The sequence below is a fragment of the Phycodurus eques genome, chromosome 9 (assembly GCF_024500275.1).
Source record: "Phycodurus eques isolate BA_2022a chromosome 9, UOR_Pequ_1.1, whole genome shotgun sequence".
NCBI classification, from domain to species: domain Eukaryota; kingdom Metazoa; phylum Chordata; class Actinopteri; order Syngnathiformes; family Syngnathidae; genus Phycodurus; species Phycodurus eques.
This window is the reverse complement of record NC_084533.1, coordinates 16576536-16712112: the sequence shown is the minus strand read 5'-3', so window position 1 is coordinate 16712112 and position 135577 is coordinate 16576536. Positions and strand designations below refer to the sequence as shown.

Genomic DNA, 135577 nt, shown 5'->3' with positions numbered 1-135577 from the left:
TAATGTAATGATCCTATTTGTGGTGACCTCTGTAATTGTAGTTACAGTAAATATGAGCAAGAACGGTGTTAAAGCTTTCCACAGAGAGCCATCACAGTTTTTTTTTTGTTTGTTTGTTTTTTTGTAGTTGATAAAATGTATAATCAAAGCTTTATAAATTGTCTTCCAGGCATCTTAACATATTCTCAAGATTCAGCATTTTCCACCAGACACCAATCGAGGTGATTGTGAAACATATTCAACAATGCAACAGGTTAATAATGGCCTTTCTAGCTCCATATTGATTTATTGATAAACAGTTGGGCTAAGCAGGGGAGCGGACTTCCAGATGGGACAATTAAAGAGGATTAACATTGTACTCAGAATAAGCAGTCATGTTCACTTCCTCTCCCTCTCTGATTTAACTGAAATGTCAACATGTGATCCTTTTTAAAAAAAGATGCCATCAGCCAGTCACTTTTGAGGGTTGCGAGGGTCTTTGGATTGTCGGTGGGTGCTTGTTCTCGTACTTTGGGACTAATACGCTATCAGTTCAGGGTACACACCAGTCTAATTAGGGGCAATCTCATCATGGGGAAGTAAAATGAGAACCCCAACATGTCCCATGCAGGTTTCTGAAAAGCCCAGAGACAGTCAGACCCCGTCAGGTCAACAGTTCTTATACCGTGTGGTGCATTTTCAATTTCATAGGTCAGTGGCTACCGCAAACGCTGGTTACCAGTTGACATTTTCTGCGCCCTAAAGTGACATGAAGCACAAGTTTACCTGGAAGTCAATTTTCTGCCCATTTTTCAGGTCTGCAAGGGTCGTAAATTGGTGTTAGCAGATTCTATTCTCACAGCCCTGTATTCCTTTTGAAACTACACAACGTGCCCTGGCTTGACCAAAAATTGCATAAAATCCCATTTTTGTAGAGGCACAGAATTGAATTTAATTGAAGTGCTGTGTGCCTCAGGTTGTCAGTGAGTGTCATGATGGCATAAACACATAAAAATGAGCCCATAGCTACGACAATGCAACCTCAAAGATACTAAAGTCCAGATCTTCACAGTGGTGGAATGATTGTGGTCTGCATAACAGTTCTGGCAAAGAGCATTTTTTTTTTTTTTAGACTGAGAAATGGGAAACATTACCTCGGTTTAAGAACGTATCAGGTTTCAAACGGGTTTACGAACCGAATTAAGTTCATAACCCGATGTTCCACTGTACATTTTATGACCAATTAATGCAGAAATTTGATGAAAGGTTCACATACTTTTTTTCTCCCACTAACATTTTGCCATCTGTGTTTTTGTTTAATTTTGAAAACAAATGATTTTCAATGCGCACAGTTTCTGACTGGTTAGCACATCTGCGTCACAGTTCTGAGGACCGGGGTTCAAATCCTGGCCCCGCCTGTGTGGAGTTCGCATGTTCTCCCCGCCTCTCGCCCAAAGATAGCTGGGATAGCAGCCCGCGACCCATCAGGATAAACCGGTAAAGAAAATGGATGGACGGATGGATGGATGGATGGATGATTTTCAATTTGGCCGCACGGTGGATGACTGGTTAGCACATCTGCCTCACAGTTCTGAGGACCTGGGTTCAAATCCGGCCCCGCCTGTGTAGAGTTTGCATGTTCTCCTGTGCCTGCGTGGGTTTTCTCCTGGTACTCCGCTTTCCTTCCACATCCCTAAAAACATGCATGGTAGGTTAATTGAAGACCCTAAATTGTTCACGACCCTAGTGAAGATAAATGATACGGAAAATGAATGATTATCAATGCATTGTGTTCATGTATTTACAGTCTTTTAACCAACCTTTTACATAACAATAAATAATGTTTAACACATACACATGTAAAACCCTGAATTTAAAAAATCATAATCAATTGAATTTAAAAAATGAAACAAAAAAAATACAATGTTAAAAAGCCACATCTTAAGTAGTTTTTGTTCGTTTTTTGCTGCTCCCCCTGAGGAGGCACGCCTCACACAATGACTTCAACTACTTTTATATCATTCTAGCCATTTACTTTTTTTAATTTTTTTTTTTTTTTTACATTCAGGAGCCGTTCAGTACTGCAATAATTTTGGCTTTGAATGCCCCAGGCTTTGGTTTAACACTCAAACAGAAAATAATCTGTGGTAAAATGTTTTGGTTCACTGGCTACACCCAAATGAAATTGTTGCTAGCAGCCTTCCTCCTTCTGCATTTCCTTTTGCTGAATGGGCCTATCCCAACTGTCCTGAGGGTTTAGGACGCCTCCTGCTGTGCTCATGTTTGACATATATCCTTCCCAAAATAGCCCATATTGTGTTGACTGTCTGTTCTGCTCCTATGGAAGTGAAAAAGCGGCACAAATGCCCAGCTGCAGCACCATCTTCCTACAACAATGAATGTTTGAGGTGTTTCTATTCCTGACCCATCTGGGGACCCTGCTTTCTCCCTCTCCTTGAGTTATCCTTACCCTCCTCTCTTATCATGTCTTTCCCTCTGCTCATCCGTATACCTGCAGTGAATCATGGCTTCAAATATCATTTGCCCACAACTGAAGTGAACTTGCAAACAGGCTTAAATAGTAGTTTGGAAGGACACATGTTCTCACAAATAGTTTCCAAACTCTCTAAAACGATGATATCCTACTTTGTAAATGAAAAAGCACTTACAATTTAACTTTTCAGTAATATTTTGAAATTATCAGACCCTCTTTGTCAGCAAACTTGTGTGTACTGATGCTACAGTACACAATTTCATGGATGGCAGAGCTGGAAAGCAACCTGGAGATATGGTGATGGTGTTATGCTGAACACATGAATACAAAGTACACTGGTTTCTAAGAAAAAATAAAACCCATTCTGTTTTTTTAATCTACTATGAAGACCTTTACCAAGACTTTAATAAACTTCTATTTCAATATACAAAGTAAAAAAAAAAAGGAAAAACATGAAATCCAACTAAAACATTAATGGAATACAATTATTATTATACTGACCTAGACACGCATTTGTTGTATGTTGTATTCATAGGCTTAAAGACAACAATTGAGTACAATGACTTTGTTACAGACAGGTAGAATAGTAAGCTTGGGGGTTAGCACGACTGCCTCACAGTCGATAAGTTCTTGGTTCAAATCTCCTGTGTGGAGTTTGCATGTGCTTGTGTAGGGTTTCTCAGTGTACTTTGACTTCCTCCCACATTCTAACAACATGTATGTTAGGTTCGTTGAAGATTCTAAATTCTCCATAGATGGGAATGTGAGTATGAATGGTTGTTTGTTTATACTGTATGTGCCCTGCAATTGGCTGGCGACCCAGCCTCTCGCACAGCATCCTGCCTTCTCACCTGCGATCCTAATGAGTGCTGTCGAAAATGGGTGGATGGACATTTGTTAGACTTTTGCTGTATATGCTGCACTTTGTCACAACTTGCCTGTAATGTCTTTCTGACCCTTTCATGCTTTCTCACTCTGTCTCTCTGCTGGGGATGTTTGTTCAGCTTCACACAGCTGTGGGATTCTGAGTGCTCCAACTCTTGTTGTTCCACTTTTTAGATAAACACAGCAGGACCTTTAAAATTAAAATGCATCGGGCTATGTCTAAACTCCTCCTCACTTTCTTTGTATGTGTGTGTGTGTGTGTGTGTGTGTGTATGTGTGTATATGTATATACACGCACACGTGTATATATATATATGTGTGTGTGTGTGCGTGTGTGTGTATGTGTGTGTGTGTGCTACAAAAAAATCATAACATGCTGTTGTTTTGAGTCATCAAGCCTCGAAAATGATCCTACATTTCCGATAATTGAAGTTATTATTAAAGAATGTTAAATGTTATACAAACCCAATTCCAATGAAGTTGGGACGTTGTGTTAAACATAAATAAAACCAGAATACAATGATTTGCAAATCATGTTCAACCTATATTTAATTGAATATACTACAAAGACGAGATATTTAATGTTCAAACTGATAAACGTGATTGTTTTTAGCAAATAATCAGGTTAGAATTTTATGGCTGCAACACGTTCCAAAAAAGTTGGGACAGGTGGCAAAAAAGACTGAGAAAGTTGAGGAATGCTCATCAAACATCCCACAGGTGAACAGGCTAATTGGGAACAGCCGGGTGCCATGATTGGGTATAAAAGGAGCTTCTTTGAATTGCTCAGTCATTCACAAGCAAAGATGGGGCGAGGTTCAAAAGCCAGCATCTGTAATGGTATGGGGCTGTGTTAGTGCCAATGGCAGGGGTAACTTACACATCTGTGAAGGCACCATTAATGCTGTAGGGTACATTCAGGTTTTGGAGAAACATATGCTGCCATCCAAGCAACGTCTTTTTCATGGACGCCCCTGCTTATTTCAGCGAGACATTGCCAAACCACATTCTGCACGTGTTACAACAGCGTGGCTTCATAGTAAAATAGTGCGGCTACTCGACTGGCCTGCCTGCAGTCCAAACCTGTCTCCCATTGAAAATGTGTGGCGCATTATGAAGCGTAAAATACAACAACAGAGACTCCGGACTGTTGAACGGCTGAAGCTGTACATCAAGCAAGAATGGGAAAAAATTCCACCTACAAACCTTCAACTATTAGTGTCCTCCGTTTCCAAATGTTTATTAAATGTTAAAAGAAAAGGTCATGTAACACAGTGGAAAACATGACCCTGTCCCAGCTTTTTTGGAACGTGTTGCAGCTATAAAATTCCAAGTTAATGATTATTTGCTATAAACAATCAAGTTTATCAGTTTGAACATTAAATATCTTGTCTTTGTAGTGTATTCAATTAAATATAGGTCGAACATGATTTGCAAATCGTTGTATTCTGTTTTTATTTATGTTTAACACAACGTCCCAACTTCATTGGACTTGGGGTTGTGTTTTAGTCTTTCAAACACCATATTGAAAGATAAACCTGGTTGAAAACAATCTAATATACCCTGGATGACAAACACGTTTAGTTTTCAAAACGTAATAATTTTTTAAGACAACAACAAAAAACAAAATCCACATTGGCTGCCATTGCAGTAACAATGAATATTCGTGAACCGTCTGGTGATGAAAAATGACAGTCACTTGAAAGAAACAAAGACCCAAGAAACTGACATGTTTGTTAAATTGCATGTGAGTCGTTTCTCAGAAGCACATGTAGGTGTTCTTCGGAAAAATGTAAGTATGTCAAGGAGCTGAGCTGCCCCTTCTCAGCAAGTTGCTGACATAATCAAGCATAGAGTTTCCACAAATAGCTTTAAGCAACAAAACATGTCATCAACTTTGTTTGTCATCTTTTTCAACATTATCACTGACCATACATCACTAAAGATTTTATATTAGAAATCTATTTAGTGTTCCAAATGGACAGGACTCTTTTGATGACTGCAATTCGAGTCCTCCTTCACTTTCCATGTATAATGTGTTGCATATTGTAATGTGCTTTAAATACATTGTTTGGCTTTCGAATCTGAGTTGACAACTACTGCAACAGTTTTCCCAATAATTTTAGTTGTATGAAAGCTGAACCAGGGACATGCGCTTCATGGTGCCGCATGGAGACATAATGGCACAAATGCTCTGTGGACGTAACAGTTTGGCATGCATTGCTATAATTTGCCTTGATATCTAGGCGGTTGGTTAGGGTTTATAGTTTTCATTTGGCTAATGGCTGTTTGAGATGTAGGACCATAGTCTCTGATCAATTAAAAAAAACAAATTACAAAAATGTTTTATCGATGCTTGCCAGAGCACATGGATAATGACCCTAAAATGAATTAGTTTTTTGTTTGATTTTTAGCAAATAAATAGCTATTATTCAATAGCTAAGTCAGCGACCTTCTCTCATGTCAATAGAGCGTGCTTTTCACCTACTGAAGACAACGGTGAAAGTATCCAAATGAAGGTGGCTTAAGTGATTAGTAAAAGCCTGTCGAAGCATCTTCAGGTAGAAAACACAGAATTGGCTTTTTGTCCAAGATTCATTGGTAAGAATTATCATCCAAATATTAAAACTATGTTTACGTTTACAATTATGTCAAATGCGACCAGTTCATGGTCTAGTTTGCATTTCGCTTGAAGTCATTTGGGATAGCCTCCAGCTTCTTGTGACACCATACTGGCTAAGAGGAAATTGATGGATGAATTATGTAAAATGTCCAAATACTTTTGAGCCTCTGAGAATACAGATACTCATATCGCATGTTGATTGTTTTATTTCAAAGTCATTGTGGTGTTGTATAAAGGCAGTCATAAAAACTCACTGTCCAACTGTTTTTTTATACTCCTCACTGCTAAAGAGTGGCAGCATGGTGAACGACTGGTTAGAGGGTCTGCCTCACAGTTCTGAGGACTGGGGTTCAATCAGGTTTGCATGTTCTCCCCGTGCTTGTGTGGGTTTTCTCCGGGCATTCCGGTTTCCTCCCACATCCCAAAAACATGCATGGTAGGTTAATTGACAAATCTAAATTGCCAATAGGTGTGACTGTGAGTGCGAATGGTTGTTTGTTTGTATGTGCCCTGCGATTGGCTGGCAACCAGTTCACGGTGTACCCCGTCTCCTGCCCGACCCTAGTGAGGAGAAGCGGCTCAGAAAATGGGTGGATGGATGGATGGATGGACTGCTAAAGAGTTCCTTATTTCTATTTTGGCCTCACGCTAAAAAAAATTAAAAATCAACATGGCATTACCTTGTTTGAAAAAGGTGATGGAAAAATACACTACCGTTGTATGATTCTTACTACTACTTATCAAGCTGTCCTGAGCTGAGCACCAAGAAGTAGGGTTGGAATCACATGGTAAATTGGGATTACAATTTAATCCGATGAAAATCCTCAATGAGATTTAAAAATGTGTGTGACCTGGAAAGAAAAGAGCATATATGTTAGATAACAGATAGTTCCTAGTGGTTACGATGTCTGACTCACAGTTGAGAGGTTCTTGGTTTGAATCTCAGGTTGGGCCCACTTACACATACACATGTACAAACACTAGAAAAATACATGTATTTTTTCTCACAGTCTGACATTAAATCTTAATTAAATTTCAAAATTTCCTCTTTTAGGTCATTTAGGATTACCAAAATTATTTATATTTACCAGAATAATGAAATTGTTTTTTTTGTAGACAATTTTTCATTAATATCTTCAAAGAATTTTATATACCTTAAGACTACTATGCCTTGAAACAATTTGGGAAAACTCAGATGATGATGTCATGTCTTTAGAAGCTTCTGGTTTATTGAACATTTAACATTCAGGTTAGAGACATACTCTGTGGATGTATTTGAAAGCACACCTGAAACAGACTGATTTTTAGTGTAATATCATGGGAAACTCAAAAGTAATTAGCCAAGATATCAGGAAAACAATTGTGGAATTGCAAAAGTCTGGTGCATCAGGAGTGTTATTTCCAGATGCCTGAAGTTGCCATGTTCATCTGTTCAAACTATTATACGCAAGTATAAACACCATGGGAATGTCCAGCCATTATACCACTCAGGTAGGAGACAGGTTCTGTGTTCCAGAGATTAACTTGCTTTGGTCTGAAATGTGCATATCAACCCAAGAATAAAGGTAAAGGCTCCTTGTGACGATGCTTGCTGAAGCTGGTAAGAGTGTGTTATTATCCAGTGTGAAACCAGTACTGTATTGACATAGGCTGAAAGGCCACTCTCCCAGGAAGGAAGCTATTACTACAAAAGATTAAAAAAAAAAAACAGATTACAGTTTGCAAATGCACACAGGGACCTATTATTTGGAGACATTTCCTGTGGTCTGGCGAAACTAAAATTGAACTGTTTGGCCGTAATGAGCATCGTTATGTTTGGAGGAAAATGAGGGAAGCTTGCAAGCCTGAGAACACCATCCCAACTGCCAAATGCATTGGTGGCAGCATCATGTTGTGGGGTTATTTTGTTACATCTCAAGAGATCAGCCAAGAAGTGAAAGTTTGTGCGCCACTGGAAAATCATACGAAGCATACTGATAAACGTTTTACAAAGTTGCTTAAGGATAAAAAACTCAATGTTTTGGAGTGGCCATCACAATGCCCTGATTTCAATCCGATTGAAAATGTCTGGGCAGACATCAAAAGGCATGTGCAGGCAAGGCGGCCTACAAACTTGAACTGGTTACACCAGTTCTGTTAGGAGGAATGGGCCAAAATTCCTGCCAACTATTGTGAGAAGCTGGTTCATTTTGTTCTCAAATTAAATACATACCTATTTTGAATTTGAAATAAAAGATTTTATTTTTCCAATTACGACAGATTTTGTATTGAATGCATGTATGAAACTTGCGGGGTTCATTGCCTCCAACAAGGTTAAGGTTGGGAAACATACTGATCAATACATTTGAAAATTGATATTTTGTCCCACCTTTACCAAGCCAGGCAACAAAGTAGTGAGAGTATTCTATACAATGCAGCATGGCCTTTTCTTCAGGAAGTAATCTTTCTGTAACTTCCTTAATATGTTCTGTGACATACAGTACAGCACATCTGGTCTGCCCGCACACTAGCCGAATGTCTCAATCTAAGCTACTAGTATATGTGTGTATGTAAGGACATCATCCTTGCTGTTCATCAGACATCATCATTTCCACTGACTGATTGGTTATTATGCAGTGTGACTGCATCCCCCTCCATCAGCAATCTCCCATTCTCTTGTCATTTTCCTCTATGGTCCCTTCGATCTCATTCCCTCACTCCTTTCTCGGTGGTGGGGTCACAGGCGCCGTCCTCTCCACTGGAGCTAGAGTGACGAATGGCGACGCGGCACTGCCAGTGGGCTGCAGCGTAAACAGTAAACAGACTGTGGGTGAAGGAGGAAAGTGGTGTCATAAGCGAAGTGAAGACCAAGCTAGGGAGAGCAATGGAGTGGCTCTGTTCAAATCACATCCGTGTGTCCACATTTTCCTCTTGGCATGTTGAAATGAACAGGAGTATTCATCCAACATGCAAAGCAAATTCATATCTGATGTACTTTGCTTCAAGTCACTGACATGCTCCCTCTTAATTATGCTTATCTTGGGTGTGATGTGAGTTATTAAAAATGCATTAGGCTCTAGCTCAATTATGATCTGCCACTTGTGATTCATGCATATTTAATTGGGGGTAATACAGATATTGCAAATTATTTGATTGCATTTGAACCCCCTGAGGATGTGCCTGCAGAGAGTGAGTGATAATAAAATCATTAGTTACATTAGCAAGCTGCCTGCATTGCCAGCTGTGCCTGTCTATTCGTGGGGAGCAAGTGACAACAGAAGACACTTCATGATAGACCTGACATCAGGCTGACCTTGCTGATACTTGTGTGTTATGTTGTATTTAAATATTATATTAGATTATAATGTATTTTTCACTTGCTTTTTTTTTTATCCCTCTTGAACTGCCCATTGTTTGATACTTACATAAGACTTTCTTTCCTCTCTGCCTGCCCTGTCTCAGTAAATCATTTCCCCAGGGCGGGTCGTTAGCATCATGCAAAGTCGCCATGTCTGACATCACTTCTCCAATGTGCCAATCCAGGACGACAGCAGCACTTTAAGAATCTCTCGAGCTCCCCGGGGGAGAAAACCGAGAGAAATTCTCCGTGTTTAAACAGTGTTGGTGACATTGTGAGGATTCTGGGTCAGGCTCTGGAGCAGGTTAACGCACTCACACACACACATACATAGAGCAACAGTCGCCACCTCAGACATCACTCGGAGTGATATTAGTCATATTAATTGTTGATCCCTGCTGGTATCATGCTTGGAGAGGTTTCTGAAGGTAAGGACAGTCCAGGGCCCTGTGTGTGCTTTTACTATTCATCCACCCATGAGAGTGCACATTGGACCAGTCGCCAGTCAGCTGCAGGTGTAGTACTGTAACTAATAAAGGCGAACCTCCAAAGTTAAAAATCCATTCTTCCAATTTTCTCTAATTTGAAAACGTTTTTTTATTATGAGTGAAATTATCCCCTCCAATGGCAAAATGTCACCATTAGAAAACCTTTCTACAATTGTCCTGCCAATGTTTTAAGTAACATTTAAACGTTATTTAAAATCTCTTGTGCAAATTGTAATAAGCTCTCTTTGAAGGCACATCATTTAAGCAGAGGTGATGAGAAGTGATTGTGCATTTAAACGTTCGTAACTGTCATACAACCTTTGTACAGTGAAACTTAAACAACAATGTGACATACTAAACATTACCTCTGACGTGTGGCCGACCTGTGACTTGATATAATCAAAATATCCTGATTGCTGATATATACAAACCCACCCAAACAACAATAAAAACAAACATTAAAAGACACCCTCTGCAAACCTTAATAACAGTGCACCATTAATAACAGTAAACATTAATATTTAACTAACTAATATGTAATAAGTATCACTTAAAATGTAATCAGACATCCGTCCATCCATTTTCTGAACCGCTTATCCTCACTAAGGTCGGGGGTGCGCCGGCATCTATATCAGCTGATTTGGGGCGAGAGGTGGGGTCACCAACCAATCGCAGGGCTAGTCAAAAAAATAAATAAATAAAAACAGATCGAGGCAAGTTCCATTTTGTTAGCTAAAGTCATGATCACATAGTTAATCTTTGCACTTGTACCTTTACCTGTACCTTTCTACCTGGAATCACAAACAAGTAAAACAAGGTTAGAATTATCCCTTTAGATGCTCACCGAGTCTCATGTGATTGATGCCATCACGTATGATGATGGTTTGAGCTCGAAAAAGGTTTTGGTGTGATGTTGAGGCTTTTTTTTTTAATTATTATCTGAAAGTTTTGGTTGAACTTTACTTTGGAGATTCCACTCTATGAAATGAAATGACTGCTGATGGGTTTTAAAGTCAATTTTGACACATACTGCCAAGGATCAGCAAAAATGAGGTAGACGACAAATCACTGATGAACTTTGAAAGATTTTATTTCTTCAAGGCTGTCGGGTGTAGAGGGACAGATTTTGGTTGGATTCCTCCTCATCAATCTGCTTGCCCTTCACACTTCAGCTACCTACCCTGACCATCTCAGCACCTGACTATAACAAATTGTAAGGTTTTTTTGACAGGTGCATCCTAAATATACAAAGTTACTGACGCATGCTAAAGTCACAGCTCATGTTCTGTCAGTCCGTTAAGGATAAAAAAATAGCTTTTGTAATGACTTGAAAGAAACAATGGCAGTTGTAGGAATAAAGCAGCCCCTCAGTCGGTGTTCTTGCTTTATTATTCCTGGCTTTTCACTCCTCCAGCTTGAGCCTGTCACGTTGCTAATGATGGCACTACATCACATGAACACAAGAGTTATTTGAGAGAGAAATTTTAGATGTGAGACACAGCTGGGCTTGTTAGATTTTGCCCTTGAGACTGAAATGTGCTACAGCTTGACATGTGGAGGTCATAGTGGTTCAACAGTACGTAGAATTGAACAAATATACTTTAATTAAGATCATTGACGCATTTCCACTTTCGAAGTGGTTCATACAGTGCTGTGAAAAAGTATTTGCCCTCTTCTCAAATTCTTATTGTTTTAACTCGATTCAAATTGGGTTAAGAGGCCTAAACCAAATAAAAATGCTCCATTTAAACACCTCAATCAATAAAACAACTAAAGCTGAATGGAATTTCTTTGGGTTTCGCAGAGGTGCAATAGTCCTTTCCCCAAACCAATCAAAAGTCATGTTAACGGTTCAATCGGAATGTTGTCAGGCTGCGTTCTGTCTGTGCAAACTCTGTCTCGACATAAATGCACAGTGACATCATCGTTTATGCACTAGAAAATATGGCAGCTTCCAAACAGAGCTGGTCCGTTGCGCAAAGTGTGTTTTTCCCCTACTTTTAGCTTTTTTTTTTTTTTTTTTTTAATCAAGCTCTTACTTTGATAAAAGTGCAAAAACAATTGCAGCTACTGTGCTAAATAAATGACTGAGTTCCATCTTGATAAATCAAGTGATGTTTACATAGATCTGCGCATGTCACACACCTGTAAAAGAGCTGTTCTGATTACGTATCATATGCGTCATCAAAGATATGAGTGAGTACACATTGTTTCAACATCTTATCACCATTGGTCACTTCTTTTTACACTTCCATGACAGTTAATTGAAATGTTATTTTATTGAATGATTGATTTAAATTTATTTCAAACATGCAGTACAAAACAAGTAAAAAATCAAAAATAGTAACATTGCATTCTCAAAACACCATGTACTGCTAACTTATTTAGAGGTCGTCTTCCATCAAAATCAATCATTGCAGAATTTTGGGGGGTTAAAAAAAAAATCAAAAATGTAAGATTCCTAATGTACTTATAATGGGCGTCAATCATCCGCAGATTTTCTCTATTTGTGGTCGGGTCCAGTCCCTATCCCCCGCGAATAGCGGGGGTCCACTGTATACACGTTTTCAGCAGTATACATTGAGTATACGTTGACAGATGTGAAGTGGTATATATGAGGTGTCCGATCTGGTCCACTAATCTTACAGAAAATCTTACTAAAGTGGACAATCTGGCATTATTAATTGTGATTACTTCCTTATAACAAACTACTTTCGCACCCACCCATATTGTGCATTTTTTTCACATTTTAAAACTGTTCCCATGTGTCTTTACAACATATGTAGATCCATCCATCCATTTTCCGAGGCGCTTCTCCTCACTAGGGTCGCGGGCATGCTGGAGCCTATCCCAGCTGTCATCGGGCAGGAGGCGGGGTACACCCTGAACTGGTTGCCAGCCAATCGCAGGACATAATCAAACAAACAACCATTCGCACTCACATTCACACCTACGGACAATTTAGAGTTGTCAATTAACCTACCATGCATGTTTGTGGGATGTGGGAGGAAACCGGAGTGCCCGGAGAAAACCCACGCAGGCACGGGGAGAACATGCAAACTCCACACAGGCGGGACCGGGGATTGAACCCCACTCCTCAGAACTGTGAGGCAGACGCTCTAACCAGTCGTCCACCATGCCGCCACATATGTATAAGCTTTCCTTAAAATACCCCAAGAATCATATTTATATACATTTATTCAATATTTATTATTTAAACATATTTGTGCAGCCTATGTCTTTCCAAATTGGCTCATTTTAGGGGTAGATCTGTCTCATGCATTTAACCCAATCCACATACTGTTGGCCCAGCTTTTGTTAGAATGACAGGCAATGGACTGGATCTCATGTTTGCCATGGCCAGCTGAGCTCAGAGTGTGGAATAAAATCATTTTAACTCGTGTGCATTTGGTGCACGGACACATTGCCAAACACAAACAGCAACTCCCTGTGTATCACCATCACATTTACATCTCCAAGAAATTGTGCCAAACACAGCCAATGCTAATCCTTTTAATTCTTGGTCCTTTTGTATGTTGTGGGAGGGGTATATGCAAATTTAGCACGTGCATTGTAGTTTATCAAACCTGAGACGAATTGGGCTGGCTGATTTTGTGTCCTTAAATGGCACCTCTTAAAGGCAGGCAAACCAGGCGCAAAGCATGGCCAGCGTAGCGCAGGGAAAATAACAGGGGGCGGGGAGAACTTTTCATTAACATGAGCAGTGTCCTCACATAGATGAATATCATTAATTATGAATAATAACAAATAAAGGTAATTTGAGCAAATTTGTTTTGGAAGTGTGTCTCAAACTGGTTCATCTTTGCATTAATAAGTACGCAAAAAGTAGCAGTTTCAAAAAGGTTGTTGACTTCTGTGTTAGAGTGAGTGAAGCTTTAGCTAGCTAGAACTGTTAGTGGAAGAGGTAAACAAACATTACTGAGTTTTAGAAAATTAATCAGTCGCTCCGACAATTTGGGGAAGCCAGCAACCGCTAAAAGCCATGCTTTGTTTTATTTAGCTCGCCCTGGAGTGTGTGACAATTTGACGCACAGGTATGTGCCCATCCTGCCTACGATTGTGTATAAAAGTTGAGACGGCACAACCGGAAAAGCACAGAAATGCAGAGTTGAAAGGAGTTTTGTCAAAGGTGATATCGGTCAAAGGATAAGAGTTTGTTCAACTATTGTTCAAGTTACAATAAAAAGGGGTTTGGTCACCAAAAAAGGCTGGCAATATTATCTAGTACATATGACAATTTTAAATTTTGGTACAGATTTTAGCAAGAATGATAGAGGTTGACACATGATTTACTTTCGTGAGCCATATAAAATGATGTCGCGGGCCGGATCTGGTCTCGAGGCCTTTAGTTTCACACCTGTGCCTTAGCTCATTCGGAAGCTCCAAAATTGCATTGCTGGCTAGACAAAGTGCTGCGATCATTTTTGTTGAAATTTCAGAAATGTTTACACAAGTGGAAAAGTTGTCCCTAAGGTCTCTCATTTTGCTTGTGCTATACTGGCACCACTTTGTGCCTGGTTTGGACCTATGTTTCAGATGCGGTATATAAAGATGCAAATTCAGCCGGCGTTATTCATCTCAGGTTTGACACATTGCGCATGCTAAAGTCATCTACGGTATTTGCATAAAACCCTCCCACGTCACGTAAAATGAACTGTGCGGCAATTTGCAGACGCAATCGTCCTTGCGCCTGGTTAGTTGATCATCTTCCGCATCAGTTTGCAATCACCTTTGTGCCCATTTTTGCACACGCAAACCCTGAATAAATTAGGGCCTAAAAGCGAGCACCAATACAGATCCCATTGCATCATTACATGAACCATTTCATCACTAAGCCGCTGAATTATACTTCAGTCAATTCATGTGGTGGTGGGCACATGACATCACCCAAAAACTATCCTCCACTCCCATTTTGACCACTTAGCCGAATATTATTATGATATTATTTTCAGAAGGTATTGCTGGTAACACAATTTGTGCCAACACGGCACCTCCTTTCAGCTTTGTCGATTGTGCTGTGACTGCTGCTTCAAATTAGTTGTTTTGCTGTGGAACTTCGACCAGCCTATAGATGTCAAGTCATTGGCTGAGAAACTCGGTGTGGGGTTGATTATTATGTTAATTAGTCCACTGTTACTGAACTGTGGGGGGAAGTGCAGAATGATACAGTTTCAGAAATAGGCATATTAATTAAGATTTCCTTGACTGTTTAATTTCACAGGCACTCCAGACACAGAACTAGTTGTATACAAAACATTAAAAAGTAAATTTTCCAGATTATGTCTCCGTAAAAGTTGACATATTGTGTAGATTGTATATTCAAGTGATACCCAGCAATGAAAGTAAGACCAAGTTGTAATAATCCAAAAGTGGTGTTTAATTGTTAACTGTGAACCATTTGACACATAAATGGCTAAAATATAAATTTTTATTCGACCTCATAGACAAACACAAATGACAAAGAAAAGATAAGTCACTCAAAGGTTGTCTTTGCCTTTTTCCTAAAATACACCGTAATGTGAGACATAAAAACAGAGCAGCAGACATGATGAGGTTAAAAATGGGACTGTAAATCCTATTTTTTGGTGAGCACAATAAGACACAACCTGTATGTTTTGATGCACTTACAACTTTGAAAGGAAATTAAAATCACAGGTCTGAAAAAGCCTAATAAAATGTCAACATTATTGTCAAATCAGTGCTTAAATGGTAGATTGAATTTTATGGACATATTGTCCACTGTAGACGCGGGTTGCTGACATATTTTCTTAATCTAAGGTATCTCTCTGGCGTGCTGGACATGCAGCTGTACACCCAGTGTGTGATGGCACTGAAGCGAGCAGTGCCTGGCAGCTTTAGGGTGTGCACTGCCCAGTCATGGGATTATCTATTCCACAGGTCTCTCAGTTCTGCAGCGCTCCCTGGCACAACAGCAAAGAGTCTTAATCTCAATCCCCAAATCCCCTCCTCTCATCTAGAACCCTCTTGTCATCCAAAGGCATGAAGTAAGAGCGCTCACTCTGACAGTCTGCCTGGAGTCGGGCCACTTGCCCACTACAACCAGGGTACATGTAGGGTCAGCGCCTTCAGTCACTCTAACACGCACAGAGCAGCATCTCTGTTTGAAGGCAATCAGACAGGCCTGAGCAGGGGACGCTTGGACCCCTGTGCTGATGAGTCAGTGCTGTGAGCGAGTCATGAGTCATTTTTTGTTTAGACTAACCGTCTCGATGTTGTGGCCTCCTGGAAATTGTTTGTGGCAGCCCAGCAGGATGGAGAAGGCCTTGCGAAAATCTGCATTGAAGGCATAGATGATGGGGTTGAGGGAGGAATTAGCCCAGCCGAACCACACGAAAACGTCAAAGGTGGTGGGGCTGATGCAAGGGAAAGCCTCCCCTCCGCTCGACTGCTCGCAGAAGGGCACCATGCAGTTGAGCACGAAGAACGGGAGCCAGCAGCATACGAACACGCCCATGATCACAGAGAGTGTCTTCAGCACCTTGGTCTCCCTTTTGAAGGTCATCTTGAAGGAGCTTTCCGATTCAGCGATGCTGGAGCCTCCACCCATGCTGTCGTGTCGGTTCTTGGCGCTCTCGGCCGCTCGCTCCAAGGCTGAGATCCTCCTGATTTGCCTTGCTGCGATGCGGTAGATTTGGGTGTAGGTGACCACCATGATGGCGACGGGGATGTAGAAGCTAATGAGCGAGGTTGAGATGGCGTAGGTCCTATTCAGGCTTGAGTCACAGTTCTCCGACGTGACATTTGATCTCAGAAGGGTGGAGTGTGGAGAAGAGAGTGAGTTGAAGGACGTCGTTTGAGCCTTGTGCCAGTTGAGCTGCACTGGAATGAAGGAAATGAGGACAGACAGGGTCCATGCCGCACTGATCATCACAAATGCCACTTTGGGCGTCATTTTACGCTCGTAGCGAAAGGGGCTGGAGATCGCCCAGTAGCGGTCCAGGCTGATCACGCACAAGTTGAGAATGGAAGCGGTAGAACACATGATGTCGAAGGCCACCCAGGTGTCACAGAAGGAGCCGAATGGCCAGAAACCGGCGATCTCGCTCACCGCCTTCCAAGGCATCACCAAGATGGCCACCAAGAGGTCCGACACTGCCAGCGAGATGACAAAAAAGTTGGTGACTTTCGTGCGCAGGTGACGGAACTTGGTGACGGCCGCGCACACCAGCGTGTTGCCCAGCAATGTGGTGAGGATGAGCAGTGAGAGGAAACAACCAGTCAGGACTCGACTTGAGGAAGCCTCGTCCGAAAGGCCGCTGTCGATGACGGTTGTAAAGTTCATGACATCCATCCCTGAACGCGTCGGGAGTGTTCCTTCAAGTCATGTTGCGGGGAGGCGGCTACATCGTAACCGCACTTTAACGTGTCTCCAGACTTCTCTGCCACAGAATCATTTTATCTTCCGTTAAATGATGAAAGAGGGGCTTCTCGAGGCTCAGCCACTCGGGGGCCAACATGAGGCCTTTGACTTGGCAGATTAGATTTGACATAGTTTGAGGTTCAGTGCTCAACAGGTAACAGTAATTCAATTCCTCAGTGTAACCAAACCTCTGCAGTTTCGCAGATCAGCTGTCTGCTCGGTGAGGTCATCAGCACGCCTGTGGACGAACGACATCAGTGACATGACACTTTTGTTTTGAGGTTTTTGTCCCCAAACATTATGAAATTACGCTGAACGGTCCTCCCCTTTCCATTAATGGCAATGCTCAGTTTTAATTTACTTTGTCAGAGATACACGTAGCCCTATATAGGTCAGTGAATTGGCAACTTTAACTTAAGTCAAACTTGACACCATAAGCCTCTCTACAGGGGAGTACAATCTGAATTAGTCCTTCCAGTAAAGAAAGAAAAATAATGATAATCGTGGACGAGTTTAAAGAAGACGGGGATAATTATTTAAAGTATGGGCGAGAGGAGTAAACAAAAATGTATGTTTTTTTTTGGAATATTCTGGGCTTGAAATTTTCAATCATAGTAATTGAACTATTACTGTAGGCTGTAAGATTATTGTCACTAGATACTTAACATTAGCATTTATACTGAGTGCTGATTTCTAATATTTTGGTTACCTTATTTGATGAATATTAGAGAAGCACCTCAGTCGGACGCAGTACTGTTACACTTCTGCATTATTGCAAACTACAGCCACAAAAATAAACATACTGCTATATTAATCTCACCAATCAAAGTGAGCATTATTATCGGTTACATCAGCACTCATTTGACTGTGCAAGTGTATTCAATGAAGTGTCCTCAGAGCTTCTTTCCGTACATTTACTACTGAATAAAGCTGCTCACCATTAAGAGTCAAACATACCTTCCTCCACATCCGGTTGTAATCTTGTGTTAAAAAAAAAAAAAATTAAAAAGGAAAAAAAAGGCAATTCATTCCCAAAAATCTTCCGTTTAGAAAAACAACAACAGCGTCAAGTCCACGCAATCAGCATCCGCGTCCGCGACCGCGACCAACAGTCCCGATGTTGACATGTAAATCAAATTCAGCATCGCAGATTGAGGGCTGCGTGGCGCTTCGGTGGCTTCAGCGCGACTGTGCGGACAAGCGCGCTTTTCCACGCACTTCTGGAGTCTGCTGACCGTCTCCCATTTAAGACGGCGAAGTGTCAATTAAAGCCGACTCGCCCTGCCTTTCTGCTACTGATGATTCCATTCAATCCAAATCAAATGTTCAAATGAATTATTGACCACATCGCACCGCTTTAAAACATAAGAACAAACAAACAAACAAAACACACGTATCTATATTAATTAATTTTAATAATTATGTGACCCGGGTAAATGTGCACCGTTGTGCGGATAACATTAAATTAACGTCTAGGGTATGAAACTGAATCAGGACACCATGCAGGTGCAGGCAAGGAGGCCAGTGGTTCACTATGGCCATCTAGCGGACTAAGTGAGGTAGCTTCACTGAAGAGAAAGAACCACTTTCAGACAGATTGAAGATTGAGATTTTTAGGAAGGAGTAGTTTTGTTTTTTTACCCAAACGTGTTATTCTTGATCACCCCGTGACAAAATGTTCACAATATCACCTTGAGGCTTGAGTCCGCTGTGACGTTTAAATCGCGATCCTGCATCCCATTTGCAAAAAAATAATAATAATAATAAAACAAAATCAAATCATATTTTTGTCAGCATCGCCACAGCGCCCGCTTGTTTTATTCACTTCATGCTGGCATCTTGCATGCAGCGCATAATGGAATTCAGAACAATCGTGACATACCAGCTGTCGCCTTCCATCCATGCATGTTGTGACGGGAACAAGAGCGACAGCTTTTAGCCTTTTCCCTCTCATGCGTCCACATTATAACCAGTGTACAAGATTGGCCTTGAGGGCAGAAGAGTGATGCAAATAACGTACTAAAATTAGAACAGCATCTATACAGTCCATATTAGTCTTCCATTTGCCTTTAATTGCCAATACAAATCATGCATGACAGCCCAATACTGTAATTTTAAATGAGGCAAGTGCATGCCCATGTCGCTTTACAATATTTACACTCATTAATGCAAGCATTCCCATTACCATCGTCCGACACTAATGACCGATGAACGCTAACATTTAAATATGGGTAGATTGGCCTGCACGCACACGCGCACTCTCTTTCTCTCTCGCTCACGCACACACATTGTCTATGAAAGAAAACATATTTGATTCGACTTTATTTTGTCTCAGACGTCCCTGAGGGGGGAACCCACGCCCGGCATTCCCAGGCCAACTGTGAGACACACTGTCGTCCATCAACATGACGTCACACGTGCTTCCGGGTGGCAAAAGACAGACTTTCTTTGAAGGCAAGAGGTAAACAAACCCTTACATGTCATTTGACTGATGCCGAGCGATTGAAAAAAGCAGGGGGAAATGGCTTGAATGATGATACTAGCCTTCTTCTCTACACCTGTAGTTTCAATGTGTGACGTGTCCATCAAAAAGTAGATATTACGTGAGGTAAATAGAGATTGATATAGTCAGTACGATCAACGAGGGACTGGCTAATTCATTGACTTTTCTGTTGCTCGGATTAATGGCGCAGACATGCTCTTTTGACAGTGAAACGGAGAGCTGACATTAGCTAGCACACTAGCCATTATGTTCAACTAAATTACAAACATTTTATGCATACAGCACCTGTATGAGAAAATGCCCACCACAAACCCAGTGATGGAGGTTTGGTTCCCAGTCTGTGACTTTAGAATTGGCCGCTCAACCATTTAAGACATTTACTTTATTTATCCTCCTCAGCCACTTGAACTTGAAGCGTGATACTCCTCCTCAAATTATACCAGGACTGAATATGTAGCGATTGTTGTACTCCTGGAGCCTTTTCCAAGCCTATAAATGATAAATCACATGCTGCCAGATTGAGCAAGCACTTATGCATCATAAATTTTCCTGGTACGGGTAAACCATCGGTCCAGTGTTCCCCCACCGAGACAAAAACCCTGTTGGATCTTCTCGTTTTTAGTTCTTCGCGTATACAGTGAACCCATCTAGCCTGGGGAGCATAGTTCCAGATGTTGAGTCAGTACTTCAGTCGAGGGAGTTGGAAATTAGCCTATTACACTTTTGTGAGTGCAAAACAATAGCATTTCTGATCCAAGATGCTTGAGTCACCACCAATAGACACCCATAACCTCTGACCACATGACCAAGAAGTTTGGGGATTCTGCATACAGCTCAACGTCACCAGTCATTTGAGAATTGGAAGACATTTTCTGTAATTGTTCAAACATTTTGTTTTTATCACATACATATTTTAAAGAGTAGTAATTATGCTCTGAAGTTGTGTCTCTCAACATATATGCAACCCTGTTACTAAAATGTTTTGAGCCATTTAGAGGAAGAGAGTATTTTTGACTCCACAGAAATGAAGCTAATTGCTCTGACCCCGGGTGGACCTAAGGTACAATGTGTCCTCTCTTCTATTAATATCAGAACACGTAAGTCAGTATACAATATTCAAGGCTACAGAATACATACAAATACATTTTAAATTATTTAATCGGAAATAATTTATTCAGCAATATTTCTGAAAGAAATATTTTTCAGGTGCCTGGATATTTGTACCAGGGTTGCGCCAAACAGCAAAATATAGGATATGGCCAATAAAATATCTCATGAAAAGTGTACTATTGATGGTTGAGCTGTACGAATGAAATTAAACATTTAGTACTTGTTTTTTCTTGAAAAAAAATAAAATAAAAGTTTTAAAATAAATGGTCCATTTTCCCAAATTGTTGGTGCCTAAATTGTCCTCCAGTTCTGGAATAACCCACCACCATTTTAAAACTAAACCTCAAGGGACTAGTCCAAATTTCTAGACTTTGTGTGGCGGCACTGAGCCTAGCCTTGCAAATTGACCTTCTGTCACACTTGCTGTCAGTCATCGAGAGTAGACAGGATGCCCGTTATTCCATGAACATCCATCCATTTCATTTCTTATCCTGTTAAAATTCACACTCTTAGCTGGAGCCTGTCCCAGCTGACAGGCAAGATGTGGGATACATTCTGGACTGGTCACCATGAGGTCACAGGGCACAGATTGACAAACAAACATTCACACTCACTTTCACAGCTTTGGGCAATTTCGAGTCTTCAATTAACCTAACTTGCATATTTTTGAATGTGGAAAGAAAACCGGACCACATGGTGACATATCCAATAGGCAGTGCAACCACCAAAGTTGAAACCAAGAGTGAGGGGAAGGGAAAGGTGGGAGCTCAATACTGTCACCTAGTGGTGTTGCACAGCTTTTGTTGTAATTAATCAATGTATACAGTGGTGTGAAAAGTGTGTTTGCCCCCTTCCTGAGTTCTTATTTTTTGCATGTTTGTCACTCTTAAATGTTTCCCATCATGAAACCAATTTAAATATGAGTCAAAGACAACACAAGTAAACACAAAATACGGTTTTGAAATGTTTTTTTATTATTATGCTGGGCTCTTGGGGTAATTTTGGTCAGCTGGCCACTCCTGGGAAGGTTCACCACTGTTCTCTACACCATTTTAGGATAATGGCTCTCACTATGGTTCGCTGGAGTCCCAAAGCTTTAGAAATGGCTTTATAACCTTTTCCACACTGATAGATCTCAAGTACTTTAATTTTTTACTTGTTCCTGAATTTCTTTAGGGCTCGGTCTGATGTTTAGCTTTTGAGGATCTTTTGGTGGCGGCATGGTGGACGACTGGTTAGAGTGTCTGCCTCACAGTTCTGAGAACCGGGGTTCAATCCCTGGCCCCGCCTGTGTGGAGTTTGCATGTTCTCCCCGTGCCTGTGTGGGTTTTCTCTGGGCACTCCGGTCTCCTCGCACATCCCAAGAACAAGCATGGTAGGTTAATTGAAGTCTCTAAATTGCCCCTAGGTGTGAATGTGAGTGCGGATGGTTGTTTGTTTGCATGTGCCCTGCGATTGGCTGGCAACCAGTTCAGGTTGTACCCCGCCTCCTGCCCGATGATAGCTGGGAGAGGCTCCAGCACTCCTGCGACCCTTGTGAGGATAGGCGGCTCAGAAAATGGATGGATGGATGGCTCTTTTGGTCTGCTTCCCTTTGTCAGGCAGTTCCTATTTAAGTGATTTCTTGATTGAGAACAGGTGTTTTTACCGTGATGTCATTGAGGCCTCCGAAATCATTGCAGGGGCGCAGAGTGGTGTCTTTTTTTTTTCCACGAAAAAGAAGCCCGGCCCCACGGGGGACGAAGAGGGTCGGATGAGGGAGTCATAGATATAACTTTCCATCGCCTCTTTTTCAGGACAGGAAAGATTAAAGAGGCAGCTGGAGGGAAGAGGGGCTCCCGGCAAGAGATTCGGGACAGCCGAAAGAAGAATGACAGAAGTGACTCCAACCAGTGATTGACAGGTGGGTCCAATCTATGGCAGGGTTGTGTTGTTGTGTTGTTTGAGCCAAGGGATGCCGAGGACAAGTGGCGTCTCTGGGGAAGGGATGACAAATAATTGGAGTGTTGCGCGGTGATTCCCAGAAATTAGCAGGTTGAATGGTCCCGTTTGGTGGGTGACAGGGGAGATGAGTCGCCCGTTCAGGGCCGTAACCTTCTTAGCGGACGGGAGGGGCTCGAGGGGAAGTCGGAGCTGACACCTCAAGCCAGGCGGGAAAGGCACGGAAGGTATACTGGAGATGGGAGAGAACAGAATTGGGCGAGTACAGATGCGGGTCGTCAGATAATTACTTGCATACCACAGAAACCAGGAAACACGAGCGTCGGCCGGTGAGTCACAGACATGTTTTAATACTCAGACGAAGGCTTGCTGGACTTGACAAGCTTAAATGCAGGCAGTAATCAGTGCTGCTTGAAGACAGGTGCGCGGCACAGGTGATGCTGATTGCTGGGGCGAAAGAGGGGAAGAGGGCGAGACAAGGCGCAAGGCGCCACCCAAGCTCCAAAAGAGGAACTGCAGGGCATGGAGCATGACATTTTGAGGTGTCAATCTTGGAGGTTCCATTTTACTCACATGACCAAAGGAAATAGGTTACTATTCATCTTTCTAAAAAGTGTATTCAGCCCACATTATTATATTTTGGGTTGCTTCCATGAGCGATGAGTGATCACACATGAGGAGTCAGACTGTCCACGACACGAACCGAACATTAGCACATTTGTTTTCTGCTATTATGTCTGCTCAAAGACAAACCCTGCTCTCTTTTTTGACAGTATTCCTGCCATATTTGTATCACATCTCTTACAATGATGTGCTTTTGTTGTTCTTATCATTGCTGTAGCAGCCTTGTTTGCCAGTGAAGTCACTGTGTTTTACAAATAAGCTTTATCCACCTGCCTGATTGTAGGACTATGTCAGGTTGTCGTCGTTATGACAAGAGAAATACTCTGCCATGAGAAAATGTTGGCTGTTTATTTTGTATGAAAACTGTTTGTGGTTTCATTTGGGAAATTAGCCAGACTATTTCTAGGCCTGAACCAAAAGAAAAAAAAAACATGTGCAGGCATGGTCTCATGTGTTGACGTTATTATACACTTCTCCTGAGAATAAAACTTCCCGTTTTTAGTGTGACCGGGGATGAAAAGTGTGTACAAGACACACATACTTGCTTTGAATAAGATTATTATTTTATTTTTTTTAGAAACAGGAGTGTAAATTTAGCTCTCTGCCTTTCTCTGCTGGTGCAATTGTGTGCGTGAATGTGTGTGTGTGTGTGTGTGTGTGTTGCGTGATCAGTGTGCATCAGTATGCATGTCAGCACGCACAATGTCAGCATTATGACTCCTGGTGCATTCTCTATGCTTGGAATAGATAGATTTTGCTAACTGCTTTGCAGTAAAGGCATAATACGCTTTTACACGTTATCGTGTCAAAGTCTGGGGGAGTACCTGTCAAAGCAACTTAAAAAAGACTTGCACACTGCAAAAATAGAACAATAAGGATTGCCCATCATGCATATCAAGACCACAGCAATCTCTTGTTTTTAAAGTCACATACCCTGAAATTCATGGACTTGGTAAAATTCAAAACTGCTCAAATTATGTTTAAAGCTTTTAATAATGTATTTCCAGGAAAGATTAAAAACATGTTCAAGGATAGACAAGGTAGTTGTGATTTAAGAGGCAAACATAATATGAAGCATCCTACTGTCCATACTAATCTCAGAAGCAGGTACATCTGTCTGTGGGGTAATCCTCTGGAATGGTCTTGATTTGGAAACAAAAAATAGCAATAATATTAATGAATTCAAATGTAACTACAAATTAAAATTTTTGGACACATTCGTGGTGCTTGAAAGCTGTGGGGCTTGAAAGCTGATTTTGTTTAGAAGATGTGATTTATTTTGGTTCAGAAACTGTGATTTATTTGGTTATCAATGGTAATTATTATTTTGTGTGCGAGAGAATTTGATATCATATTGATCTAATGAAGATAAAATATAATATATATACATCTAAAATTATATATGTATATACACAGTATCCATCCATCCATCCATCCATTTTCTACCGCTTATCCGGGTCGGGTCGCGGGGGCAGTAGCTTTAGCAGGGACGCCCAGACTTCCCTCTCCCCAGCCACTTCATCCAGCTCTTCCAGGGGGATCCCGAGGTGTTCCCAGGCCAGCCGAAGGACGTAGTCTCTCCAGCGTGTCCTGGGTCGTCCCCGGGGTCTCCTCCCGGTGGGACGTGCCCGGAACACCTCACCAGGGAGGCGTCCGGGAGGCATCCGAATCAGATGCCCCAGCCACCTCATCTGGCTCCTCTCAATGCGGAGGAGCAGCGGCTCTACTCTGAGATTCTCCCGGATGACCGAGCTTCTCACCCTATCTCTAAGGGAGAGCCCGGACACCCTGCGGAGGAAACTCATTTCGGCCGCTTGTATCCGGGATCTTGTTCTTTCGGTCACGACCCACAGCTCATGACCATAGGTGAGGGTAGGAACGAAGATCGACCGGTAAATTGAGAGCTTCGCCTTTCGGCTTAGCTCCTTCTTTACCACAACGGACCGATACAAAGTCCGCATCACTGCAGACGCTGCACCGATCCGCCTGTCGATCTCCCGTTCCATTCTTCCCTCACTCGTGAACAAGACCCCAAGATACTTGAACTATACACAGTATATAATCTAAAATATTTGAAAATTGTTGTGTAGACACACACACACACGTTTATAGATGATGATATGAATTGGAAGGAGGGAGCAGAACAAGATAAGCTTTGCTTCCTTCTACCCCTTCTCAAACTCATTCATTTGGACTGTCATATGGAATGGGTGATATCCTTGTGTATAGAGAATTGTTTAATTTGATTCTGTTTGATATGTTTTGATTGTTCAAGATAAATAAAGATAAATTCAAACAATGACACAATTATAAACAGTCAGTAAGGCCATATTACTTTTTATTCAAAGACAGCAGCAGGTTATGGAAAAATATTTGTTTTCTTGTATATTAACTGTATTTTTTTCATCGGTATGAAATTCCCTGAACCCATAGCAGAATAGAAAGATTGTCAAATAAATAAATAAAAAAATAAATCCAATACATTATGTTTATATTTTTCCTTTTCTTAGCAATAGACTGCAGCTTGTGCCCTTTGTCAAAAAGGTAATAAATAACTGCATTGCAGCTGAATTGCATTCTAAAGAACAACTTCATATTTTCCTTCCATTAAGTTTCTTGAGGAAAGTCGAGTAGGGTTTAAAGGGTGTCAGGCTTTGTCTGTTCTGTTCCATTTTACACCGATGGTCAGTCTGGAGGAGGAAAAGAGGTTTCATGTTACTCGCCGCCCATAATGCATATGTAAAATTGTGGAAATTTTCAAAGTAGGAAGCGTTCCATGGAAATTTATGGGAACATATAGGAAGTGTACTGGGAGTAACAACACTAAACTGCCAAATTTAATTTCATTCTAATCCAACATTGTATTCATTGATGGCACGGTGAACGAGTGGTTAGCACATTCGCCTCATAGCTGTAAGTTTGAGGTTTCAAATCCGGCCTCCGGTCTGCTTTTGTGGAGTATGCATATTCTACCAGTACTTGTGTGGGTTTTCTCCAGGTACTCTGGCTTCCTCGTCATTCCAAAATTCCTTATGTTAGACTTTGACTTATCCTTAAGTGTCACTGTGAATGCGAACGGTTGTTTGTCTATACGTGCCCTGCGATTGGCAGACCAAAGTCAGCTGGGATAGGCTCCAGCTCACCCACGACCCTAATGAGCAGAAGCGGTATAGAAAATGGATAGGATTTTATTCAGCCTTCCTGATTATTGGTGTTTAATGAAACAAGTTGATCAAAGGACTATTAACAAATAAACCAAGGTTGTATAAATTACCCCATATTTCCATTAAATTCTCATAAAAGTGCCCAACATTGTATATTTACTCAACTTTATGGAAATATTCTGCCTATTTGAAATGTTATTTGGATTATGACAAATGTTTATAATTTCAATTCAATTCCACAAAACCTTAAAGATGAGTGAGGCATGGAAGCTAAGAAATCATTCAGTTTTGTATTTTTGTTTTTTCTTTTTGTTTGATCTTTCCAAAGCACAAGCGGCCGCAAATATTTTCCTTTGTCTGTTTGTGGGTTTGATTGTCCGCAACCCTTCCTTTTCACCATCACACTTGAAAAACACTCAGTTTTGACATACGTTTCCTGGGCTCCCAAGCTTTTTACAGGTCAAAATGAAAAGCAAAGTCAAACATAAAGCACAAAAAAAGAATTTTTGTTGCAGTATGTTTTAATCATATTGTATACAAACCGGGTAGACATTGGGCTCATCGCATGTCTATATTTGCAATTTGGTAGGTCCTACCAGCTAGGACCGAGCTCCTCACTCCTCTGTTTACATGCTAGCTCCTCCCACCAGAAATTCCATCAAGGGGGGAGGATATTAACAGAGGAGTGCAGCGGGAGGAAGTAGGAATGTCATCCGTCCATCCATTTACTGAGCCCCAAGAGTTGCGGGAGTGCTGGAGCCTGTCCCAGCTATCATCGGGCAGGAGGCGGGGTACACCCTGAACTGGTTGCCAGCCAATCGCAGGGCACACATAAACAAACAACCATTCGCACTCACATTCACACCTACAGGCAATTTAGAGACTCTAACGCTCTAACCAGTCGGGCACCGGTGCCGCCGGAAGTAGGAATGTTTGGAGCAAATGAGAGGATCATTCATCGATGACGTCATTTCATGGAGACGTCTACTAAAGATAATGTCACGTCATTAACGCGTGTTGCAAATGATCCAGCTGAGTGGCTGAATTATTACTATCTCCACAAATGTACACTTAATTCACGGTGTCAAACTCAAGGCCCAGGTGCCACATGTGGTCCGCCACATCATTTTATGTGGCCCGTGAAAGAAAATAATTTGTGTCAACTTCCATGATGCGTTCTAAAATCTGCAGCATTTTTATTTTGTCACCAAGCCCCCACCAAGCTAGTAACTTGAACAATAGTTAAACAAACAGTTATCCCTGACTTGTGATTTCAAAACTAGTTGTCCATTAATTTGTTATGTATATGTATTACTAGGCGGCACGGTGACCGACTGGTTAGAGCGTCTGCCTCACAGTTCTGAGGACCGGGGTTCAATCCCCGGCCCCGCCTGTGTGGAGTTTGCATGTTCTCCCCGTGCCTGCGTGAGTTTTCTCCGGGCACTCCGGTTTCCTCCCACATCCTAAAAACATGCATCGTAGGTTAATTGACGTCTCTAAATTGCCCCTAGGTGTGAATGTGATTGCGATTGGTTGTTTGTTTGTATGTGCCCTGCGATTGGCTGGTAACCAGTTCAAGGTGTACCCCGCCTCCTGCCCGATGATAGCTGGGATAGGCTCCAGCACGCCCGCGACCCTAGTGAGGAGAAGCGGCTCAGAAAACGGATGGATGGATATGTATTACTATGATGAAGTGATGAAACATTTATATATTTTCACAGTTATAACGGCCCTCTGAGGGAAACCGTACCAACAATGTGGCCCACGGCAAAAATAAATTTGACACCCCTGATTTAATGCTTTATATTTCAAGTGGGATTAAATTAAACTCAAATATAATCAACACTGTTACTCTTCACAACTTTGTAGATGCAAACCCAATCGTGATTGGCCTATCCCAAGCCTGTCCTGCCCCAGCTATAAGACTTCCGCTGAGGATACATCAGACGTCCCTCGATATAAACTAGCCCGTAGAAGCTCCTCTATGCTTGATCCTCGCTCCTCAGTTTGCATTTAAGACAATTGAGAAAATCCTTAATATGGCGACATGAGAACAACTTCCGGGTCGCCTTCAATGTTTTGAGGCGGAAGGCGCTAGGAACGTCGCAATTAAGAGACTTGAGATGAGCCCATACTGGGTAGTAGGTCAGAAGCTACTTGACTAATTCAGGGTTGGACATGACTGACCTACAGGGGTTATGGAAGAGCCCCTCGGTCATTAAATTATTAGTAATAAACCATACTGACTGCATTTGTTTTATTCATATGTATAAATTTTGTCCTATATGACAGTACTTAAACCAGATATCAAGTGACATGGCGCGGCCCCCTTTGCAACATACGCAGTCACCCTCTAGGCTACGAGTGGTGTATGTACCGTATTTTCACGATCATAAGGCGCACTTACAAGTCTTAAATTCTCTCCAAAATGGATGGGGCGCCTTATAATGCGGCGCGCCATATGTGTGCACCGAGTTCCAAAATCTGTAAATGTTGTTGTGTGACTTTAATGAGCGCTCCGCTTGACTGACTGGGAGCATTTCCTGCCGACACGCTTCTTATATAGAGGAAGGCGGACGTGACTGAGGACAACATGCGGACGTTAAAGGATGAAGGTTGCGCGTGAAAGAGGACGCTAAAGGCACGCCCCCAGTAGGTATATAGCGCCGGTATGTGCATTGTGCAAAACAACATCAGTTTGGCTAAGGACCCCCGAAAATGGCACCTATGAAGAGACACGCTTATGAAGCACAGTTTAAACTGCAAGCTATCAGTTACGAGGAGGAACATGGGAATCGAGCAGCCGCGAGAGAATTCAAGATCAACGTATCCATGGTTCGCAAGTGGAGGAAGCAGGAAAACGCCGGCATCATTGCTGAACCCCGGCAACGAGACTGACTCCGACAATGACGAGAGAGAACCCGGCATGTTTGATGGAGAACTTGCCCAGCTGTTCATTTCGGATACAGAAGATGAGGACTTTGATGGATTTGTGGATGAGGATTGATCAAAAAATAACATGAGTACATTGTTAAATACTTCAATAAAGTACAACCGAACTCAGTTTTGCTCCCGCTGCCTTTTTAAAAACATACGCTAGCATGATTGCTAGCGTATGTTTTAGCGTGCGTGCATGCTACCGTATGTTTTAAGCTAGCGTATGTTTCACCATGCCTGTACTGTGTGCCTTATGTATGTGTTAAATACAGAAATAGAACCCATAACTGAGACTGCCGCTTTTAATACGGTGCACTTTATGGTCGTGAAAATACGGTAGTTTGTGAAGTTTGTGTAGTTTTATAATTTTATCACCTACAATTATTGGATTTTTTTTCTTAACTTGTCAGTGAAAACGTGTGTAGGTGTTAGTGAAAAAAATGCAAGCCATTGCAAGAGGTGAAGGTTTAAAATTTGATACTGATCTATAATTAGACATGTGCCAGAAGGGGCTTCTACACACTGCGTTGGTACGTTTCTGCTGACGAACCTGTTGAAGACGTGGCCTCAGATGATGCAGATTAGCCTTGAGCTCTGTGAGGATGTATTCACTCTCATTTTGTACGGACACATTGTTGAGAAGAAGCCCCAGCTCTCGGGTGAAAACATTGACACAGAAGTCCTGAGATGGAGAGAGTCCAGAGGTTAGTCGTCAGGCTTTTTTTTCACCAAGTGGTGGAATGAAGAAGAGCTTACTGCGTTATTGCGCATATCTGTGGTTGGCATCCGCAGTGCATCTGGCTAAAGAGACAGAAACAGAGGAAGTACATGATGCATGGTACATCCTCTTTATGTATATCCTGAGTAACGGAACTTATCCATCCATCCATTTTTTTATGTGGTTGTTCCAATAAGGGTCGCGGGTAGGTAGGAGCCTATCCCAGCGGACTTTGGGCGGGGGCCAGGGTACACCCTGAACTGGTAGCCAACCAATTGCAGGGCATATAAATACAAACAACCATTAAAACCTAAGGACAAATTAGTCTTCAATGAACCTACCATGCATGTTTTTGGAATGCCTGAAGAAATAGGAGTAACTGGAGAAAACCAAGACAAGTAAGAAGATGCAAACTCCATACAGGAGAGCCTGAGGCAAGATTCAAACCCCAACCTCTTGACTCTAAGGCAGACGTTCTAACTATTATTTCACCATGCTGCTGTTAGAGTATTTAATGCTAGATAAAACATGCTCATGAGTATGAAAGAAAACAAATGAAATCAAACTTTTATTGTGTTTTGAGTTCAGCAGGCATCCATAAAGTGACTCAGTAGTTTAGGGCTGTCACTATCGAATCTTTTTAGAATCCATTATCCAATAGATATTTCGTCAAGTCCTCGAGTAATGATTACCTTTGATGACTGTAATTTAATTACATGTGCCATAAGTGCTACTACCTTTTTTTTCTTAATATATTTACCGGATACATGTTTGAATTGATTGCTTGATTGAGGTCTAACTTCTGGGTCATCATGCACATAGTCCATGTAATAAAATGCAATTGTGATAACAATGTTAATCCTGAAGTAAGATAAGCATGCAACAAAATGAAAAATCTATTTTTACTTACAGACGTGATAGTGAGTTGTTTGGCTCTGTAAAGCTTGTTGAGTTTGTCCAGTCTCTCTATCATCTCCTTGTTCAAGTTAAAGTTGGCATGGTTGTCGGCACTGTAGCAGAAATGTAGCAGTAAGACAAGAGCAAACACGCACCTAATCATACTTCACTCTATATCTCGTCTATCTCGCAATTTCTCCCTAAACAGGTCCGCCTTGTTGTCCTAGGTGTTATTGCTTGCTAACATGACCAGCATCGCCCCGTTTTATTTGATTCACAAAGTTGGTGCGGAAAAGGAAGCAAATGATGTCATCCTTGTGCCCCTACTCAAAATGCAAAGAAAAACCTGTTAAGATTTAAAATTGCACAACAGTCCCACACCAGTCATGTTAAACCACATTCTCACACAACTGATGAGATCATATCAACTTGTTATTACACTAAGAAGTGCTATTTGTGTGACATAATGACTTTTTAAACTGGTCTTGATTGTCTCATACAAAAAGCAGAACACAAACCAAAGCCTTGCTCAGTTTTGTTTGCGTGTACTGAAATAATCTTGTCTGAAACACTAGATTATAGATGATATCATGCAGCATCAGTCTATTACACACACTATAGAAGGGATGGACCATAAGAACTGTTTTGGTCACTTACATATACACTAGATTGTATGTAAACACAGTTTGTTCTTGAAAAGTAAGAGGATCTAAAATGGGCAACCCCCTTGCTTTTTCACTTTACTACTTCATCCCCCACATTTCATCATAAATCCTCTTTTTTTTCAACCCTAGTGAGGATAAGCAGTTCAGAAAATTAATGAATGAATGAATATTTCACAAAAGCTTTCATGTGTCTATTGCATAACCTTTATTGGTGGTGACCGTGATGATAGTTTCTGTGATTGTCTATCAGCTGATTAATAATAGACCTCTGGGACTTTCTGATTGTTTATAGCACAGTCACTTAAGGCTAGGGAGCTCCCACACATCACACCATCCTCAGCTATTTTATTGGCTCTGTGCAGGAATTTGTAATATACAATATAATTTTTTTTTCTACACATCATGTGATAATCACATTACACCTAAACTTAAAATTGTAAGCGTTTTATACAACCTAACAAATTCTGTCTCAAAGGATATTTGTTTAGTTGTATGGAGAATCTGAATCCGAATCATCTTTATTGGCCAAATATGTTCAAACGCACAAGGAATTTGTTTCTGGTAGTTGGAGCCACTCTAGCACGACAACAAACAAGCAAAGCCACTATAACAAAATATACATGTACGACATAAAAACACAATCAACGGGTACCAGTAATGTGGTAATGCTGATACAATGACAATGGTGCAAACGGTGCAGAGTCGTCAAAATGATGAGAGTAGATGAATTAGTGGATCTTTTCAAAAAGTGGCCCGGGGGTGTTTCTTTACTCAGCTGCAGAAAACACACGGATTTTGTAGGGGCTGCTTGGGTCTTATGACGGTCCCAACACACGATTTTCATGGTTACGGAAGGCAGGCAGTGTAAGAATACACTGTACGTTACTGTGTGGCATGAGAAGCCATGCTCAGCGGTAATTACTGTCTTTCATTTGACTGTTTAATATTTAAAGACTAGACATTAGAAGTTTTTCATGCAAATATTTCCTGAAATTATAACTTTTCTACTGCTTTAGCGTAGGTTAGTGATAGACTATGACACGTTCTGATTTATGAACTATTTCAGGTTACGCCGTAAACTTAGGATCCCCTATTTGAAGGAGGCATCTCTACAAAAAGAGGCCTTTATTTGTAAAAATGCTTGATACTTCATCCTTTAGTTCCTACAAATAATGCAGTGCATTTGGAATTTCCTCAGAACTCTGAGGCTGATGCTCTCACCAGTTTCGGCCACCGTGTCGCCGAAACTGGCAGTCATTTCCCATAATATCCTGAATAGCCTGTGTGGGCAAAGAAATGTTATTATACTATAAAGTGGCAGTATTTAATCATATTTTATATATCGTCGCTGTCACGTGGAATCCCCCCCACTTCCAAAATGACAACTTTTCAGGAAATGAAAAAAAAAGGACATCTTGCTTGAGTTTCCAAACTAACCCTGAACACCACTTTGTTCAAGTTCGTAGTATACTGTACATACCTTATATTGCTATCACATACTGCTGCCCACTTACATCAACAGCTGCAACCGAAATTATGATCAATATGTTTAAAATGCTAAAAAATTACAAATTTGTGACGGTGTCATTGATTAAAATGGTACAAACACGGCGCCAGGCAGCCATGGACAGCAAAGTGTGCCGCGGTTACACAACTCGACCACCGTACAAAAAGCCTTTAAAAACAAACGCCTACGTTACATCATCTTCCTAAACTTTTTTTCAAAGGAGCAATCAATACAACATTGAGCAGACAAAACCTGTCTTGGGCAGAAATCAGTGTACCTCATGCGTTGCCTTCCTTCTGCAACCATGCAGTAAAGCTATCGATTTTAACAAAACAAGCCTACTCACATGTATCTGACCTCATTATTTTCACTCGTTATTGTCTAAAACAACATCCAGACTTTCAATATAGGCGACAATTACACTGCAGAACACATACCCGTTTAATGAGAATATGTCTTTGTCTTCCATTAACCTGGTAGGTAAATTGAAGACTCTAATGTGATGTGTGTCAATGTGAGTGTGAATGGTTGTTTGTCCCTATGTGCCCTGCGATTGGCTGGAGACCAGTTCAGCGTGTACCCCGCCTCTTACCCAGAGTCAGCTGGGATAGGGGTCCAGCACGCCCGCGACCTTAGTGAGGATAAGCAGTACGAAAAATGAATGAATTTACCTTCCATGCATGGGATGTAGGAGGAAACCGGAGTACCCGGAGAAAACCCACGCAGGCACGGGGAGAACATGCAAACACCCCACAGGAAGGCCGGACTTGAACCCGGGTCCTCAGAACTGTGAGGCAGATGTGCTAACCAGTCGTTCACCGTGCCCCCGAAAATCAAACGTCCTCAGAAAACAAGCCTAAAATTACTACTGAGTCTATTTTGGGGGGACTGCAGCTGTCATTTGTTCACAGTATTAGAGAGGTTCTTTAACCTAAGAAACATCTTTTTGGAATACGGGAGGAAACGCAAGCACAGGGAGAACATGCAAACTCCACACAGGAAGGTTGCAGTCCGGGTTCAAACCCACAACCTCTGAAATGTGAGGCAGATGTGCGAGTACAGCACTTAATAAACAATTATTTTTTGACAAATTAAATAAAATTGGATTATTTCATGTGGCACCCCTGATTTATGATCTCTCACATCACACTAGTCCGTGACACAGTAGTTGAGAGTCACTGGTAGAAGGTTTATGCATTAAGTTGATTAAGATGTGAGCTGTACTGTGATGTTTTTTCGTCTTTACACTAGCCACATGGCTACAAGACAGTGCCGTTTAAAAAATTGAATTAGAAGCAATGGAGAGAATTCTAAGACGTTTGTGTGTCTTGCTTTCTCCTTCATTTACTTCACTGACAAGTTACAGTAGGCCTACATGCAGTCATGTTGTTATGACATTACTCTATTTATGTCCAATCTGCTAACCAAATGAGGGTATAGGATAACAAACCTAACTGTGTCGCTTGCTGTGAACGTGCCTATAAAAATGCTCATTTACTGTAGTTATTCTATTCTATATGAAGGTACACTGAGATTCTACTGCCAATAATGTGCTGCATTTTCTTTGACTAGTTCACGGAGTTACTGCTTTGTGACCCACGCAATGCAGCTGCTGCATTTGAGAGTCGTCCTGGAAACAACTGTGGTGCAGTGTCATAACACCATCAGTGGAAGGCCAAACCGATTAATGTTCTGATGTCACTTTGACAGCTCCATCTAAGGAGGGGGATATTTGCAGGATGTAATGACACAGAATTTAGTTGACTGTCACCCGTTTTCAACGCCCAACACACACACACCCCATTATATTATTCCATCACGTGTTTTGTATTGCGTGTGAGTAGTATTTTATATTGGCAATTTTGAACACAAATGTCATATGTATAATGAAAACCACAACACCACTGTGATTAGACATTCAGCACCACAAATATGGATGGCTATATCACTATCTTACCAAGTCGTTTCAGCGAAGGTGACAATGTCATCAAAGATTTTCTATTGAAAAATCTGAATAGTTTAATAAATAATCTATCTGACTAATTTTCACTGATTAGACTTCAAATATACCATGTTAGTCATCGGCCCAAAACTTGGTTCATTAAATCGTGGCGACTTGCAGGTTTTCGTCTTCAGCATGCTGTCTGTCAAGTGAATGGAGAAGGTGCGGCCACAAGCGTAAGTACTGTACTTGTGAGGACACTTTAGCCAGTCATTTGAGATACTTTTAATAAATATGGTTGGGCTCTCAAACGGTGAGAACGGTGGCGATACAGTTCGAGCCTAGGTTTGATTGGACCACGCAGAACACCACCGTTACGCAGTTTTATTAAGTTGTTGTTAATGTGAACGATGTTTGAGGCCCAACGCTCCGTCAGAAAGTTGCCGTCTGGTACTGTTAGTTTATGTACTTATTTTTAATGACTGTAAGAGCTTTGGAAATACCTTTTCATAAACTGAATGTTAGTAATAATGTAATTAAAAAGATAATTGAATGATGTTGCTAATGATGTATACATACTCCAGTACTTGTCACTGGGTAACTGATGGATTCAATTGAATATTGATTGAACAGGATTTGCAATTCGAAGTTGGAACATTATCCTTCCATCCATTTTCTGAGCCGCTTCTCCTCACTTGGGCCGCGGGCGTGCTGGAGCCTATCCCAGCTGACATCGGGCAGGAGCCGGGGTACACCCTGAACTGGTTGCCAGCCAATCGCAGGGCACATACAAGCAAACAACCATTCGCACTCACAGTCACACCTACGGGCAATTTAGAGTCTCCAATTAATGCATGTTTTTGGGATGTGGGAGGAAACCGGAGTGCCCGGAGAAAACCCACGCAGGCACGGGGAGAACATGCAAACTCCACACAAGCGGGGCCGGGGATTGAACCCGGGTCCTCAGAACTGTGAGGCTGACGCTCTAACCAGTCATCCACCATGCCGCCTTGGGACATTATGTAAAACGTAAGTTAAAAACACAATATTGTGTTTTTAATTTACGTTTGCGGTTTCAAAAAATAAAAATAAAAATCCTCCAAGATATTAGGAAGAGAATTGTGGACTTGCACACGTCTGGTTCATCCTTGGATGCAATTTCCCGATGCCTGAAGGTGCCACTTTCCTCTCTTCAAGCAATTATACGCAAGTATAAACACCATGGGAATATCCAGCCATCATACCGCTCAGGAAGGAGACGGGTCGTGTGTCCCAGAGATGAACGTGCTTTGGTCCGAAATGTGCATATCATCAATCCAAAAACAAAAGCAAAAGACCTTGTGAAGATGCTGGCTGAAGCTGGTAAGAGTGTGTCATTATCCACAGCGAAACGAGTACCGTATTTTCACGACCATAAGGCGCAATTAAAAGTCTTACATTTTCTCCAAAATGGACAGGGCGCCTTGTAATGCGTGTGCGCCGAGTTCTAACATCTATAAATGTTCCGCTTGACTTTTTTTTTTTTTTATGTTTTTATTTATTAATTTTTTTTTTTAGCATTTCCTGCCGACACGCTGCTTACGCAGAGGAAAACCGGATATGGCTGAGGACAGGGGAAGGGTGCGTGAAGTAGGACGCTAAAGCCACACCCCAGTAGGTATATAGCGCCGGGGTGTTTTTTTTTTTTTTTTTACCACTTGACCCACTGGGAGCATTTCCGGGGTGTGCATTGTGTAAAACAACATCGATTTGGCTAAGGACCCCCGAAAATGACACCTACAAAGAGACACGCTTACGAAGCACAGTTTAAACTGAAAGCTATCAGTTACGTGGAGGAACATGGGAATCGAGCAGTTGTGAGAGAATTCAAGATCAATTAATCCATGGTTCGCAAGTGGAGGAAGCAGGAAAACAAGCTTTGCCAAGTCAAGAAGACGAAGCTGAGTTTCCGCAGAAAAAAAAGAAAAACAAAACACGGAATCAAGGCGAGGTGGCCCAAGTTAGAAGACCAACTCGAGCAATGGATTAATGAGCAAAGAACAGCCGGGAGAAGCGTCTCTACAGTCACCATTCGACTGAGTGCAATAACTCGGGGCTTGCCATCATTCCGGGAGGCTTGACGAACCACTGGACATCCGTGTAAACAGGGCGCAATAAAGTACAACCGAACTCAGTTTTGCTCCCGCTGCCTTTTTAAAAACATTGTTTTAGCGTGCATGCATGCTACCGTATGTTTTAAGCTAGCGTGTGTTTTCCCATGCCTGCGCCCAATAATACGCCTTATGTATGTGTTAATGCAGAAATAGACCCCGCAGGTGAGACTGGGCCTTTTAATACTGTGCGCCCTATGGTCGTGAAAATACAGTACTGTACTGGCATGGGATGAAAGGCTAGTCTCCAAAGAAGAAGCCATTAGTCCTTAAGAAACAAACACAAAAAATGCACACAGGGACAAAGGCCTTACTTTTTGTAGACATGTCTTGTGGTCTGACGAAACTAAAATGGAACTGTTTGATCATAATGAACATTATGTTTGGGGGGAAAAGGGGGACGCTTGCAAGCCTGAGAACACCATTCCAACTGTGAAATACGAGGGTGGCAGCATCATGTTGTGGGGTTATCTTCCTGCAAGAGGCACTGGTGTACTTCACAAAAACAATGGCATCATAAGAAAAAAATATTATGTGGAAATCTTGACGCAACATCTCAAGACATCAGCCAGAAAATATAAGCTTGGGCTTAAAAGGGTCTTCCAAATGGACAATGACCCAAAGCATACTGCCAAACTGGTTACAAAGTTTCTGAAGGATACCAAAGCCAATGTTTTGGAGTGGCCAGACATGAAAAGGCATGTGCGAGCAATGTGGCCTACAAACTTGGCTCAGTCACACCAGTTCTGTCAGGAGGACAGCCAACTATTGTGAGAAGCTTGTGGAAGGATATACAAAATGTTTGATCCAAATCATACAGTTCAAAGGAAATAGTACAGAATACTAATAAAATGTATGTAAGCTTCTGACTTTGAAGAAAGTAATGAAAAATTGTCTAAAAAAATCCTTCTTGTCTTAAAAAAAATCCTTCTTGTCTTAAAAAAAATCCTTCTCTCATTATCCATCAATCCAATCAGGGTTTATACTGTCCAACTCTCATATGGTCAACATATTTGTAATCATCATGGACACACTGTGTGGGAGGGAGGCCCATAAGAGAAAATGTGTCTACCATGAATGATTAATGGTGTGTATGCAAAATGAAATGCATGTTTTCCAAACGTAATGCAAGCGGGTGAATGTTTCGTAATCTCTAGAGCGATTGTGTCGTGATAAACCATGAATCTGACATTTCCGTTAAGATGTTCAGTCTTGAGACTGGTACATACAAAGCCAACTAAGTCATCTTACTATATTGCAGACATGAGAGTTGGTCACATTTTTATGATTCACAATCTCCCAAAAGTCCAACGGATGCTTACATTTATTGCAGAGATGTTTCCAACTATATATATATATATATATATATATATATATATATATATATATGGTAAATGGACTGCACTTATATAGCGCTTTATCTACACTATCACAGTGCCCGAAGAACTTTACAAAGCCTCACAGTCACACACACACACATTGATACACCAATGGGCAGCTGCTGCCATTTATATATGTGTGTGATTAACTAGCTGAATACAATTGTGTTGAGTATTTTTTGTGGTAAAATGACATATTTCTGTAGCTTTAATTGGCTGGTTCCCATGCGCATCTGCATTTGTGTGGGCTTTGTTACCAGTAACTACACTCACTTCACTTCACAGTTCCCACAATGTGACCTTTTATCCATATTATTTATGGCAAGCTAAGTGGACTGTGATATCTAACACATTTATTCTATGACTTATTACTCACTTTCAGTTTTAATTTAAGATGTTTCACAAACGTAGGACATTTACTAGTCTTTTAATGTGATAGTAAACACCTATTGGCTATTATTAAAAACAAAATACAGTTAAACATTGGCATTAATTTCATTAATGCGAAAAAGAGGTGGAATTATATGCAAAAAATTAACATATTCAAAGGATTGATTGATTCGTATGTAGGGTTGCAAAATTCCAGGATTTTTTAAAATTGTAAACTTTCATGGGAATTTAAGGAAATGTATGGAAATTAACAAGAATTTATGGGATTAAATGAGAAAAAAAACATGATTTTTTTTTAAACTGAAGGTTGTCTCTTAATAGGGGAATTTAAATATGTTATAGTTTAGGTAAATATGCATTTTGGATAATCCTGACTAAAACAGCCAGATTTCCTGCAAGTACATACATTTTACATGAATCTCTGTTTATGACAAAAATAATGTTTAAATATGCTTGGATATAGATAACCCTCAGTTCCCATGGCTGCCATGAAAAGTTTCCAATTGTGAATATTTCCAAAATTCCACATCTTAAATTCCCATGGAAATTTGACATAAACATTATGGACATTTTGCAGTTTTGCAGCCCTACCCATATGCTGTAACTTGATCGCTTCTATCCTCGTCCTAAGTGCTTTCTTCATTGCGGTTTCTTCGCTGTGTTGTCCTGAAACTCGTAGGATAAATCATTTACATACATGGGATTTATTAGTCACCCAGACGGATTTAATCCTCGTAACCAATAAAACTCAAATCTTGACATAAACATTTGATAAAGCCAGTCAATGCCCAAATTATTTTTTTATGGCTCTGAGTACACCTGCAACTGCATACAGCATACAGTGAAGTGTGTTTGGCTCCACCATAGTTCGGACAACAACGTTGCAGACACGTGTTCTGAAAAAAGCTTCTGACATGAATGTCCTTTTAATGATGTAGAATATTGATATTTTTCTCCCAGACATAACATTCTATTTAAATGTACATTTTTAGCCATTTTCCTTCAAGGACTTCAGTGTGACGACCATTCCTCCAGCATCACAGAACTGAAACTCATCCAGGGAATCATCGTGTGCAAGAGAGGAAGTGTGATTTCCATATGCCACATCCACACACTCGTCCTTTTCCTCATCTTCCTCAAAGTCATCCGAATACTCGACTTGGTCCGCAACATCCTGACAACACTGTGAAAACACTGTAAGAGAGAACAATGATTAGTTTACCCTGATATGTGTTTAGCTGTTATTATTATTTTTTACAAGTTTATACAGAGTGGCTTCATGACAAACTCTATGAAGGAAATAATGGAATGCATGCAATCAATAATTTTGGAAAACTGAAAAAAACATTTCTACAATACTTTATACAAAGTAGCTTCATGACAAACCATGAAGGAAATAATTGAATGCATGCAATCTATAATTTTGGGAAACTGAAAAACCAAGGATGATTTATTTTTTTTTGCTGTTAGAAATAAGAGTGTTTAAGAAGTTTTGACTCTCGAAAATATGAAGCAGCTAATGTCTACAATTTGCTGCCTGACGGAGCAGTACATCAGGGAATTACTTCTTTTAAGTTAACTGCACAACATCTGAATAACAAGCAGAGGTGAACATTCTTGTTACAATGACAATGTGTTATAGTTTTGAGGAACTGGTGGTTTCGTACACATTTACATTTCATTCACCACATTAATGGCTGTAGCAAGTTTGTACTTCTCAGATTTAGTCAGTACCAAGCTAAATGCCCCTGATTTGAGGTTTTTATTTCTGTTGAGACAGTTTCGAGTGCCCACTCGAGACTTCTTTGAGTGACTCATACATGTTTTTCAGCAGCTAAAAGCCAAAACGACCATTGTGAAAAAGCAAAACCCTAATCACCCCTTCCAACAGGTGGAAAGACTACATTCTATGCAAATATGAAAACCACCATTCAGTGCAAAAAAAATAAGCAATCACAAAAAATAAATATCAAGCCAATAGAATTGAATGCTCTTAAGGCTTTATTGATTCAAGCCTTGAGTCACACCTCTTAATCAGTCAATTGGCTTTGACCACAAATTTCTCCCAGAATCACAACTCTTCATCTTCCTATTGTTGACAATTCTGTCTGACCCTCTGAAGCAGGGATGTCAAACTTGTAAACTTGTTTTCATCGCAGGCCACAACGCTGTCATTGTTACCCTCAGGGGCTGGGGGGTGGTGTGTGTGTGTGTTATAATGGTGAAATTGCATAAATGTATAAATGTATAATCGCTAGTTTGAAATATTTAATGCGTTTCTTTTTAGGAAAATACAACATCAATAGTTTGTCTTCATTTTAGGAAACGAAGGATTTTAGACATGTGCAACAGTAACAGTTTGAATTAGTATGGTGCAAAATAAATGTTCTTACTTTTGGCTTGATCCGAATAGCCAGGAGAGGCTTTTTAAACGCCGCTGGAAGTTACGTTTGTAAATGAGTTAACTGTGTTTGTTTACCAAACAGGCGTGTGGCTCTGTCTGTTATACTTCTTATGCCTTACCAAATACTGTATTTTCTGTGTGGGAACACATAATGGGTCCATGAATTCCTTTTTTTAAATAATAATTTTATGGCTATAGTTTTGAAAAGAAGTTAAGGAAAAATTGTGGCAAGCTTTCATAGGGGCCATGTATAATAAGGTGGAAGGCTGGATCTGGACTAGGGGCCTTCAATTTGGCAACCCTGCTACTAAGGTGGTAATTTTCCAATTGCGTATGCAGGCTCCCTCCAGTCTAGTGGTTGGCTACTCAGTGTGTGTTAGGTTGTTAATTTCTTAGCAATGAAACCATCACATCTGAAACACCATCTTGTGTTCAGTTGTCTTTAACTTTTAAGTATAATGCATTTGGTACTTGGAGAGCTAAATATGTTTTGAGGTGGTATTTGGTGTAAAAAGGTTGAGAGCCATTGCTCTAAGGTACAGATATCAAACTGGTGGCCCGGGGGGCAGATCCGGCCCACCACATCATTTTATGTGCCCCGCGAAAACAAATCAAAATTGCTCATTGTGTTATGGTGTAATACCATTGAGAAATTTGCAAGCATTGTTTTGTTACCAATCCCCCTTTGAAAAGAAATTTAATAGTTGAAAAACATGTTTTTATAGGCTTCTGATTTCAAAACTGGCTATTAATCAATGTGTTTTGCATGTAATTACAGTATATGAGGTAATCTTTCATTTATGTGGGTTCACAGTTGTAGCGGCCCTCCAAGGGAAGTCATAACTACGATGTGGCCCGTGACAGAAATTAGTTTGACACCCCTGCTCTAAGGTATAGGTGTCAAACGCAAGGCCCGGGGGGCAGATGCGGCCCGTCACATTATTTTATGTTGCCCGCGAAAGCAAATCATGCTCGGCAACTTCCGTGATTTTTGCTAAAATCTGTACCCAAATTCCAAATTGTCATAATAATAAACAATAATGTTGAGATATTGCATTTTTATGTTACCAAACCCTTCTTCTACAGTAACTTAAACAATACTCGAACAAACTATTATCCTTGTCTTCTGATTTCAAAAGTAGTTATCCCTCAATTTGTTGTGTAATGGTAATAGGATTTGGGGAGTAAACATTTATATGGTTTCACTGTTCTAACGGCCCTCTGAGGGAAATCATTAACTACAATGCGGCCCTAAACAAAAAATTAGTGTGACACCCCTAAGGTTCTAAGTGTTCCATTGTAAATTACCAGCGAGCTCAGCTGAATGTTGACTTTGTTCCTCTAAAGAAGACAAACTTCCCTCCTCGTCCTCGTCAAAGTCATCAGGGTAAAGGCAGCCACAATGACACTGTCCACCAGCACAGGAACCATCCTCCTCTACAAGGCACTCCTCATACAGTGTGTCATGACATTGAATATGGCGTAAGTGATCTTGCACAAAGGCACTGTCAACAATACTGGCAGCGCTTGGTCTGTTTTCCGGTTCAGTGCATAACATTTTTTGGATTAAAGAGGAGATGTTTTGGGAGTAAAGTTCAGGCACCGGATCGTACTTTCCTTTGGTGATCTTGTAAAAGAGACTGATGAGGTTGGAGGCTGTAAATGGAGGCGTGAGAGCACAGAGCTCATAGAGCAGGCAGCCCAGAGCCCAGATGTCACACTCGGAGCTGTAAGGCACATCCTGGCAGAGTTCCGGGCTTAGGTAGCAGGGAGTTCCGATACATGTGGAGGCCATGTCGGCTGTGCTTGACATCACTCTGGATACCCCAAAGTCGCCTACCTTCACCATTCCTTGTTTAGTTAGCAACACATTTGAAGTTTTGATATCCCTGTGAAGTATTTTAGCTTTGTGTATGTAACTCACAGCCAGGGTGACCTGCACAAACCATCCCATGACCGTGCTCTCCATGAAGAATTCACTTGGTTTCCTTTCTTTGACTCTGTCATCTAATGTCCCGCCATCGCAGTAGTCCATCACAATGTAAATAAAGCCGTCATCAGGGCTCACGAAAACCTCACTGCAGTTCACTATGTGAGGCTGCTTTAACTTCCTAATGATCTCTGCCTCTTGAAGAACTGCCCTGTTTGTCCGTGTGCTCTCCAGTTTGATCCTCTTCACTGCATGCAACCTCTCTGACTCAGCGTTTCTCATCAGGAAAACTTCTCCTGATGCTCCTCTGCCCAAACACATCACCTTCTTGTACTTCTCCATTTTCCCAGACACAAGTCAGAGCTGTTAGGCGACCTGCACTAAACAAGAATGCTGCGCCATGAAGTTTTTTTTGTGTTGCAGTTGCTATGGAGACCAGGCGCTGTGAAAACTGAGACGAGAGTCCTTTGTGTTCTGTTAATAAATGTTTATGGATTCCTTCCATTTGTATTCTTCTCCCAAGTTGAATCTGTTAGTGTGCTATGGGCTTCTTTAGGCAAGTGGGTTGTTTATTAATTCAATACATTTGTTATTTGATTTAAAAAAAATAACGACTTAAACTCTAGAATGATGCTAAACCAAAATGCCCCCCCCCCGGGACCAGACTTAATGTACATGTGTTTTTTGTGTCCCAAATATCAATGGTTATTAAATTGTAACCTATAGGTACTGCTAATTTACTTCAGAAAATAATGTGGAAAAAGACAAATAATTATCATTTATGTATTACATAAGTATCTGCTTAGGAGAATTTGAAAGTGGCAGAACAATCGAATTGAGAACTCATTTTGTGCATGTCAACAACACATTTTACACTAGATGGCGGAATAAATGTACCAATGTTCCCCGTAGAAGAAGACAAGTCTACTGCGCATATACAACAAAACAAGAAGCGTGAGTGTGTGCTAAAAGTGTGCTAAAATTTCAGTAAACATTTACTTAAAATGCCACCAAAGGGCAAGGGAGGCAAGGGTACGAAAGGTTCGTGCTCTCTTAGTTGTGCATTTTTGCTTAAGATTTGTTATATTGTCTCAAATCACGACTTGCATTGTGACGTAGCTTGCAACTGCACTCATCTATCTATTATAGTAAAGTACGTGGGTTGCTCAATAGAAGTTATTATTGCAGCGTTATTGTCGATTTCAATCATCATCATTATTATTATTATTATTTGTATTATATATTGTCCTGACCGACTCCACATTGCTGAATCTTGTGCTCAGTAGGAGCGTCAGGAAGTGCAGAAACTGAGAAGAAGGAGAAGGCACCGAAAGGAGGCACTGCTGTAAAGGTGGCTACCTCATTCACTGTTTCTTTTCTCGATCCATCTACTCACGTGTACATTGTCCCTAGGTTCGCCACATCCTCTGCGAAAAACATGGGAAATGCATGGAGGCAATGGAGAAACTGAAGGCGGGAGTTCGTTTCAGCGAAGTCGCATCACAATACAGTGAAGACAAAGCAAGACAAGGAGTAAGAAGAGCACGACATGCACCCTTGATTCTGCTCATTCCTAAGCATTCACTACTATGCCTAAGTTCACTTCTGTTCACAATTTAGTATCGTACGAATTCTTCTTTCTGTATATTAGGTAGTAGGGCTTCAACAATGAATTGATAAGACAATTTAGCTCCTAGGATCATTGGGACACACAAACCCCTCCACCACGATAAGGTGACTGCTTCCAGGAGGGGAATTTGAAAATTCGAAATATTAAAAAATAAATAATAATAATAAAACATGGAGTAGCCCCATTATATACTTATCCTCTGGTATATTTACTATGAAGGAAGAGACATGCATGTGCGTGTGTATAGCTCTTCAACGTATTGTACAACGAATGCGTGTCACACAACATAAGATCTGGGGTGGGGTGGGTGACTAGGGCAATTGGGAAGAGACACATTTAAAGTGTACCACAACATGTGCTACATGTGCTATCTAATGCACTTAGATATAAAACTACTATGCAGTTTGATCAAATTTAAAAAAATATTGGTCAGATGTTAAGAATGTGATTTTTATTGTTTATTGTCCTGACAGCTACCTGTTTTTCTGCAATTTAATTTAAAAAAACAAAAAAACTTTTGCCGTTGTTTTTGTGTGTTGGTCGATGACCTAATGGCAAGCTATTTGACATCAACACTAATTGAATTATTTTTTAAATCATAATTTATTACTTTGAGTGCTTGGGTGCTCATCTAACACAACCTGTTTTTGCACTTTTCTGGACTGCCAATTTGAAATAAAGTACTGTTTTTGAATAAAGGGATTAAAATTTTCAAAAAAAGTTTGTCATCTGATTCATCGATTAGTCGAAAAAAATCATCAACCGATTAATCGATTATTAATAATAGTTGCAGCCCGATTAGGTAGTATCGAAGCGCAGTGGATAGCGGTTAGCATGTTTGTCTCACAGTTATGATGAGGTTCACCTGTGATCGTGATGAGGACAAGTGGGATAGAAAATGAATGGATGGATATGGTAGTATCTTAACAGTCCCCAGAGCAGAAAATAGGCACTTATCTATCACATTATGTCATATGCAGTATGACTGATTATTGCAATGTTTTGAAATGATCAGAGAACAACAGAAGAGTACGGAATACTGAATTCATGAAAACATTTTGGCTTATGGTAAATGTTTTGCACAGGGTGATCTGGGTTGGATGACTCGAGGATCCATGGTTGGACCTTTCCAAGAGGCTGCTTTCAACTTGACCATCTCTTCCATGGATAAACCTGTTTACACAGACCCCCCTGTAAAGACCAAATTTGGTTACCACATCATTATGGTGGAGGGGAAAAAGTAATGAGGAGCAACATTAAATTGGGACGTTCAATTTCACATTGTGCTCTATTGTGAATGTGATTATTTCAGTGTTGCTCTGTTGATGCAATGTTTGTAAAAAGGAAATAAAATAAATAAAATGTCTTAGTTAATTGTACACTACCATATTATTTGTTTGCCCATTTACATTCACACAGGTCAAAGTAGTGAATGAATAGTCAAGTCCATTTAAGGTAAGGAAATTATTAAAGTTTGAAGGTTGTAACACTAAGAAATTGCTGAGTCCGTGTGTTAAATTTCTTCTGGCTATTATATAAAATGACAGACATGTTGGAGCCTAAGAAATGTCCTTATTGTATCACATCTACAAACTTGAAAATATGATGTTTAAACAGTACTTGGTGATGCAGCCTTTAACACTATCTTTAAATTTAACCCAATAGCATTAACATTCTGAGCAGCATGGTGAATCAGTGATTTGCACGTCTGCCTTACAGTTCTGAGATTCTGTGTTTGAATCCCAGCTCTGGCCTTCCTGTGTGGAGTTAGCATCCTTCTCCATGTACTGTATGTGAATGATTGTTTGTCTACATGTGCCTTGCGATTGACTGGCGACCAGTCCAGATTGTACCGCGCTTTTGTCCCAAAGTCATCTGGGATAGGCTCCAGCTCACCTGCGACCCAGATGAGGTCAAGTGCGTGCACATTGCAATACAAGAATCACTATTTGAAAATGTTGCCTATACAATGTTGGGACTTAGCCTAAATGAGAAATTGTATCTTCTTCCAGCCACATGTAAGACTGCATGCGGTTAAAAAAGGTGAGAAAAGCCGTAGGAAATGGGTGGATGGCAGAGGTGGCAAAAGTACTCACACTCTGTTCATAGAAGTACAAGTGTAAAAAGAGTATCAACTCCTTTAAATGAGTAGACATATAGACTGAAATGTACTTAAGTAAAAATTCGACGAACTCTTTAATATGAGGAACTGTGTGTGTATGTCGCGGTTGACTAGCGGCCAACAAGCTGATGTATTTTTTTACTAATGGTCGTTAGTCGTTGTGAATCTTCCGAATAAACGACTAATTAAATATTAAAGTAAAACTCAGTCAGTGTAGCCCATTTTCAATTCCTTATGTCACAACCTAAAATACAATGACTGCAAAAAAAAAAATCGGTGTATTTTCCTTTTTGTGTTGGATTGGCTTTTGGGAGCATCACGTCTTCCAGGCCGCTAAGTGTCAGCAGCTCGCTCGCCGAGCTCGTCGAATCCCCGCTTTGACGTTGCCGAGTCTTGCTAGGTGATTGGTGAGCTAAGATGGCGGCGCCAGAGGACCCCGAATTATCGCAGGCGCAGACCGAAAAACTCCTCCAATTTCAGGTAAACTGGCTGTAATACACGACCCGACACCAGTTCGTTTCGATGGGGTGGCTTCGGCGGCCGCGAATTGGCACCGTTTAGCCGAAGTGTCAGTGTTTGAAGCTTCTTTTACACAGTCAACTTCGATAGTGGTTAACTTCAGAGCTAACGTTAGAACCAAGGCTAGCATTAGCTTGCATCTCCTCAAGTTAGCAGTCTTAAAAGTGAATTGATTGGAATCTCAGACGATCGGCTGTCTTTTTGGAGCCACCGACGTAAGGTGCCGGTTTCCCTAAACATTATTTTGTATTTGGCTTCAGTAGATTTCGGCGCTGGTGTCATTACTTAGCTGACTCCTTGTTTCAAATAGTTCAGCTGATCGCTCTGTTGTGAAGAACGAGCGCTCACTAAAGTTTAGGACACTGATGTCTTTGAAGTCGTTTTTGGCAAAATTGTTCTAATAATGAAAGTAGCCCATCGCAATCCTTTAATCCACTTTCTGGACTGAACTCTACTGCAGTTTCCTTGATGGGCAGTTAGAGAGCTAACAGCTTGTTCATTGGGGAGCTTCTCTATGTCTTCCTGTTACATGCGACTTAGGTTTTGTTCTGTTAACGTTTATTGTGCAAACGCACTTGTTTTCTCAGGTAACTTTGATTCCTTAGAATTTGACATCACCAGTAGCGTTAACTCTTAATAGCTCATTCGCCCAAACGTGAAATCTGAACCAATCGATTTAATTCATACATGTATTCTGTTTTTGACAGGACCTCACTGGCTTGGAATCAATCGACCAATGTCGACGCACATTAGAGCAGCATAACTGGAACATTGAGGTAACCTGTTAAAGTTTTCATATACTGACCAGCCACACTACCACAATTATGTGTTCCACAAACATTCATCCTTCACCAGGATTATAATGTTCAATGTTGTTGATCAAAATGATTGTGGCTATAGTTTTGCATGGTGTAGAAATGCATTGCACCATCCTGAGAATTGTTTTTAAGATTACCCAAAGGTTACATACCCTTTAGACCAGGGGTCTCCAACTTTACAGATAGATAGATGGATGATACAGTACTCATATTGTGTAAAATAACTAAAATTTACCAATAGTATATCACAAAATCAAATGTCAATTACGTTGATGTCCAATTCCAGCTGCCTCACCGCATCCGCCAAAAACACACGCACGGACACACACACACCGCCAAGCTCAACGTCGGCAATAGTGGACAGAAGATTTAAATATTTACTCTCCTGGATTCCCTGGAATGATAATCCTGTCACAGGGTTCATAACTCTTAAAGGATCCCGCCACCAGTGAAGGTCTTTTTGTGCTTGGCTCAGGATGTGTGTCACTTAAAATGATGCTTCTGTTAATGCGCTGGCCTTCTTCGTCAGGTTGATTAAAAATAAACTCTTTTTGGGGGGGGGGGTAGTTTGCCTTCTCTTCATAGAGTTGTTTCCTGCGGCAAAGTCCCAGGAGAAATTGGTGGGACTATGCTGAAATGCCTTTCGACGTTGCATTTTTTTACTGACTGCCAGACTCGTGTCACTCAGATCAGACACGTACACTCTTAGCACTCACTTTAGTGAAACCAAAGCTTGTTTCCTAGTCTTTGTGTAAATTTTGCCTCCCACTGGCATGACGATGGTGGCACATCGACGTCATAGTTCTGAGGTCCCGGGTTCAAATTCGGCCTCGCCTGTGTGGAGTTTGCATGGTCTCCCCGTGCCTGTGTGGGTTTTCTCTGGGTACTCCGGTTTCCTCCCACATCTCAAAAACATGCATGGTAGGGTAATTGAAAACTCTAAATTGCCTGTTGGTGCGAATGTGAGTGCGAATGGTTGTCTGTGTATGTGCCCTGAGATGGGCTGGGGACCAGTTCAGGGTGTACCCCGCCTTTCGCCCATAATCAACTGGGAGACCCTCCAGCACACCCGCGACCCAAGTGAGGATAAGCGGTACGGAAAATGGATGGTGTGACTATATCCTTCTGCTGCCATTGGTGTTGTTCTAGCTGGCTAACATCCTGCTACCTGGTCAACAGAGTCAAAAAGTACTTTGGCCTGCTCCCTCCTACCAACCCGCTCCATTGGCAGACAGCAAGCACTACAGCACAAATGTTTGATTGACAGCCTGCTGACAAATATTGTAAAATCTCGGGAGTGGGTGGGGACACGTGTGATTTTGAATGGATGGGAACTGAGATTGGTTTTACCAAGTGATGAACCAAATGTGTGCTATTGTAATTTTGAATCCTTGGGGAGCTACTGTAAATGGCCTGATAAACTACTGGTAGCTTGCGAGCAACTTGTTGGAGACACCTGCTTTCGACCCTTTATTCCAGGGCTAGGCAAACCTCTGTGTGTGTGTGTGTGTGTGTGTGTGTGTGTGTATATATGTGTACCAGTTGAGTGTCGCTTCAACGTAGTCCTACGTGTTGTTGGGAGTTTCTGCTGGTCCGATCGGTTGTCATGATTAATTTTAATGTTTGCCTTTCAGGCTGCAGTACAAGACAGGCTCAATGAGCAGGAAGGAGTGCCCAGTGTGTTCAACCCTCCACCGCCTAGACCATTACAGGTCAACACAGCAGACCACAGAGTATATAGTTATATTGTCTCCAGGCCGCAACCCAGGGTAGGTCTGCTGTATTTCATTGGAAAATTTACATTTCAATTGTATACAAAGAGTTGGGTCTCAGGAGTGCTTGCCCACCCATCAAGTGTGAAATTAAACCACACAGTAAATATTTTGTAAGCTGCCTATTTCCAAAAATGTGCCTGTGAGTGAGCCATTCTAAATTTTGTTAAATTGTGACATCACAATAATTTAACGTAGGTAATAACCTCCCCACGCCAAATTTCTCTACCAATGACTTGGCAGTTCGTTTAGGGGAGAGATCTCAAAAATGTACTAAGTGTGTCTGGTGGCTTCTTCCACAAGTGAAAATACAATCAAATCTTTATGGGCATTTTGCTTAATTTGTCAAACTCTGGGCTATAATAATAATAATAATAATAATAGCAGCTACTTTGGTAATGAAAGCTGTACTTCTCAATGACTCAGCAGTACAGAACAACCCAAAACTGAGTGATTTTCAACCAGTGTTACAACCAGTGTTCTGTAATTCTTTATCCATTGTGCATTTTGACTGTAAAATATCAGGTTTTTTATTAAGTCACCTGGGGAAAAAATAAGTAAATAAAAATTTGCAGGTGGATGAGTGGTTTGCCCATAGGCCTCACCGTTCTGACGTTTGGGGTTCGACTCTCGGCTCATGCCTTCCTCTCTGGAGTTTTTGTGTTCTCCCATGTTTGTGTGGGTTTTCTCTGGTACTTGGGCTTCCTCCCACATTCCAAAACATGCATGTTAGGTTAATTGAAGACTCTAAAGTCAGCTGGGATAGGCTAACCCTAAACCGAGACCCTAAAGAGGATAAGTGAATTTAAATGAATTCATAGTCTACTTTTAAGATGTCTATATAGCCCGACCCAGGAATATTCTACTGATGCATTCTTGTCTGATAAGATTTCCAATTTTTATGTTAAAGTTTTGTATTTTGGTGCTTGTCCATCCATTGATTTAATTGGCTTTGTATTTCAGGGCTTGCTAGGATGGAGTTATTATTTGATAATGCTACCTTTCAGATTTACTTATTACACACTTCTGGACATATTCAGGTAAGATGAATAACAGATTGACAAGCACCAAGTGCTTGTGGAAACATGAGCTTCACAGTTGGGCACAATATTTGTCTTCCAGGTTTGCCCTGCGGTTTGTGAGGCCGGACCCACGTGGTCGTGTTACAGACCCTGTTGGGGATGTTGTTTCCTTTATTCACAGTTTTGAGGAGAAGTATGGTCGCTCACATCCTGTTTTTTACCAGGGAACATACAGCCAGGTGAGTTTAGAGATTTCCTTTATCGTGATAAGGTTTGTAAGAATTAATTGCCACTCATGAATAGGGCTGCAACCAATGATTATTTTAGCAATTGATTCTCTTTTTTCGATGAATTGCATATAAAACTTTTTTTTTTTAACTGCCATCCCATTATTAAAAAACAGGACAATATTTGTAATTGACACTGCAGAAAATGCACAAACATAAAATCATTATGATTCAGTTACTGGTTTGGTCCGTAACGTCATAAAATTGGTAAAAATGCGGATCGGTTTCTAAAGTAAAAGTAGATGATTGCAAATGTCTTATTCTGATCAAACACTAACATAATCAGTCTACTTGGATGGAGGACTACAGAAATAAAAGAATATTTACATTTGAGAGGCAGAAATTTCAAGTTGAACAAAATAGTCGATTAACTTGATAATCGATTAGTTGTTGATTAATCAGTTAACTGTTGCGCTTCTTCTCACGAGGAATAGGCATACTAATTGATAAATTGGTCATTAAGAATTCTGACAATTGTGTGGAACAGATTTTTGATGAATTGGATCTTGGAGCAGTTGAGTCAGGTATTGCCTGGATCAGACTACAAATTTGAAAGCTAGTGCTAGTATTAACGGTTATACGTTAACAAGCTGGCGTTCTGTCGAATCATGCTCTAAAGCTTTGGTAAACATTGGTTTGTGCGCATGAATAAATGTTAACAACGGCGTGCAAGTATGTTAACAACGGCGTGCAAGTATGTTGACCACGACAAACACAGGAAGCGATGCGCCGGTCACAATATGCAATCCTATTGGTCGACATCGCTGTTGGAGAGTTGTCACTACTCGGGAGATGTCCCAAAAATCAAACATGCTAGACTTTTCTTTTTGGCGTCGTAGGGTCAAATTGTAGGGCAAAATCGTTGGTCGTGGATTATGTCACACTACAAGAAATTTTGTCGTTCCCAACAAAATATGTCTGGCCTGATCAAGGAAATTGGCTGCGATAGCTAATTGGGCCAATATCGGGGTGAAAATCCTGTAGTCTAATCTAGGCATATGGGAAGTTGAACTACGTTCACAAAAACCTCCATTATAGCATTACTTCACGAAGCAGTATGCATCTCAGGAGTTCAGAACAATGAATGCATAAATAGATGGCTAAAAATAGCCATCTATTTACTGTTAGCTTATATAGGTTTACTGTCATATCTGATTTGTTTTATTTGGGGCCAGCATAATTTGAGGCTATGAAAAAAAAAACTTTCTAAGAGGTAAAATCTATACTTTTATATGTACTTGATCATTTTTTCACCAACATCTGTCTCAGAATCAAGTTGTTTAGTGTCCCAACTATATTTTACAGTAAGTTCTCTCACACATGTTGACAGGCATTAAATGATGCCAAACGGGAGCTCCGCTACCTTTTAGTGTACCTTCATGGAGACGATCATCAAGACACTGATGAGTTTTGCCGGTATGTTTTTTTATTTTTATCCCACTTTGTTAGACTCCCTTTTAAAGAACATGATGTTGACCCTTGTGTTAGTCATGTGCTTGTTAGCTTTCTGCTGTTTCCAGATGTCCTATAAGAATATGAACTGTTTTTAAATTTTTTTTAAAGAAGAGGTTAATTTTGTGCTGCACATTTATTATTCTCTGTAGGTCCACATTATGTACAGAAGAGGTGGTAACCTTTGTCAACACCCGAATGCTGTTCTGGGCATGCTCAACAAGCAAGCCTGAGGGCTACCGAGGTAAGCAGACTGGTTCCTATTTGACTCAGCATTCAGGGCAATAATATTGGTGTATTTTTTTCAGTTGGGCACAATGTCAAGCTTACATGTGTGCAAAAGTCTTGTTGTTTTTGCTGTTTTCCTTATATTTTTGACTCTCATTGAACAAAGCAAAATGTGTCTCAGTATGATGCAGTTACAGTTCTCCACCACTAAATACAACAAATACTACAAATAAATAATTGAATATAGTTAAATGTCTTTCTGTGTCAATCAGAATGTAACATGATTAACTTTGTAAAGACAGAATATTCAATAATCTTGTATTGGACATTGTTGTGCAAGTGGTCTTAAAGGGGACATATTTTGCCAAACCAACTTTCTCTAGTATTTGGGATGTAATATTGTCTTGATGGTGTCTCAGTAAACGTGAAATATGAATTAAAATTGTCTACACATTGCTGATTTCCAGACGTTTTCTGCCGAGAGGCCTAAAATCAGGTCATTTGAATTTCTCGAGCTTATCTATGTCACTAGCGAAGATCTCCACCTTCCCTTTCCGCTCCTGAGCCAGCGCTGTCAACATAACAAACGTGTGGTCACACAAGTGGGTCTTCTACACGGAGGCAACCAATCAGAGGAAAGGGGATACAAAACTGTGTCAGACGGAACTAGCTGTCAGAGGGGCCTTTTCTGGACACTGAGTCATGATGCATTTTCATTTTAAAAAACCAAGGTGTTTTTTTTAAATGAAAATCATCACATGAGTGCTTTTAATTGATGATGTCACTTTCATTTAAAAAAAAAAACAAGGTGTTTTTTTAAATGAAAGTGACACGTTTAAAAGAAGTCCCTATTAGAGAGTCACTCTATGGACGTCTAAATAGCCAAAATATGGGATCTTTAATGTTTGGTGGTCAGTAGGGTCGTGTGATATTGGAGGGGAAAAACATTGCAAGTGAAAAATGACAATCGTTGATCTTAAACTGTTGGACTATTTGCTCACGTAGTTCACAAAATGGTGAACCTCGTCCCATCCTTGCTTGTGAACAACAGCCTTTTGGGGATGCACCTTTTATACCCAATCATGACACTTACCTGTTTCCAATTAACCTTTTCACCTGTGGAATGTTCCAAACAGTTGTGAGTTCATTCCTCAACCCTTTTAGTCTTTTGTTCCCCCTGTCCCAGCTTTCTGGAAACACGCTGCAAGCATCAAACTCAAAACGAGAAAATATTTGCCAAAATGTTTTTTAAAAAAAACCTGATCAACATTCATCACTTTGAACATTAACTAGCTTGTCCTTGTAGTGTATCCAATTGAATATAGGTTGAAAAGAACTTGCAAATCATTGTATTCTGTTTATAAGTTTTATACAATGTCCCAACTTCATTGGAATTGGTGTTTATACACTGTAACATACAACCCCAATTCCAATGAAGTTGTTAAACATAAATAAAAACAGCATACAATGATTTGCAAATCATGTTAAACCTATATTTAATTGAATACACTACAGAGACATGATATTTAATGTTCAAATTGATAAACTGTATTGTTTTTAGCAAATAATCATTAACTTAGTTTCATGGCTGCAACACGTTCCAAAAAAGCTGAGACAGGGTCATGTTTACCACTGTTTTACATCACCTTTTCTTTTAACAACATTCAATAAACGTTTGGGAACTGAGGGTGCTAATTGTTGAAGCTTCGTAGGTGGAATTCTTTCCCATTCTTGCTTGATGTACAGCTTCAGCTGTTCAACAGTCCGCGGTCTCCGTTGTCGTATTTTATGCTTTATAATACGCCACACATTTTCAATGGGAGACAGCTCTGGACTGCAGACAGGCCAGTCTCGTACCCGCACTCTTTTACAACGAAGCCACGCCGTTGCAACGTGCAGAAGGTGGTGTGGCATTGTCTTGCTGAAATAAGCAGGGGCGTCCATGAAAAATACGTTGCTTGGATGGCAGGATATGTTTCTCCAAAACCTGTATCTGCCTTTCAGCATTAATGGTGCCTTCACAGATGTGTAAGTTACCCATGCCATTGGCACTAACACTGCACCATACCGTCACAGATGCTGGCTTTTGAACTTTGCGTCCATAACAGTCCGGATGGTTCTTTTCCTCTTTGGCCCAGAGGACACGATGTCCACAATTTCCAAAAACAATTTGAAATGTAGACGCGTCGGACCGCAGAACACTTTTCCACTTTGCATCAGGCCATCTTAGATGAACTCGGGCCCAGAGAAGCCGGCGGGGTTTCTGGGTGTTGTTGATAAATGGCTTTTGCTTTGCATAGTAGAGTTTCAATTTGCACTTACGGATGTAGTGCCGAACTGTATTTACTGAGATTGGTTTTCTGAAGTGTTCATGAGCCCATGTGGTGATATCCACATATCCTTTACACATTGATGTCGGTTTTTGATGCAGTGCCGCTTGAGGGATCGAAGGTCACGGGCATTCAGTGTTGGTTTTCAGCCTTGCCGCTTACACGTAGTGATTTCTCCAGATTCTTTGAACCTTTTGATGATATTATGGACTGTAGATGATGAAATCCCTCAATTCCTTGCAATTGTACTTTGAGGAACATTGTACTTAAACTGTTTATTTTCTCACACACTTGTTCACAAAGATGTAAGCCTCGCCCCATTTTTGCTTGTGAATGACTGAGCAATTCAGGGAAGCTCCTTTTATACCCAATCATGGCACCCACCTGTTCCCAATTAGCCTGTTCACCTGTGGGATGTTCCAAACTGGTGTTTGATGATCATTCCTCAACTTTCTCAGTCTTTTTTGCCTCCTGTCTCAGCTTTTTTGGAACTTGTTACAGCCATAAAATTCAAAGTTAATGATTATTTGCTAAAAACAATAAAGTTAATTAGTTTGGACATTAAATATCTTGTCTTTGTAGTGTGTTCAATTAAATATAGGTTGAACATGATTTGCAAACCATTGTCTTCTGTTTTTATTTATGTTTAACACAACATCCCATCTTCATTGGAAATGGGGTTGTATGTGCTAATCTTATTAGCATGTCCAACCACGTCCCTCTGCTGGTCATTTATTAATATTACAGTTGATTCACTGCATAAAGGCCTTTTCACGCTGCACTTGGGAAGGCGTCTGACGCCCTCGACTTTCCCATTCATTGTGTGTGTGCCGAGGGGGTGTCAGCGTGTTTTGACGCGACGCCGAGTGTCGCGTCAATGCAGAGGATGTCTGACGGTCAGTGTTGTGTCATCGGATAAAAAAAATGTTCTGTTCTGGAGCATTAACGCGGTGACGTCAAAAAGCTCCTCCAATGGGAGAGAAGCTCGCAGAGTGATTTCTGAGTGCTATTTTGGCGGACTTGTACTGTAAACGGCAAGGGGGAAATGGAGGAAGCTCGAATACATGTGGTTTTTCTTTGTTCCAAAATCTCTGATTCGCCTGAAATTGTAAAATTGTAGTTCACAAACAAGCCTAAATTCTCTGAGTTTCCGACGAGCTATTACAATGGGATAAACCCATATCCTTTTTTTTTTCTGCAGCTCGTCTCCTCTTCCTCTTTGTCCTCGTTGTGCTCCTCCTCGTCCTTAAAATGAGCAATGCCAGGGCTTTATGAAAAATACAGCAACATCTTGCCGGGGTGGGGTCTACTTCTGTTTCCTCCCTGGTTGGCTCCTACGTCAGCACTTCCAAATATGGGATGGCCACACCCACGTCGCCATCGGCATTGCACTTTGATTCGGGGACCTTTCACACTGAGAGAGTGCAGTGTGGAAGGCCTGAACAATACAGCACACCAACATCGCAGGGCCCTGCGTTTTGGCTGTTGCGCATGGACATCGTGATGATGATGCTAAAACAATGTATCGTGCAGCCCTAGTGGTCAGTAGTAAATACAGTACACTACTCAAATAAGGGGCTTTTTATTGAAATAGCAGGATGAATTTAAAATGAATTATTATCTTAACAGATGACCTTAATTGGACCCTCACTAAACTCTGTAAAAGACATCTCCAACTTTTCAATATTTCAGTACTTTTTGCAGAACTTTCTGTTTTCAAAAGAGGAGCTGAATGGCAAAAGTCACAACAGATATTAGCAGCAATGATGATAAATGCTCTTGTCCATCCTATTTAGTGTCCCAAGCGTTGCGAGAGAACACTTATCCATTCCTGGCCATGATCATGCTGAAGGACCGCAAGATGACAGTAGTCGGCCGCCTGGAGGGTCTCATCCAGCCCGAGGACTTTGTCAATCAGCTCACCTTCATCATGGAGGCCAACCAAACATATCTGATGTCTGAGCGCCTTGAACGGTACTGAGAATAGTTCAATTCTAATGCTGTGTACAGAACGGATGCATATTTAACTATTCACACGACGTGATTACATATAAAGTCAAAGGCGTGAATGGCCGGACGGCGTATATGACGTGTTTGACACAATGGGAGTGGTGCATGCAAGAAACAAAATTGCTTCTTCGCCCATTCGCTCGGGTTAGGAAATTTGAACTTCAAGCCACAAATCGCGGTGCGACAGTCAATCAGCTTGGAGAATGGTGAGTCACAGTCCAGCTGGTGGCCTCTCACAGTGTACCGTCGCCAGCCGCGAAAGTCGTGTAGCGGTGGGGCTGGAAAGGCATGTAGAACTAGGAAGAGGAAAAAAATAAATCAACGGAACCAGCCGGTAGGCACGTTATACTTGTAGCCACTCACAGGGCACCGTCATCAGACGTGAGATCGCCGATGACGCGCTGAAGAGGACCGAGGTGGGAGGAGCACATCAATGTAGCGCAAATGTTGCGTGAAGCCAAATGTGCGTTCAGTGTTTATAAATAACTCTCACAATCAAACTCATGCGAGTAACTGTCGTCGGTCTGAACATAGCATAGGACACGCTGCTGTGCAGGAAAGCCCAACATTCAAAAGCATGTGCTGTCTTGAATCGGACCGAACACAGAATAATATGACAAGACAATATGACATCCTTTGCCAGCCAGATTGTCGTCAGTATATATTCAAATTTACTTTGAACACCTGTTTATCATGTGGTTTAGGTTCCAGATGCACCCACAATAGGTGAAAATCTGCGTTGTAGAGAAACCATATAGGGCTCGAGACTGCGATGCATATCCAACCTTTTTCCCAGCTTGTGCCATTAAAAATTTCATCATATCCCATTTGCACGAGTGCATGTTTTAATGGTTGAAAGTCGCCCCCCCCCCCCCCCCCCCCCCACCACACTGCAATCTCCTCCTCCTGCATGAGAGAGAGAAATAATAAAATAAAAATAAATTAAACTGCAATAATTGCAGTAGTAATGATTTATCAGTTTTGTTTGGTACTATAATTTTAAATAGATATTGTTTTGGGTTTTTTTTTGCTAGTAAATTGCAAAATAGTGTGTGATTATTTTATAGTGAGGTGGTACACTTATGCAAATATTTTAAAATGGGTATGGTTGTGGTAATGCTTAAAATTACATGCTTTTCCCAGGGGACGAGGGTTAGTAGCCCACGGTATAAAAATATTCCCCTCTGACTCCAACAAATGATCAAATAAAAGTAAAGCCTTTGTTTTTTTTATTTTATTGTTTACATTTAATTGACCTGTTTTGTCTGCTGCTTTTTGCGGACAAACCTTGTTTACAGCCACATATTTTGCAAATATTAGCTCGAAAGGGTGCTACTAAATACTGAGCAAAGGGTCTGAAGACTTACGGCTCTGTGATACTTCAGTTTTCAGTCTTTTTTTAAATAAATCTGCAAAAATTTCAACAATTCCTTTTTTTTTTTTTCTGTCAATATAGGGTGCTGTGTGTACATTATTGAGGGGGGAAAATTAACTTAAATTATTTTAGCAAATGGCCGCAATACAAAAAAAAGAGTGAAAATTTTAAGGGGTTCTGAACACTTTCCGTACCCACTGTATATTCTTTCTCCTATGTGCGGAGATGCCAGGTGTTCCGGTTTGGCCAGGTAGTTGCCATGTGTTCACCGTATGATAGGGAAGTTGAAAATGTTCCGCAGACGACGAAATGACATGAGTTTTATGCTATGTTTAAGAGGCTATCACGTGCTTGGCCTGTAGGTACCGCAGCAAGGGACTAACAAAAGGTTTGGACTCCAACCAATCTTGTTAACGTTTATGGATGATGTCATTGCATTTTCCGCCGTGTTTATAAAAAAACAAAACAAAACAAAAACCTTGAAACCCGCAGGTGGATTAGCTAGTGTGACTAACACACCGCTCCTGAATAAGTCACTAATCATTGCCTCCATGGCGGTGAATATGATACAATTGTGACAAGTATCGTTATCACGAAATGAGGAGAAGACGGCTAAGCCGTGCTAAACTGGTGCTAAGCTATCGTTAAATGTAGTCATGAAACATCCCTATACCTAGTACTACAACGAAAGGCGTGCAACTCTTAAACTGGCCTGGATACTAGGGGGGGGGGGGGCTGAAATAAATGCTTAAAACTCAGGATTTGCCGGGGGCGAGAAAGATTAACCACAAAATAGCAGTGATTTACTCTAAATGAATATTGTGTTTTCAGGGAGGAGAGAAGTCAGACCCAAGTGCTAAGACAGCAACAGGATGAGGCGTACCAGGCCTCTCTCCGTGCCGACCAGGAGAAGGACCGAAAGAAGCGAGAGGAGGAGGAGCAACGGAGGCTAGAGGAAGAGAAGGTCCTGCAGTGCGCTCTAGCCGAGGAGAGGAGACGACGAGTGAGTCTTGCCGCACGTCACGACTCATTAGCCCATCTGCTATATGAAGAAGTCTGGTCATATTGCACTCGTTTTAATTTTGTGACGCCAGACACTGGAAGAAGAAAAGGAGAGGAAGTCAGAATGTCTCCCGCCAGAGCCGCTTGCAGATGATCCAGAAAGTGTCAAAATAGTGTTCAAGCTGCCCAATGACACGCGTGTGGAAAGACGATTCCTCTTTGGGCAGTCTCTTACAGTGAGTCCACACTCCGGGACGTGTCTTTTGTGTACGCCAAAGCTGACTAACGTATTTTCACGACCATAAGGCGCACTTAAAAATTTTCTCCAAAATGGACAGGGCGCCTTATAATGCGGCACGGCACGCCTTATGTGTGCACCGAGTTCCAAAATCACTAAATGTTGTGTGACTTTGATGAGCGCTCCGCTTGACTGACTGGGAGCATTTCCTGCCAACACGCTGCTTATATAGAGGAAAGGCGGACGTGACTGAGGACAACATGCGGACGTTAAAGGGGGAAGGGTGCGCGTGAAAGAGGACGCTAAAGGCACGCCCCCAGTCGAGATATAGCGCCGGTATGTGCATTGTGCAAAACATCGGTTTGGCTAAGGACCCCTGAAAATGGCACCTACAAAGAGACTCTTACGAAGCACAGTTTAAACTGCAAGTTATCAGTTACGCGGAGGAACATTGGAATCGAGCAGCCGCGAGAGAATTCAAGATCAACGAATCCGTGGTTCTTAAGTGGAGGAATCAGGAAAACGAGCGTCGCAAAGTCAAGAAGACGAAGCTGAGTTTCCGCGGAAACAGCCGGAGAAGCGTCTCTACAGTCACCATTCGACTGAGGGCAATAACGCTTGCAGAAGAAATGAAAATTGAACATTTTCAAGGAGGTCCATCTTGGTGCTTTCGTTTTATGAAATGGCGCTATCTATCTATCTATCACCGGGCGAGTTATGCCACCATATGTGAATGCATTGTGGATGCCTGGACTATGGTATCTGCTTTCTGTTGTCCGAGCTTTCGCGAAAGCCGGCATCATTGCTGAACAGTCCCCGGCAACGAGACTGACTCCGACAATGACGAGAGGGAACCCAGCATGTTTGATGGAGAACTTGCCCAGCTGTTCATTTCGGGTACAGAAAGTGAGGACTTTGATGGATTTGTGGATGCGGATTGATCCAAAAATCATGTGAGTACATTGTTAAATACTTCAATAAAGTACAACTGAACTCACTGTTTACATTAAATAGTTCAATAAAGTACAACCGAACTAAATTTTGCTCCCGCTGCCTTTTTAAAAACATACGCTAGCATGCATGCTAGCGGATGTTTTAGTTTGCAGGCATGCTACCGTATGTTTTAAGCTAGCGTATGTTTTACCATGCCTGTGCCCAATAATACGGTGCACCTTGTGTGTGTGTTAAATATAGAAATAGACCCCGTGACTGAGACTGCGTCTTTTAATACAGTGCGCCTTATGGTCGTGAAAATACGGTACCCTGCTTAAAATTCTTTTTTTTTTTTTTTTTTTCTTTTTCGTTTTTTACTTCGTGTTGATCAGTTTAGTAACAGTAATCCACTCGGCATCTATGTAAAAACCTTGTATTCCATAGAATCTGCTTTTTGTCAAATGGAAAAAAAACTAAACAGGACACAGTAAAGTGTGCCTCTCCACAGCTGGTAAAAGGTCCATTCCAAAGGGAGTTCACAGTTCTCAAAGCCAATGTGTGATGCTGCTGTCTTGGTACACAGCCTTATAACATTATTTTTACTTATTACTTATTACTTTAAATCCAAAATATACATATACATATTGAACTAATATAAAAGGGCAAATGAGTAAATTAGAGTGTGTCAGACGTACATTTATTTTTAAATGTCAGTAACATTTTTCTCCTATCAGGACCTTGAGTAACATAGGAAATATCCATCCATCCATTTTCCGAGCCGCTTCTCCTCACTAGGCTCGCGGGCTTGCTGGAGCCTATCCCAGCTATCATCGGGCAGGAGGCGGGGTACACCCTGAACTGGTTGCCAGCCAATCGCAGGGCACATACAAACAAACAACCATTCGCACACACATTCACACCTACGGACAATTTAGAGTTTTCAATGAATGTGCATGTTTTTGGGATGTGGGAGGAAACCGGAGTGCCTGGAGAAAACCCACGCAGGCACGGGGAGAACATGGAAACGCCACACAGTAGGGGTCGGGGATTGAACCCCGGTCCTCAGAACTGTGAGACTGATGCTCTAACCAGTCATCCACTGTTCCGCCACATAAGAAACAAGTAAACAAAAAAAGCTCCCATCCTTAACAATATTTACATTCATTTCAAAGTGTGATGAATATTGCCAACCTTCCACCAAACAGCTAAATGTTAAAGACCCTTTAAAATAGAGAATTATGTAGTTCTGAATTGTCGAAATACAGGGAAACCTTGGCTTCTGAATTTAATTAGTTTTGTGACCTCGTTTGTAATCTGAAGTATTCGGAAATTGAGGTAACGGTTCACATTAAAATGAATGCAAATGCAATCATCCGTTCCAGCCCCAATATTAAGTTTTACTTAACTTTTTTTGTCAGATTGTGGTTGAAAATATAGTACACTAAAGAAGTCAATTAAAACACACTTATAATAAAAAACACACTAAATAAACATAACTGTTTATTGCTCATTAACTTTAACTAAAGAGGAGCGCTGCACTGAATAATGGGGAAATTCTGATTCAGGTGTTTTCTTTTGTCTGCCTTTTTTGATTCAATGGTTGTTTTTTGCGCTACAAAGCAATCCAGGAAAATTTTTCTTTTTCTATTCAGAAAAAAATTATCATTTTTTGATTGCCTCACTCATCACCAGTGAGTGCTTTCTAATTTTTTTGTTAATCTAATAAAGAGCCAAAAAACAAAGATGCAGTACCTTACTTGCTTTGCGTGGTGTACAGAGCCAATGATGATTACACAATGTGAGAAAAAGCATAGATCTTTCCATTCATCTGACAAGTGCTTCCGAACAGTACCTTTAGCAGTTTCCCTTGTCTTAGGAGCCATTCTGACTGTTTAGCCCTCATCCTTTAGCAAAAGTTCCGGGCACCTACATCGCACCTACTTCCATGTTCATTCACAAACAACGAGGCTGCGGCTCGATCTGTGATTGGGTGAATGTGCGCGTGCTGAAATTCTGCTTAGCGGCAACATGCATGGACAGCTATTTTGACGTACTAACGCAGACATTTACCGTTCAATGTCTTAATTAAAGAGCCGGTACGATTCAATAAATAAGATCCATACTGTCGATAGTATTTTTTTGATGAAAGGAAATAGATTTTCGGAATTATTTTATCATGTCAACCACAAATCGAACATGATCGCTATTAGATTTGTAATTGGATGGTCAAGGATGCGGAGGCGGAACTTCCTAGATGCGTAACAACTTTCTGCCTTACACCATTGAGCCGACAACTAGTTTTCAGCTTGCCAATGCATTATGCACAGCGTCTTATGGTCTAAATCTAAAGATGCAGTGGGGCAAAAAAGTATTTAGTCAGCCACCAATTGTGCAAATTTTCCCGCGTAAAAAGATGAGGCCTGTAACTTTCATCAAAGGTTTACCTCCCCTATGAGAGACAAAATGAGAAAACAAAGTCGAGAAAATCACATTGTCTGATTTTTAAAAAAATAATTTATTAGCAAATAATGGTGGAAAATATTTGATCACCTCCAAACAAGCAAGATTTCTGGCTCTCAGTCTTATAACTTCTTCTTTAAGAGGTTCCGCTGTCCTCCACTCGTTACCTGTATTAATGGCACATGTTTGAACTCGTTAGCAGTATAAAAGACACCTGTCCACCACCTCAAACAGTCACACTCCGAACTCCACTATGGCCAAGACCAAAGAGCTGTCAAAGGACACCAGAAACAAAATTGTAGAACTGTACCAGGCTGGGAAGACTGAATCTGCAATAGGTAAGCAGCTTGGTGTGAAGAAATCAACTGTGGGATCAATTATTAGAAAATGGAAGACATACAAGACCACTGATAAGCTCCCTTAATCTGGGGCTCCACGCAAGATCTCACCCCGTGGGGTCATAATGATCATAACAACAGTGAGCAAAAATCCCAGAACCTAGTGAATGACCTGCAGAGAGCTGGGACCAAATTAACAAAGGCTACCATCAGTGACACACTACGCCGCCAAGGACTCAAATCTGCAGTGACTGCAGTGCTAGACGTGTCCACCCGCTTAAGACAGTACATGTCCAGGCCCGTCTGAAGTTTGCTAGAGAGCATTTGGATGATCCAGAAGAGGATTGGGAGAATGGCATGTGGTCAGATGAAACCAAAATAGAACTTTTTGGTAAAAACTCAACTTGTCGTCTTTGGAGGAGAAAGAATGCTGAGTTGCAGCCAAAGAACACCATACCTACTGTGAAGCATGGGGGTGGAAACATCATGCTTTGGGGCTGTTTTTCTGCAAAGGACAAATGAGCAGTGTAAAGGAAAGAATGAATGGGGCCATGTATCGTGAGATTTTGAGTGAAAACCTCCTTCCATCAGCAAGGGCATTGAAGCTGAAATGTGGCTGGGTCTTTCAGCGTGACAATGATCACAAACATGTCTTTAGCGTCCTCTGTCACGCGCACCCTTCTCCCTTTACGTCCGCATGCTGTCCTCAGTCACGTCCGCCTTCCTCTATATAAGCAGCGTGTCGGCAGGAAATGCTCCCAATCAGTCAAGCGGAGCGCTCATTAAAGTCACACAACAACATTTACAGATTTTGAACTCGGTGCAAACATAAGGCGTGCCGCATTGTAAGAAAATTTTGGAGAAAATTTAGGACTTTTAAGTGCGCCTTATGGTCGTGACAATTCAGTAAATACATTTTTGCCTGACTGTAAATTCATCAGTTAATCCTGTTTTTGCATGTTTTTGTACTTGAAAAGTCCTCTGTGGAAAAATTCAACAAATACTTAAGGACAAAATGTAAAAGTCAAATGTTCTGCCTGTAATTCAAATCTTTGTTGTTGTAAGCGTTAAGGGACCAAAAAATAAGTTATTTTATTCATTAGACATTTTTTTTCGAGGCCATATCCACCCATATTACCGTAATGAAGACAATTGTTTTGTACGCTTTTTTTTCATGGCCTAAAACACCCAGTACAGTACAAAGTTATTGTAAATAAATATTTTTAAAAAGCTTGAAAATGTTTGAAAGTTTCACATTTTATCCAAATTTATGGTGACATTGTTGACATACAGTACTCATCATAGGCGAGTCGCTTTCATGAGCCGTGAGGAATTAGTGTGCTTACTATTTTCAAATACGTTGCCGAAAGCTTGACAATTTTTTTACTGTATCAAAAGTAGCATCTTCCACACTCCAGAGACTTTTGTATTCCTCAGTTAACCCTGCCTCCATGCTGCTGTCTAGCTGCCAGCGCTGCGCTCTACGGCACAATACATGGAACCATTGTCACATGGCCGTCACGTCAATGCCCTACATTCAACATGGTCGCCATGTGGGCACGGGAGGGATGTCTAGTCACAATGTATATCTGTGACCTGGAAATAAAATTTTTTGCCTGCATTACGCCACAGCGCCAGAAAACAGCAGCAGCCAATTTTGGAACTAACAGACTTTGTCAACGGCAATTTTAGTGACAAATGGGAATTATTTTGGACAGATTGTTTAGTCCCAATGGTCCGTTTTACCGAGGTTCCAGTGTATTTTTTAAAATAAACGGCCGATTAATCGGTTATCGAATTTTTTTTCTGTATCGGCATAAAAAAAATCTATCAATTGTGCCTTAATTGTGACGTGCAGTTAGCTAGCTAGCTAGCTATGCCTACATCCCGAAAATGCATCTTTCCTTCGGAGAGTCCACTGCTGCGGCTGCTTTAGAGTGCTGCGTTATCAGTTGTGACCACCTCCATGTAACGCAGAGAAGGTGAGTCAGGTTTGACAGGCAGCCTGTGGACAGGAACTTTGGGCTGACATGGCTGTTTTAGCGCGCCTTGTCGCGGGGTGGAAAAGCCCCGCAGTGACCTGTTGGGATATATTCCAGACACCGGAGGCTTTAAGCGCGGGTATATTTTTCCAGCTCAAACATATAGTTCTCTGTACGCATAGGAGAGGTGCTAGATTAAGTAGCATCCATTTTTTCCAAGTCGGAGCAGTGGTATTTGAATCCATCCATTTTCTACCGCTTATCCGGGTCGGGTCGCGGGGGCTTCCCTATCCTCAGCCACTTCATCCAGCTCTTCCAGGGGGATCCCGAGGCGTTCCCAGGCCAGCCGAAGGACGTAGTCTCTCCAGTGTGTCCTGGGTCGTCCCCGAGGTCTCCTCCCGGTGAAACGTGCCCGGAACACCTCACCAGGGAGGCGTCCGGGAGGCATCCGCATCAGATGACGGTTAACAATTAAAAGGGGTGTGGTTTCAGCGCAGTCCACAGACATGCCCACAGCATTTTGGGAGCGGAGAAAATGGATTGATTTTTCAGGATTTTGAATCCTCATTAATATACTTGGATTTTTTTTTTTTGATAATCATTCAAATTTGGCAGGGTTCTTAACACTTCTCTGCGGTGTGTCAAATCCGGAAGACGTTTACACGGACTTTCATGTGATTATAATTTTTGATTCCCTGAAATGGAGCTACAAATTTTAAGTTTTGATTTCAACTCCTTTGACGGCACTTCAAATGTGTAATTGTAAATGTCTTTACACCAAGGAATTCATTCCCATCTTTCTCTTTCTCAGGTAATCTATGACTTCCTGTTCTCATTGAAAGAAAGTCCAGAGAAGTTTCAGATCGTCACCAACTTCCCTCGCCGAGTGCTGCCCTGCGTTCCGACTGAGGAGCAGCCCAATCCTCCCACGCTGAAAGAGGCCGGACTCAGCCGTTCTGAGGTCCTTTTTGTTCAGGATCTTACGGACGATTGATAAACAACAACAAAAAAGACCTCATGCCGCTTCTGTGTGGGAACACTTCCAATGCCCATCCATACCCAACCACCCTTTGTCCTTTTTTTGTTAAATGGCCACTATGGGATCATTCAGTATAAATCTGGACTAATGTTAAGTTCCCCTTAAAGCCATTGTTCACCTGTTTACAGGGTTCCCAATAGCCTGGAAAGTCTTGAATTTTATTAAATAAATTTTTCTTGAAGTTCTTTCTTGAACCCTTTTTTTATCCAGAGGTCTCATCTCGTGTGTATCAGCAGCCTGTTCATCTTGTCTCTACCCTCGACAAGTAGTCATTGCAGAGGCTGGTGATTCCTCCACTTAAAAAGTACTTACTCCCAACAACTAGCTGAGCCTTTTGCGAAACCGAACACATGACCGCAATGACCTTAGAGTATCTATTGATCCATGTATATACAAGGATCTTTGCCATGGCTTTTTAATGTAATTTTCAAACTTGTTTGGCAGATCAGGCACTTGTTTGAAATGCCTTTTACGTTTCCATTTTTTCCCTCTATGACTCATTAAGAGAGAACCAAATTTAGACTTAAAGGAAATATGGGAACCCTGTTTTAAACAAGTGACATGTACATACGTGTTCATAAACATGGAATCCCCCTCCCCGACTCATCTGCGTCATATAATGACCAGATGCATGTTGACTATGCAGACTGAAGTTCACCACGTTTAACAAGAGGCCACACCTTTTTTCCAAGTGGTACGCTGTTAGTCTGCAGTCACTCACTGTTTTGCTTGTAACATCCAAATAAGCTCTTGTAAAGATGTAATTTCCCCAACTATAAATTAAAGAAAAAAATAAATTTGGGTTTATTGTTTTAAATGACAAGCCTCATATTGGTATACATAATACATTTATTAGTGAACAACCCTCACCAATCAGCCACAACAGTTGAAAAAAATATGATTGCACTACTTGGTAAAGCATAACTAGCAACTTTCATTTAAAAAAAGTACAAATCTTAAAAAGTTCAAACAGTATACAGATGCAGATAATACACAAACTAGTTAATGTTAAATGCTACAAACAATGATTCAATGGAATGAAAAATTAAAACGAACCGTTTCCTCTATGTAACGTGTAAATATATATATTAGTTTCCTTCCTCCCACCCCCTGCAATACAAACATGGAACAATGAGGTAACTGTAAATGTGCAAGTACCAAAGCAAAATATATCTGCCTAACACAAGACGTGCCCCTGGCTCTGTAGGTGGGTGGGCTGAGGACCCCTTTAACAAGCAGGGAGGGTAAGAACAGTAAACCACGATCCCAGCACAGCAAAAAAGAATCATCATTGGTAAACCATAAATGGCATCTACAAAGCAATCACAAATCCAAACAATTTTTAGCTGCTTATTGGAACACTTTTTTGTTGCACCAGACAAGGTGTTAGATTATTGAAGTCAAGTAAAAGACTACACGACTCTATTCTGTGTTGTCTTAATCATGAACCACTTGAGTGGGAGTGTTTTTTTTATTTTTTTAAATAAGTGGGGTAGCTGTATAATGTCAATTCAATAGATACTGTACTCCCAAAAATAAGCGCTAATAACATGAAGTATATGTGAACATTACATTTTAAGATATTGATACACTGAGGGCAAGTGCCTGAGAGGCCAGTACAGTACTACACTTGAGTATGTATGACAACACTTTTTTTAAACCCTTAAACTATAATTATTTCCACTGGGGTATTAGTATAACATGCTTTACGAATACATGAGATCCATGACAAACTATTGCATTCACGCAAGTGAGTTTTCATAGCTAAAAGCAGAACATCTAGCACCTTGTCACTATGGCTTCTTGATAAAACTACAGTAGTCTCAGAGCAGGTTGTTTTCGGTCATTAGGGCAACAACAGTAACACAACACATGTAAGAATTGATGGACCAAGACCATTTTTCCCCAGCAAAATGAAGTTAGCGCAATAAAATCTTGTAGTCGTTCAGTTCTATTAGAAATATGTGCAGTACAATGCATGGCAGTTATCAGCTGAGCATTAAGATCCAAACCTCCAGAAGCCAACTAGAACTGGATGACAAGCATGCATATTGTGCACCGTTATATACTGCAGGTCCCCCCTGCCCATCCTCCACACGCTTGCGCTTGTTTTTTTTTGTTTTTTTTTAAACATGCAAACACCTTCTGGAGTGATTAGGTAGGAGTGTGCGCACATTGAGAAGTTGGACCACAGCAAATAGTCAAACTGGTTTGTAAATGACTTGTGTACGTTGCCTCTTTTTAGTTATTTTTTTTCTTTTTTAAAACATGCCTTGTCTTTAAACGGTGTACTATTTCAGACATAAGAGGATATTACAATTGCTTACATTAAATCCTTTGTGGGCAGAAGAAAATGACATAAATTCAGTTATATCCTTTCCATAGCATCCTTTCCATTTGACAGACTCTTCTTGTCCTGTATCCTCATTAACAGAGTGGCCCTGAGTATTCCCCCTCCCCCCCCAAACATACAATATAGCCTGCGAATAGATATGTATGTACACGTAGATTAATTCTCAAAGCTGTGGGTAGAACTCATTAAATGGCTTTTTTTTTCTTTTCTTTTGATGGCACACACGTCAACGACTCACATTCACTTAAGACACTGAAGTAAAGAAAAAGGCAAGATCCCTTTACATGTAAAAGCAACGCTGTTAGTGCTTACTATTTTTTTTTTTCATTAAGTGTCAACACAAGCAGGAAAAAAAGAAGTCCAACAGTGTTCGTACACTACTGAACATTCCGTCGTTTGAACCCTGTGCAGGTCACATTGCGGTGCAAGACGGACGGCGTGCTGAGCAGTGTGACCAGTGACTTCTACGACATTCGTCTGTCTTCAAATCTAAAAGCATTCACGCGCAAGTTATTAATACACTTTTTTTTTTCTTTTCTTGAAACACCACCATTAAGCTGATGACCACGTTACCAGAATATAAACACAAACATTGTTAGTGATCCAATCGCTTTCCTTCAATTCAGTTTCTCTAAAAGGTTACAACGCAATACATAAACCTTTAAGAAACGGTGAAAATGACACAGTATTTGTCAGGATTAGTGATAGGTTTGTGCTTGTCAAGGTCATAAGAAGGCAGGTCTAAAATCTGGAAAAGTAGGCTATATTTATGTACTGGATTTGGCTCACAAACAAACAGACAGACATTGACAGCCACATCTTCCTTAAACGGGAAGATAAAAGTCCATTCAAAGTAGCCCCTGTGCACATATTGCTTTCAGCACAGGACGCCAGTGCGCCTTTCGGACAATGGTGACTCGCATCTGTTTTAATGCTCGTCTTCCCACATAAGCAAGCCGTTCATTTAGTAAGCTTTTTTTTTTTTCTTAAGTTGGATCATTTTGGTGGTAATGCTTGTTATAAATATTGCTAGTCGGAATCAACAGTTCATGCAAATCCAAGCATGCCGCCCTGTATCCAGTGATTACACAATACATTGGCTCTGTGAACGGGAAACACGCACATGTGCGCGGCAGACACAGACACACACACACACACACACACACAGAGGATAGGTGTAGCACTTGTGCAGTTATGCTAGATGACCTTGAAATGAACTAGTCCATGAATCCAAGAAATCTTTTTGGAAACATGTGCTTTCCAGAGAGGATCGTGCGGCAGATACACATCACTTGCAGTCTCAAAGCTCAGGTTGAATTAAAGTGGACCTAAACTGTCAAAATGATCAATAGCGTATTGCAGAACATATATATGAAGAAGTCTGTTTAGCCAACACTAACATGCATCTATGGTGCTTCTCAACACATCCTATTATTAGTCTTTGTTAATTGTGTCCAGCCTTCCATTATCCAGGTTCCGGACTCCTTCCCTCATGGACACCACCATCACAAAACCCACTTATCTCAACAAATACAACCCTGTAAAGAAAAGCAGCAAATAATGCGCACGGATAGGGAAACTCTTTGGAATCTGCAACAAGGAACGGGGAAGGCCAGAGAAAGAACCAGCTGGTGATCCCGCCTTCTGGCTGCAGCGGGGATTTTGTTTTGTTCACAAGACTCGGACAAATGAAGCACAGCAGAGGTACAATAGGCTCCGGGAACCATCCCAGACTGCTTATTATTTAGGAAGTGGGTTGTTAGCTGTAGTTAGTTAGTGGTAGGTGTCCACAGCTTTAGGACTAACTCTGGCGTGTGCGCAGCATTTTCCACTTCAGCTCTCACTCCGCCTCCCGGTGCACGTCCGATGCGTCGGCTCGGCAGATGGGACAAGTCCGATTGGTCTGGAAGTCAAGCGGAGGCATGTCACATAACCTCGTGCCGATTGACAGTCTTTTTTTGTCTTCACGACGTCATCTTACCTTTAACCATTTATCCACACATTTGGCGTGGAATTCGTGATTGCAGGGTAATACACGAAGTAGCTGCCTACACTCAAAGTCACTAAAGCACACAACACACCTGAGGACACAAAAAAAGGGAGTAAATACATGAAGCATATGTAAACTGTACAACCCCAATTCCAATGAAGTTGGGAAGTTGTTTTAAACATAAAAACAGAATACAATGATTTGCAACTTATGTTCGACCTGTATTTAATTGAATACATTACAAAGACAAGATATTTAATGTTCAAACTGATAAACTTTATTGTTTTTAGCAAATAATCATTAACTTGGAATTTTATGGCTGCAACAGGTTCCAAAAAAGCTGGGACAGGGTCATGTTTACCACTGTTTTACATCACCCTTTCTTTTAACAATATTCAATACACGTTTGGGAACTGAGGACACTAATAGTTGAAGGTTTGTAGGTGGAATTTTTTCCCATTCTTGCTTGATGTACAGCATTCAGCTGTTCAACAGTCTGGGGTTTCCGTTGTCGTATTTTACGCTTCATAATGCGCCACACATTTTCAATAGGAGACAGGGCTGGACTGCAGGCAGGCCAGTCTAGTACCTGCACTCTTTCACTACGAAGCCATGCTGTTGTAACACGTACAGAATGTGGTTTGGCATTGTCTTGCTGAAAAAGATGTTGCTTGGATGGCAGCATATGTTTCTCCAAAACCTGTATGTACCTTTCAGCATTAATGGTGCCTTCACAGATGTGTAAGTTACCCATGCCATTGGCACTAACACAGCCCAATACCATCACAGATGCTGGCTTTTGAACTTTGCATCCGTAACAGTCCGGATTGTTCTTTTCCTCTTTGCCCGAAGGACACGACATCCACAATTTCTAAAAACAATTTGAAATGTGGACTCGTCGGACCACAAAACACTTTTCCACTTTGTATCAGTCCATCTTAGATGAGCTTGGGCCAACAGAAGCCGGCAGCGTTTCAGGGTGTTGTTGATAAATGGCTTTTGCTTTGCATAGTAGAGTTTCGAGTTGCACTTACGGATGTAGCGCCGAACTATATTTACTGATATGGGTTTTCTGAAGTGTTCTGAAGCTCCTTTTATACCTAATCATGGCACCCACCTGTTCCCAACTAGAATGTTCACCTGTGAGATGTTCCAAACAGGTGTTTGAAGAGCATTCCTCAACTTTTTCAGTCTTTTTTGCCATCTGTCCCAGCTTTTTGGAATGTGTTGCAGCCATAAAATTCTAAGTTAATGATTATTTGCTGAAAACAATAACACTTATCAGTTTGAACATTAAATATCGTCTTTGTAGTGTATTCATTGGAATTCATTGTATTCAACTTCATTGGAAATGGGGTTGTATGATAATATGGGCCTTTGTGTGTTCTTCAGACCATTTTAAACCTGAAGTGAATTTGTAACAGTTGCCAATTGTCCCAGCCCAAATCCCAGACCTTAAACTTGTGGGGTGACATCACAAATATAAATTGAATCCTTTTATGGCGACGGTCTATAGAGTGATATAAACTTAAGTGTAAAAACGATAATTATAGATACTAAATAATTCCTCGTTTACCACGGTTATGTTCCAGACAACCCCCGCTATAGACAAAATCCAGAAAGAAGTGACCAAATATATATTTGATTAAGTTTAGATTTTTAAAGCTTCACACATTTACAGTAATACCAAAATATAAGTAGCGCAGGCATTTTTGCCCATTTGCGGTCACCATCCTTTCATTCTATACTACAGCCTGTGTGAACTTCAATGTGGACCTGCCTTTAAAAGGTGGGCCTGAAATGTTGAGTGATGTGGAAATGAGCGAAAGAGGATGTTCAGATGATTGGCTGTTTACAGGCTTTAGCTTTAGCCACTGTGAGGGCAGAGTGACTGCGTCAGTTGAGTAAGGCTGGTCGGCAAGAATGTGCTTGTGCTTCATGTATTTTGTTACCGTTTGTACAATAAAGCAATTGAAAGGGCACCGACGGCTGTTTCCATCCTCCCTCTATCCAAACCACCTGTTTTGGATTACAATTCGTTCTAACTTACAGTGGTAGGCTTTATTCAAATAGATAATGACGTTTACTTTACCGTAGACCTGCAGTTGTGTAACTTAAGCCAGTTGGCCTTTGCAATAGACACATTTCACTTTCACTTCTTTAATGAAATATGAAATGATTCCAAACTTTGGACATTCTTCTCCTGTTCTATCTGCTCAGTTTGTCACATGCTTAGTTACTCCTCGTCCTCCTTTAGTGATGATGATACTTGTGACTTGGAGGGGCGGCTCTGCACTGTGGAAGGTTAGTGTTTAACTGCGCTAACTAGCCAGCCGCAGTTCATAGCTGGTGCGAAGAAAGTCAGCTCAGTACACCAAGCATCTGCCCACTAGTTCCCGAGCAGCCGGGAGAGCAGGGAGGATGGGTGACTGTTTTACATAGTTGCACATACGACTGGCCGCTCCTCCAGATCTGTGGTCGGAAACAGTGCTGATGTCGTTGTGGTGACATTTGGCGTGTCCCAACAGTAGTCACCACAGCAAGTCACTCGCATGAATTGTTTTTGGCAGTTTTTACACCGGATGCTATTCACTGATTGTTCCAAAACAGATTGATATTATTGCAAATGACTGCCAGTTTCATTTTCTTGAACAAAAGAATATGTAAAGACAACTTGTTAGGGAAATATAGGCCATCTGAACACTATAGGTCCTCTATTTTTTTCTTTAAAGGTATAGCCTAATCATGTATAAGAAATGTTTAGATGTGGAACACGATGTGTTGTGTTCCCAATGTGTGTATGGAATTAAAAGGATTGTGCGCTCTACTCACTACCTTTATTCTGAACAGAGGTGTGTCGTATTAAGTCTGAACTAGCCACATCCTGATATGCTTTATTTTACCTGGTCCATTGGTGTATGACTGCTTTATAACAAATTCACTGCAGCTTGAAAATGGTTTGAGCTTCACTCATTTTTTAAGCACACTGCTATTGTTCTAATACTAACTGTACATGGCATAAGCGGTAAACAAGTGTTTCCTCCAAGAGTTTCTACACCACAGAGAAGATCCACACATAGAAGACACACATCATAAGTTAGCTCAACCTCTCAGACTCATGTCGATAAAGCCAACAATAATTTAGTCCACTTAATGTTGTCGACTAAAACTAGTCTTAAATAAGCTATCAAATACTCAATTCTAATGACAAACAACAAGTGAAGAACCTGAACTATTTACCAAACCTACTATCAAAACTTGACATTGCATGATACAATGAGATATTCGCTTGAATACACGATACACTGAAAAATAGGATGAGGGTAAAGAGGAGGCTTACAACGTTTGCTCAGATAGATGATTCTCTGAGCTAAACTTGTAGGATGGAAGTTGCTCGATGTCGGCCTTGTTGAGCCCACGTGGTTTTGCTTCACCCAACCTCTCGGCCAGATTCAGTAAAGCCTGCAGGGAGACAGATGCTTAACTTAAAACAGATATGGTTTGTAGACAAATAGTGTGGTTTCTGGAGGCTTGCCCACCCTTCAAGTGAGAAATCAATCTTTTGTTATCTGTTATCTGCCTGTTTCAAAAAATCTGTCCGCACATACTTCACCGCTTGTTAAAGTTGTGCCACAGAGTAAGTATGAAGTGTTGCCTCAGTGAGTAAATTACAATGCTCAGGCTCCGCCACCTTTCGTTATGGTAATAAAAGCCAGACTCAATATTAAACCAGCAGTATGTGCGGCTCGCTTGCATGAGACAGGGCTAACTTCAGCAAGACAAGAACTAGTGTATGTAAAGTGTATGTGCTATTATGTGGACTCACACACTTTTCCATTTTGCGCCATTCCATCTCAGATGAGCTCGGGCCCAGAGAAGACGGCATCGTTTCTAGGTGTTGTTGATATATGGCTTTCACTTTGCATGGTAGACTTTTAACTTGCATTTGTCAATGTAGCGACAAACAGTGTTAACTGACCACAGTTTTCTGAAGTGTTCCTGAAGCGCACGTGGCAAAGTCCTTTACGCAATGATGCCAGTTTTTTAATGCAGGGTCGCATGAGGGATCAAAGGCTACAGGCATTCGATTATGGTTTTCAGCCTTGACAATTATGTGCAGAGATTTCTTTAGATTTTTAGAATCTTTTGATGATATTATGGACCATAGATCAGTGATTCTCAACGGCTGGTTCTGGACCCAAAAGTGGGCGGCGGAGTCATTTTGGGTGGGTCACGGACGGACAGTAAAATAATTATAATTCAGTCTGTTGCTTTGGTCTGTATTCTTCTTTCCCTAAAAAGAACACATAATATAGACATTTGACTTTCTTAAAAAGAAGAGCTCAGTGCCAATATATACAATTTTGTACATGCAGTTATGTCCATCCTGACTTTGGTGCTCTCTAAAAGGCATAGCAAAAATAGAAAAATCCAGGTCCTAGGGTGACAACAGTTGAGAACAATGCTGCACATCATGAAATCCCTAAATTCCTTGCAATTGTATGTTGAGAAACGTTTTTACACTGTTGGACAATTTGCTCACGCAGTTGTTCAAAAATTGGTGAACCTTGCGCCATCCTTGCTTGTGAACAACTGAACCTTTCAGGGACGCTCCTTTTACACCCAATCATAACACTCACATGTTTCCAATTAACCTGTTCACCTGTGGAATGTTCCAAACAGGTATTTTTTTAGCACTCCTCAACTTTCCCAGTCTTTTGTTGGGCCTGTGCCAGCTTTTTGGAACATGTTGCAGGCATCAAATTCAAAGTGTATCTCAGGATAAAAAGTGTGGCCAAGTGGTGAACTAACCTCATAGTTCTCCATTTCCACATCATCCACATCAAGGTCGAGACTGATGGCTGGGCCTACTGCTGTTGGAGGCACAGGAAGCATTGAGCTAAATGAAGAAAAGAGAGAAACAATGAAACGCAACCCTTGTACTGTACCTCGCCATTAACACAAGTAGCGGTTAAATGTTTTCCGCCTGAACTGGTAACGAAAGTTTATCTTTCTTGAGAAATGGGCATCATCCAAACTGTATACTGAACTGGTAACGAAAGTTGATCTTTCTTGAGAAATGGGCATCATCCAAACTGTATACTTACAGGAAGTAAGGGAGAAAGCCTGGGTAGTAGGAGGGAGGTGGCAGGGGAGGAGGAAGAGGCTGCTGTAGCCGGTATCTCTGTCCACTTGCTCGCCGTGGCACCATGTGAGGATATGGCTGGTGGGAGAAAAAAAATGTAAATTAATTTACTGTCGATGTGAATTGTCTGAAATGTTACACACTAAACAGGAGAGTCATTACCAAATACCGCTGAATTGGAGTTGCAGTAAGAAGACAATTACACTTCCACACGGAAAGTGCCTTGATATAACTTATGGTCCAAATTTGTACTACATAAATAAGAAATTACTTAAAATATTTGTGAAAGTACATTTTAGCAAGTTGCCTTTACATATTTTCACTGAAATATAAGTGACGGTATCTTGGAAAAATTATTATTATTAAAATTATGAACAAACTGAGTTCATAGTTGTTGTTTTTAACCAGGCATGTAGGAGTGGCCTATAAATTAAATATTTTAATACTTCTCCCAAAAAATCTAACACATACTCTTAAAGGCTCTTTAAAGCATGCTATACTGAAACAGTGGATTACAGAGTAACGCAATACAATCTTATGGAAATGTTTTGCCAAACAATACCAATAATATTGAAGAAAATCATCTATGATATAACATGTATCCAAGTGGCTGAAAAATGAATTTTTCAAAATTAAAACAGTCATTTAATAAAATGCACGAGTCCGATATAACGCTTACATATTTTTTTTAGGGAGAAAAGCTTATTTTACTGACACTAATTAGATTTACTTACAGAATGTACATCATTTGTGTTTGCAGTCATCCCTGTGTGCTGTACGTAATAATTTATATGTTCTCATTGGCATTGTTGATGGTACATAGAGGGGGATACTGCAATTTACATTCTCATATTAAAAAGGTCAAATTGTAAAGTACTTGAACAAATCAGAATCATCTTTATTTACCAAGTATGTCCAAAAAACACACAAGGAATTTGTCTCCGGTAATTGGAGCCGCTCTAGTACGGCAACAGACAGTCAATTGACAGAGACCACTTTTGAGACATAAAAACATTGACAAAAAAAAAAACAGTCACTGCGCAATAAAGGTTTGCTAGTTATCTGGTAATGCTGGTACATTTTTTCCCCCATTTTTTTTCATTATCGTTGTAAATGTCAACCATACTTTTGGCAAGTTACTTCCAGGCATCTGGTGATGAACTATAATGTGGATTTTGAACACACAAACAGAAGCTGGGTGAAAATAAAAGTAAATAAGTCATTCCTTGGACTGTCTTACCACTCCAAAGGGAAGCTCCTGATGCAGAGGCTCTTGAGGAAGGTACTGTATGGGCAGAGATGGAGGCAGCGCTGGTGGGTGATGTGAGGGAGGGTAAGAGAAGGTTCCTAATGGGCGCTGGTCCCCCCTTAGGTCAACTTCATTCTCTACTCTCTGTAGAGGCTGATGGGGGTGATATGTACAACCAGTTTGATTAGTGCCAGAAAGCAAAAGTGACCACACAGTTCGTGCTATTCGGTGTGGACTACTCACCATGCGTGGGTGCTGAGGCTGTAAAGGGACAAATTGGCTCATAGGAGTAAGGTGCGGTGGCTGGTGGGGGGGTACAGATGGGTTTGGGTGCAATACAAAATGTTCGCTGGAGATCAGGGGCGGGAAGGCTTGGTAAGACACCGGCATATGCTGCATGGTACATGCCTGTATGAGCTGAGAGGTGACACAAATACAGGAAGAGACTCACTTTTATGCAACATTCTGCCCCACTCCCAAAATTTGTGATGCATCCTCCACCTGATCTAAAAATTCTATTTTCCTACATGTTTTAGGTAGGGCTGAGCGATGGGACAAATGTACAGGAAAGAATTGCTTCATGCCATTCCTGTGTCCATTCTATATTTGCTGACTTCTGATTTCAACAAACTAGGGACTGGCATAGATTCATTAAATAACTGCTCATTAAGAATTGTGACAATTTGGCAAATTGGCGTACACTACTTGCTGCAACCAGCAGTCACATTTAAATCAAATCTCAAATACGGGTAGTTTGATATGTTAAGAAAAACAACGTAGTCATTTATGATAGTAAGATGAGCTACATCCAGGCAGCAGTCTGCTCAAAACGACATGGGCATCAACACAGGAATTCGGAACAGGATTCTCCTAACCCCCATTGAATAAATAAATAAATAAAAATAGTCAAATGAATCACATTTTCCCCCTCACAGTCAATCATACAGGTGGAACGGTTCACAAAATCCACGGTTTGGTTCGTATCTTGATTTTGTGGTCACGGTTTTCGGATCAGTACATGTCTCTTAGGAAAATCAACTGAAAGTATGTTCACAACATTATTATTAACGCCCACAACATAAAACAAATTGCAGTGATTTCATAACCGTATGATATACCTGTATATGTTTTGAAATAGTTGTGTTCTGTGTGTGCGCACATAACCCAAGCATTTATAAACCTTAGCATTCTTTAAAAAAAAATTTGGGGGGAGGATTAAAGGTCAACTGTTTGGCCACTTCTCTCTGATTCTCACCTACCCAATTCTTCACTTGCTGAGCTAACAAGTGGACAATGCCCATGTTTGACACATCGCACAACCCTAGTTAAAACCATGCGATAAACATGGAACATGAAGTGACATATTACTGAAACCACAGCACTGACAGTGTTGCCACAACGTCAGGTATGTTCAGGCAATACCACGCACAGCTTATGTTATAACAACAAATTCATGCCACTAATTTTGCAAATTCACAAGACACATTGTAGCTTATGAGCTAAGTTCTGCAGAGAAACAGACTGCACGGTTGCTATCGTGCACTACATGAAAGCCACTGACATTTGGGCTTTCCCCTTTCAAACTCACAGGAGGAGGAAGGCAGCAGAGTAGAGAGAGCTGTCCACTGAACATTACCGAGCATGCTGGGAGCTGCTGAGTGTTGCACCCTGGTAAAGGCTGCCCAGCGTGGATGGGAAATCCGTGGGTCGTCACCGTCGTAACAGTGTATGATATTGGAACAGATCCCTGGGGCATCTGACATAAGAGAAAAGAGAAGTGGACGGAGATTAATTGCAAGCTGCCTCAAAATCTGAGGCTATGGTTACAAACTGGACCATCTACGCAAAGTACGGCTATCATCTGGTGGAGCCAGAGACAACATAACGCAGTCACTCAAATAGTGGTCTCTGCTGTGAGAGAAATCATGCCCTAATTAATCACCACATATGCAGTCCACTTCGAAAAATAGGCTGCATCTCAAATATACTGATAAAAAATATAAATACATGTATTTTCCTCCCATTTTTAATGAGCCGAACTCACAGGTCTATGACGTTTTTCTATATACACAAAATGCCAATTAATCTCAAATATTGTCTAAATCTGAGTTACTGAGCACTACTCCTTTGCCAAGATAACCCTTTCACTTCACAGGTGTGTCATATCAAGATGCTGATTAGACTGGGATCATTGCACAAGTGTGCCTTAGGCTGCCTACAATAAAAGGCCCTGCTAAAATGCGTAGTGTTAATGTATTGGGGAGTCCGGGGGGATGGAACCAGCCAGCATCTGGTGTGATCACCATTTGCCTCACACAGTGCAACTCGTCCTTCGCATACAGTTGATCAGGTTTTTGATTGTGGCCTGGATTGTTGGTCCACTCTTCTTCAATGACTCTGCGAAGTCGCTGGATATTAGCAGGAACTGGAACACGTCGTATAGGCTATTCAAAAACTCAATTGGTGACACATTCATTGAGTATGCTGGCCATGCAAGAACTGGGATGTTTTCAATTCCCAGGAATTGTGTACAGATCCTTGCAACATGGGGTCATGTATTACCATGCTGCAAAATGAGGTGATGGTCGTGTATAAATGGGAAGGCTGATTACTAACCACTGAGTGGTTTTCTACCCCCAAGGACGCCCAAATACAGTAAAACTACACATTTTAGAGAGGCCTTCTATTGTGGGCAGCCTACAGGACACCTGTGGCTGTAGTTAATAATAATTATTTATTATTATAATTACGCTGTCAAATCAACATCTTGATAAGCCACACCTGGGAGGTGGACGGATCATCTCGGCAAAGGAGAAGTGCTCACAAACACAAATTCAGACAGAGTGTGTCGATGTGTGGCTCATAATATATATCCCAATCCCTTACCTATTTGCAGGTTTTTTTTCAAATGTTTTTATTCCAGGGCAATTATAATGGCCATCAATTATTCATACATTTCCGCTATTTGAGGTCAGGCCCCGTCGCTATCCGCCGCAACTATTAGGGGTCCACTGTAATGTGAAATTGATAACCATGATCATTTTGGTCATGTTAATCATTCTATGAAAGGTTCAACCCTTTTCATTTCTATGTGGAAAAACGCAATTTAATACTGTCCCAAAATATATAACAAAGCAACGGTCTACCATGCAGTGATTGACAGAGGCTATATAAAATAAAACAATATATATTTATTTTAGCACATACTAAATACAATATCCTATGTCTCGCATTTTAATAACGTATCATTTGTGGGGGTAAAAATACACTTAACGAATTGATATAGTATTGCTGTAAAAATACATTTGTCTCATCACGAATAAATGCCTAACCCAATAACTGGTACTCTGCAACTGAGAAAGCGCTGCTAGTAACTGTATGAGGGAAGACGGTATTGGCTACCACAAGCAAAAAGTAGTTCCTGATGCGCTACCTGCTCGTGTAAATCCACCATGATAGAGTTCTGCTGGGGCAGGTGGGCCGCAGGGTGAAGCATGCGTGGTGATGTGCTGGTGTGGCTGTATTGTCTGGATTCATCTAAAGGAACCTGTTGGTGATGTTGGGAGAAAAGCAGATGATGGAGATTCTCATCCTGGACCAGGGAAGAGTGCAGCACAGGCCTGTCTCGTAGCCCCCACTGGCGTCTCACTGGTGGGCTGTAAGATCCGAAAAAAAATAAAAAAGATATATCACACTGGGTTTTATACGATCAGGAGTTTTTGGGCCACAGATTTTAAATAAACCGATCAGTGATGTGATCACAAGATGAAACAATATAGCTATTTAAATAACTCATTTACTGAATATACTGTGGGACCTTTGGTTACTAACCTAATTGGTTCCATAACCCTGTTTGTAACACCAAACATGATAAACTGAGGTGTTTAAATTTAAATGAATGCAAATGGCATGAATCCGTTGCAGCCCCAAAACTAAGTTACGCTTACCTTTTTTTTTGGTCAGTGTGTGGTTAAAAATGAGTTAAAACACACCGTTATAAAGAAATAACACTAAATAAACATGATAACCGTTTATTGCTCATTGACTGTAACTTAAGAGGGGTAAGGGGAGGAGGAGTACAACTCGTCCAATGAAGAAGAGTTTTCCATAACACGGGGAAATTCTGATTCAGGTGCTTTTTCTTATGTCTTTCTTTTTTGATTCATTGGTGGATTTGGGCGCATCGAAGTGATCCAGGGATTTTTTTTTTCTGTTCAGAAAAGAAATTTTAAAAGTGGGAAGGTTTTTTTTTAACATTTTTTGATTGCCTTGCTCATCACCAGCGTGCGGTTTCTCATTTTTTTTGTCAGTCTAATAAAGAGCAAAAAAACAACAACAAAGATGCAGTACCTTACTTGCATTGCGTGGCATCCAGAGCCAATAATGGTTACACAATGCGAGGAGAAGAATTGATCTTTCCACTCATCAATGACAAGTGACACGTGCTTCCTAACAAAACCTTTTGCAGTTTTGCTTTTTTTAGGAGCCATTCTGACTGTTTAGCCCTCATCCGTTAGCAAAGGTTCTGTGCACATTGCACCAACTTGAGTGGTCATTCATAAACAACAAGGCTGCTGGTTGGATCTGTGATTGGTAAATGTGCGTCGGCAGAACCTTTGCCTAGCGACAACATGAATGGACAGCTATTTTGACGTAATTACGCAGACATTAACCATTCATTGTCTTAATTAGATGCTACAATTCAATGTGTAACGTGCATATAATAGACAGTATTTTTTATGAAAAGAAAAGCATTCGATTTTTTTTTTTTTTTTTTTTTAACTACAATTCCAAATCTAACGCGGACACTACTAGATTTGTTATGGGATGGTCGAAGATCTGAAAGCAGACACGACAGGGCTAAAAATAAAGTAGCTTTCGGACTCAAACATACACAACAGCAACGCCGAACATCCCCGGAGTAAACGAGATTGTGTCAGCTGTAAAGTCATAATTGGCAGGTCAGATCGCTGTGGCGAAATATGGCATTACAGCCCATCACAAAATTTGCATAAAATGCAAAATATCCTATTTTATTATTATAAATAATCCTATTTTCTTTATTGCCAAAGACAAACAGTTTTGTTATGGTTTAATTGAAGAAAATGTTAGCTCATCCAGTATTTATGTTTTAAACAGTGACACAACACCTCAATATAACTGTGTGTCATCTGCATAGCTATGATAGTCAAAATTAAAGTTCTGAAGAATTTGACCCAAGGGTAGCATATACAGGCTGAACAGGAGGGGTCCAAGAACTTACCATTGAGGGACCCTAAAGGTCGTTGCCATTCGATGAGATTGAACACTTCCAATGGTTACAAAATAACTCCTTTCCTCCAGGTAGGACCTGCACCATTTAAGGACTGTTCCATTTAGTCCTACCCACATTTCCAACCTGTTCAGCAGTATATTATGATGTACCGTATCAAAAGCCGCACTGAGATCCAACAAGACCAGATTTGACACTTTTCCGGAGTCAGTATTCAACCTTGTATGAGTTAGCACTTTTGATAAGAGCAGATTCTGTACTGTGATGAGTTTGGAACCCTGATTGAAATTTGTCAAAAAGTCAATTTAAGTTATTTAATGTATCCACTTTTTGTGACATTTTTGTTTGTTGGTGTGCTGTGAGATTTTTCAATTGTAAAATATGTGCCTTGGCTCCATAAAGGTTAGAAATCACTGCTCTAGTCAGATCATGCATTCTAATCAGTCAGGTCAAACCAACCTTACAACATGACAGAAATAATGGGTGCTAACTTACTGGAATTAAATTACTTTATTGTAATTAAATGACTTCACACACACCAAAACTTTAGAGCATGATTCGACAGAACGGCAACATGTTCGCTTATGACCGTTAGTAATGGCACGAGCTTGCTTGGCTACATAACGTTTTGTTGCCTGCTTGCAAGCGGTATCCTATTAAAAGTACGTGTACCTCAAGCAAGCCTTAACCGAATGTCCTCTCCCGAGCACTGGTGACCACCAACACACGTTCCCCCCTATATTTTTCTTATAAACACACAGCGTGATCCATTATTGTTGTCGTCGCCATGGTAACAAGTGTATCCGGTCACGTTTGAGTTAAGATAAGATCAAGCCCAATGATCGTAAAAAATGGTGGTATGGGTATATAAGATTTTATTGCAGTAGTCTGACATAGTGCAATCATGAAAGACCAAATTTGTCTTGTAATCTGATCGGACATTACGTGATGTCTGTCCCGCACCACAGGCATGTTTTTTTTTAAATAACTGTATTTATATTTACAGGCGGCACGGTGGCCGACTGGTTTGAGCGTCAGCCTCACAGTTCTGAGGACCCGGGTTCTATCCCCGGCCCCGCCTGTGTGGAGTTTGCATGTTCTCCCCGTGCCTGCGTGGGTTTTCTCCGGGCACTCCGGTTTCCTCCCACATCCCAAAAACATGCATTAATTGGAGACTCTAAATTGCCCGTAGGCATGACTGTGAGTGCGAATGGTTGTTTGTTTCTATGTGCCCTGCGATTGGCTGGCAACCAGTTCAGGGTGTACCCCGCCTCCTGCCCGATGACAGCTGGGATAGGCTCCAGCACGCCCGCGACCCTAGTGAGGAGAAACGGCTCAGAAAATGGATGGATGGATATATTTACAGTACTACATCAAAACACACGCCACAAGGCTAAAATTAAACTAGCTTTTGGATTCTAATATATATATTCTAACTGGACACTACGGCAACGCGGAGTAAATGTCTTTTGCGAAGCCGATCAATGCGGCGAATTATGACTTTAAAGCTGATCAGCCTATCAGCATTAAATGCTAATTATCGGCCGATACCGATAAGACCGATCAGATCGGTGTAAAGTCTAGAGATTAGGATCAATCAATATCAATGTGTGCACACAAAAATAATAATTTACAGTCACATTTACAGTCACACACATACGCCAATTTGAGTCTTCAATGGACCTACTATGCATGTTTTTGGAATCTGGGAGAAAGCGAGTGTACCAGTAGAACACCCATGCAAGCACGGAGAGGACATGAAAATCCCACATAGTTAGGTCGCAACCCGGTTTTGAACCTCCAACCTCAAAACTGTGAGGTGGATGTGCTAGCCACTTGAACATCATGCCGTCTTAAAAGAAAATAAAAATAAAACGCACAACCTAGTGTATTTAATTGTACCTTCTCCTGAGATGCACAGGGGTGTTACAGGGCTCTCCAAGGAACCTCCTCGGGTTCAAGGGGGCTGTTGGGGGCAGCCTATTTACTGCTACTTCCCATGGTCGCATTGGTGACGTCGTGCAGACGAGTCACTCTCTGGGAAAGGAAACTACACAGTGGCGGAGGCACTTGTATGTTGCCTCCGATTGTCTTAACCCTGTAAGAAAAAAAATTAAAAAATAAACAGACAAATTAAGACCCATACAAAAAGGCACATGGTTAAGCCGTAGATGTGTTACGACTGGCCAAAACATGAAGTACACCTTCGTAAAGCGTTTTCAATAGTTTGCCTACAGTGGCTTATGTTTTTGCCATATTGAACACACGGTGTACACAAAATGAATGCCATAAGAGAGCCACAAATTCGTACGACTGTACAAAACACTGGATACACCTTTCACTAAGTGTTTTTCATACTTTACCTACCCTAAATATTACAATACTCAATATCACTACTCAGTATGATGTAGTGCAGTTTAAACACCACTGCAAAGTACAATTACAAGCGATACATTAGGCAATAATTTATTTTTATTTATTATAACAATTATAATTACTCAAAGGGAAATTTAACCTAGACTGCTGTATCCATATTTTGTGTTGTACACCACACATATAGAGAACCAAATGTATGTAGGCAAACAAGGAGAGATGTCAGCGTGAAAGGGGCACGCTACCGTAATTCCTTGTGTATAATCCGCACCCCCCCCCCCCCCCAAAATGTCAAAAATCAATGGTGCGCATTATGCATAGGTATAGGGGAAAATGTAAAACAAAACAAAACATCCATCCATCCGCTTCTCCTCACTAGGGTCGCGGGCGTGCTGGAGCCTATCCCAGCTATCATCGGGCAGGAGGCGGGGTACACCCTGAACTGGTTGCCAGCCAATCGCAGGGCGCATACAAACAAACAACCAGTCACACTCACATTCATACCTACGGGCAATTTAGAGTTGTCAATTAACCAGCACGCATGTTTTTCTCAGAACTGTGAGGCAGACGCTCTAACCAGTCATCCACCGTCCCGCGCAAAACAAAAAAAAAGAAACAAAATTGCCCCATTTTATAAATGTATGCCGCCATCTAGGAGGTTATGATAAAGCGGTACACTATCATTTCAATATGCCACCGCAACCTAGAAGCTATGAGAAAGGTGTACACTTTCATTCTAATATGCCAGGGGTACGTATGACTGCATATGTACAGTTGTGCTCCTAAGTTTACATACCCTGGCAGAATTTGTGAAATATTTTGTTTATTTATTTGTATTTTTTTTTTTTTTTTTTAAATACGACTGATGACTGATGAACAACCATCATTAATTTCTTTATGGTTAGGTTTTGTTTGATGATAACCCTTTTCTGAAATGCTTGACAGTTTAATTTGAATCATATTAAAATAAAACTAAATGTGTTTTGCCTGGCCCTTCATGTTTTCTTTAAAGAATTGTACCCATCTTACAACTTCTGCCCGGGTAATCAAACGTATGAGCACAACTGTGTGTTTTCTCATTTACTAAATAAAAGTAGGGCTGTGAATTTCAAAATAAGAGCAAGTAAATGGAAAGTATTACGTGTTCAAAGAAAGTTAGCATTTTTACCCATCACAGTGAACACCCACTTTTACCCATCACAGTGAACACCCACACGTTTTAGTGGAACACACTGGAGCAGGGGGCAGCTATAGCGCCCGGGGAGTGACTGTGGACCAACATGTTGTGGCTGGTTGCACATTCATCCATTTTCTATAGTGCTCCTCATTTGGGTCTGAGGTGAACTGGAGCCTATCTCAGCTGACTTTAGGCAAGAGGCAGGGTAAACCCTGGGCTGGTCACCAGCCAATTTCAGGACACATATTGACAACAATTTTCCCTCACATTGACCCCAATGGACGAAAACCATTTAAATTAACAATAAGCAATGGTGTGCTTTGTTTCAGGCTGGTTTGTCAATAAAACTTCCAGTCTGAACTTTTAAAATACATCCTGATTGGCATCATGGTAGGTCTCATCATTGTTTCTGTTATTGTCATCACTTCATCGGTTTGCACTTGCAGAATCTAATTACTTTAAAAAACGAAAGGCTATTTATTGATCCGATGTCCGTCTACCCATCGTGCTCCTCAACTCTCTCCACACTCCAGCTACAAAAGGACTCGAAAGGGAGCAAAAGCCAATGAACTCTGCAACCATGGTGGCATCTGACAACCCAAAAAATGGTCCAGTGGTGCCAGGGACCAACAAGTACTCTATGCAGGGGTCAGAATACAATAACAAAATCCATAAAATTCACACTCATGTTTAATCTTCAAAGACAACAATGATAATATTGTTGCGTCTATAAGCACACGGTGTCTTCGGCACAAAAGATGAGAACAACACGCATACGATTTCAAGTGAAAAGGCACAAACTGCCCCAGTTCAATAATAATTCGTCTAGTATTAAAAGCCTAATGTAATATAATAATCGATTCGTGTGAATCAGGATCAAAATATTTGAAACAAACAAAACAAAAAAATCCTTCATGGGGGGCATTGTTAGGGGTCGCTGTTACATGGCTGAACAAAAACATGGAAAGCCATGTGCTCAGTAGACAAAGCAACAACAAAAGCTCGAGCGTCTCTCTTAGATTTCGGTCCGCTTTGTTGGCGCCCTGCTTTTTCGGAGTCGCATCGTACGAAGCTGTGCAGACACGCACGACTGTTTCTTTTCGAAACGGGACGGTGACGGCAGCTGAGAGCTCCTTTCTGCCAGGGACAAGTCGACGTCCCCTGTTGAAGGAGAGCTAGGCTAGCTACGTTAGCCGAGCTATGCTAACGCTTTGTCCATCAGCCTCGTAGCAAGGACAGTTAGCAAGCGCACTTTTGTGCTCTCACTAGAACAAGGGCCTCACAAAAAAATAAAAAATAGTTGCGCAGAATAGAAACACGTCATGAAGGGACTTAGTCATAATACGAGTTGGTGTAGCTTGAGAGCTTACTTTGGTGGCTAGTTTGTGTGCTCCGTGCCGTGAGAAGGAGATGGCAGGTGTTCCAGCTTCCAAAATGCCGTCTCCCATCCACCTACCCTTGTGTGCGTCAGCCTGCGAACGACGTGCGTCCCTCGACACAACACCGTTCCTCGACTTTAGTCCACAACTGTTTCCTCCGACTGATAAATATATGAATCCCATACAAAGTGCCCGACGGTCCCGCTTGCTAACGCTAGACAGCTAATAGACGCTTTCTTTTTTCTGCGCAGGGACTACGTCTTCATAGAAACCGTTAAAAAAAAATAAAAGAAATCAAGACCCGTTACTGGTAACATAACCCGAGCAGATTTAGAGATAAACGACAAAAAAAGTCGTTCTTGGATCATCATAGCCAGAAAATCCTCATTGCCGCGTGCACGTTCCCTACACTGCATTGTTACGGCGAAGCCACGCCCACTGCTTTGGAATGACCAATCAGAACGCGAAAAACGCAAACAGCGACGGCTATGCGACGTCCCAGCAAACGGTTGTGACTGTTTGTGTTCGTTCTTACTTGCGATCAAAACACCACCGACAGACGTTAAATGGGTCAACTCGAACTGCGACTTTTGTTCAAGCATCGTGAGAATGAAAAGCGAGCCTACTCACGTTATTCAAGTACTGTACATTAAAGTTTCGTAGTTTCAGTCAAAGGACACGACTGTCATCTACCAAACTCATCATGATTTGTCGACACCAGTTCAGAATCAGAATCATCTTTATTTGCCAAGTTTCATGCAATCACAACAGTACGAGAGTGAAACAATTCATAATAGCAAAAGTCCTTTAAACGGCAAAGTGAGTGAGTGCGTGGAGGCCACGGTGTCCTATGAGCACTATCCAGTCGGTTATATAATTTTGCAAGACTCCCACTTCTGATTAGATCCAATGTTTCAGCTATGCACTTTGTACACCGGCGAATTATGTCGAACGTTAACCATTGCGAAGCCTGATTTGCATCGCCGTCAGTTCGTTTGTGTGTTTCGAGTTGAACGCGGTCACTGCAGACTTTTAGAATCCCGTCTGCCGGATGCAAATCGACCTAAACCACGCCAAGCTGGCGGATGAGAGGGTGTTGTGCTCAATGTAAACATTACGACCTCGCACTCAGTGGCAGCAGTAAGAAAAAAAAAAAAAAAAACAACAAGGAGGGGCTGTGGTGGAGGCTGAGTCCAATGAGCGCCATCATAACAACACGTCTTCATGTCCAGTCTCAGCCACATCCCGAGCAATTTAACCTGCGCTATCTCGTCTGGACACAAAGCGTCATTACCTGATTGCTGATGTGCAAATATCCGATCGCTGGTATTTCCCACGTAATGTTCACATCTCGTCAATCAAGAGCGGTATCCTACTGCACGTTCTCCGCGTGGAACATTCCGTGATTCTTAACACTGGCGTAAGGAAAAAAAATAAAAATCTAAAAATCTAACGCGTTATGAATTAAAAATCCTGTCAAGACATCTCGTCAGAGCTCGCCGTGCCCGCATGCAATTGCGACTTTGTCTTTGCAACGTCCCTCGGTTCATTCTGCACACGCCATTTTCTGGTTTTGAAAGTCGTAGTCCAGCCCACCGTAAGCTTCTCTTCTTTCTCCTGCACTTCCTTAAACTGAATGAAAATAGACAGGAATATTTTGCTTAATTGAATATAGACACTTTATTTTGTGGCGTACCTTTCAATACGTTCGAAAAGATAAATGCAGACGCTGGGAAAATAATCAGATGCGTGAAAAATGTTTATTGCGTTTCACTTTTAGCTCTACAACTACCACATAATGACCAACAATAAAATACAGTATAAGTAATAGGCCTGAGTGTTCATTAAAAACAAGAGAGGTTTTATTCCTAAAAAGTATATCTATTAATGTAAGCCACGGTAACATTTTGCACAGTTTGAACATTAACACTGCTTTTAAATACAGAAACATTAAAAATCTACTAAAATAATTATTCAAATCAAATTTATAAGTCGAATAAACATTTTACTTTTATATTTTTTTGAAACAAACAGTTCTTAAAGATTAAATGTATTTTACTTGAAAGTTAAATATAAATGGACTACTTAAAAATGTACTTTACTTGAAGAGTAAAATATGTAATGTACATAAAAAAAAAAAAAGTAAAACATACTGTATTTGTACTGTACCGTACTATACTGGATTTTTAAAATTGTTTTAAACAGGGTTTATGCTACATGGTGGCTACAAGCTTTATTATAATGTTTACCTGTAGGTCATGTTTTAAATGTAAATTGTATTTCTATTTAATTCAGTGATTCTTTCAAGTACCACGAGAGGGAGCCCACGTACCACTGGCGGTACTCATACCACACTTGGAGAATCACTGATAGTACATACACAGTATACATATACAATATGCAGTGCATGTAATAGCTCAATAAAGCATGATTACAGTAATTCAAATGGTCCTCCACAGATAGACAACAATATCTGTTCTTACCAGAGCAGGTAACAATTTTAACAAAAGTGGCATGTTGCCTGATATAACAATTGAGTAGAGACAGTAGAGATTTCCTGTGGTTGAATTTAGCTGTAGAGAGAGTTTTCTGATTCCACATTAACTAATTCATTGCCATATGTTTTTGCTTCCTGTGCTATCTTGTGCACCAAAATATATAGGAATATTGCTGTTTCAATAATGCTTGCAGAGTCAAAGATCCGTTGAGAAACTTCAGACAAGAAATCAGCCCTGTGGGTTAGGTGGACTACGGCCAACTGTTATGTAGGCCTGTTGATCTGCTGGGTATTCAATAAAAGTTTGATATTTTGCACTGTCAATGGTCATATATTCATTGGAGCAGGAGATGTGAAATCAGAAATCCTGAAATGAGTTTCCTCTGTTGTGTGGCTGACCTTTGGATTGTAGATCGTGTGAGAGGTTTAGGGATATTCAGGGGGAGCCGTAGCTCCTTCCAGTGAAGAAGAGGATTGGATGCGTCATTGTTGCCTCACGATAGAGCTGTTCCGTTCCAGTCACATCCAAGTCGATAGACGTCTCAGAATAAGATGCAGCGATAGCTCATCTGGCCTGGAAATGCCTTGGTATACCCTAAGTATTTGCAAGGGTGTTAGCAGAGAGAGTGATGCTTTGGGTTAATTTGTTCAATCTGCTGTCACATTAGCCTAAACGTGAGCTAGCATAGGCATTGAAAGAAATCTAAAAGTGACATAGTAAAATGTATATATATTTTTTAAAAAAACTAACATGGTGGGGAAGTGAAAAAGGGAATACAGTCCGTCCCTGAGGTAGGAATAGTAAAAGAGAAGTACAGTAGGGTCAATTTGGACTAACAAGTTTGCTTCATACAGTACATGTTGATTTATTGGTACATATATTATTTTCATTTCATTGTAAGTGTCTTGTTAAGTGCAGATATGGATTTTGTTTTTAAATCAAATCAATGATGAGGTCAATTGCAATAATGGAAAGATTGTGTTTCGATTTATCGGAAGGGCTTGGGCAGAGTTTTGTTGCCGCCACACCCTTAATTTGTATTTCTATTGCTTGAACAGGTGTGGCAGTGATGTGTTCAGCACTGAAAGTCATAAACCAAAGTCTATTGGATAAGATTAAGGGGAGAACATGGGAACACCTGTCATCCATATTTCCTGTCTTGTTGTTATGTAATCTGTTCAAATGAAACACATTTCAAAGAGCGTTAATGCAACATAATACATTCCTTGGACAAAGTTTGAGTTAAATTGAAATTTAATCTCCTGAAAGGGTTTCTACTGGTGAGAAATGGCACAAGAAAATACCAAAAGACCATAAAAAAGTTGTGGCACAGATATTAAAAATATTAGCCTGATTTCCTTTTTTTAATTATTTATTTATTTAGTACTTACTCAAATTATTGTAAATTATTCGTATGCCTGATCTTATCACTGATGAAGAATTCTAAAGGATTCTGGTAACTTCTAGGATAATATAATAATAAATTAATATATATATAGTATTATATCTCCAAAATAAATTATACGTTTAGAACATTGAGTAGGCAGGTTTTGAGAAATTAATAATTTTGGACAACTTCATTGATAGTATTTTGCATTTTTTCTATTTACTTTCATAATTTCCAGCTAAAACCTTACCATTCAGAAAATAAAATTCCGGATATGAATATATATATATTTTTTTTACAGTACTTCACTATACCCGAAAAATGTCACTTTATATTTTGTACATACAGTATATTACCCAAAATAAATGGTGAACTTAATTTAAGTAACTAGTTTGAAACTTTATTTTCTGAATTAAAAGTTATTCTTTTTAATATTCAAAGCACCTGTTAATTGAAAAGATGTCATTTTCTTGACATGTAAACCTTGTATACGTAGGTTTCATGTCATGTCTGGTAATTGTGGTGAAACAATTGTCATAGAAAAGTGTCGTGGTGTGCTTTTGTTTGGGAACAAAAATGGTGGTTTGTGAATGAAGCCAGTGTGTATCTGCGAAGACTGTTTATTTGAAGCTCTTTAATTGGGGGGCTGGGGGGAAAGATGGAGGGGTGCTTTATTGGGAAGAGCTCATTAGGGAGGTTCTCTGAAAAGTGCTTCATCAGTATGCTTGAATGATGAGATGCATTGCTATGGGCCAAGTTCCCATTGGGTTTGACCAGCGCAGCAATTTTGTTGGGGGAGCTTCGACACTGGAATCTGAAGACCCAGTATGGAACCTTGCCATGCAGTCCTGCTGACGGGGCCTGTCTCTCACGATTCCCCTCCCACAAATGTGTGAGAGAAAACAACAGTAGAAAACTGTGTTTTTATTGACGCTGTGCTCATGGAGGAGGACTGCTGACACGGCATTGGCTCTTTTGTGTGTTAATCATTTATATTTATAGAGACGGTTATCACTTTATGGAACAAGAGCCAAAGGTCCCCTCATAACATCGGAGCGAGAAAAGCCTTCAGTCTATGTCACCAGGTAAGTCTGATTACATGTTTTTGTATATTGTTGCTATTATTATCATTTTCTTTCTTGTTTCTCTTTTAAATTGTTTTCTTTCCTCTGTGATATGGATTCCTCTGGGTCTGAAATAAAGAATAAACTGAAGTCAATCCAACTTAATTTGCCAAAGATAAACTTTAATTATTTTACACCTGAAATGCTATTAATGCATGGTAGCAAGCAATTTGAGAGTTTTAAGAAAAGATTTAAGTTTAATGGCAGGTTTCAGGAACAGAGTCATATTACCATCAATTCAATTAAATTCAATCGATTCGGACAAAGCTAATCTTTCGTCTGTTATTACACCAACCCAACATAGTGATGACACAACAGTGTTAATAATGTTGTCGCGGTTGCAAAACATGCTTTCTGTCCATTTTAAAACCCAATAAGTCAGTGAAGGGATGGTTTCTTGCTATTTAGATTTTCTACAAATATTTGATAAATCAAGCCATTGTCTCCACTCTCAAATGCTGTGGGCGTGTTCAGGGGAATCAAACTGTCTGCGGCTTTTTTTTTCTTTCCTTTGACTGACATATCAGCCTTGCATCGAAAAGGATCCCAAGGAGGTTTATTTTTTTCATTTCATTTTCACAGTCATGGAGTGGATCCCTGCAGGCTTCCTGCTGTTGTGTGTAATCAGCCTGAGTAATGGTGTGTATTAGTTTATTAACTTATTTATCTTGGGAATTCTAAAGTACACATCACCATTGAGAATTTTAATATCTGTATATATTTTGTTCTTACAGCAAAGAGCAGTCCAACAATCAACACTTTACTTGCTAGAGTATGCGAAGACACACCTAAAGGTATGTTTTCTTACATGTTCACCTTTGCCATGTTATTGCTCTAATAACTACTAACTAGTAACTGTAACATCTCCACAGATGCCCATGCATTTAAAATAGATGCAACAGATAAAGATAATGACGCATTGACATATTCTCTCTATGGGGAAAATGCCATATACTTCAGTGTTGACAGTAAGACCGGAGATGTGACCGTTTCGAGGACGCTTGATAGAGAGGTTCGGAGTTTGTTTTAAAAAATCATCAAACTCACAATGACATGAAATTGGGTTATATAAGTCAATGTATTTTTTAATTTTTTCCAGATTAATGATTTATTACTACTAGGAGTTTCTGTTTCAGATGGTCACTATACTGTAAGTGAATCTAATCACTTTTTTAAAAAAAACCTTTATATCAGTCTCCTATCATATTAATGGAGTATGTTGCACACTGTGTTTCAGACAGAGAAAGATATAAGTATAATTTTACAAGAAGCCAATGACAATAGACCCATATTTCAGGGGTCTAATTTTGACATCCCAGTGAAAGAGGTTTGTCAGATATCTTTTATTCACTTAGTATATTGAGTTATCTTAATTTATCACCTTTTTTATTACAATAACAATACTTTTACCTGCCTCACGTCTCCAATACTTAAATTACACAGCATGATACAGTAAATGATTTTCACCAATCATCTGTTATGTAAGCAGAGATGCAGTTATTATTATATCCATCATCAATCATTACATTAAAATGTACTGTACATAATTGTTAGCTGATATTTTTTCCCCTCCATCCTATTTCTTAGAATAGTCCAATAGGTTCAACTTTGTTTAAAGTGTTGGCCACTGACGAGGACGTTTCACAAGGTGGTCAGATTAAGTACAGAATTGCTGATGTGAGTATCATCCGAAATTTAGTATGTCTATAATAATGTTATTCTATAGTTTACCATAACCTTTAGTGAATTATTATTTACACTTTATTTTCTAGGTTACCCCGAGTCATGGATCGAAACTGTTTAATATTGTTCCCACAACTGGTACTGTCACATTGACCGGGGCGCTAAATTACACTGGACTGAGTAGTTATTATCGGCTGACGATTAACGCAACTGTGAGTATTCATACCATCAGTTGGATTGGACATAGAAATAAGTTCAATTTCCGTTTCTATGGTCGTCATAACACTTTTCCTCTATTCTATCACTACTCTACCTCTAGAGCAGCATTACAAGAGTCAAAGAAAATGCAAAACACACTAGTGGACCTAATGCTTTTGATTTTTACTGAGATAAATTGTCACCAGATTTGCAGAAGTCTCTCACAGTATTTGGACATCTTGTCTGCCATCAACATGGTGACAGTTTGACTTCAATGTTTTTGTTTGACTTAGGGTGTAGTTTCCTGAAAAATGTTCCTGAAAACTTGAATGTTCTGCCGTACAGTCATATTATTTTATTTGGAGTTTAGTACTTTTCGGAGTGATTGAGTAAACAATATCTTTCAGCTCCACCTTCAAATTTTTGTGACTTTTAAGTGTGACTGTATCTTCAGGGATTGGCTCATGCAGAGATTATGGACCATAAATGTTGAAATCCCCAAATTCCTTGCAATTGTACATTGAGAAACGTTGTTCTTAAACTGACTATTTGCTCACGCAGTTGTTCACCAAGTGGTGAACTTCACCCCATCCTTGCTAAAGAACAACTCAGCCTTTTGGTGATGTTCCAATCATTACATTCACCTGTTTCTATTTAAATCTGTTCACCTATGGAATGTTCCAAACAGTTGTTTGTTTGAGAATTTCTCAACTTTTTAACTTTACCAGCCTAGAAATAACTGCATTGCTTCTCAAAGCAGGGCAACATTTACGGTACATCATAATTTTGACTTTGGGCATTTCCCATTCCAGGATGGTGGGGGCAGATGTTTTTACAATGAGACTAATTATTACTCAAGCATTGCCTATTATGTTATTACCGTTTTGGACGTCCCGGATCTTGACCCCAAATTCTTGGGCCTGCCCTACATTGGGAGTGTTGAGGAGAATTCAGTGGTGGTAAGTTCCTGCTCATTAGCATATGCATTGAGGAAAAGAGCCCTGCTTTCTGCGGTGCTTCATATTATGGTAAAATATTATTATTATTTTTTTTTTTTTACCAGGACCATTCTATTTACACAGTGACAGCCATAGACCAAGACACTGAAATCAATGACAATATCATATACAGCATTCAAGGTGAGGTTTAAAAAAGTATTATTGTTTGCTGACAATGAAGAAGAGTTATATGTATTATTCCTCCAATGATTGACAGATTCCACTGCAGAAGGGCTGTTTAAAATCTCGATCAATGATGGCATTATTTCTGTGGATTCGACAATTGACAGAGAAGAAATTGGTGATAATGTTATCCTGACTATCAAGGTATATGATGTTTAAAGTTTTTAGAATTTCCAAGACCTCTAATCATTATTATTAGTTTGATAATCTAGTCTATGTCCATATGCTTTGTGACTTTAGGCCACTGAGTCCCAGCCAAACATCCACGGAGTATATGCCAGCACCACAGCTCCAGTACAGATCAACATCATTGACATCAATGACAACAAAGCAGAGTTTTACAAATGTGAAGGCTCAGGAGAGCTACAAACTTGTGATAAAGCAAGTCAATTTAAAGTGGACATAAAAGAGCACTCGCTGGGAACTGTGCCCATTAACATGATGGTCAAAGATGCAGATAAGGTAATAACTTCCTATAGGATATGTCACTCAGAATTGTGTTGATGGTTCAAGAAGAATCCATTAAGCCTCTGCTAAAAAATAGAACGCTGGATGCTTCCATGTTAGCAGGCTATAGCCCTATCTCAAATCTCCTGTTCATAGCCAAGATTGTTGAGAGTTATTTTTAATCAACTCAGCAATTTCTTGAGCTTAAATGGACTTTTTGACAAATTTCAATCAGGTTTCCGAACTCATCACAGTACAGAATCTATACAGACTCAGGTCAAATGGTGGAGCACAGAGTCCAAAACAAACATGGTGAAGCAGCATTTAGCTATCATGCTGCACACAAATGGAATAAGTTGGCAACAGAAGTGACGTCAGCCCCAAGTGTGCATGTTTTTAAGTCCAGGTTAAAAACTCTTCTTTTTTCTCATGCTTTCTAGAGCATTTCCACTTTTAAATGATGTTTCTTTCACTGTATGCTGTTTTAATTGTATATTCCCCCCGCCCCCTCTTTGTTTTAAATGTTTATAAATAGTTTTTTTCTTTGTTTTTAAATGCTTTTAATCATGTAATGCACACTGAGTTACCTTGTGTATGAAATGCGCTATATAAATAAATTTGCTTTGCTTTGTCCTCTCATAGATTAAAAACATTAAACTAACTCTGGAGGGAGCAGACAAAGACATGTTTTCTGTCGAGCCACAATTTGCTGCGGCCGACAGCGTCGTTCAACTTTTGATCAAAGAGCCACAAAAACTGGATTATGAAGAAACACAGCAAATGGTTGTAGAGGTAAGACAATTACAAAAGAAACAAACAAACAAACAAACAAAGATGAGGACTCGGTGATGACTTCAGAGCAATTAGACTGGACACTTAAGCAGGATGCTGCGATTGGCTGGCAACCAGTTCAGGGTGTACCCCGCCTCCTGCCCGAAAATAGCTGGGAAAGGCTGCAGCAGCCCGCGACCCTCGTGAGGATAAGCGGTAAAGAAAGTGGATAGATGGATAAGTAGTATGATCTCCCAGCAATGCTTTGACATAAAGTGTATAGTTATAGCCAAATCACCTTTCGGTCTAGTCACTGATGGTGTAGTGGTACACTCGTCTGACTTTGGTGCAGGCGGCGTGGGTTCAGTTCCCACTCAGTGATGTTGTGAATGTGAGTGCAAATGGTTGTCCGTGTCTATATGTGCCCTGCGACTGACTGGCGACCACTTCAGGGTGTAGTCCGCCTTTCGCCCGAAGTCAGCTGGGATAGGCTCCAGCGTCCCGCGACCCTAACCAGGATAAGCGGTGTTGAAAATGGATGGATGGATGGACCTTTCGGTCTGTCGTCTTATGTCATAGTATTTCAGAAAGGTTGGGATGGGCAAGAATCAGAAACAATAACTAACACATCCTTCCTAAACAAGCTGCAGACTTTTTTTTTCTATAAATTTAGTCAGTAAATGCTTACAAGCGATATAGCTACCCCTATCAGTGCCCAAAACACTTTCCAGATGATCACACATTCACACACCAGTGTGAGGCTGCTGCCATGCCCACTCGGAGCAATTTAGGGTTCAGCGTCTTGCCAAAGGACACTACAACAGCAGACAGTCAGAGCCAGGATTTGCACCGCCAACCCTTCTGTCAAGGGACAACCCACCCTACAACCTGACTCACCGTTTTAGCCATATATGCTAAACGTGTAAAATCTGACCGTTGTACACTTGTCAATTTTACTACTGTGCTGTAAGAGCCTTTTTAAATTACTGTAATTTTTCATTTATAATATGCTCTTGAGTATTCCTTGTTTCCACGTCACCGACTCATAGTAAGACTAGACCCTGTTCCGATTATTGACCTTGCATCTTTGCCTCACGTTTTTTTTGGATACTGCTGCCTTTTCGGATTGCCTGCCTGTGTTCGACCTCTGCTCGTTTATTAAACCTCTCTTTTGTGAAACTGTCCATTTGTATTGGAGTCGTGCATTTTGGGTCCTGTCCTCTGTTCTGTTCATGAAACCGGTGGGACATGCCCGGAACACCTCATCAGGGAGGCGTCCGGGAGGCATCCGAATCAGATGCCCCAGCCACCTCATCTGGCTCCTCTCAATGTGGAGGAGCAGCGGCTCTACTCTGAGATCCTCCCGGTTGACCGAGCTTCTCACCCTATCTCTAAGGGAGAGGCCGGATACCCTGCGGAGGAAACTCATTTCGGCCGCTTGTATCCGGGATCTTGTTCTTTCGGTCACGGGCCACAGCTCGTGACCATAGGAATCATCCATCCATCCATTTTGTGAGCCGCTTATCCTCACAAGGGTCGCGGGCGTGCTGGAGCCTATCCCAGCTATCATTGGGCAGGAGGCGGGGTACACCCTGAACTGGTTGCCAGCCAATCAGAGGGCACATACAAACAAACAACCATTCGCACTCACATTCACACCTACGGGCAATTTAGAGTCTTCAATTAACCTACCATGCATGTTCTTGGGATATGGGAGGAAACTGCAGTGCCTGGAGAAAACCCACGCAGGCTCGGGGAGAACATGCAAACTCCACACAGGCGGGGCCGGGGATTGAACTCCAGTCCTCAGTACTGTGAGGCAGATGCTCTAACCAGTCGTCCACCGTGCGCATATCTCATATCTAACAAAAATAATCCTTATAGAGTCAAACTGTCGCTATTACAAAAACTTTGCAAGCTTTGATTTAAGTAGGATTTTAACATTCTTAACAGCACTGAAACTGCAATGAAACGTCTTTCGCACTTTATTTTGGACATTCCCCTTAGGTGCTTACAAATTTCCTTTGTTTTCTGTCCAAATTTGTGGCATATATTTTTGACCATCATATTTGGTATGAAATAAAGTGTTGGCTGTGTCATGACACAGGTGATTGCCAGCGATCCAGAAGAAACCAGCTTTGTCTCCACTGCCACAGTTACTATTATGATACAAGACATCAATGACAACAATCCCAAGTTCCCAAAGGATAATTACTTAAATTTAACAGTGCCTGAGCACTCTGACGTTGGCACTGTGGTGGCTACGATTACCGTAAGTCCTTTGAGCTGGAATATTCATGTAAGATAGGTGCACTATACAGTAGAGTAAAAAGAGCATTTATATTTACAGGCAGATGATCCTGACACAATGGACAAAGGCAACATCACCTACATGCTTCACCCGGAAAGCATGTATGTCTCACCTCAGTTCCTTGGATGAAGAAAACATCTAGTTTTTGTTGATTCACACCACTGACCACAATGTATCTGTGTTTCAGACGGACATATTTTGATGTGGAGCCAAATACAGGTGTGATTTACGTGAAAAACAAGACGCTGTTGGATCGCGAAGTGAGACCTTTGTACCCTGGCACTCTTCAGGCCAAAGACTCAGACGGCAAGCCTGACACCGCATTACTGGAGTTCCTATTGACGGACATCAACGACCAGCCCCCAGTCATCAACAAAGAATATTATCAGGCTTTTGTTAAAGAGGGTTCACAGCTCGAACTTCAAGTAGAGGTAAGTGACAATTATTTGCTCAGTTTCTTAAACATAGTAATTACAGTACATCTGGGGTTTTATCTAAACACAATCAGCTCAATTTGTTTTATACATTGTTTTCTCAATTGATGTTTTCCTTTTCTTACTGGAGAAACCAATGTCATTTTTGTTGTCCTCTTGAAATTTTGTATTTATATAAAAATCTGTCATTTTGCGATTTTAAATTAAAGTTAATTACAGTTCAGAGGTCACGGGTCTGTATCCGGACTCTGCCATTCCTATGTGGAGCTTGCATACTCTTCTCGTGCTTCTGTGGGTTTTTGACAGGTACTTTGGGTTCCCACCCGACATTCCAAAAACATCCATGTTAGGTTAACTGAAGACTCTAAATTGTCCTTAGGTGTAAATGTGAGTGTGAATGGTTGTTTGTCTATGTCTGTCTAGATGTGCCCTCTGATTGGATTGCGAGCTGTCCAGGGTGTACCAGTACTGCTCCATCTGATACCTTGTGATTGAAAAGAATGGATAATAGATGCCTCTTTTGTATGTTCACTAATAAGCAACCGTATGTGCCAATGCAGGAACCCTTCTTCCAATCATGCTCGGGTCATGGAAGTGTAAATTTTTTGAGCGGTATAGAGCACTCATACTAATTAATCAATCTTGACTGGCCTTGAAGTCATCCTTCCTATTAGAGTGATGTGTTCCAACTAAATTCACCATACCAATATAAAGATATGTTTGTCCATTGTCCTCCACTTTGAACAGGCAACTGATGCAGATGAGCCAGGCACATTAAACAGTCAAATCGTGTTCGCAATAGTGCCTAGCATGTACAGTGGTTACTTCACCATGGACCACAGTACTGGAGTGTTGAAGAACCAGGTTGAACTGGACCGTGAGGATTTGGATGCTGAGCTGAGGGGGAAGATTGAGCTCAATGTTACTGCTACAGACAAGGGTATGCCTCCCCAGTCCAGCATGGTCAGAGTGATCATCAATGTGGAGGTATGTCTGCAGCAGGTTGAGTTGGAATGCTTTGTTGCACTGCAAGTCCTCATGAACTTCAATTATTCCTTGTTATACATCCCAGGATGTCAATGACAACACACCAGCATTTAAAAACTCCTCATACAAATTCAGTGTCCAAGAAGGGGAAGCAGGTCAGTGTACCTTGGTAAATTTTGAGTGCTTATAACTGCAGGGTCTAATTGGGACAAACTTTCCTGCAACCAGGTGCATTTGTGGGGACTGTCCTGGCTGAAGATTTGGACCAAACAACAGACTTCAACCGGATATCGCTTCGCATCATTGCTGGAAGTTTTGACAGTTTCGCCATTCTCACCACTTCAGAAGAGCAAATTTACATGGGGAACATCACAGTGGACCTGGGCATTGATCTGGACTACGAGAGCGCTCGGCAGAAATACGAGCTGCAAGTAGAAGCCACAGATCTGGGACAGAAAAAGGCAGTGGTGATGGTGGAGGTGGATGTGTTGGATGTGAATGATGAAAGGCCTGAGTTCTTGCTTTCAAACCCTGTGAAAGTGAAAGAAAACACGACGCTAACTGAGGCTATTGGTAGATTTAAGGCGTGGGATAAAGACGGAAACCACTCGCTGATCTATGAGTTGGAATCCCTCAAGTGCAGATGCAACGGCTCTCTTACACCTTGTGAATGGTTTGTCCTGGAGCCGACAGGAGACGTGGTGGTCAATCCTGAACACACACTGGATTATGAGCTGTGTGACCAGGCGCTTATGGAGGCTCAGGTGATAGATGAGTACACTGAGAAAGGGGAGAACAACAGTCTCATTGCAGGTCTGCTCACTCAACACCTATACATACCCACGAAGAAATTTGTACTTGTTCCCAGGTCTGGGAGAACATAATAATGTTTTTCTCACAGCCCTGGTTCAGGAATTGTTGTAGCTTGTTCACAACACATCAGCAGAAATGTATTCTCATTTGTTGTCTGAGGACAATTGCGTGGTTAGTTAGAAAATTGAAGTGGTAATGTACAATGTGGAAAAGTGGAAATGTCGTCCCTTTTTTTGATAAGTGACAGCTGTCAAACAGTAGATAGTTTTGAGGATCAGCTGGCTCTACACAACATGTCTTGCAAGGAATACAAAGATACACAAAGTGTGAATAATTTATGGGAAGAGGTCGCGAAAATATTGTGCACAAAGGAGAGTGTCTATTGCAAAAGACTCACGATGCTTAGCAGTAGTGACGTGTGCTGCAGAACAAACATTGTTCTCGTACGTACTTCTTCAACAAAAAGTACAAAGTTCTCTATTCTTGTCGAGTATGTATAGCCATTTACACTAACAGCATGTGTGTCATCCAGTTTAAATTCCATACATTAACACCACTGTGCGCTGGGACTTTCTTTGCAACATTTCAGGACAAATGAAGATCAACATTGAAGACATCAATGACAATGCACCACAATTCATCTTCTCAGATTCTGTCTTTGGTGAGCTATTGCTCTTTTTCTGTGATAAATTTAAAAAAGAAACTACTTTTACATATATTTTTAACACAACATTAACAGAAATAGCCGGCACAGTGGACGACTGGTTAGGTCGTCAGCCTCACAGTTCTGAGGACCGGGGCTCAATCCCCAGCCCCGCCTGTGTGGAGTTTGCATGTTCTCCCCGTGCCTGTGTGGGTTTTCTCCGGGCACTCCGGTTTCCTCCCACATCCCAAAAACATGCATGGTAGGTTCATTGACAACTCTAAATTGCCCGTAGGTGTGAATGTGAGTGTGAATGGTTGTTTGTTTGTATGTGCCCTGCGATTGGCTGGCAACCAGTTCAGGGTGTACCCCTCCTCCTGCCCAATGATAGCTGGGATAGGCTCCAGCAAGCCCGCGACCCTAGTGAGGAGAAATGGCTCAGAAAATGGATGGATGGATAACAGAAATAGACGTACAATATAACTAACGGTGTGCTATTGCTCTTGATGAAACAACCACAGTACATGTCAATCTTTACAAGCAGCACATCGGTTCTGTCACCGGGTCTTCATGTAGACATTTGTTAGACTACATGTCAGTCATACATACAGTATCAGTATCACCAGTGACTATCCTCAGTTTACGTGTTCACAATGGCAGATAGCACCCTGTGTTTTATATCAGTAATGTCGTACTTTACATACCCTAGTTTCATATATAAAAAAGAAATCACCACCTTGATTCAACAACATTGCTCAAATTAAGATCTTTCTACTTTAGTTGTGGTATCTGAGACTGCAAGCAAGGGGACATCAGTTGGGGGAGTCAAAGTGAGTATAAATAAAAAAAGTAAAGTATATATAAAAGTATAATAGTTCTTCAATGGAAAGTAATTCTGCTCAATGTCTTGTTGCACTCAGGCAAGTGACCATGATACAGGAATTAATGCACAGCTTGAGTTTAAAGTAAGCGCAGTGCGATATGAGGACATCAACAACCAAACAAGTAGCGAAAGGTTTCTGTTTGAGGCAGTTACCACGCAGCAAAAGGACAGTTACATTGGGATTATTCAGTGAGTGCAGAGTGCAAAGTCAGCATCTTTTCTGCATGTCTATTTACTAAACCTGTTTGCATCTTCTCACAAACATCGTAATACTTTCCACATACAGAACCACTGAGAGGCTTGATGTCAACCAGAAAGGGAAATATTTGGTAACAGTGTCTGCAACCGACACTGGCGGCTTTTCCACCAATATGACACTGGAGGTGAGTGACTGGATCGTGAATCCTCCATCGCCTATGTCAGAATATGACCCAATAGGTACTAAACAGACTCTAAATTGCCCATAGGTGTGAATGTGAGTGCGGATGGTTGTTTGTTTGTATGTGCCCTGCGATTGGCTGGCAACCAGTTCAGGGTGTACCCCGCCTCCTGCCCGATGACAGCTGGGATAGGCTCCAGCACGCCCGCGGCCCTAGTGAGGAGAAGCGGCTCAGAAAATGGATGCATGGATGGAAGGTACTAAACAGGAAGAACTTTCTAAACTTTCATTTTAATATTGCAGATTTTCTTAATTGACACATCTTATAAAGTTGAACTTCGATTCAGAGGGACGCAAGCTGAGGTTGAACAAAATAAGCCTGCTATCATCAGGTATGTGGATAATTTATAGTTTATCATATTTCACACTCCAAAAGAAAATGGGGTGGCATAGCACCAGATGGTTATTCCTGTCAGTGCGAAAGGGGAAAAAAAAACACGTATTTTCTATTCCTTAGCTGAGAGTGACGGTTAAATTTGACTCAACTCTCATTGAGAACTATTTTTGACCGGTTATATAGTTTTTTTTAATCAAGCCAACATCTCTCATCTCTCCATTTCCAGGGCACTTACATCTGCCACCAAAGCAGCGGTTGAGATTATTTCCATCAAGGCGGACACTTCTGAAGAATCCAGGTGAATTTATATTATTATTATTATCTGAAAACGGACTCTTTAATTACTGGCTGGGGAACAGCGATGAAAAATTAGAGCAAATGCTTCCCAGTAGGGGGTGCAAGTGTTCATTTAATCATATCGTGGATGCTATAATGTTAAGGAATCATCAGGAAAGCAGAAAAAATATTTTTGGATGTTCAACATGTTATTATTATTATTATTATTTTTTTTTTTAATGTAAAGCATGGGCTGAATTCTTTTCCCACAGGGCTTCAGTTGGTGCAATAATGGTGACGTATTTTCTCTATTCGAACGGGACGGCTCTCACGAAAAATGAAGTGGAGTTGAAGATTGCTGAACCCCAGCATGCTATTGCATTGGAAGAGTTAGGCCTCATATACATTGTAAGTATTGGGTTTGTTTTGGAAATGTCTCTTTTAAGGTATTTTTATTTTTTTTTAGTGATTCTTCAGACTATATTCATCCGACGACAATTAGGCTATCATTCTATTTTTTTTCTTTTTTATTATACTGCTTGTCCTTGTTATGGCCACTGGTGAGCTGGAGCCTATCCCAGCTGACTTGGGGTGAGAGGGGGGCACGCGTTGGACTGGTTGCTAGTCAATCGCAGGGCACACAAGGATATAATAATAATAATAATAATAATAAATAAATGAAACATCAGTCACACTAACATTTACACATAAGAACAAATTAGTCTTTTATTTTTCCTAACATGTTTTTGGAATGTTGGAAGAAGCAGGAGTACCCATTGAAAACCCATGCATTTAATAATTAAAATTAAACTTATGTGAAAACGCTGTGCTTTGTTTCAGGGTGGTTCATCAGTAAAAATTCCAGAATCTGAAACTCTGAAATTCACCCTGTTTGGCATCATGGCAGGTCTCGTAATTGTACTGGTTGTCCTCATCACTTCACTGGTTTGCACTCGCAGAAAGTAAGTCGGGGCCTACTTTGAAAAATTAATGGCTAATCTATTTTATTTTCCCTCTTCATACCTGTATACTCTTGTTTTATATGGAGCTGTGTCTGCAATAAAGATTACACAACCTAGTTATCCATTCACTGGTCTGCCAGTCATCTGCCCATTCCGTTCATCAACTCTCTTCACACCCCAGCTACAGGAGGAAGCTCAAGGCAGCAAAAGCCATGAACTCTGCAACCATGGTGGGATCTGACAATCATAGAAGTGGCCCAGTGGTGCCAGGGACCAACAAGTACACCATGGAGGGGTCAGAAGACAATACCATCATCCATAAATCAGCCATTGTCAGTGAACTGTAGAAAATGTGCCTTATTCTTAACTGCATGCCATCTTTTTACATTGTTAGTGCAAACCCTGTTCTCAATCTCAACATTGACACAGCCATGGTCCTGGACCTGGATGGGGAGAGCTCAGATGTTGACAAAGTCAGGTAAACTGAACACTGCTTTCACAAATGTAGCACTGGTAGCATTGAATTGTTCAATAATATCATGATATGATAAAGAATTAAGATTCAAGTGGAATTAATCGAACTGATTGGCTAATGTACTGACATGACTGATTACAGTAGGTGTGTCCCTATATTTTGTACAAATAATGTAAGCGGACTTCATTTCTCTAATGACTGATGTACTTTTATCCCTCCACTCAATTCTTGATCAAAGCCTTGGCTCCCTGGACTACAGCGATGACTTGAACACATCTGAGAATGATGTAAAACCCGTTATGGTAAATAACACATATAAATTTGTAATGTTTTAGTCATTTAGTGGTCTAATGCTATAGCTGCTCCTCATCAGCAGCAAATCCAGGAAGAGGAGGAACTGGAGGATAATGGGCCACCTGAGTACATCGAACCTCTGGGTGCGGCTCTAGCCCAGCGGAGCCAGAAAAAAGGCTTTGACAATCACAGAGTGGGTATCAGCAACCCTGCATTCAGCAGCACCACAGACCTGTGATGTGATGGTGGACATCGACCACATGTAACCCCTATGCAATCAGACAACTAAATTGGCAATCAAACACAACATTGTCGTGTTGGCTGAAGACCTAAAAACTTGGATGGACAACTTGGACAGGGATGTTGCTGAGATTCCCGTATAAGATGTGAACATTTAAGTGGTGGACTGACTATTGTGAGTATTAATTTTCAGCAAAACTAAAAGAAAAACAAAAAATGACACCATATTAACAATGTCACAATACCACATTGGCATTTACCTATACATTATTGTAGCTTTTCTCAGCAAACAAATTTGGATAGTAGCAGTACTTTTGTATGATTCTCCCATGTTTTGGGAAACCTCTTAAATTAAAGCTGAAAAAATAATAATTATCATATTTATTGTCATCATAGAACACACTTTATACATGTATATACATTAAATGTATCCTCTGCATTTACCTCTTACAGTAGTGATGCATATGCTGGAGCAGTGACCTCATCCGGGGAGCATTTCAGAGTTGTGAACTAAGGGCCCCTAAGTGCCAGCCAATCAATCTTAATTCAAATCCATCGTGTTGTACAAAAGACTAAATCCCCAAACCCTTGTAATATACGTCTGGACCTAACCGTAAATACAAATGATACTATAGTAAATTTCCATGATCTGCTTCGATTGGCTCAAATGTAACGCCCGTAATGTAAATGTAATGTAATTTGTTTTATCATCTATTTCAATCAATCATTCATTTTCCAACCCAGTCTTGCTACTTCCTGGACACTAAGAAATGTATCACAACCTGGCTAAAACTGTGGTACTGAGCTTGTTTTTGTCACAGTATTCCTTTAAAATGTAATCACACTCAGATAATTTAGAGGACAGAAACCATCAGAAAAAGATAAAACATATTTTATGCAGACTGGAATCTTTATTTTGGTCAATATGTTAAAAAGCAGCAATTTGAAAACAGAATGAACTTTGTCATCAGTTAGAGAAACACCCAATGCAAGTGATGCCACCCTTTGACATAAAAAAAAATGCATATTGCATTGCCTCAGTGGATGACATGAGATTGTATGTTTGACAAAATGTTTAAATATATAACTTGTTTGCTGGTGTTTACGTTGACTGTGTGACTTCATGCAGCGTGAGCTCATTAGAAGCATAGAAAAAAACGGTCACATCTAAATGAATGTATATATATGTATACGAACAATGTATGCAATAAATGAATGAACTCAAATGTGGATGTAACTCTAATTGTCTGCACAGCAATATCACAGACTAACAACTCTGAAACCAAACTATATCAAACATAAGATACAGTATGTAAGATAGAGATAAGATTGCTTCGTTTTTAATTACAACTAAATAAGTATAAATGGCAAAATTGGCTGCGAGAATGACTCGCATGGCTGAAGTCTTAACTTCTGTTCATGATTGTGCTTTTGTGCTCTGATTGATGCATTTATCTACGTTCGCACAAAACAAACGCCAGATTGAAAAGCAGAGTACGAGGCACTACACAAAAGCCTGCGCTGACATTGGGAAGTCTCTCACACAACATTTAGATTTGAAGTTCACACCCAACACACAACTTGCCCTCATTTAACAGCATGAAACTCATTTAGCGCTAGGCCGTCACTCTGTTTTCCAGCTCCGTCCATGCAGCTGGTTTGACGTGGCAACTTTCTGCCATGCTTTTATCTGCAATGTATGATGAGCTTTATCAATAAAATCAGCTATATAAATCGACAGTAGAAATAGCAGTGTGTGGCATGGGTATTTAAGGAGAACAGCAATAGCAACAATTACATTAACATAATACAGTGGAGCCTCCTAAATTGAACGCGCCAAAAGTTGCACAATTTGGAGTTCAACCCAATTTTGGAGCCGATGCGAATGTAACGTATAGCATGTATAGCATGCTGTAAGCATAATGGTTAATAGCAATGACTAGCGTGAAAATGACCAGAAAAACTTGCCAACCAACGGCACATTTTTACTGCGCTGAGAACATTAGCTCACAGGATTTCACAAGCAACAATTGAGCATACATTACATGCAGTACAAATACTGGCAAAGCAACCATGTAGCTCAAAATGTCTTCTTACAGTGCCTGCCGACAGACACTATTCATCCATCCATTTTCTGTAACGCTTATCCTGTTCAGGGGCTTGGGAAGCTGGACCTATCACAGCTCACTTCAGACGAAAGGCGGACTACGCCCTAGATTGTTACTGAGAGAAACACATAAACGCAGTAATTTCAGCAACATAATATAAAACACCATGTGACATTGTTCTCTCTCCATTCATTACAGTACATATACTGTAGCAGTTAAAATCTCTTAACAATTTTATGAAAGTTAAGAATGCTGAAATGGTACTTCAAAAAAATCGCCTGTAGAATTAATAAAGGTTTTATGATGGCGAAAGTTTCAGCCTGTCCGCAGCAAAGCTGGAGTATATCGCCGCTGACTTTGGGCAAAACGCAAATCATACCACAGATTTGTCACAGGGCACATATAAATAGACAATTCACACTCACTCCACACCCAAGATCACTGAGCGAGAATAAATCCCATGCTGCCTACATGAAAGTCAATTGTGTGGACCACTATACTATCAGAGACCCACGTTATATTATACACTACTCACAAAAAGACAGGGATGTTTCAGGATTAACTTAAAATGTACTCTAACCTTTACAGGTGAACATAATATGACCTTCTCTAAAATATTGAATGCACAACTGCAAATGTTTCCGTACTTTTTGCAAAGCTCAATGTTTTCCAAAAAGAAGCTGACTGACAAAATTTACAACAGTTGTTTGATCTAAAAATTGTCCACTACTTTTGGAAGGAAGTCCACTTCTTTGTCTTTCTGTGACTCTTCCAGGTCAAATTAAGTTCACCTGTAAAGATTGGTTTAATCCTGAAATTTGACCCAAAAGCCGATTTTTGTTTTTGTGAGTCGTGTATGTTTTTTTTTTTTTTTTTTAAATTAGAAGAACTTGAAAATCAGACAGCATCATGGAATGGATTGTGTTCAACTTTGGCTATTCCAAATTATCATTTGAAAGAAAGTCCACCAAATACACGGCCAAGGCATGAGGTATCTTGCAGTCCCCTTGCCACCCTTTGCCCCAAAGTCACCTGGGGTAGTCTCCAGCTCACTCAAGACCCTGAACATGGTAAGTGGTAGAAAATAGATGGATTGATGGATAGTCATGAACTTTTTCATAAATTACTCCGTGGTGTGCGCTCGAGAGCAACAATGTGGCTGCTGCATGTTCTCCATCAGAAGCCGAAATGGGTTTCTTCTGTTACGGGCCACTTTGTCATCCCGCTCTCTCGTCTTCCCTGCCCGGCACCTGGCCGACCCTCCCTGGGCCGCCTCGTAGGCCAGCGGTGTGGCCGAGGGGTTGAGGGGCGGAGGGGGAGGCAGCGAGGGCTGGCTCTTCTGCTTCTTCACCTGTTTCTCCAGGTGTTTCTGGATGGCCGAGCCCAGCACCGCAACTTCCACCACTGCCCCGTACACCTCCCACGTCATGCCCTTCTCGTCCCAGCTCACCTCCTGCACCACCTCCTCACTCTTCTCCTTGCAGTCATTTTCATCTTCAGCTTCTTTCACCACATTTTCCTCAATTACTTCTTCCTTTTCCTCCTTCGCCTTCTCGTCCTCTTCCTGCTCATCATTGTTTTCCCCTGTACTGGCTTCTTTTCTGATCTCAGTAAAAGTCATAACTGTGGGCGTTCTCGGCGTCATAGGTGCAGTAGCAACAGAGCGACACTCCACTTGCTGACCCACTTCTATCTTTGCATTTGTCGTCCGGCTCGCGTTTCTTTGGCAATGACTTGGAAAGTGGAAGGCGTGGTCGCCTTCAGGAGGGGTCATAGGGCTGGTGGCCACAGAGTGACACTGCACCACTTCCAAACTCACCTGTGTGCGGATGTTGTGGCAGCCGTCAGGAGCTGGAGATTCTGGGACGGGCGGCTTTGACACTTCCTTCTCCTCGTGTATAACTTGTTTTATGTCTATGATGATGTTTGATGTTTGGTTCGGGCCTACTGATGTCTCGCTTGCTTGGATTAGTTGTTGAATAGGTTTTGTGTTTGATCTCTGATCAGGACCATCACTTTCTGTGGAGACCTTTTCCTCCCTCTTAAAATCCTTTTTGTCATTTTCAACTATCTTGATCATCTCTACAGAATAACAAGACGACTCCTCCCGCGCTTTCGCTTCCACCTTGTCGTTATCGTAGTGGGTCACTAAGATGGTAATATCTTGGTCCATACTCCCCATCCGTTGTTGCTTACACTGGTGATTGCTATCCTCCACTTGTGACTGTAATGGAACAGCGGCAGGAGAAGAGTTGGTGATTGTGTCAGACTCAGCTTCTGCTGGAAATTTTGCTGTGGGAGTAATCATTTGCGTACCACTTCCCTCCCTCCCAGTGAGTGCTGGAAAAGCCGTGGTCGATGGTGTCTTTGGAGTCATGGGAGATGTGACCACGGAGCAGAACTCCACTTGGTGACCCACCTGCATTTCAGCATCAGCTCCAGGTCTCCTGAAGGAACTTGGGAAGATGAAAGAATGAACCCCCTCAGGAGGGGTCATGGGGCTCGTGGCAGCTGAGTGACATTGGACCACCTCCAGGCTGACCTGCGTACGCATATGGTGCTGCCCAAAAGGTGCAGGGGAATTTGGGTCAGAGGGCTCCGCAGTTGATGGCAAAGAAAACAAGACTTTGTCCTCAGCTGTGTTGTCAATGATTTGAATTGTATCATCTCCACGGTGGCTGGGCCCATCTGCAGCTGTTGTTCTGTCACCCTCAGATTGTTGTTTCAAATGGACAGCATCAGTCTGTTCACTGTCTTTCACGCTTATAAAATCTGACTGCAGACTATTACCACAAACCTTCCCTGATTGTGCGTCCTCCATTTTCTCCACACAGCTGTCATGATCATCAGCGGGGCTGACATTCTGGAGCAATTCTGTCTGACTGCCTCCTCGACCTGTTGATTCTTGATTGGCGCTCATGAGAGGTCCTTCAGCCACGGGGTCTTCATCTGATCGCTCACCATTCTCTTTACCAAAACCTCTCATCTCATCCTTAAGACTTCCCATTTTGTCCTGTGGAAGATGTTTCTGCAGGGGAAAACACAGTGCTGATCGATATTGTTTGTACTCACCAGCACATTATGTAATTTGACAAAAATCCGCTTTATATTGTTTTGTTATTTTATTTCAATACCATTTCAGTTTAAAGTCATCAGGTAGGTCCCTAATACTGAAATATATATGTATACATTGTCAAATACACTGTTTGCTTGATTTTGCACAACACGATATTCTGTCTCTTATGCTTTAGTTTTGAAGCATTATTAAATTCAACCAAACGCATACACAGGTGCAACACGGATAAAATCAGAACACCCCCCCCCACAAAAAAAAAACCCCAACAAAAAACAAACGTGGCATGATAAAACAAAGAGCAGGAGACGTACCTGAGCAGTCGAATCAGACTAAAGAAGCCTTCGCAAGACAATCTGTCAGACTCAGGTCAAACATGGTCCAAACTTCATGTTGATGGACTCCTTTTATGTAAGGTCTTCGATCTCTCTGCTCTTGACTGATCCTGACTGCTGTGGCTACACGTTTTTCTGTAGAAGAATCTGTCTGAGGCAGTCGTCGCTCTTGAAGCTGTGGCTACTGTGCCTGCTGAAAAGCTTCACATTTCCAGTTTCCCTGGAAACCACGCTCGGGTTCTTGTGGTGAGTGGTAATGTGAGGGCAAAAATCTATGTTCGGCTCTCATCTAATCATCAATTCATAGTCATTAACACCTCATTCAGGGCGGTTCAACAATGGGATGTGCAATAGTATCTCGAGATATAATCAGATTCTGAAGGGCAGGTGAGTAATGCACAAAATGGATGTGTCACATTAACATTCGACAATGTGTATTTGGAAAGTATAATGTGTATTTGGCAAGTATAAAGAAAGCTCAGTGTGAAAAGATAACAAATGAATCTTCTCTGCAAATTTAATGTGTTTGATAGACTAGTTACAAGATGAATGCAAAGGAGGGTCCAGTTAAATATTGGTGAGATTGTTGTGTTGCACAGAAAAGGAGGTTAGAGCCTGAAGGAGGCTGAAGGAAGCCACCCACACAAACATTTGCACACCACTATGTCTTTTGTACACCACCCATGCTCTTCTATTTAAGACTTTAAAAGCATCACTAAATGAGCTTATTGAGTGTACATATTTATGTTTCTCTAATTTACAGGTCTTCCATTGCCCGATGGACAAAAGTAGTAAGTTGCAGCTTCACTAGAACACCGTGTGCTAAGTATTCTCACTACTAATTCAAAAGCCCCCCACGGAGTTCTGTTGCTTAGCAACCACATAGTGTGATGGAAGGAGGTGTGTTGCCGAGGGCCAAGGTAAGGCAACACGCTCTCTTGAGCCTGCCAAAGGCCGTCTTATCAGCAAGTGTTGCTTCGGTGAGGACCAATCAATGACAATTAGCCAAAGTGTTATAGCTACATATAGAAAAGAAAAGAGAAATGATTCTGCTTTTATTTTCCAAAATAGTCACATATACAAAATATAAAACGGTTAGAAAACATTTAGAATCAAGTTGGGGGGAATGTTAAGTGTTGTTTCTAATGATCTCATTGCAGCGTATTTCCTTGTCTAAAAGCTGTCGAGGGTGATGATGATGATGAGTTAGCTTCGGGTTTAGCAAGATGAATGAAGGGATCACTTGGTCTCCCTTTTCTGTCCCAACTCCTTGATGGCATCTGTGGCCTTGTCAGCAGCTTTGCCTATGACTGCTTGGCTCTGTTTGCTGGCCTCCTGAGCAACTACATCCATTGAGAGAATAATAGGAAACATTTTATATAAGCTCAACATTTTATCAGCACCCACTGTTTTATATATATATATATATATATATATATATATATATATATATATATATATAAAATGACATCCATGCAAACTCCACACAGGCGGGGCCGGGGATTGAACCCCGGTCCTCAGAACTGTGAGGCTGACGGTCTAAACAGGCGGCCTTATGTAGAATCATTGCAAAAAATACTTTTCAGAAATATTTGTATGTTTCTTATTGTAATTTCTTGAGATGGTGAATTTTGGGTTGTCATTAGCTGTAAGCGGTAATCATCAATGTGTAGTGAATCTATTTATCAGTTGGACTTTTTGAATTGAGCCACTGAAATAAATTGAATTGTTCATGGTATTCTAATTTAATGAGATGCACTTGTATTTTATTCCAACTTTTCTTGAACCGGGTAAGTTTCTGGTTTTAGCCACAATCTTTCCACACTACACAATGCATGTGTGTGTGTGTGTTGTAGTGAGAAGAAAGATTGTTGAAGTGTGCATGTTACCTGCATTGGCTGTTTCTTTAGAGGAGTCTGCCACCTGCTGCACAGCTTCCTGAGCTGCCTGCACTAATAACACAATGTTGCTTAAGAGATGTATTCATTTCAAACATATCCTCAATGTATATATGACTGAGAGTATATTTACCTGCAGTTTCTGTAACCCCTTTGACTGCAGAGTGGCTGCTGCCTTTTAGGCCCTCAAAGGACTTCTTCAACGAGGCCATGGCTCCTCTCTTGGTCCCCGCGGGGTCCGCTGCATTGGTCTGAGCAGACTGCAGCCGGACCCACTGTTTAATACCCTCGGTTTGAGCCAGACACTGGTGAGCCTGCACGTTCCAGTCGGATTAACCCGGACAAAACCACCTCAAAGAGGCCCGGTCAAACTGGCATCCTGGCAGCTGTGCCAAGAGCCATCGCAGCAAATTCTCAACATCCTGACCCCATCTGACAGGAGCGACACTAGTTCAATTACTGAACTGGTTAAATACATTAAACTATAATGAGGGATCAAAATATTATGAACTAAGACAAGAACCGTCTTTTTTTCACTCTTTATTTACAGAGGATTTGCATGTCTGGCTTAACACATAAACCTTTTCATGGACAAGTCCTGCAATTTAAAGCACATTTTTGATATGACAACCATTATGATTTCAAGACATAATATATTGACTTTAAGTTGTTAAAATCAGCAGTACACACAAACACGCTCACACACAAACATTTATACTGTCCATGTCCAACAGATAGGTTACTGGAATGATTTCACGAGCAACTAGAAAGATACAAAGTAAAAAAATAAATCCCAAAAAGAAAATCTTACTTCAAAAACATTTAAAGCAATTCCCAAAGGGAAGGCAAAAAAAAAAAGAAGAAAAAGAAAAAAAGAACCCCACAAACAGGCATTGTTGACACTTAAAAGAGGATATCATTGTATTAATATCTGCTTGCTTTTTTTTCTGCTCCCAATGTCTCATTGGAAGTTGATGAACATCTATTACACATTTCTAAATACATATACACACAAAGTATACGTTCACAAGTCCTGCTTCTGGCCTCATTTCATTGGGAGGGAATCAAGGAAATGAGACAGTGAAGGACGATCCTACAGCTCAATATATACCGACACCCAACACATGACATTAATAACATTTACAATATATAATCATAAAAGATTTGTCTTGAAGGAAGAACATTTTTCAGTGGGAATTATTTTCTTTTTGGAGGTTTTTGTGAAACAGGAGAATAATTGGAATGGTATTTGTCCTTTATTATTATAAATATTATTGTGCTGCTGGTTGAATGGTGGCTCGCACTGATGCTTTTATGCTTCTGGCTCGTAGTCTTGACTCTCCTGTGGGGCGAACAAAAATGACAGGGGATGAATTATCAGCTTCAACTTCATGAAGGCCACAGTGAAATTTCGTCAAAAAATATACAGTGTCCAGTATACAGTGTGTGGATTGTACAATTGATGTACAATACATCCAACGCAAGAACTTTACGAATAATTTTGGTTGTCAGACACACAATAATTGCGTGTGGAATCATAGAAGGAATCACAGAGCAAAGCAAGCACGGATGTCATGACATCATATCAAACTACTTCATCCAATCAGATTTCTGTGATGTCATGCTCCCAACCATATTTGCATGCTATCTGGGGATTGCTATGATATCCTGTGATTTACAGACTAGAGTATGAGTTTTATCACACCTAACAGCAGCGGCATCACTCAAAAGAGCAAAATGTGCAACCCATCCTTTTGGAGCCCTTATTGTAATAATAATAATAATAAATTAATAATTGTTATTATATTATTATGTATAGTATATTACCATATTCAAAATTATATTTTTTGCTTTGAGTTAAATTTTCTGATGGTGTAATATTGGTATTGTTCCATCTTCAAGGTTCATGAGGTCACACTGCCCCGTGTTTTTACACTCAGGTGTCTGGTTGTTATGCCAACACATAGCTTTTTGACTACTTGAATGTGTGAGGGCACCCACAGCTTTAATAACAATATGCCTGAAAAGCCTTACTATAGTAAACATAAATTTAAACGGAACATATAGGCTAAATGTGTCACACAGGCATGACTTTCTTCAACCAACATTTTACTGCTCTAACATCTCAGGTGAGACTGAGATGAGGTAGCAAAGATGTCATGAAAACACATCAAAGCACTTTACAATCTGATTGCGCTGATGTCATACTATAATACTATATTTGCTGACATCGTGGGATTTCTATGATATGCTGTGATGCATTAACTTGCAGCGTAGGAGGGCATGTTATGAATAGCAATACCATCGCTCAAAAGGGCAAAATGTACTACGTGTCGTTGATGAGCAGTTTAATAGGAACTGTATTATTTAACATATTACTATTAACAGACTTTAAGGCAATAATGTAAATTATTGGAACAAATATTACAGGACGCTTGGTAATACGAAGACTAGGACCATATTAAACAACCGAGCAGGTCGTACATGGCCTGGTGGGCCGGAGTATACCCACTGCTACATTAGATTATTCTTATGTACTTTACATCATCCTTTTGGCATTTGGGATGGCAATACAATCTTTCATCATTCATATGCAATTTGAGGGAATTTCAGTGTTATTGCGGTTGCAGTTTTTCATGCCATAAAACAGTTTTGGTCCCTTTTGTAGCTAAATGAGCCACCCAAATATGACTACAGAATTTCAAATTACATTGTAATGACGTTCTCAATTCAAATTAAATAAACGATCATGCAGAGTTATCTTTGTCGAGACAACTTTATTTAACCACTCATGTTGTAACCCAATAGGTGTAATCTGAAAGATTACGCCTCTAAATCCTAGAGAGGGCAGCATCATGCTGCACAAGAGCTTCAAGGACGAGTCGTGAGCACATCCCCAGCATCCTTGTAACTGCACACGCCTCCTCACGTTATGACAACCCTAAATTCACAGCCTCGACCGTTATGTAATACTCTTTGGCCATTTGATGTCTTCAGTAAAATGATCAAAGGTTTTCTTTTGTTTATTTTTTCCCCATCAGTGCAGCCAGAACGAGATTTAATGCAAATTCTCCCCGCACCAGACTTCACATTTACAGCAATGCAGGGAGACCCTGATGATACCCACAATGCACTAAGGCTTTGGATGTCATCACCACACCCATTCAGACCATGAGCGTGTGCGTTGCTGAGTGTAGAGGGATGGGGGAGGGGAAGGACATGCAGGAGTAGCAAAAAGAGAACATGGATGGGATGAGTCGTTGCCTGGCAGAAATGTGAATTATGAAAAATGCAGCTTTGCTCAATTGACTGACTGATACATTAAAGTGGAGATGGAAGAAATGAAAGGGAAATGAAAGCATTACAAAATAAGATTTACAGAGAAAATGAATATGAATAGTTTCATCAAAAATACAAAGGAATTGGAAACCGAAATGACAAAATAAAGACAAAATGAAAATCATTTTTAATGTTGAAAACCTGTGCTATATTAAACAGAAGAAAATGTCTTTCCTTTTTTTCAAACCAATCCATCCATCCATCCATTTTCCATACCGCTTATCCTGGACAAGTAAAACACTAGAAAATGGTGTGGAGTCGAGGTCATCTTCATAAGTTTAAATGATTTTCATAGCAATAGATTCTGAAGAGCTGCTTCTCTCCCTGGGCTGGTAATTTCCAAAAATAAACCATTTGTGTCACACTTGATCTCTGCTGTCCCACACAACCCTGTTGCTTTAACTATTCTGCAATCAATCGAAAAAGAGAGCAGCAGTACAACATTTGGGCTTTTAAGAGATAATGCTCAGTGTGTATTGACAGAGGTAATTTAACAAAATGTGTGTAGCTTGCAGCGATGCAGTGAGTCATACCCGGGGGCGTTTATAATGTTACCCCTCTTGTGTAGCTAAATGAGGTAACTAAAACATAAACACCTCTCAGTATGATTGTAATCAACAATCAACTCAGACAGCGTGAATCAAAACTGTGTTGTCTACAAAGGCTGAATTTGTGATGCAACTCTTGTTTCGATTTCGCAGAATAAAATGGGTATGATCTGCTGGGTGCCCCCGTGTAGAAGAGCAGAGAGCAAGTGCCAACACTGCACAGGTACAGCAATGTGCATCACCCCGATTGTAAAACACAATGTTTTCGTGTTTCGAAAAGCTTGCAAACATAAACAAACAAACAAACAAAGGACTTGATAGGGGGATGCATGAGACGTGCGATTGTGTGGCGCAAGCTGATCACCTGCTGGGTGTCATCATATGTCTCTCCTTCTGGCTGCAGCATTCCCTCTGACTGGCCCTCCGTGGCCTCCTGCCCATACTCCTCAGGCTGCAGAGCACAGAGACACAACAAAAACGAACGCTGAAAAGATGCAATACTGTACAGACATAAATGTAAAGAAGTGCACTTGAGCAATCAAGTACTGCATATCAAAATTCTGCATTTATTAAAAAGATAATGCTTGTAAATGACTGGCAGAGATTATTTAAAAAAAAAATCTAATTAATATAAATATGACTATATTGTAGCTCATGTTGTACATTGCAACATACTGAGAGATTTTCACATTTTGGTAACCTAATTTAGCTCCTCGAGAGGCAAAATATTAGAAACAGTTGTTAGTAGGATGCAGTGCAGCTCTAAACCACTATAAGCTACAACCGAAATCAACATTATTCCTGTATATTTGTAATGGCAGAATGTATATATCCAGAACAGCTCTGTTCTCTTTAGATATAAGAGAACCAAATGTTTTGCGGGGATTGACTCTTTCTCTACCTTAAACAGAGCAGCAGTCTTCCTGGGAAAAACATTGCAATCTGTTGTGTTATATTACAACAGGTAATACAAGTGAAGTGTTCACTTAAATGACCTCATGGTGACACAATAGGCTATTAAGATGGCTCTGAAAAACCTCTCCTTTTGGAGAGGTTTGCTCATCACTGCCTGTACGACAATGAGACCTGAATACGAAGTGAGTGGGTCGCCACTCTTATTTTTAAACCTCCACTAATCAAGTCAATTAGGTCACAGAACAGACCATAATCCTACGTGCTCAATCTTGCTGCCAGGGAAACCACCGTCGAGACTCCCTGAGGGAAAGCTGCTAACATGAACAACTCTCTTTTTGAATGTCACTTTATTTGGCATATTCTGATGAGTGCTACTAGACAAGCTGAAAAATTGTCTTGTAAGAAAGGCTTTCATGTAAAAATATATTTATTACTGTAGCTGCTAGTTGCAGCGTAGAACTGCACTGCATCATACTGTGTGTTCTAATATTTTGGATGTTTAGTTACACATGAGTGACAAAATATTAGCAACACCTCAGTATGCTGTGCAGTCCTACACCAATACAGTGGTACAGTATAGCTAGTATGCGGGGGTCCACTGTACATACTATAACTATAACTTAAATGTAGGTTATTTTGCTTTTACAGCACTGGTATAATATTAGGAATATCATTACATTTGCGGGTACACGTAATTTTGTGGCCTTTGAATTGCAGACACATGAATGATTTGAATGACGTCTGGAAGCAACCAGGGTGTAGAAACGAGCAGCGATGTTGCTCCCGGAACCGTGACCAAGCCCATAAGATTTTCTTATAGAGGCAGTGGAGGGGGTCCAGCTGTGAAGATGAAGGCTTAGAAAAGGTCGAGGAGCTCTGTTTCACTTACAGCCCGCAAGAGCTCGAAAATATGTCAACATGTGACAGCATGCATGCATGGAGAGGTCATTTAGGGTGAACAGCATGATTGTGAACATGAACTGATTGCAGACGTGGGTCAGTATGAGGGTTACAACAATTCAGACACACATGAAATTGAACCGGGTTGCACAATAAGAATCCTATTGTATCAGGAAATAACATCATATACGAAGAGGCTATTTACTGATATTTCTATACCACATGTGGTATTATTTACCTGGACATTATGCAGTTGTGTTTGTTCCACATGAAATAAATCCTGTCTAAAAGCTTTCTGTCCAACTCCTCACTGACATTCTTGTTTGCTGTGCTCACTTCATCTGCAGACATCTCATCTTTTCATTTGTTCTCATCTTTATTTCTTTTTGGCATTGTTAAATTGGCAAAATGCTTAGTGGTGTTCTGCGCTGCATACAACACTTTGTCTTCCAACTGCAGGATACATGTCAGTTTAACAGATGTCTGCTGTGCAGGTGGTTTATTAAATTTGTCTACCGTGGCACATAGGAAGTCGTAGTAAAAGAGATTAAAACTACCTATAGCCACTTCACCTGTGCTTCCTATTTGAGGTGACACATTTGTGCACCCTGCAATGAATTGGGGGCATGGATCATACCGTACAGTATCTCAATGAGAATTTGTGTTCGGTTTAAAGAACAAAACAGGGCATATTAAAAGCCTTGATCAAGAAACATTCAAATGGGAATTATGAATCATATTTCAAAGTAAAAATCGCAAATGGATTGGATGGAGTTGCATTTGTCATGACTATAGCATCAAACTATGGAAGATTAAAAGATGTATTGTAAAATTATTTGCATTTAAAACATTACATCATTACATAATAGCTTAGCGTCTAAGCTGTGGCATAATGTACATACGTTCATGTCAGATGGGAATTCATCCTTCTTCAGAAGGCCAGTTGCGGCAGCAATGTTCTCCATCGCTCCAGTGGTCTTCTCAGCCACTACACACACACACACACACACGCACGCACACACACACACACAGAGTCTCATCAAGAGTGCTTTTGAAAGTTATAATTTATGCACAGGATGATGATTGCCGGTACACAAATGTCACTACCCCCTCCATTACATTGTTGAGCAGAGTGTTGTGGGATTAAATCAAATTACTGCAACTGGAATAATATTTAAAATGAGAACTCACCGGTGCCCACACTGTCTTTGGCCTTGTTACCTAGTTAACAAGAAAAGAGAACCAGAAAAAAGTAGAAACAAAAACATGAGTTACATTGAATGCTAGCATTTAAATTGTCTTTTGTTTTGTTGTCCTGGCTATATACAGTAGAGTATCTCCTTCAGGTTGTTTCAGAAGTACTTGAGAGAAAGAAATGGTCCAGTAGTGCAATGGACAATCTGAGAGGACTTCTTTCCGGATGTTTCCTCCTGACAACTCTACAAAAAGTTCTTAAAACTTAAGTGACAGGTCTACCTAGCTTCTATCAGGTCATCTTAGTATGACATGCTCCTGCGAGACTAACACATTTACTCAATGTGCTAAAGGAACTTGGTGGACTACGAATATTGAACAGAACCTGTTTGGATAGAGTAAAGTGATACAGTATATTGTCTGGTCCTTAGTCCAAAATTACATCAGAACACCTGAAATTAAGGAGTCAATCCCAGCTGTCAGTCACCTCCTGATATATTATAGTCTAGCATGACTGGGTTGGACATTGTATGCAAATGTTATCACTCTCTTTGGACAGAAGTTGACTATTTACCAGAAACGTGCCGTAGATATGATGCATTTAAAAACCTATTTAGCTTCCAAAATGTGATTTACATTAGAGATTAACTAAACATATTAACCGATTAATTTATTGTTAACAATATTGTCAACTGCCTGTAATTAATGAATTGTAAATGAGACGAAATCCAGTGCACAACATGACTGCCACCAGCAGAGGTGCGGCTGATTCCGTCTAGTGTGGTAGAAACAACAGAATGCCACCGATGGGAAGTTTATCTATGCAGACTGTTATTCTGCTCAATGAGACACTGGCAATGAAACAGGAGTTCAGAACATTAAGAGAGCGATTATCCCCCCACATTAAGAAAAGCAAACCCATTATTAATTCCTCAGTCAATCGAGAAAATTTAGTCCAATGGCTATTCCTAGTTTACAATACTTTTTCACTTTGGATTTAGGTCATGCCATCTGTGTTCATATGTATCTAATAAAAATAAATGTTTATGACAATGCATTTTCATAACATCCTACCAAATAATTGTTTCTCTTTACATTATGAGGGGAGTTGATTTTTAAACGTAAGAGTGATGTATGAAATTGCCGCGTTGTAATAAGAACAAGGGACAGTTCGTAAACTGACACAGTCGGCCATTAAAACCTTAGTAGAACGAGTGGCAGCATTTTAGGGTTGGTCTCCTCTTGTAATTATGAGCTGTGTGTGAAAGCACTGGGGCATGGAATGATTGGTTTCCTAGATATTTAAAGACTCCCACAAAGCTCACATCTCCAAATTGGCCAAAGATCTGAAGGCACCAAGGACCAATTTACTTAAGAGACTTAATCAACTTTACAGCAGGTTAAAAATCCAACCACAGGATTGTTCAATTGTTTGACCTTTTGACCTCTTATCCTGAAACTGGGTAGCATCCACATGCATTATTGGTCCCTGTGGAAAGTTGAAAGCCAGTAGAGGAAAGGCCAAATGATGAAGCTTTCTACAAACAGCAGCCTCAGAGCAAACCTAAATCGAGGAAATGCATCCATGTGAAAACAACACAGTAGTGGAGTGCACTGAAAGAACTACTTGTATGATAGTTAGTCAAATGATGGCTATCGCTGGAGAAGGCAAGTTCTGATGTCTTTTTAATCTGTGGTTTGGCTGAAATACATACCCCAAATAAAAAAAAAAATTATAAAAAAAGAGAATATCCCCACAGTTATCAGGTCAGTATATATCATCTTTTACCTTTTTTGATAAGCAAGGATTCCCATGCCAGTAACACAACAACAAGTACAAACTAATGAGACATAGCACAAGAACTGTATCGAAAAATATCAATCTTTACAAAGATAATAGCACTCAGTTTGATTGACACTGCCAGTTTGCTGTATATACAAAAACCCAATTTCATCGTCTAAAAAGTAGATAAAAACAGAATACAACGATTTGCATATACTTTTCTATAGGTATAAAGGTGATGTAACACAGTGGTAAAGATGCCACTGTCCCAGCTTTTGGGGAATGTATTGCAGGCAACAAGTTTAAAAATTGTGTGAATATTTGAAAAGAAAGAAAAAAAAAAAAGTTTAGCAGTTTGAACATTAAATACAGTACCTTGTCTTTGTAGTGTATTCAATTGAATACAGGTTGAAAAAGAGTTGCAAATCATTATATTCTGTTTTAATTTAAATTTTACACAACATCCCAACTTCATTGGAATTGGGGTTTGTAAATACTGCACTGGATACACTACTCTCAAAAAGTAAGTGATATTGGTCTTTTGTGTGAAATTCATTCATATAATTGTATATATATTGTATCTTGAGATCCATTCATCCATCCATTTTCTTTTACCGCTTATCCTCACTAGGGTCACTGGATGCTGGAGCCTATCCCAGCTATCTTCGGGCGGGAGCCGTGGTACACCCTGAACTGGTCGCCAGCCAATCACAGGGGACATAGAAACAAACAACCATTTGCACGCACATTCAGACCTACGGGCAATTTTGAGTCCTCAATCAACCTCCCACGCATGGTTTTGGGATGTGGGAGGAAACCGGAGAAAAGCCACCCAAGCACGGGGAGAACATGCAACTCCACACAGGCGGGACCGGGATTTGAACCCCGGTCTTTTTGTGAGGCGGATGTGCTAACCAGTCGGCCACCCGTATCTTGAGATATGAATTTAATTTGTTCCCTGACTGTTACAACTCAAATCCATACCATACCATACCATACCATTTTCTGAACCGCTTATCCTCACAAGAGTCGCGGGAGTGCTGGAGCCTATCCCAGCTATCATCGGGCAGGAGGCGGGGTACACCCTGAACTGGTTGCCAGCCAATCACAGGGCAGTAACTCAAATCACCTCAAATCATCTTTCCCATGGGAATGAGTAGCAATGACATTAATCTATTCCAGCCTTCCTTCCAAAATATAACTAAACTGTTTGTAATGTATATTTTAATGAGGAAAAATAGAACTTCATAAAATTTTGCTGTATAAAAACATACAGCAGTGAAATAAGTAAACCGTTTTTTCACATGCCATCAATTGAATGTTCGAACGAACGGATATACTGTTCATTGAGATGCAGCAACTCCTCTCTCAGCTCATCAGTGGGCACTAATATTAGTCTTTCCATGCAGAGGATAAAGAATATATGACTAAGTACTGTTATATTCTCTGTCTACGTATGTTGCTGCACCGTTTGTCTTCAATCTGTTGCTAAAACGGTTAAGGCAGCACAATATAGAAGCGATTTAGCATCACCATTAAGCGGACTGAAAGGCTAAGGTATGTGGTTGTTTTAAATACACAAGGTGTAATTCTCTTCATTTGATGTTTAGCTTGACAGTCATCCTAAACTGGAAGAGGCAAAAAAAAAAAAAAAGAAAAGAAGAACCTGAAGCCTCTTTTTTGAAAAAAATCTTTACTCAGGGCCATAGTCTCCCATGTGCTAAATTAGTAAGAGGCACGCAGCTGCGCACTTTTCTGGCTATGTGCACTCTCCGGTCCACTCACATCTGTCATCTAGGCACCCTCCTGCCAGGTATGCACCCTGAATGGAGCAATCATAAAATGTGGGCATTCCCTGTCAAATCTAGCCCTGTGCGCAGCATCCGCACATTTTCCCATGGATTTAAGAGATTTTCCTTTTGCCCACTCAGACCGCTGTAGTAAGTACAGCACCCCAGGAAGGTGAACTATTATATTACACATTTTGATTTAGTTAGCTGCCCAGTGACGGCCCGGCGATGGCCCGGAGACAGCTGACTCATGCTGACGGTGGGGGACACACTTGGTCTATAAGGCTCACCTACGCTCACTGACTGCCCAACGGCCATAATGTCTCCCTACCACATTACGCTGACCGCCGAACGTTGACGTATTATATCATATTACTGTAATTGGTGAATAATATTGGAGGCAGTGGACTTTTTTCACCTCTGCAATCTCAGAGCTTTGCACTTCAAATATTCTACTGGTGGCTTGGAGTTGTTTTGAAAGCTCCGCTCACTATTACAACAACTACAGTCATTGTAGTGGCACAATGGTGAGTTAGATTTTGGATCATTTGTTTTTATTTGAGCTATGCCAAACAAAGTGTACGAGTGACACGGTGTGGCGACCTCTGAAAGGGAAAAGCCGAAAGTCACTTTTATGTCGGTCGTCAAATACATTAAAGTGAATCGCCTGCGATCTGTGGTGCAAGGAAGATTGAGGGCTCCGCTGATATGGAATGGCAGGCACGCCTGCTTGTCTACTGATGCACCTCTAAACATGAGTTCAGTCATAAGCATAGGATTCAGATTAAATCACTTTTATTGCATTTATTTATTACAGAATGAAACAAAATCACACGCTCTCCTCGTCCTTGTAGGGTGTTAGGCGGAATGGTGTTCACTTCTCACTGGCGACGTCACATCCACTATGGAAGGTACTTTCATATTTAAAGTTTGCTATATTTTCCAAATGGATTTGTATGATATTCAAAGGTCCTAGGAAAACTCCATGTTCCATGATTTACAGCCAGCCTCAGACTTCAATGGGTCACACTTCTTTGGTGACTGCGCACACATTTCTAAATTACGCACACTGGGTGTGTCAGAAGTCTGGATAGCAGAATGCACATAGCTGAAAGATGTTCAAGCCAGGTGTGTTAAAAAAAAGATGTCAATATTGCCCTAAATGTACCTGCCAAACTGCTGCGTGTTGTGAAGTGAGTTGAGTCAATGCCACCATACAGCGCTCGTATCTCAAGTCTGTATTGGCAAGGCACCACTGCATAATTATGGTTTTACCGTAATTTGTGCGTTTGTCCGAAATGTGCGTTATTTGTATAACGCACATTTCCCCCCCCAAAAAATTGTCAAAAGTCAATAGTGCACATTATACATAGGTATAGGGGCTAATGGAAAAAAACTTTCACATTTTATAAATGTCGCCATACAGTGGTTATGAACAAGCTGTACACTTTCATTCCAAAATCTCCACCTAGTGGTTAGAAAAAAGGTGGAGCCTACACTTTCATTCCAATATGACAGAGGTACGTATGACTGCATCTATGTACAGTTTACATACCCTGGCAGAATTTCTGAAAGGTTTTTTTTTTTTTTTTTTTTTAATAAATATGACTGATGACTGAACAACAACCATCATTAATTTCTTGATGGTTATGCTTTGTTTAATGGTAATGCTTTTCTGAAATGCTTGACCGTTTAATTGGAATCCCATTAAAATATAATTAAATGTGTTTCGCCTGGTCCTTCATGTTTTCTTTGAAGAATTGTACCCATCTTACAAATTCTGCCTGGCTAATCAAACATATGAGCACAACTGTGTGTTTTCTAATTTACTAAATAAAAGTAGGGCTGTGAATTTCAAAATAAGAGCAATTAAATTAAAAAAAGGATTAAGTGTTCCAACCAAGTCCTTAACTTCAGAATAATTATTTGAAAAAAACCTAACAAAATACTAAAATACTGTCACATTGTAAAAATGCATTATACATAGGTAGAAGGGTTTTCCAGAATTATGAGCCAATGCAGTTTTACACAACTTTATGGTGCCAGTGCTTAATTGACACTTCACTGACAGTGCAAATGGATACGGATCAACTAAAATAATAAACATAGCTTAAAAATAATTTCATTTGATTGTGCAGCTTTATAATGCTATAAGTGCAAAAAAAATAATAATCCTGCAGCACTTGTCGGAAGAAGGGCCACAGACCTATCAGTACACCCTCAACCCTCCTCCAAGAAAGGCCATCATGCAAATCATCAGCTTTTTAGAGCAGTGATTCCTAAAGTTTGTTCAGCCAAAGCACCCAATATTACTTTTGAAATATCTTACTGGCAGACCACCACACAAAAATGTCACAGAAAGTACCAGTATGAATCCTGAAATAATGATGACCTCGTCTCAGTTTACTTACAAATTTACTTGCAGTGCAAAATCTGAGCATGCTCAATTGACCACAAAGGTGAGATACTCACCAGAAGCAATGACTTGCAGAATTGGCAAAAGATTACATAGGTTTATTGTACCTTCTGCCACTAATTAAAGCACATTAATTGTTCTGCCTGTCACAGGCATAAATAGATAGATAGACTTTCCACCGAGCTGATCAGCAATATCGGATTCTTCCAGCGGCACCCGAGATGATCTCTCACGGCTCACTCGTGTGCCACGGCACTCTGGTTGGGAATGACTGTTCTAGAGTGTCACCAACGTCAGGAAGCAGCAGCACAGCCACACTACAGATATGCCGTGCTCCATTTCATGCACTGCAACCAAACCACAAGCATAACCAAGTGTGCAGGATGTGAAAAAGAGACTGCATGCATCTTGACTACCGCCTGACATGTTTGCTGCTCATGATGAGTGACAGGTACACAATAATTGCATTTCAGCTACCATCTCATTGCATATACATCTGACAACTTCTACTTCTGTTTACACACCGTGTGTGAATGCACCTACATGTGACATACTCTGCGACTATATCAGCGGCGACAACCACCAAGGGTTTCACATACATGCACACCATTTTGGGCCTTTGAGCAAAGAAAGATATACAATGCAACTACAAAAGTCAAATACACCTGAATTTTTTTTTTACACCTGAAGTTGCACAAAAATCTAGAGCTCAAACAACAGTTATGCGTCACATCTTGTGGAACTTCAGGACACTCAGGAGACTCAGTTAGCATCGAATTAATGAATTAACTCCAAACATGTTTTTCTTTTCCCCCCATCCTTTTTTAACATTCATGCATTCATTTTCCGTACCGCTTATCCTCAATAGGGTTGCGGACGTGCTGGAGCCTATCCCAGCTATCTTCGGGCGAGAGGCGGGGTACACCCTGAACTGGTTGCCAGCCAATCGTAGGGCACATATAAACAAACAACCATTCACACTCACATTCACACCTATGGGAAATTTAGAGTCTTCAATCAACCTACCACGAATATTTTGGGATGTGGGAGGAAACCGGAACATGCAAACTCCACACGGGCAAGCCCGGGATTTGAACCCCGGGTCTCAAGACTGTGAGGCAGATGTTCTAATTCTGACAATCCACGACACAAAATAAAAATTTACCCGGGATCCTAAATTTTAAAACCCTGCTATTGTGCCTCAATCATGTAAAATGATGGTGCATTGCCAAAACTTAAAATAATACTAATATTTTTCCCCTAATATCTGTCATTGAACAATGCTAAACCGCTGATAAGAACTTCGCAAATGACAACATGCCCAAAAAAAAAAAAAAAACAGAGGCTAGATTAAAGAGGGACAAGCAACTTGCAGTGATGCGATGCAGTCTTGGAACCATGACATACTGTATATTCATTTCGCTCGCTCGTTGGCTTGCCTGCCATGAAGTGCACACACATGTGACACGTGCTGCCCCACAGCCACCCCATCTCTGGCTTGTAGCTCTGTCAAGTGTGGCGAGAGGCCATGAGGACATTCAGCGCATCGCATCATCTTTGATTACTCCACACCACAGTGCACTATATCTTCCAACTACTGATATTGATGCTACTTACTCACTGGTTGTTAAAATGGCCTCTATAATTAATGGCACAGCGTATCGAGTTGCATAAGTTAAACACGGGCAGTAATCATTTGTGTTGCCTCATGAATAATTGAATGCATGCTGCTAATAGCAGTTTTTTAGCCAGTCGATCCATCTTTTACATACACATTACCATACTGTTTTTTGTTTGTTTGTTTTTTAAACTAAATGGACGATTCTGTCAACATGTAGGACAAGATATAATGTGATCAACAGTTCTTTTAGCCGTACAGTACAGAGGATATAAATTATTTTACATTTTATTTCACTCCCAGCTGGATGAGATTTGGGATCATCATACCTACGAACATAACTCCTTCTTTAGTCTTCTCAGCTGCCACGGCAACTCCTTCCTTGGTCTTCTCTGCTGCCACAGCCACGCCCTCCTTGGCTTTGGACAAACCCTTCATCAACACGTCCATCTTGGCGGAGCAACTGTGTGCAAGGAAACACGTGTGTGGTCAATGGCTGTGGACAGCCATGCGAAGTGTCTCATACCAACAAAGATGCCAATGACACATTGAAATAAACTCAGTCTACAGCCATCCATCCATCAATTTTCTGAGCTGCTTCTCCTCACAAGGGTCGCGGGAGTGCTGGAGCCTATCCCAGCTATCATTGGGCAGGAGGCGGGGTACACCCTGAACTGGTCGCCCGCCAATCGCAGGGCACATAGAAATAAACAACCATTCGCGCTCACATTCACACCTACGGGCAATTTAGAATCTTCAATTAACTACCGTGTATGTTTTTGGGATGTGGGAGGAAACCAGAGTGTCCGGAGAAAACCCACGCAGGCACGGGGAGAACATGTAAACTCCAAACAGGCGGGGCCGTGGATTGAACACCAGTCCTCAGACGCTCTAACCAGTCGCCCACCGTGCCGCCCTCAATCTACATATACAGTATTAATAAAATGCAGTGTGTCCATCAGTGTTGTCCATCAAATGGGAGCTGCAACGCCCCCTTTGGTGGATCCTGACAGCTGCAGTCCGCCACTCAGGCTTCAAGAAATAAACCCACTGTGTCCACTCATCCATTCGAAGCCCTTTTAAGCCTCCTCCTCCACGCATTAAATATTCAAAAGAGAAAATATTTCAATGAAATGGTTAAATGTGGAGGGGGTCATTAATTATTGCTGACTTGTAATGCTAAGCTCAGTAGTGGGGAGATGCCTGGCTGGGAACAAACCCGGGCCTTTTTTTTTTTTTTTTTTCCCTGCACAGCATATTCACGAAGGTGGCTTTTTTTTTTTGCTGGGGGATGGGAACACTGCCATATCTACACGCATCACGGTGTTAAATTTTGTTTAAAATGGAGGGTACATCACCAATTTGCGCACTTTTTCCCCCTCAAAAAATGAATATGCAATTTGAATTTGAGCCATCGAATATGCTGCAGCTGAATTATTTGATGACGTGCGCCCATTTAGTGAGGGAACATTTTTAATAGCGTGACATATGAAACGAAAAGCCTTCTGTGGCGTGTTAACGCCGATTCCAAGAGCGGAGTCCAAACGTTGCACACGATGTCGTCAAATGGTGGTGGCTGCTTCGCACCCCGAGAAATAACGCTTGTAAGCCAATTAACGAACATTAAAAAGGTGACCTTACCTATTTCCAAAGAGCCTCGACTTGTCCCCTTCGTGGTTATGTCGCGCGATCGAGTGGAACTATCGTCTTTGTAGAGCAGGGATATCTTGCAACGATCACTACGGTGGGCCTTCCTCACGATGATCTCCACCAAGTGCGGCTGAGACCGTCACGTACCCCTTCCTTCCCCTCCCCTTCCCTTCCCCTCCTCCCCTACGGCTCCAACCCCATCGCCAGCCTCCTCCACTATGTTACTCATCGATGTCACTTGGTAGCTACGGCCAGCAAATTGGCTCGAAACACGGCAACATCCTGATATACTGTACGCCGGGGATTTTTTTCCCACTTGTTTCAATCATTATAATGGCCTGACAAGATGCAAGTAAAAACACGTCAGCAGGTCGTGATCACTCGATGGGATTTAACTAAATAATCTAAATAATTTATGGTCCAGTTGTTTTTCATGAGCAGAAGCCCTAAATAAAAGTTTATAAAATAAGGTTTGTGCAAATAAATGGTGTTTTTAAATATCCAATTTGACTGCTCAAGCTTAGATGATTTTTACATGAACACACTGAATTGCTTGAAATACAATGCCACACACTGCACAGGTGATTTATTCAAATTTCCCAAAACACAATTTTTAATGTATATTTATATATTAATATTTTGTATTTATTCTCCCGATAAGGAATCGATAAGCCAGCTTTGCGGCAATACCATCTGCATTGGGCAAGTTGTGCTCCTGCATGAGCTCAGTCCATTGCTTTTGTTTCTTGGGGATGCGGTGGCAGTGGTGGGTCGTTCCATTAACACGAAGGGCTTTATTTTCGTGACTGGCATAAATCCGGAGGCGGGTTAGACCCGATGTTGATAATTTCATGGACCAGCGCACCCCGGCGCATCCAGAAGAGGGACGTCTACGCCGCTATGGGCGTGACCAAAACTGACTTCAATCCTGTCCAATCAAAGCGGCTCCTTTTATTCCCTTTCAATGTGGCTCACTCACAGTCTCGCGAGGAGAAGTCTCTGTGTGGAAGAGGACGATACGTAATTGCAGCGACCCGTGCACTTGGACGGTGTGGCAACAGACAATGTGAAGAATCAGCTCGTTATAACTGCTGTCGACATAAATATGTCCACTGACGTATCTATCCCCAGCCCCGATCATTCGTGTGTGTCCCACATAGCTCTGCCGACCAGACTGAGGCAATATGATAATGATGATATTAACAGATTAATAATAATGTTCATCCATCCATCCATTTTCTGTACTGCTTATCCTCACTAGGGTCGCGGGCGTGCTGGAGACTAACCCAGCGATGTGTTCAATTATTTGTTTTCTACAATGATTCAGAGGCTTTGAGGCCTGCTGTTCACATATTTGTGAATGGAATACGTCTGACATCCGTCACACGTCTGCGGAGCTTGTGTATCTGTCTGCCTGAGCCCTGATCAAATTCACCAAATTCGTGTCAGAACAGCGGTCTACCTACTACACCGGACTTAGATGTGGTCTCAGCAGACATCAGTTGAGACAGACTTTCTGGCACCAACAGAGTTGGTCTTGGCCCAAATGTCTCTGGAAAAATGTATGTGCGCCCTATTGCGCACCCCGGGGTTGGGGTAAGGGGATGGGGGGAGTGCCGACATCCACAGAATGCCGCCCTGAGCGGCTGCTCATACTGCCCATATCAGAAACCGCCCCTGGGCACCAACTTGGCCCTGCGCCGGGCGCTTGTCAAAGGTCGCACCTTGGTCGCGCCGGAATGCCCAGCTTGACGTAGACCGCTCTGCCAAACTGGCAAACAAGCGCAGCCAACCTTGCACTTGCACAAAAATCAGGATATGCCTTTTTTCGCACTCCGCTGCAGATGTACCGTCAATGAAAATAGAGCCTGAAGGCTGCATTGCATATTTGCTTTTCCCCCGTAAGATAACTCGAACATAAAGGGCCAAGTGCTTCAGATAATTTATCCATCCATCCAACCAACCATTCATTTTCAACACCGCTTATCCTGGTTACGGTCGAAGGGCGCTGGAGCCTATCCCAGCTGACTTTGGGCGAAAGGCGGACTACACCCTGAACTGGTTGCCAGTCAGTCGCAGGGCACATATAGACAGGGACAACCATTCTCACTCACATTCACACCGTCACTGAGTGGGAACTGAACCCACACTGCCCAAACCAAAGTCAGGCGAGTGTACCACGACACCATCAGTGACTTCAGATAATTTATATGACATAAAACTTTTGCGCACGAATCACCATGCTCCTTATACTTGAATATTCTGTATTTAGAGACTGGTAAAGATAATGTTTTCATATTAGCAGTTAAGACGACTGGGAAGTTGTGGATGAATTTACCTACCTACCTAAATATAGTTTATCAATAATTATGTGTAGTATTCAGTGAATAGCCATGTTGAGGTGAGGTCAGTGGTGTCACAGGCTATGTGACCTTCAGGTTAATGCGTTTAAGGAGGAAGTACTACGCATGGGGGTTCCTGCTAATCCTGCAGCGACACTACACGACGTTACGAGCTTGATTCTGCCCCACCCCTGCTCCTCTCTGACGTGCATGTAGTGACGCAGTCCTCGGCGTCATGGGGGAGTGATCGCGGATTCCTCCCCCATACTCTCCTCCGGAGCGGTGGTAGGAAATCCCAGGTAGTTTAGCTCCCCTCGGACGATCCCCGGCCCCCTCTTTTGCCGTTCCTGGGGAATGGTAGTCAAACACGAAACGTGTGGTCGCCATGTTGACCCACATCGGAGTAATGAGGCCAAACGACGGTGTGAAGACTAACATTCGTTTCACTTTGAGACCGTCAAACAATGACATCGTCACGGTGGTGGTTTTAATTCGTAGTCTAGTCGAATTAGGCAACAGCAGCGCGCTTTAGCTCTGTCCATGGTGCTGAAAAACTATAGCCCGCCGGGATGTGGAGCAAAAGACAGAAAAGGGATATGTTCGTCGATATATTTTGATAATGCAGTACAATAAATATCATTTGACTTTACGGACACATTTCAGCGGAAGTAATCTATTTAGCAATTGTGAGCTGAAGTTGCCCTCTTGTGGTCTTTTGTAATAATGCTAGTCTTGTGTTTAAAAGCGCAGGGGCCAACAACAGCCACACGAGTTATTAAACACATTAATTAAGCCTTCTACTGTTGGGAAGTTACGAAGTGTTAAATACTTTGTTATGGCACTTAAGTAGATTTTTCATGTTTATGTACTTTACTCGTGTAGTTATATTCCTGACGACTTCACCCAGGACAGCATCTTAAAGAACTACACACCTCGGGTGCCTTAGTTAAGGTCAGTGTTCATGACTCAAGAAAAAAGGAGGCGATGACCCAAAAACAACACAAAGGCTCGTCTTTTGAAAAAAAGAAAAAAAAAAATATTTTGGGTGGATAGTCTATGGACTGATGAGACAAGAGTTGAACTTTTGAAAGGTTTGTGTGTCGTTACAGCTGACGTAAAAGTAACAGCATCTCAGAAAAATAAAATTCTGCTAACAGTTAAACATGGTGGTGGTAGTGTCATACTCTGGGGCTGACTTGCTCCTTCGGCACCTGGGCGACTTGCTTTGATTGATGGAACCATGAATTCTCCTCTTGAACAGAAAATCCTGAAAGAGAATGTGTGTGAATGTTTTTTTGATAACTCAATAAAAAAGGACCAACTTTTTGTTGGTTCATTGTTGCTGAATTCAAACAAAAAAATCTGCACAAAAGAGTGGTGTGCTGTACTGGTCATCTCGAATATGGCACACACTATAAGAGCACACACATAAGATTTTTTCTTTATCATTGGTTGAGTCACTCACATTTTAAAAATCTGATAGGATGGTAACAATGAGTATGTTTGTACCCCGCTGAAGCAAACTTGTGCCATCCTGGTTGCCTCGGGTGAGTTACAGCAACTTTGAGAAGTTTTATACTACACCCGTTAGACCTGATTGTCTGTACTCAGTGAAAGATTTACCAAGACCATTTTATTGAAGGGCATGGTGAAAAGTGGTGAGCACATCTGCCTGACAGTTCTGAGGTTGGGGGTTGCGACTCTGGGCTCTGGCCTTCCTGTGTGGAGTTTGCATGTTCTTCCCGTACTTATGTGGGTTCCTTTCACATTCCAAAACATGTTTCTTAGGTTAAGTAAAGAATCTAAATTGTCTTTGGGTGTGAATGTGAGTGTGAATGGCTGTTTGTTTAAAAGTGTTCTGCGATTGGCTGCCAACTAGATCAGGCGATATCTGGGATTGGCTCCAGCTCACCTCGACCCTTGTGAGTATAAGCGTTCCAGAAAATGGATAAATGGATTTTAATGAAGTCTGCCTCATAAGAGCTTCTCCCAGCAGGTTCTTTATTCGACTCAGGAGCTTGTCAATTGCTCCGAATAACAATGAGGACACCTTCAGGTTTCGTGGTCCATTTACCAAAGACCCTTTTACCACACTACATTAACTTGCACAACACTTTTGATGAAAATGTCATACATCCGGAAATGTGCTTCATGTGAAATCAAAAAGGAGGAAAATGGAATCATATTAGCTCTTCACAATTGAACTATGGTAGATAATGTGTTCCACAGTTCACTGCAGACTGGTGTTGAGTTGTTTAAGTGCTAATGGGCACTTTACAGTGCCAAGAGTTCAGGAGCAACATAAGTTCAGCGAGTTCAGGTCCCCCTAAAAAGTAGGAATCTCGAGTACCCAATCACAAACAGTGACTTACACCACCTGAACATGCAATGCAGAGCTTCACAGTTAGGTCGTTTGTGATCAAGGACTACATTATCCATCTTCTATACCGCTTATCTTTACGAGGAGCGCAGGTGGGCTGGAGTCGACCCCAGCTGACTTCTGGGGGATTTTTAAAATGGATAGATGCTCCAGTCATTCATAAGCTTAAGTTTTATTCTTTCTAATTAAGTCATGTATGTCATTACAATTATTGAATATAATATTTAAGAAATATTAAATGTATGTATAATTATTTTTGTACTATTTTTTTTATTTATAGTAAACGGCGATTGGCCTGCGACATGTCCAGGGGGTAACCCATCTCTCGCCCAAAGTCAGCTCACCCACAAACCTATTGAGGGTAGGAGGTATAGAAAATAGATGGATAGATAGATAGTCTTAGTTCATTGTTGATTTGATTGTATTATTGAATAAAGCTGTTCTTTATAAATAAACGTTTATGAAATCTTGAAAAAATGAGTGTATTTATCTCTCGATTGTCTTTACCGTTATAACACTGTCTTTACAGTCATGGTCTAAAATTTGTAATCATCAATAAAATTTTGAAAATAGGACTTCTAGCATTGCTGTTTCAGCATGGGAGGCATTTATCCATATGACACTATAGCGGCATAAAACTCTTTTAAAAAACGAAATATATATATATATATATATATATATATATATATATATATATATAGATACACAAGTGTCTTTTCTGTTATTTAAAAAAATGAAGCATATGTATATATAGCGGCGAGATAATAGTTTAATGTGTTCGTAGACCACACTCGTAATTCAAAACACTTGTATCTCAAATCCTATTTCTCCTTTGAATTGAATTGAAATGGCATTAACCTCTCCATCCTCCCAAAAAACAACAAAATATTTGTAGGTATTTTTTAACATTCTTTTTAAATCGAATGAAAATAATTAAACA

General features: G+C 40.9%; 7 protein-coding genes across 12 annotated transcripts; 3 read left to right on the top strand and 4 right to left on the bottom strand.

The window, feature by feature from the left end:
• Positions 1-15163: 15163 nt before the first annotated feature.
• On the bottom strand, positions 15164-17442 carry LOC133407633 (D(1) dopamine receptor-like). The gene has a single exon (XM_061685717.1). It carries the CDS (start codon positions 17137-17139, stop codon positions 16030-16032), a length of 1110 nt encoding a protein of 369 aa, XP_061541701.1. The 5' UTR covers positions 17140-17442; the 3' UTR covers positions 15164-16029.
• A 22612-nt stretch (positions 17443-40054) lies between these two features.
• nek12 (NIMA-related kinase 12) lies at positions 40055-43820 on the bottom strand. The gene is made up of 2 exons (XM_061684990.1): positions 42848-43820; positions 40055-40329 (listed from the first exon to the last, which is right to left on the bottom strand). Exons 1-2 carry the CDS (start codon positions 43809-43811, stop codon positions 40124-40126), a joined length of 1170 nt encoding a protein of 389 aa, XP_061540974.1. The 5' UTR covers positions 43812-43820; the 3' UTR covers positions 40055-40123.
• Positions 43821-44388: 568 nt separating this feature from the next.
• Positions 44389-46478, top strand: pin4 (protein (peptidylprolyl cis/trans isomerase) NIMA-interacting, 4 (parvulin)). 2 transcript variants are annotated; one of them, XM_061684992.1, is made up of 4 exons: positions 44389-44510; positions 44756-44820; positions 44883-45002; positions 46185-46478. In XM_061684992.1, exons 1-4 carry the CDS (start codon positions 44474-44476, stop codon positions 46341-46343), a joined length of 381 nt encoding a protein of 126 aa, XP_061540976.1. In that variant the 5' UTR covers positions 44389-44473; the 3' UTR covers positions 46344-46478. The 2 variants fall into 2 exon arrangements, with proteins under 2 accessions (XP_061540976.1, XP_061540975.1); XM_061684991.1 differs by having other exon boundaries at positions 44753-44820.
• Positions 46479-47611: 1133 nt separating this feature from the next.
• On the top strand, positions 47612-67823 carry faf2 (Fas associated factor family member 2). Its single transcript, XM_061684986.1, has 11 exons — positions 47612-47701; positions 48448-48516; positions 50193-50327; positions 51294-51370; positions 51453-51591; positions 52970-53055; positions 53244-53335; positions 57446-57623; positions 59866-60037; positions 60129-60272; positions 66799-67823. The coding sequence occupies exons 1-11, from the start codon at positions 47639-47641 to the stop codon at positions 66979-66981; spliced, it is 1338 nt and encodes a 445-aa protein (XP_061540970.1). The 5' UTR covers positions 47612-47638; the 3' UTR covers positions 66982-67823.
• rnf44 (ring finger protein 44) lies at positions 67817-89593 on the bottom strand. 3 transcript variants are annotated; one of them, XM_061684988.1, is made up of 11 exons: positions 89260-89593; positions 84939-85134; positions 81198-81420; positions 79353-79520; positions 78008-78181; positions 77756-77917; positions 76478-76593; positions 76182-76269; positions 74710-74831; positions 71361-71460; positions 67817-71282 (listed from the first exon to the last, which is right to left on the bottom strand). In XM_061684988.1, exons 2-11 carry the CDS (start codon positions 85043-85045, stop codon positions 71220-71222), a joined length of 1323 nt encoding a protein of 440 aa, XP_061540972.1. In that variant the 5' UTR covers positions 85046-85134; positions 89260-89593; the 3' UTR covers positions 67817-71219. The 3 variants fall into 3 exon arrangements, with proteins under 3 accessions (XP_061540972.1, XP_061540971.1, XP_061540973.1); XM_061684987.1 differs by lacking the exon at positions 89260-89593 and adding an exon at positions 87957-88390; XM_061684989.1 differs by lacking the exon at positions 89260-89593 and adding an exon at positions 87957-88390 and having other exon boundaries at positions 79401-79520.
• cdhr2 (cadherin related family member 2) lies at positions 89288-107560 on the top strand. 3 transcript variants are annotated; one of them, XM_061684983.1, is made up of 32 exons: positions 89288-89562; positions 92853-92935; positions 93557-93613; positions 93709-93768; positions 93847-93986; positions 94074-94124; positions 94212-94301; positions 94562-94651; positions 94747-94869; positions 95668-95814; positions 95919-95994; positions 96071-96180; positions 96277-96498; positions 97126-97275; positions 99362-99526; positions 99605-99666; positions 99753-99996; positions 100747-100986; positions 101072-101141; positions 101215-101799; positions 102389-102460; positions 103223-103272; positions 103363-103514; positions 103612-103708; positions 104008-104096; positions 104328-104399; positions 104650-104785; positions 105218-105339; positions 105521-105634; positions 105734-105817; positions 106053-106116; positions 106188-107560. In XM_061684983.1, exons 2-32 carry the CDS (start codon positions 92926-92928, stop codon positions 106344-106346), a joined length of 3903 nt encoding a protein of 1300 aa, XP_061540967.1. In that variant the 5' UTR covers positions 89288-89562; positions 92853-92925; the 3' UTR covers positions 106347-107560. The 3 variants fall into 3 exon arrangements, with proteins under 3 accessions (XP_061540967.1, XP_061540968.1, XP_061540969.1); XM_061684984.1 differs by lacking the exon at positions 89288-89562 and having other exon boundaries at positions 92800-92935; positions 106191-107560; XM_061684985.1 differs by lacking the exons at positions 89288-89562; positions 93847-93986; positions 94074-94124; positions 94212-94301 and having other exon boundaries at positions 92800-92935.
• Positions 107561-114287: 6727 nt separating this feature from the next.
• Positions 114288-130074, bottom strand: sncb (synuclein, beta). Its single transcript, XM_061685891.1, has 6 exons — positions 129907-130074; positions 128595-128728; positions 120656-120685; positions 120367-120452; positions 118014-118100; positions 114288-115104 (listed from the first exon to the last, which is right to left on the bottom strand). Exons 2-6 carry the CDS (start codon positions 128713-128715, stop codon positions 115075-115077), a joined length of 354 nt encoding a protein of 117 aa, XP_061541875.1. The 5' UTR covers positions 128716-128728; positions 129907-130074; the 3' UTR covers positions 114288-115074.
• Positions 130075-135577: the final 5503 nt, after the last annotated feature.

What these genes read in the sequence shown, in the direction of transcription:
- cdhr2 (XM_061684983.1), top strand. An exon ending in GGCTGACGATTAACGCAACT is followed by an intron (nt 94,870 to 95,667) that starts GTGAGTATTCAT and finishes TTCCCATTCCAG; the next exon opens with GATGGTGGGGGCAGATGTTT. An exon ending in TGTCCAAGAAGGGGAAGCAG is followed by an intron (nt 101,142 to 101,214) that starts GTCAGTGTACCT and finishes TCCTGCAACCAG; the next exon opens with GTGCATTTGTGGGGACTGTC.
- pin4 (XM_061684991.1), top strand. Translation starts at nt 44,474, where the DNA reads ATGCCACCAAAGGGCAAGGGAGGCAAGGGTACGAAAG. An exon ending in GGGAGGCAAGGGTACGAAAG is followed by an intron (nt 44,511 to 44,752) that starts GTTCGTGCTCTC and finishes TCTTGTGCTCAG; the next exon opens with TAGGAGCGTCAGGAAGTGCA. An exon ending in AAGGAGGCACTGCTGTAAAG is followed by an intron (nt 44,821 to 44,882) that starts GTGGCTACCTCA and finishes CATTGTCCCTAG; the next exon opens with GTTCGCCACATCCTCTGCGA.
- faf2 (XM_061684986.1), top strand. Translation starts at nt 47,639, where the DNA reads ATGGCGGCGCCAGAGGACCCCGAATTATCGCAGGCGCAGACCGAAAAA. An exon ending in GACACTGATGAGTTTTGCCG is followed by an intron (nt 53,056 to 53,243) that starts GTATGTTTTTTT and finishes TATTCTCTGTAG; the next exon opens with GTCCACATTATGTACAGAAG. An exon ending in ATGTCTGAGCGCCTTGAACG is followed by an intron (nt 57,624 to 59,865) that starts GTACTGAGAATA and finishes TTGTGTTTTCAG; the next exon opens with GGAGGAGAGAAGTCAGACCC.
- nek12 (XM_061684990.1), bottom strand. Translation starts at nt 43,811, where the DNA reads ATGGAGAAGTACAAGAAGGTGATGTGTTTGGGCAGAGGAGCATCAGGA. An exon ending in ACATTCAGCTGAGCTCGCTG is followed by an intron (nt 40,330 to 42,847) that starts GTAATTTACAAT and finishes TCTCTCTTACAG; the next exon opens with TGTTTTCACAGTGTTGTCAG.
- rnf44 (XM_061684988.1), bottom strand. Translation starts at nt 85,045, where the DNA reads ATGCGACCATGGGAAGTAGCAGTAAATAGGCTGCCCCCAACAGCCCCC. An exon ending in AGCCTCAGCACCCACGCATG is followed by an intron (nt 77,918 to 78,007) that starts GTGAGTAGTCCA and finishes CACCCCCATCAG; the next exon opens with CCTCTACAGAGAGTAGAGAA. An exon ending in GTGTGGATAAATGGTTAAAG is followed by an intron (nt 71,283 to 71,360) that starts GTAAGATGACGT and finishes CTTGACTTCCAG; the next exon opens with ACCAATCGGACTTGTCCCAT.
- sncb (XM_061685891.1), bottom strand. Translation starts at nt 128,715, where the DNA reads ATGGACGTGTTGATGAAGGGTTTGTCCAAAGCCAAGGAGGGCGTGGCT. An exon ending in AGAAGGAGTTATGTTCGTAG is followed by an intron (nt 120,686 to 128,594) that starts GTATGATGATCC and finishes CTTGTTAACTAG; the next exon opens with GTAACAAGGCCAAAGACAGT. An exon ending in AATTCCCATCTGACATGAAC is followed by an intron (nt 118,101 to 120,366) that starts GTATGTACATTA and finishes TGTGCTCTGCAG; the next exon opens with CCTGAGGAGTATGGGCAGGA.
- LOC133407633 (XM_061685717.1), bottom strand. Translation starts at nt 17,139, where the DNA reads ATGGATGTCATGAACTTTACAACCGTCATCGACAGCGGCCTTTCGGAC.